Source organism: Homo sapiens, chromosome 18, assembly GCF_000001405.40.
Source record: "Homo sapiens chromosome 18, GRCh38.p14 Primary Assembly".
Lineage (NCBI taxonomy): Eukaryota > Metazoa > Chordata > Mammalia > Primates > Hominidae > Homo > Homo sapiens.
In genome coordinates, this window is record NC_000018.10 from 14152038 (window position 1) to 14296216 (window position 144179).

At 41.7% G+C, this 144179-nt stretch overlaps 5 pseudogenes across 1 annotated transcript; 4 read left to right on the forward strand and 1 right to left on the reverse strand.

Moving 5' to 3' along the window:
- Positions 1-759: 759 nt before the first annotated feature.
- NF1P5 (neurofibromin 1 pseudogene 5) lies at positions 760-5307 on the reverse strand (annotated as a pseudogene).
- ANKRD20A5P (ankyrin repeat domain 20 family member A5, pseudogene) lies at positions 27060-75013 on the forward strand (annotated as a pseudogene). Its single transcript, NR_040113.1, has 16 exons — positions 27060-27560; positions 31615-31729; positions 31892-32065; positions 35968-36074; positions 37139-37276; positions 39825-39880; positions 46422-46452; positions 49095-49164; positions 53111-53195; positions 56013-56041; positions 56134-56205; positions 62176-62246; positions 66318-66481; positions 67875-68055; positions 69227-69761; positions 73636-75013. The product of NR_040113.1 is annotated as an ankyrin repeat domain 20 family member A5, pseudogene (transcript).
- On the forward strand, positions 38663-38769 carry RNU6-316P (RNA, U6 small nuclear 316, pseudogene; annotated as a pseudogene).
- Positions 69971-70303, forward strand: RHOT1P1 (ras homolog family member T1 pseudogene 1; annotated as a pseudogene).
- Positions 100674-102256, forward strand: LOC100419052 (sorting nexin 18 pseudogene; annotated as a pseudogene).

The window sequence follows — 144179 nt, forward strand, 5'->3', positions numbered from 1 at the left end:
CCTGATCCCTACTCTAGAGCTGCAGTGTCTAACATGGTAGCCACTGGGCAGCCACACATGGCTATCGAGGACTTTAAGTGTGGCTTGTTCAAATTGAGATGTGCTGCAAGTATAAAAGACACACCAAAATTCGAAGACTTTATTTAAAAAAGACAATGAAATATGTCATTAATAACTTTTACATTGATTACATGTTGAAATTATATTACAGATAATATACACTGGGTTAAATAAAATATTAATACAATTAACTTTACCTGCTTCTTTTTACTCTTTAAGGTAGGAAACTTTAACATATGGGGTTCTAATTATATTACTATTGGAGAGCATTGCTCTAGAGTAAGGTTTAATTCAGCTGCCACGTAACTTAGCACACCCATTCCTATAAGATAATGGCAAACTTGAGGTTTACACATTTCCATTTTCCTCAGTGTGGTGACTTTATGCTCATGCAAATGTAATGACTTATATAATCTAGGAAGTAGACCACAACATTCTGTATATATTTTTGTCTTCTAAGCAGTTGTCCCTGATTAATTCATTCATCAAAAGCATTCGTATTACAGAAAGTTTGTGAAAGATCACACAGCTTAAAAAACTGAAAAAACAATATTTTTACAAAATTTTATCATTCTAGGCTTAAAACTGTGAAAATCTATTAAAATCACAGTAGTAACCACACTGAAATCTGAAAAAGGGAATATACCAAAGAACAGTACTTATGTTTGGGTGACAAAATTTAGCACTATTCTTAAAACTTATTTTCTAAATTGCTGTGACACTTTTTTTACAGTTAAAACAAGAAATTCTAATAATTTGAAGTCAGAAAAATACAAAATCATAAAACCTTTGGAAGTATAAGTTTTACAATATACTAAATACTATAGAGTTAATATTTCAAGACAAAAAATACAAAATAAAATTTAAAAGTTGAATTTAAAAAATAAAAGTACATATACCTAATCTCCCAAAATGTTTCTCCAGGAGCATCAGGATTCCACAAATCAATGCTATCTAACTGACGAAGAACCAGCAGAGCCTGAATTTTTTTTAAAAAGAGAAAGGCAAAGAGAAGACTCACTCAAACATGTTTGGTAAACATAACGCTGGAGTATTTATTGTATAAATGCTAAGAAATTGAGCTATTTCATTTGTAGTTTCAATACATAGTAAAAGGTAAAAACAGATAAACTCTGGTGAACACAAACCTCTAGGGAATAATATAGACAGAATGATATCATTTTATTCCCATCATTCTTACTCTAACTGGCATAACCATATAAACCTAAATGATGAATTCAGAACAATATACAACTGTAAAAATTCCTTTAAGAAACAAACAAAATAATTTCAACAGATATTAAAGAACTCTGTGAAACAAAAAGTTAATCCCCAAGTAAGAAGGGCTTGCCAAAATTAATACACACAGCAAAAGATAAGTAAAAATCGTCTCACTTGCCACAAAGTCTCTCGTAACAGAAAAGAGCAACTATTTTTCAAAATCAAGAGAGAGGAAGCAAAATGGATTTTGTATTTCATAACAGATTATCCATTCTAAAGTATTTCAATGGACCATAGAACTGAAATTGGAATTTGGTTCAGAGAACATTAACAGGAATTAAATAATTCACTTACAATATATAACATATAGATTATTACATAAATTAAAACCATCAAAGATATAAAGAATAAAACGTAAACTCTTTCTTCAAACTTATCCTATCTTAACTCCAATTCTACAATCCCAACTCACATTCCTCCCACCCCCCCTCCACCCCCAACCCAGCAGACACTGTGAAGCTCTGGACATTCCTTTCAGTCCTTGGTCAACTTATCAACGTATAAAGGCCAGACCCATATCATCTCATTTCAAACATTGTTATTGTAATTACTTTGAGATATTTAATGAAAATTGCAATTAATTGTGAGAATCTCAAAAAACTATTAATTTAAAGCTCTCCTATCAAAAAAAAACAACACAAATTAAAAATCAAATTTGCTACTATTGTACCAAAACTTGGTACAATTTACTGGCAGTAGCTTTTTCAAGTGACAAATTCTCTATATTTTTGTTTGATAAAACTTTAAAAATATATATTGAAAGAAAACGTATTAGCCTTTTCCCTGCTTTGATTTTTTCATGTTCCCTTTTTTTTGTATTTTCCACGTTTTAACAAAGCCATAAACACAGTATACTCACTTGACGTATCGTTTTTCCTTATTGCTATGTGATCTATATAGGTTTTTGTTGTTGTTGTTGTTGCTATTGTTTTTTGAGACAGACTCTTGCTCTGTCACCCAGGATAGAGTGCAGTGGCGCGATCTCGGCTCACTGCAACTTCCGCCTCCCGGGTTCACGCCATTCTCCTGCCTCAGCCTCCGGAGTAGCTGGGACTACAGGCGCCCGCCACCGCGCCCGGCTAATTTTTTGTATTTTTAGTAGAGACGGGGTTTCACCATGTTAGCCAGGATGGTCTTGATCTCCTGACCTCATGATTAGCCCGCCTTGGCCTCCCAAAGTACTGGGATTACAGGCATGAGCCACCATGCCCCGCAGATCTATATAGGTTTTTTTTTTTTTTTTTTCTTTGAGACGTGGCTTCGTTCTGTGGCCCAGGCTGGAGTGCAGTGATGTGATCTCGGGGCACTGCATCCTCCGCCTCCCAGGTTTAAGCAATTCTCTGCCTCAGCCTCCCAAGTAGCTGGGATTACAGGGGTCCACCGCCACACCCAGCTAAATTTTTTTTTTGTATTTTTAGTAGAGACAGGTTTCACCATCTTGGCCAGGCTGATCTTGAACTTCTGACCTTATGATCCACCACCTCAGCCTCCCAAAGTGCTGGGATTACAGGCGAGACCCACTGCGCCCGGCCCTATATAGGTTTTAATGAATGTTTATCAGCTCACCAAGTTAAAATACCATTCTCATTATTGAATATTAACCCATTCTCCTCCTAGTAAAGTTCTAATATTCTCCTATTGTAATCAAGAGTAATAAGTACCTATGTGTGCAGCTTTTTCCTTTTGAGTTATATTCATAATATTTTTAAAGTCATAGAAATTGAATTATTTGTACAAAAAAAAATGAAATGTTTGTATAGCTCCTGCCAAATAGCGTTCCAAAAAGACTGCAAGAAATGTATCAGTTTATGGGACCAATAGCAATGTACACAAATATGGAAGCAATGACTAAGTAATAAGTGCTAAACCATTTCTTTTTTTTTTTTTGAGATGAAGTCACACTCTTGTCTCCCAGGCTGGAGTGCAATGGCGTTATATCAGCTCACTGCAACCTCCGCCTCCCAGGTTCAGGTAATTCTCCTGCCTCAGCCTCCCGAGTAGCTGGGATTACAGGCGCCTGCCACCGCACCCGGCTAATTTTTTGTATTTTTAGTAGAAATGGGGTTTCACCATCTTGGCCAGGCTTGAACTCCTGACCTCGTGATCTACCCACCTTGGCCTCCCAAAGTGCTGGGATTACAGGCATCAGCCACTGCGCCTGGCCAACACCTGAGAACTTTCAAAACTGGGTTGTTCATAATTAGAATTTTAAAAATCCACAGTCCAAATCTGATAAAGTTTTGCTCTCTATTTAATGTCACCATATCAGAGTTGAAGGTTTCCCAAGTACCTTTTAATGATTTCACTTATTTTGTTTGATATGCTTTTGTATCTTGTGAATACCTCTTTTAGAGTATGTTAATATTTTATTTTAAGAAAAATGAAATTTTACAATATGAATAAATTTAAGATCAAAAGGTTTTAAAGTACCATCAAATATAGTCCCATCATTTTGTCAGTGTGCTATACTGGACTACAACATAAATACTATTACTTTTAACTTAAATGGTAAGGTGGCAAGTCAACGAATCAAATGCTGTGAAAGGGCTAAGAGTATTCAAATAATATGTTTGAAAAGCTTTGGGATGAAAATTTTATATTATATTTTCAGTGCCATTTTTCTCTAGGGCTTTTGATCTGAATAAAATGCTTTAGATTTATCTTTCCAAAGCATCTTATTAACTCCATCTTCCTTAATATGGGCCCTTCGGTCAAGGCTTACTATGAAAAATACAAGTATTTATCAATTATCAAATATAATCACCATGGAGAAATTTTCCTATTCCGTACATCTAAATTCAGAACCTTTTTGAAAACCAAGAGTGCGTTTCGTAAAAAGAAATATGCAAAGAAAATAATGAAAATTTTTTTTTTTAGTAGTTTAGCAATGCCTATTGGACTTACATTGGTGATGATTTGATGGAGTGAATTTACCAGCACATAGTGAAATGTAGAATGTGAATTCTGCACCAGGAAGATCTATAGAAAAAGAAAAAAAAGCAGATTATTTCTATGAGAAAAATACTCAGTAATACAAATGAAGTCAAAAAGAACAGCAAATAGAAAGTTTTTTAAAAAACACTAAGTTTTTAAGGTCTTGAAATGAACATCAATACGTAATAGTGAGAAATGCCGATAGAGGTGAACCTGTTATCCCTCTAGTCTTTCCGTTTATAAAGGATAATGGCATCAGTAAACATAGTTAGATAAAAACCAATGCCCTCACCTTAAACTGTTGGTTGTTGTGAGGGCTTACACGAAGGCAAGAAACAAGGCAGTCAATCATAAGATCCACATCTGCAGGCTGACTGCCCCTTGAGACTGGCTTACTTGGATTAAAAAGCAGGTTCTATAAAAACCCCAACAGAAAACAAAAGCCTTTAAATACCCATGCAGTATTTCTTTACTAATATGTAATAACATCAACACATTATCCATATAGATGGCAGTAAAATTCAGTTGCCAGAAGCAGCACAAAGCACCAATACTGTGGTTCATCCGCCTGATACAATTCTTCCTGTACCATATATAGGTTCCTTTCAGGCCCTGATTGCCACATTATTTTAAACCCAAGTCGGTATATTTATGCTCATTTAAGAAAACAGTGTTTTCTTCATATTCTCAGTCCATTTAGACTGATGAACGCAGTAACAACAAAAGCAAGTCCTATGAACTTATCAAAGAAGAATCAGAACTTTAATGTTAGCAATTCTCTTTGACATAATACTTATGCTAGAAAATTAATTTAATTTTCTTAAACTTTGTAGTAGAGAAAGAATAAGCATATTACCTTAAGATCAACCACCATGGACTGAACAAGTAGGAAAATGACAGCGTTATCTTCCCAATTGATGTAAGTACTTGCTTTACACAGTTTGGCACAGGCAATTGCAGAACTTTTTGTCAGCTGCCTACTTCCTCCGTGGCCAGCAAGAGCTTTTCATAGACTGTCCGGAAACAACTTCTACAGAATTCAAATATAGCGATAAGATAATTTATGAAGTTTCTTCTATTCCAGATTTACCTAATATGATAGCAAATTAACAACCTCTAAAACTCATACTATAAAGAGTGCATAATTTATATTTCTGGTTTTCAATTTCATAATTTAAGTAGTGGTCATCATTTAAATGTTTCTCAAATTAAAAAAAAATCTTTTTTCTATTTTCTTTATTGAATTTTTAAGGGTATATCAAAAACAGTCCTTCCCAAACAAGGGAGCTGTTTTCTGAACTTTTTTTTTTTTTTTCTGAGATGGAGTCTTCCTCTGTCACCCAGGCTGGAGTGCAGAGGCACCATCTCAGCTCTTTGCAACCTCTGCCTCCTGGGGTCAAGCGATTCTCCCGCCTCAGCCTCCAGAGTAGCTGGGATCACAGGCACCTGCCACCAGGCCTGACTAATTTTTGTATTTTTAGTAGAGACAGGGTTTCGCTATGTTAGCCAGCCTGGTCTTGAACCCCTGGGCTCAAGTGATCCTTCTGCCTCACCCTCCCAAAGTGCTGGGATTACAGGCATGAGCCACCATGCATAGGCTTCAACTTTGAATTCAGCTGATCGTATCTTCTTTTTGATATTTAAAATCTAAATATTATACTCTCTTGGCTCTGGTCTATGATAAACTGTTCCATCCTTTTCTAACACTCCAGGCTATATTCAAACTTCAGCCTTCTAAATAAGAATATATTCAAGGCTGTTCTGTCACTCTAAATTTGTTTCTCAAAAAAAAAAATTACATATTCTTGTGAATGTCAACCCCTCTTTACAGTTCATTAACAAATTTCTTCCCTTGGCTTTTCTCCTAAATGAATATCTCACATCTCCACCTACATGTATGCTCAAATGTAACATGTCAACACCTAAACTCACCCAACATCAGCACAATATATTCTTCTCAAGTGTACATGGAACATTCTCCAAAACAGACCATATATTAGGCTACAAAGTAAGTCTTAATACATTTAAAGAAATTGAGATCTTACAAAGTATGTTTTCTGATCATAATGGAAATGAAAAACCAACAGCAGATGAAAAACTAACAAATTCACAAATATGGGAAAATTTGTGAATCATAACCAATAGATCAAAGGAAAAAATCATGAAGGAAATTAGAAACCGTCTTGAGACAAATGAAAATGAAAACACAATACACTAAAACTTACAGGATGCAGTGAATGCAGGGCTAAAAGAAAAAATTAAAGCTGTAAACCTTTACATTAAAAAAACAAGAAAATTCTCAACTCAATAACCTAACCATACACCTCAAGGAACCAGAAAAAAGTAAACTACACCAAAGCTAGCAGAAGGAAGAAAATAGTAAAGATTAGAGTGAGAACAAACAGAGAACAGAAAAACATGGAGACAAATTACAAAACCAGAAGCTGATTCTTTGAAAAAGTTGAGAAAACTCTAGCTAGTTCGATTAACCAAAAAATAAATAAAGAGAGACAGAGAGAAAGAACACCAAATTACTAAATATAGGAAAGTGGTGACACAGCCAGGCGCAGTGGCTCATGCCTGTAATCCCACCACTTTGGGAAGCCGAGGCAGGTGAATTTCTTGAGGTCAGGAGTTTAAGACCAGTCTGACCAATGTGGTAAAGCCCCTGTCTCTACCAAGAAGACAAAAATTACACAGGCATGGTGGTGCACGCCTGTAGTCCCAGCTACTAGGGAGGCTGAGGCAGGAGTATTGCTTGAACCCAGGAGGTGGAGGGTGCAGTAAGCCAAGATCGTGTCACTGCACTCCAGCCTGGATGAAAGAACAAGACTCCATAAAAAAAAAAAAAAAAGTGGTGACACTACTTATTTACAAAACTAAAAAGGATGATGAGATGATACCATGTAAAACTGTATGCCAACAATTTGAATAATCTGGACAAAATGGACAAATCCCTACAAACACACAATCTACCAAAACTAACTCATAAGGAAATAGAAAATCTAAATAGAACTATAACTAGTAAAGGGATCAAATCAGTAATCAAAAAGCTCCCAAAGGAAAGGTCAGGACCAGATAGCTTTCACAGGTTGATTCTACCCAAAATTTAAAGAAGAAAGTTTCTCAAACACTTCCAAAAAATTAAAGAGAAGGGAACACTTCTCCCCCTTAGTTCCATGAGTCCAATATTACTCTGATACCAAAGCCAGACAAAAATACTACAAGAAAACTACAGGCCAATATACCTTAGGAATAGTGATGAAAAACTCAACAAAATCAGCAGCCTATTAAAAGGATGACACACCATGACCAAGTGAAACTTACTCCAGGAGCACAAGATGCTTCAACAACAACAAAAAATCAATGTAACACACCACATTAATAGAATGAAGAAGAAACTCCACATGATCATCTGAATCGATACAGAAAAACCACTTGACAAATTTCAACACATTTCATGATTAAAAAAAAAAAAAAACCTCAAGCTAGGAACAGAAGGAAATTTCCTCAACATAATAAAAGCCATATATTAAAAACCAATAGCTAACAACATACTCAATAGTGAAAGACTGAAAGTTCTCCCCCTAATATCAGGAACAGGATGAAGATACCCACTTTTTCTACTTCTATTTGACATAATACTAGAAATTCTAGACAGGGCAATTAGGCAAGAAAAAGATGGAAAAGTCATCCAAGTTGGACAGAAAGAAGCAAAATTATGTCTATTCACAGATGATATATATGTAGAAATCCCTAAAGATGACACATACACACCAAAAACAAACTGATAGAGCTAATAAATTCAAAGTCATAGAATACAAAGTCAGCACACAAAAATCAGGTGGATTTCTATACATTCACAACGAAAAATACAAGAAGGAAATTAAGAAAACAATTCCACTTATGATAGCATCAAAAAGAAAATATTTAGGAATTAATCAATGAGGGGAAAAACTTATACAATAAAAAACTACCAACATTGCTGAAAGAAATTAAACATAAATAAATGGAAAGATATCCCATGTTCCTAGATTGTTAAAGTAACAATATTACCCAAAGCAATATACAGATTCAATGCAACCCCTATCAAAATCCCAATGGTCTTTTTTGCAAAAAGAAAGAGAAAAACCCATCCTAAAATTCATATGAATCTCAAAGAACCACATAATAGTCAGAAGTATCTTGAGAAAGAATAAAGTTGGAGAACTCACACTTTCTTATTTGAAAACTTACTACAAAGCTACAGTAATCAAAACAATGTGGTACTAGCATAAGCACAGTCATATAGACCAATGGAATAGACAGCCTAGAAAGAAACCTCACATATATGACCAAACAATTTTTGAAAAAAGTAGTAAGACCATTCAATGGAGAAAGAACAGTCTTTTCAACAAATGATGCTAGGAAAACTGATTATCCAGATGCAAAAGAATGAAGATGGACCCTTCCCTTACATCATATACAAAAATTAAATCAAAATAGATCAAAGACCAAAACTTAACAGTAAAGCTATAAAACTCCTAGGAGAAAACATAGGAAAGAAATGTTTCCAACATTGGATTTGGCAAAGATTTCTGGTATATGATGCCAAAAGAGCACAGACAACAAAAGAAAAAACAGATAAATTGGACTTCATCCAAATAAAAACTTGTGTCTATCAAGGACACTATCAAGAAGATGAAACAACAATCCACAGAGTGGGAGAAAATACTTGCAAATAATATATCTCATAAGGGATTAATAACCAGAATATATTAAAAATTCCTGTAACTAAAAAAATAAAATTTAGAGCCTTACACTTTACAGTTTTTTTTAAAAAAACTGAAAATAGATGAACCAAGCCATTGCCTGAAGAAATAACAATATAAATAAAATGAAAGCTAAAATTAATGAAACAGAAAAATTTAAATGCTAGGAAACGGCCAGGCGTGGTGGCTCATGCCTGTAATCCCCGCACTTTGGGAGGCTGAGGTGGGTGGATCACAAGGTCAGGAGTTTGAGAATAGCCTGACCAACGTAGTGAAACCCCATCTCTATTAAAAATACAAAAATTAGCTGGGCATGGTGTCCGGCACCTGTAATCCCAGCTACTCAGGATGCTGAGGCAGGAGAATTACTTGAACCTGGGAGGCGGAGGTTGCAGTGAGCTGAGATCACGCCACTCCACTCCAGCCTGGGTGATAGAGCAAGACTCTGTCTCAAAAACAACAACAAAAAAAATCAAAGTCTAGGTTTTAAAGACCAATAAAATAGTAAACATGAAAGAGGAAAAAGAGAAATGAGGAAACAGTTACAAACATGGATACTGAAGATAATTATATGAGAATATAGAAATATAATACAACTTTTATATAATTGTACAAGTAAAATATATAAATATTATATACAACTCTGCACTGATAAAATTGAAAATATATTTTCTGGCAAAGAATAAACCATCAAAAGTGACTTAAAAAAAAGAAATTCTTCAAAAAATTAAAAATAGAATAAAGATATGATCCAGCAATTCCACTTCTAGATATATATTCAGAATAATTAAAAGCAGGGCTTTGAAGTTTTTTGTACTCCCATGTTCACAGTAGCATTATTTATAATAGCCAAAAGGTGGAAACCGAAAAATCCATTGGCAGATAAATTTAGATAAATAGAATGTTGGTATATACATACAATGGAATATCATTCAGCCTTAAAGAGGAAGAGAATCTGACATGCTACAACATGGATGAATACTATTTCAGCCATAAAGAAATAATGAAATCCTGTCTTTCAAGGCACCGTGAATGGAACTGGAGGACATTATGCTAAGTAAAATAAGCCCATGTCAAAAAGGCAAATACTGTATGATTCCACTTATGTGAGGTATACAAATTCAGACAGACAGAAAGTAGAAGGATGGTTGCAGGAGTTGCGGGTAGGGAAGAATGGAGAGCTGTTGAATAGATACAGAATTTGTTTTGCACAATGAAAAGGTTTTGGAGATTGGTTGCACAACAATGTGAAAGATGGTGCTACTAAACTGTACACTGAAAAATGGTTAAGATGGTAAATTTTATGTTATGTGTATTCTACCACATAAAAAATTTTAAAAAGAGACAGAAAAACTACATAGATCCATAAGGCAGCTCAAATAAAAGGTGATTAATGAGTTATTTTAAATAGACAGAGATAGATAGGCTAGTTCTAGAAATAGCATAAGAAACCAGTAGTAGTACTTGACTTAGGAAGAAAAGTATAAACTGAAGGTCAAGAGGGAATAGGAAGCTTACTTTTCCACTGAGTTCCCTTCCTGAGGTATAGTGAAAATTTCCATTATGTCAATTTTTTTTTCTTTAAAACTAATGATAAGTGGTAAAGTGGAAGATGGCCAAATAGGAACAGCTCCAGTCTACAGCTCCCAGCATGAGCAACGCAGAAGATGGGTGATTTCTGCATTTCCAACTGAGGTATTGGGTTCATCTCACTGGGGCTTGTCGGACAGTGGGTGCAGGACAGTGGGTGCAGCGCACCGAGCATGAGCCGATGCAGGTCAAGGCATCACCTCACCCCGGAAGTGCAAGGGGTCAGGGAATTCCCTTTCATAGCCAAGCAAAGCTGTGACAGAAGGCACCTAGAAAATTGGGTCACTCTCACCCTAATACTGCGCTTTTCCAATGGTCTTAGCAAATGGCACAATTATATCCCGTGCCTGGCTTGGAGGGTCCCATGCCCATGGAGCCTTACTCATTGCTAGCACAGCAGTCTGAGATCGAACTGCAAGGTGGCAGTGAGGCTGGGGGAGGGGTGCCCGCATTTGCTGAGGCTTGAGTAGGTAAACAAAGCGGCCGGGAAGCTCGAGCTGGATGGAGCCCACCGCAGCTCCAGGAGGGCTGCCTGCCTCTGTAGACTCCACCTCTGGGGGCAGGACCTAGCTGAACAAAAGGCAGAAGAAACCTCTGCAGACTTAAATGTCCCTGTCTGACAGCTTTGAAGAGAGTAGTGGTTCTCCCAGCACAGAGTTTGAGATCTGAGAATGGACAGACTGTCTCCTCAAGTGGGTCCCTGAACCCCGAGTAGCCTAACTGGGAGGCACCCCTGAGTAGGGGCAGACTGACACCTCACATGGCCGGGTACCCCTCTGAGATGAAACTTCCAGAGGAACGATCAGGCAGCAACATTTGCTGTTCAGCAATATTCGCTGTTCTGCAGCCTCTGCTTCTGATACCCAGGCAAACAGGGTCTGGAGTGGACCTCCAGCAAACTCCAACAGACCTGCAGCTGAGGGTCCTGACTGTTAGAAGGAAAACTGACAAACAGAAAGGACATCCACACCAAAACCCCGTCTGTACATCACCATGATCAAAGACCAAAGGCAGATAAAACCACAAAGATGGGGAGAAACCAGAGCAGAAAAGCTGAAAATTCTGAAAATCAGAGTGCCTCTTCTCCTCCAAAGGAACACAGCTCCTCACCAGCAACAGAACAAAGCTGGACAGAGAATGACTTTGATGAGTTGAGAGAAGAAGGCTTCAGACGATCAGTAATAACAAACTTCTCCGAGCTAAAGGAGGATGTTCGAACCCATCGCAAAGAAGCTAAAAACCTCGATAAAAGATTAGACGAATTTCTAACTGAATAACCAGTGTAGAGAAGTCCTTAACTGACCTGATGGAGCTGAAAACCATGGCACAAGAACTATGTGACACATGCACAAGCTTCGGTAGCTGATTTGATCAAGTGGAAGAAAGGGTATCAGTGATTGAAGACCAAATGAATGAAATGAAGTGAGAAGAGAAGCTTAGAGAAAAAAGAGTAAAAAGAAATGAACAAAGCCTCCAAGAAATGTGGGACTATGTGAAAAGACCAAAACTATGTCTGATTGGTGTACCTGAAAGTGACGGGGAGAATGGAACCAAGTTGGAAAACACTCTGCAGGATATTATCCAGGAGAACTTCCCCAACTTAGCGAGGCAAGTTAACATTCAAATTGAGGAAATACAGAGAATGCCACAAAGATACTCAAGAAGAGCAACTCCAAGACATGTAATTGTCAGATTCACCAAAGCTGAAATGAAGGAAAAAAATGTTAAGGGCAGCTAGAGAGAAAGGTCGGGTTACTCACAAAGGGAAGCCCATCAGACTAACAGCAGATCTCTCAGCAGAAACTCTACAAGCCAGAAGAGACTGGGGGCCAATATTCAACATTCTTAAAGAAAAGAATTTGCAACCCAGAATTTCATATCCAGCCAAACTAAGCTTCATAAGTGAAGGAGAAATAAAATACTTTACAGACAAGCAAATGCTGAGAGATTTTTATCACCACCAGACCTGCCCTACAAGAGTTCCTGAAGGAAGCACTAAATATGGAAAGGAACAACCACCGGTAGCAGCCACTGCAAAAACATCCCAAATTGTAAAGACCATCGAGGCTAGGAAGAAACTGCATCAACTAACGAGCAAAATAAGCAGCTAACATCATAATGACAGGATCAAATTCACACATAACAATATTAACCTTAAATGTAAATGGGATAAATGCTCCAATTAAAGGACACAGACTGGAAATTGGATAAAGAGTCAAGACCCATCAGTGCACTGTATTCAGGAGACCCATCTCATGTGCAGAGACACACATGGGCTCAAAATAAAGGGATGGAGAAAGATCTACCAAGCAAATGGAAAACAAAAAAATGCAGGGGTTGCAATCCTAGTCTCTGATAAAACAGACTTTAAACCAACAAAGGTCAGAAGAGACAAAGAAGGCCATTACATAATGGTAAAGGGATCAATTCAACAAGAAGAGCTAACTATCCTAAATATATATGCACCCAATACAGGAGCACCCAGATTCATAAAGCAAGTCCTTAGAGACCTACAAAGAGACTCAGACTCCCACATAATAATAATGGGAGACTTTAACACCCCACTGTCAACATTAGACAGATCCACGAGACAGAAAGTTAACAAGGATATCCAGGAATTGAACTCAGCTCTGCACCAAGTGGACCTAATAGACATCTACAGAACTCTCCACCCCAAATCAACAGAATATACATTTTTTTCAGCACCACACCACACCTATTCCAAAATTGACCACATAGTTGGAAGTAAAGCACTCCTCAGCAAATGTAAAAGAACAGAAATTATAACAAACTATCTCTCAGACCACAGTGCAATCAAACTAGAACTCAGGATTAAGAAACTCACTCAAAACCACTCAACTACATGGAAACTGAACAACCTGCTCCTGAATGACTACTGGGTACATAAGGAAATGAATGCAGAAATAAAGATGTTCTTTGAAACCAATGAGAACAAAGACACAACATACCAGAATCTGTGGGACACATTTAAAGCAGTGTGTAGAGGGAAATTTATAGCACTAAATGCCCACAACAGAAAGCAGGAAAGATCTAAAACTGACACCCTAACATCACAATTAAAAGAACTAGAGAAGCAAGAGCAAACACATTCAAAAGCTAGCAGAAGGCAAGAAATAACTAAGATCAGAGCAGAACTGAAGGAGACAGAGACACAAAAAACCCTTCAAAAAATCAATGAATCCAGGAGATGTTTTTGGAAAAGATCAACAAAATTGATAGACCGCTAGCAAGACTAATAAAGAAGAGAGAAGAATCAAATAGATGCAATAAAAAATGATAAAGGGGATATCACCACCGATCCCACAGAAATACAAACTATCATCAGAGAATAGTATAAACACCTCTATGCAAATAAACTAGAAAATCTCGAAGAAATGGATAAATTCCTGGACACAGAACACCCTGCCAAGACAAAACCAGGAAGAAGTTGAATCCCTGAATAGACCATAATAGGTTCTGAAATTGAGGCAATAATTAATAGCCTACCAACCAAAAAGAGTCTAGGACCAGATGGATTCACAGCCGAATTCTACCAGAGGTACAAAGAGGAGCTGGTACCATTCCTTCTGAAACTATTCCAATCAATAGAAAAAGAGGGAATCCTCCCTAATTCATTTTATGAGGCCAACATCATCCTGATACCAAAGCCTGGCACAGACACAACAAAAAGAGAATTTTAGACCAATATCCCTGATGAACATCAATGCAAAAATCCTCAATAAAATCCTGGCAAACCAAATCCAGCAGCATATCAAAAAGCTTATCCACCACGATCAAGTTGGCTTTGTCCCTGGGATGCAAGGCTTGTTCAACATACACAAATCAATAAATGTAATCCAGCATATAAACAGAACAAATGACAAAAACCACATGATCATCTCAATAGATGCAGAAAAGGCCTTCGACAAAATTCAACAACACTTCATGCTAAAAACTCTCAATAAACTAAGTATTGATGGGATGTATCTCAAAATAATAAGAGCTATTTATGACAAACCCACAACTAATATCATACTGAATGGGCAAAAACTGGAAGCATTCCCTTTGAAAACTGGCACAAGACAGGGATGCCCTCTCTCACCACTCCTATTCAACATAGTGTTGGAAGTTCTGGCCAGGGCAGTCAGGCAAGAGAAAGAAATAAATGGTATTCAACTAGGGAAAGAGGAAGTCAAATTGTCCCTGTTTGCAGATGACATGATTGTATATTTAGAAAATCCCATCATCTCAGTCCAAAATCTCCTTAAGCTGATAAGCAACTTCAGCAAAATCTCAGGATACAACATCAATGTGCAAAAATCACAAGCATTCCTATACACCAATAACAGACAAACAGAGAGCCAAATCTTGAGTGAACTCCCATTCACAATTGCTTCAAAGAAAATAAAATACCTAGGAATCCAGCTTACAAGGGATGTGAAGGACCTCTTCAAGGAGAACTACAAACCACTGCTCAATGAAATAAAAGAGGATACAAACAAATGGAAGAACATTCCATGCTCATGGATAGGAAGAATCAATATTGTGAAAATGGCCATACTGCCCAAGGTAATTTACAGATTCAATGCTATCCCCATCAAGCTACCAATGACTTTCTTCACAGAATTGGAAAAAACTACTTTAAAGATCATATAGAACCACAAAAGAGCCCGCATTGCCAAGACTATCCTAAGCCAAAAGAACAAAGCTGGAGGCATCACACTACCTGACTTCAGACTATACTACAACTCTGCAGTAACCAAAACAGCATGGTACTGGTACCAAAACAGAGATACAGACCAATGGAACAGAATAGAGTCCTAGGAAATAATACCACACATCTACAACCATCTGATCTTTGACAAACCTGACAAAAACAAGAAATGAGGAAAGGATTCCCTATTTAATAAATGGTGCTGGGAAACCTACCTAGCCATATGTAGAAAGCTGATACTGGATCCCTTCCTTACACCTTATATAAAAATTAATTCAAGATGGATTAAAGACTTAAATGTTAGGCCTAAAGCCATAAAAACCCTAGAAGAAAACCTAGGCAATACTATTCAGGACGTAGGCATGGGCAAGGACTTCATGACTAGAACACCAAAAGCAATGGCGACAAAAGCCAAAATTGACAAATGGGATCTAATCAAACTAAAGAGCTTCTGCACAGCAAAAGAAACTACCATCAGAGTGAACAGGCAACCTACAGGGTGGGAGAGAATTTTTACAATCTACCCATCTGACAAAGGGCTAATATCCAGAATTTACAAAGAACTGAAACAAATTTACAAGAAAAAATCAAACAACGCCATCAAAAAGTGGGCAAAGGATATGAACAGTCACATTTATGCCGGCAAAAGACACATGAAAAAATGCTCATCATCACTGGCCATCAGAGAAATGCAAATCAAAACCACAAGGAGATTAAATATGAATTATTAGCTTTAAGGTATAATTAACATATAATGAGCATCAGCAATTTGAAGTGTACAACTTAACGAACTTTCAGAATAGTCATGTAACCACAACCATGATCATGACATAGAACATTTCAAACATCACCACAATCAGTCCCCTACATTTCCTTTGCAATAAATTTCCTCCCTTAACTCCTACTCCTGGCATCCACTGATCTGCTTTCTGTCCTGAATTTTGTCTTCTCTAGAAATTTTAAAAGAAATCACATAGTATGTCATCTCTCTTTCACTTAGCATAATATTTTTGAGATTCACGAATATTGCCGAGTCAGTAGTTAGTTCCTTTTTATTGCTGAATAGTATTCCATTCTTTCAAAGTATCACTGTTGGTTTATTCATTCACAAGTTAATGGACATTTGGGGCTGTTTACAAATTTAGGTTATTATAAATAATATGTACACTCGAGTATGCATCCTTGAGTGAAGGTATATGCCTTTGTGTGATTTTTTATTTTCATATTATAGGTACACAACATAATTTTCATTTTCTTCACAATTGTAACTTGCCTTCAAGATCTGTATATATTGATTAATATTCACAGATATAAATGTTAAAATCTATACACACGTATTCTTGTTCCTAATCTTATGTTATCATTCTATGCTTGAAAATTTATAACATATTTTTAATGCTAGTATCTACTGTTTGATTCCTTTCTGAATGACTTTTTTTCAGGTTTATTGAGGTATGATTGAAAAATAAAAATTGTATATATTTAAGGTGTACAAAACATGATGTTCTGATAAACTTATACATTCTAAAATGAGTACCACAATCAAGGTAATTAACATATCCATTACGTCATACAGTTTACCTCTGAAAGAGAAGGTAAGAATACTTGAGATAAGATACTTTCTTACCTTATTAGTGGGGCAAAAAGTTGTAAAGATTGCAAAACAGCTAATCCTGATAAAAATGCAGGAAAATAGGCATTTCAGTGGGGATGAAGCTGTGACCTGCTGCAACTACTGGGGAACATAAATCTAGTAATAACTATTACAAATTTTAAATGCAAATGTTCGTGACACAGAAACCCCAGATTTGGGATTCTAGTCTATAGAATTAAGAGCATCAGTTAAGAAGAATGTATGAACAAGATATTTATTAAGACTTAGCTATGGTGTCAAAAAACTGAAAACATCTGAATATCCACCCATTCAGTGAAATGGTCGAGTAAATGAGGCTCATTAGTGTAACAGAATGTTACCTAATATTGAAAGGTATGTGTTAGATCTCTATCAACTATTTTAAGGAACAGCTAAAATATTTTCTTAAATAAAGCAAGATGCAAAGTAATGAGCATAAAATAATTTCATTTTAAAATACAACCACCACCATCCTATGTATGTATGTGTATTTTGCATTTGAATGTACGAGTAAGTAAATGTGAGTGGAAGGATACACATCAGCCAATAGCACTAATTAGCTCAGAGGGAATGTGAGTAGAAAAGGGTGAGAATACTATTTTATTTTATTATTTTATTTTTTGTTTTTTGAGATGGACTCTCGCTCTGTCGCCCAGGCTGGAGTGCAGTGGCATGATCTCAGCTCACTGCAACCTCTACCTCCCAGGTTCAAGCAATTCTCCCTGCCTCAGCCTCCTGAGTAGCTGGGATCACAGGCGCCTGCCACTACATCCAGTTAATTTTTTTTTTGTAATACACTTTTAAAAATACATTTTTTTAGCCAGGCGCGGTGGCTCACACTTGTAATCCCAGCACTTTCAGAGGCTGAGGCAGGTGGATTACCTGAGGGTGGGAGTTTGAGACCAGCTTGACCAACATGGAGAAATCCCATCTCTACTATAAATACAAAATTAGCCGGGCATGGTGGCACATGCCTGTAATCCCAGCTACTTGGGAGGTTGAGGCAGGAGAATTGCTTGAACCCAGGAGGCAGTGGTTGCAGTCAGCCAAGATTGTGCCATTGCACTCCAACCTGGGCAACAAGAGCGAAACTCCATCTCAAAAAAAAAAAAAAAATTAAATCCAGAAAGATTTAAAAATCTAAACTTTAAAATCTAGAAAATATCAGAGAAAAATTAAAAAGTACACTTCAAAAATCTTGGCATATGCCAGACAAAAAGGTCACATGCTGAATGATTCCATTTATATCAAATGTCTAGTTTAGAATAAGTAAATCCATAGAGACAAAAAACTAGAATAGTGGTTGCCAAGGGCCATGACGGGAGAGGGACAGGGAGTGATTACTGATGGGTTTCTTTTTGGGAAGATGAAAATGTTCTGCACTGAAACAGTGGTGATTGATGACTGTACAACTTTGTTAATCCAGGGCCTGTGCCAGGGAAGGGCCAATGCAAGGGCAGGGCAGGGACAGGGTGGCACAGGGCCAAGACCGGGCCAGGGTGGGGCCAGGGCAGGGCAGGGCCAGGACAGGCCAGGTAATGGTAGGGCAGGTCCAGGGCAGGGGCAGGGCAGGGCCAGGTCGAATGCTAAGGCCATGCCCAGAGCAGGGTCAAGGCAGACGCAGGGCCACATCATGGCAGGGCCAGGTTAGCACAGGGCCGAGGAAAGGCCAGGGCAGGTAGGAGCCAGGGCAGGGCCAGGGCCAAGGCAGTGCCAGGGCCAGGACAGGGCCAGAAGCAGGGCAGGGCCACAGCTAGGTCAGGACCAGGGCCAAGTCAGGATCAGGGCTATCGTAGGACCAGTGGCAGGGTAAGGGCCACGACAGGACCAGGGGCAGGGCCATGGGCATGGCCAAGGCAGGGCTCCAGCCTGGGCAGTGTTGGGCTGGGCAGGGCCAGGGTAGTATAGTGCCCAGTCAGGGCTGGGCCAGGGCAGGACCAGAACCAGGGCAGGGCCAGAGCCAGGGTAGAACCAGGCAGGGTCACAGCCAGGGACATGACAGGACCAAGGCCAGGGCCAGAAGCAGGGCAGAACCAGGGCCAGGGCAGGGACATGGCAGGGCCAGGGCTTAAGACAGGGCCAGGTCAGGGCCAGGGCTATGGCAGGACCAGGGCCAGTGGAGGGCCAGGGCAGGGTGAGGGTAGCACAGGGCCAAGGCAGGGCAGGGTCAGTGTAGAGCAAGGACCAGGCCAGGGTATGGCAGGGCACAGCCAGGGAAGTCTAGGGCCAGAGCCAGGTCCGGGGCATGGACAGGGCAGGGCCAGAAACATGGCAGGACCAGAAAGGGGCCAGGGCAAGGGCAGGCCAGGGAAGGACCAGGGAAAAAGCATGGCCAGGGAGGGGCCAGGGCAAGGGGAGGGCCAGGGCAGAACCAGGGCCAGGGCAGGCCAAATGCAGGGCCAGGGTAGGGTGAGGGTAGGGCCAGGGCGAGGTCAGGGCCAGGGCAAGACTAAGATAGCACAGGGCCAAGGCCAAAGCCAGGGCAGGGGCAGGAGCAGGCCTGCATGAGGGCAGGACCAGGGCCAGGGATATGGCAGGACCAGGGGCAGGGCCAGGGCCAGGGCTGTGCCAGGACAGAACAAGAGCAGAGCAGGGCAGTACCAGAGCCAGGCCATAGAGAGGGTAGGGCAAATGCCAAGGCAAGGCCAGGGTAGTGCCAGGGCTGAGGCAAGGTCAGGGAAGGTCCAGGGCTGAGTCAGGGCTAGACCCAAGACAGGGGCAAAGGCCGGGGCAGATCTAGGGCACAAGCAGGGCAGGCTAGGGCAGGGCAATAGCAAGACCAGGCCATGGCAGGGCCAGCCCAGGATAGAACAGGGCACAGGCAGGGCAGGGCCAGGGACGCGGCTGGGACAGGACAAGGACCAGGGCAAGGGTATGGCCAGGGCAGAGGTAGGGCCAGAGCCAGGGTCTGGGCAGGGACAAGGCAGGTCCATTGCAGGGCCAGAGTTCAGACCAGGGCCAGAGCAGGGCCGGGGCAGGGCCAGGGCCAGGACCAGGAAAGGGCAATGTCAGGACCAGGGCCATGGCAGGACCAGCAACAGGACTAGGGTGAGGACAGGGACAGGGACAGGGACAGGGACAGGGTCAGGGCTAGGGCCAGAATAGCATGCCAGGGTAGGGCCAGGGCAAATCAGGGCCAGGACAGGGTCAGGCCCAGGGCTAGGCCAGGTATGGCCTTAAGCAGCGAAGGCCAGGGCCAAGGTCCCTGCCAGGGCCAGGGCAGAGCCAAGACAGTGGCAGCTCCAGGGCAGGGCCAGGGTTAGGACCATGGACATGTCCAAGGCCAGTGCCAGGGAAAGGGCAAGGGTAGGGGGCAGGGTCAGGGTCATCTAAAAACCAGGGACAAAGCCAGGCCCAGAGCAGGGCCAGGACAGGTACCTGGCAGGGCCAGGGTCAGGGACAGGGCCATGGCAGGGCCAGGGCCACAGCCAGGTCTGTGCTATAGCCAGGTACAAGACAGGGCTCAGGCAAGGCTAGGGTGAAGGCCAAGGTAGGGCCAGGGCAGGGTCAAAGCCAGGCTAGGGCCAAGGCAGGGCCAGGGCAGGCAGGACAGGTCCAGGAAAGCATAGGGCCAAGGCAGGGCAGGGCCAGGCCAGTGCCAAGACCAAGGCAGGGACAGGGCCATGGCCATGGCCTGGGCAGCACCAGGTTCGGGGCAGGAGCAAAAGAAGGGCAAGGACAGTTCAGGTTCTTGGCACAGCCGGGGTCCAGGACAGGGTCAGGGTAGGGCCAAGGCAGGGTCTGGGCCATGGTAAGACCAGCGACAGGGCTGGGGCTAAGATAGTGACAGGGCCAGAGTCAGGGCAAGGACCAGAGCAGTGCAAGGCCAGGGTAGGGCCAGTATTTCAGGGTCAGGACAGGGTCAGGGCCAGGGCAGAACCAGGGTAAATTCTCAAGCCAGGAAGGGCCAGGGCCAGGAGAGGTCCAGGGTCTGTGTTAGGGCACGAGCAGGGCCAGACCAGGGTAAGGGTCAGGGCCAGGGCCAGGGTAGGGACAGGGCAAGAAACATGGCAGGACCAGGGGCAACACCAAGGCCAGAGCTGAGCCAGGGCTGAGTCAGGGCTGAGTCAGGGCAAGGCATGGTATGGCCAGTGCAGGACAGGACCAGAGCCGGTCCATAGAGAGAGCAGGGCCGATGCCAAGGCAGAGCCAGGCTGGTGCCAAAGCTGAGGCAGTGTCAGGGCATGTCCAGGGCGGGGCCAGGGCCAGAACCGAGCCAGGGCACGGCCAAGGCAGGGTAAGGCAGGGCAATGGCACGGCCGGGTCAGTGCCAGGACAAGGCAGAACAGGACAAGGCAATGGTAGGGGCAGAGCAGGGACAGGCCAAAAGAGGGTCAAGTCACTTCAGGGCCGGGGCAGGGCCAGGGCCAGGGATATGGCAGGACAAAGACCAGGGCCAGGGTCAGGGCCAGGTCTGGGCTAGGGCCAGGTCCAGAGCAGGCCCTAGCCAAGACTAGGGTGAGAGCCAAGGTAGGGCCAGGGCAGGGTCAAAGCCAGAGTAGGGTGAGGGCAGGGCCAGGGCAGGGTGATGACACAGCCAGAGCACGGCAGGGCAAGGTGGTGGCAAGACCAGGGCAGACTACTGCCAGCTCAGGGCCAGGGAAAGGCCAGGGCCAGGACAGAACCAAGAAAGAGTCTGGGTCAGGGCCAGGAGCAAGGCAGAGCAGGGCCAGGGCCATGGCAGAGTCAGCAGGTCCTTGGCAGGATCAGGTTCCAGGCCAGGTCCAGGGCACAGGCAGGGGCAGGGCCTGGATAAGGGCAGAGCCAGGGATATGGCAGGACCAGGGTCAGGGCCAGGGCCAGGGCCCAGGCTGGGCCAGGGCAGGGCCAGAGCCAGGCCATAGTGAGGGCAGGGCAAAAGCCACGGCAAGGTCAGGGCAGGTCCAGGGAGCGGCCAGCGTCAGGCAGGTCCAGGGCACAACCAGGGCAGGGTAAGGCAGGGCAATGGCACCACTGGGCCATGACAGGGCAAGGTCAGTGCCAGGAGAGGGCAGAACAGGCAGGGCCATGGTGGGGCCAGGGCAGGGACAGGCCAAGGCAGGGCCGGGACAAATCAGGGCCAGGACATGTCCAAGGCCAGGTCAGGGCCAGAACAGGACCAGGACCATGACCATTGGCAGGGCCAGTGCTATGGCAGTGCCAGGGTCAGGACAGGGGGCAGGGCCAGAGCCAAAGCTGGGTCAGCACAGATTCAGGGAAGGTCCAGGGCAGAGGTGGGGCCAGGGCCTGAGCCAGGGAAGGGCCAGTGCAAGGGCAGGACCAGAGCAGGGACAGGGCAGCACAGGGCCAAGACAGGGCCAGGGTGGGACCAGAGCAGGGCAGGGCTGAGACAGTCCAGGTAATGGCAGGGCAGGTCCAGGGCAAGGCAGGGCAGGGCAGTACAGGGCCAGCTCCACAGCACGGGCAGGGCATAGCCAGGCCCATTGTGAATGCATCGGCCCTCCCTACAAGGCTCCTACCACCTGGCCACTGCCGCAGCCTGGCCACTGCTGTAGGCCTGCCCCCACCCTGGCCGCAGCCGCCTGCCCTCCTACTGCTCCAGCATGCTGCAGTCTGCATTGCCACCACCAGCCCACAGAGAAGCAAGCTGTGGTGTTGCAGGCTCCAGGTGTCTCCTCCTCCTCCTGGCACGGAGCAGCTGGGAGGGCAAAGCCAGAAAATCCTAGAGGAAGATGCAAGGGGTGGTAGTGTCAGAGCCTCACTTTGTCACGCCAGCCACTGGGTGGCAGGGGCCAGTTTCAGTGAAGGCACTCACACCCACCCTTCAAAGTCCTTTTGGCCCAAGCTGGCCAGAAACTGGGGCCTGGGGTGGGTGCTGGAGACACCATAGTGCCTGGCTCCCAACTCCACAGGAACTGCTGGGCCCACTTGGGCTGCACTCCTCGGGGAGCAGGAGCAGCAGAAACTCAGACCCAGCCAACCCTCTGCACCCAGGTGCCACTTCCTGTTCCGGATGCCTCCACGTACAGGCCCCTGTCCCCAGTGGTGTCTGCTACTCCATACTGGGGGGTGCCAGGCAGTCTCTGTGGCACAGACCCAGAGTGCATGGGCCCAGGAACTACGGTGGGTGTAGGGGCTCTGCCATGCTCAGGATTTCCACAGAAACACTGTGTCTGCCGTGCTCCAGTATGAGCAAGAGTAGGTTGCCCTCTGGAGTGTGGGGTCCAGGGAGAGGAGAACCGCTCCTTCCTTGGATGCCAGCACTGTCGCTGCCAACTCTGCTGACCGTCGCCAGCAGTGCAGCCCCCAACAGTACCCAACTTGCCCCCCTCCATGGCTAGTCCTGCCCTCAATAGCACCCCCCACCTCCACCCCCCAAAACGCCACCAGCAGTGTATACCCGATAGTGCCCTAACCTGTCCTCCTCTATGGGCATTGCAGTCCCAGAGAGCACCCATAACACGCCCCCCACCATGGGCAGTGCAGCCCCATATAATGCTACCAACCAGTACCCCCAGTGCAGGCAGTGACACCCTAGATAGCGCCCCCAACCCACCCCACACTGTGAAAAGTGCAGCCCTGATGGCCCCTATCCTATCACTCTGGTCATGCTGCAGTCTCTGTCACCACCACCACCAACCACAGTGAGGCAAGCCACTGGGCCATAGGCTCTAGCCTCCAGCAGCCGGGCACGGAGCAGCTCTTGCTGATGGCTGTCTGCTACCACTCCGACCACGCTGCTGTCTCCATGGCCATCTTCTTTGACTACAAAAGAATAAAACTAGGTATCAATAAGAATAATAATTTTGGAAACCATACAGTCACATGGAAGTTAAATAATACGCTCCTGAATGAATGACTAGTGGGTCAATGAAGATACTAAGATGGAAATTGAAAAATTTCATGAAACAAATGGTAATGAAGACACAATATACCAAAACTTATGATATGCCAATAACAGTACAAAGGCAGAGATTCATAGCTATAAGTGCCTACCATCCAAACAGAAGAAAAACTTCAAATAAACAATACATCTTAAAGAACTAGTAAAGTAAGAACAAACTAAACCCAAAATAAGAAAAGAAATAATAAAGATCGTAACAGAAATAAAGTTGAAATTAAAAAAATACACAAGATTAAACAAAAAGTTGGTTTTCTGGAAAGCTACACAAAACTGACAAACTTTTAGCCAGGCTGACTAAGAAAAAAGAGAGAAGATTCAAATAAATAAAATCAAAAAATAATATAGGAGACATTACAACTGATACTTCAGAAATTCAAAGGATCTTAACTGGCTATTATATGCCAATAAATTAGAAAGCCTAGTAGAAATGCTAGATGCATATAACCTACCTAGGTTGAACAGTGAAAACATCCAAGACCAGAACAGATCGGTAACAAGTAATGAGATCGAAGCCATCAGAAAAAGTCTCCCAGTAAAGAAAAGCCCAGGAACCAATGGCTTCACTGCTGTTGGCTTCACACCACACATTTACAGACCTAGTACCAATCCTACTCAAACTGTTTTGAAAAACAGCAGGGAATATTTCCAAACTTATTCCGTGGGGCCATTATTACCCTCATACCAAAATCAGACAAAGACATCAAAGAAGGAAACTACAGGCCAGTATCTCTAATATTGATGCAAATATCCTCAACAAAATACCAGCAAATCAAATTCAGCAATACATTAAAAAGATAATTCATCAGGATCAAGTGGGATGTGTCCCTGGGATGCAAGGGTCATTCAACACTCAATGTGATACATCATATCAACCAAATAAACGACAAAACAGTATGATTATGTCAACTGAAACTGAAAAAGCATTTGATGAAATTCAGCATTCCTTCATGTTATAAATCCTCAAAAAACCAGGTACAGAAGAAACATACTGCAACATAATAAAAACCACATGAGAGAGACTCATAGCTAGAATCATATGGAATGGGGGAAAATGGAAAGCTTTTCCTCTAAGATCTGGAACATGATAAGGATGCCCACTGTCACCACTGTTACTTAACATAGTACTGGAAATCCTAGCTAAAGCAATCAGTGCAGCCCCTGATACGGTCCCCAACCAACCCTGCCCCCTGCCACCAGCAGTGTAGCCCCCCCCCCCCCATAGCGCACCCAACACACCCAAACTGCCCCCTCTCCCCGCACCGTGGGCATTGCAGCACCCCATAGCGCCCTCAACCCGAAACCCCCCCACCCGCACCCCCGAGCAGTGCAGCCCTGGATAGCACCCTTAACCCACCTCACTGCTGCCGGCAATACAGTCTGGGATAGTGCCCCCAACTAGCAGGCCTAGCGGTTTTCTCTCATCCAATCAGAACATGAAGTCCAGGAACCTGGCTTGCATAACCTCAGTATATAAAACATGCTAAGGGGGAATTGCGCCATTGCAGGCTGTTGTGCCTCAGCGTTCCCAACCCCTCCGTTCGCACCTTAAAGAAGGCGAAAGCGGAGTCCCCCGCCACACGCTGGACGCTGGAGGCTGGATCCTGTGGCACCAGGGCTTGGCTCTGCATAGTGTGTGGCGGCGATGGAGACAGGCGGCTGGCAGCGAGAGCTGCTTCTTGCCTGGATACAGGAAGGGAAAGAGGAGGCACCTACCACAGGCTGGAGGCTAGAGTCTGTGGGACTGCGGCTGGCCTCGCTGGCTCGCCTCGCTGCGGTGGGTGGCAGCAGCGGACACTGCAGCCGGCCAGAGCGTAGAAAGGCGATTGGGTAGGTGCGCTATCCGGGGCTATACTGCCCGAGGCCGGGGGCCGGTAGGGGTGTTATTCCGGGCGTCACTACTTTAGGTGTGCTATGCCGGGCTGCGCTGCCCGCAGCAGCGGTGGGGGCGGGTTGGGGGCACTATCCTGGGCTGTATTGCCAGCAGCAGTAGGGCTGGTTGGGGGCCCTATTGTGTGCTACACTGCCCGCCACAGGGGACGGGTTAGGGCCGCTACTGTGGTTACACTGCCGGCGGCGCCGGGGTGGGGGGATTGGTCGGGGTGCTGACTGGGGTGGGGGGTGGTTTGGGGGCTGCACCGCCCGCGGCGGGGGACTTGTTGGGGGCGCTATCTGGGGCTGCAATGCCCCCCGCAGGGGATAGGTTAGGGGCCTCCGGTGGTACACTGCAGGTGGGGGGGGCGGGAAAGGGGGAGTACAGGGAGGTGATTGGACGGGGTGGTTTCGGGCGCTATCGCGGGCCGGACTGCTCATGATAGAGGGGGGCGTTGGGTGCTCTATTGGGGGCTACACTGCCAGCGGCAAGGGGCAGTTTGGGGGCGATACCCCACCGGTGGCAGGTGGGGAGGTGTGGTGGGTTGTGGACATCATTAGGGGGCTGTACTGTGGTCAGTGGGAGCGAGTTAGGGGAGCTATCAGCTGCTGCACTGCCTGTGGCGGGGGTCAGGTTTGGTGCGCTATCGGGACCATATTCTCGGTAGTGGCATACGGGTTAGGGGAGCTGTCGGGGGCTAAGCTGTCCACGGGGGACTGCGGGTTGGGTGCGCTATCCAGGGCATCATACCCCGCGGCTGGGGGATGGTTGGGGGTGCTATCCGCTATCTGGGACGGCACTGCCCATCGTGGGGAGCGGGTTGGGGGCCTTAAGGATCCTTGGCTGCACTATTCACACGGCGGGGATCAGGTTGCAGTGCTTTCTGGGGCGTCACTGCCCGCGGCGGGGGGGTTGGTTGGGGGTCCAATCCGTGGCTGCATGGCCCACGGCAGGGGGCAGGTTGGGGGAGTTATCTGGTGCTGCAACGTCTGAGGCGGGGACGGGTTGGGGGCGCTATTGGGTTTCTACACTGCAGCTGTGAGGGGAGGGTGTTAGGGGCGCTATCCCGGGTCCAACAGCTGGCGGCGGGTTAGGGGCGCTATCAGGGGGTGCCCTGCAGGTGGCGGCAGAGGTTTCAGCAACACCAGTGGCCTACAAAGAAGGAGCCTTCCTCCTCTCCCCAGACTCCAGACTCTAGAGGGCGACCTCCTCCTGCTCCTGCTCCTGGAGCGCAGCGAGCGCACAGCGTTTCCGCAGGAATCCTGAGAATGGCAAGGCCCCCATACCCGCGGTGGTTCCCAGGCCCGCCCCCTCTCGCAGCTGCAGCCCCACCTGCCAGCGCGTGCCACCTCCGAGCGACTTCCGGGACCCGGGCGGCCACCGCGGTGCAGGCGCGCGCCCAACGGCTTTGCGAGGCTCACTCGGTCTGAGAGGTCGGAGGCTGCGAGTGTCGCTGCTGAAGGCTGTGGTGGACTGGGCTGGATCGCGGATTTTGGATTAGATAATAGATTTGGGATCGCGGATTGGGGGTTGGATCGCGGATTTGGGGTTGGATCGGGGATTTGGGGTTGGATAGGGGATTTGGGGCTGGGTCGGCGGGGGCGTGGGGGGAGGTGAAAAGGTAACAGGGAGCTGCCCCCTCTCAAGAGCCGGTAGTTGGGAGTCTGAGAAGTCACCACCATGAAGTTGTTCGGCTTCAGGAGCCGCAGGGGCCAGACGGTCCTGGGCTCCATAGACCACCTCTACACGGGTTCCGGGTACCGAATCCGGTACTCGGAACTGCAGAAGATCCACAAGGCAGCTGTCAAGGGCGACGCTGCGGAGATGGAGCGCTGTCTGGCGCGCAGGAGCGGAGACCTTGACGCCCTGGACAAGCAGCACAGGTAGCGAGGGCTCAGCCCGGGGTGGCAGGGGGTCCCCAGGTCCGGCTTTCTGGCAGCCCCTGGGACGGGGGCCTTGGAGGTCGCCGGGCACCCTCTGAGCGGCGGAGCCAAACGGACCCTCAGCTGTTTTCCATCCCTCATAATTCCCTGGCTGGAGCAGTTGGTGGAGAATTTGAGTGATTTAACTCACAAAGTTAAGCATATACGGTGTTGATAATTTTAACGTACACGTTTAAAACATGGTTTATATACATTATAGGAGGTGCCTAATGAGAGAACTCATTCCCCTATCAAAAATGCCGTGAGTTATTTTCAGTAGGCGAAAAGTTCTCAGATAAAACTGTCCGTTTTACATCCGTATCCCCCTGTGTAGGTAGGTTCTTTACTGAAGGTTCTTAGAGAGAAACTTGGAAGTGGGAGGTGGGTTCTGTGTTCTTGAATGGGAAGACACATTTTCCTCAGAATGTGAGCTCTTTCTGTGTTTATCAATTTTACATAGACAGAATGAAAATATCAAGGTTTTAACATTTTTGTATGACACCTGCTGTCTTTCACTATTGTGATGACATTTAAAAAAATTTCATAATGGAGTGAAAAAACACTTGCTGCTCTAGATATCAAAATGTGCTATTAATTTCTACAATTAATTGTTTACTAACAGCTGAAAAGACAAACGCATAGAACAGAATAGGCAACCCAGAAACACTGAAATTATGTAAGATATACGTAAGGATTAATGAGTAGGAAAGGATGAATTATTAATGAAAAAATGTCTGCTGTTTGAAGAAAACTAATGAAATTTTATGTCACAAACATGAGTTCCTGATGGAATACAGATTGAAATTTTTACATATGAAAATGAGTAAAGTACCGGAAGAAAACACAAACGCTTATTTTACAGGTACACTTTATGTTCACAAAAGCCTTCCTAAGAATGACCTCATAAGAAGACATTCTGAAGGTTGATTTAGCAAACTAAAAATTAAAACTGCCTGTGTTTCAGAAAAAAAAATAACAAAAGAGAGCTTACTTGAAAAATATTAACTATATTATATATATATATATTCAGATGAAAAGTGTGTTTTCATTTTAGAGGGAATTCATTATATTCTTTTTCTTTTTTTTTTTTTTTTTTTGAGTGAGAGTCTCACTTCTTTGCCCAGGCTGGTGTCCAATGGCACAGTCTTGGCTCACTGCAACCTCTGCCTCCCGGGTTCAAGCAATTCTCCTCGCTCAGCCTCCCAAGTAGCTGGGGTTACAGGCAGGTGCCAGCATGCCTGGCTAATTTTTCTATTTTTAGTAGCGAGGGGTTTCACCATGTTGGCCAGGCTGATCTTGAACTCCTGAGCTCAAGTGATCTGCCTGCCTCGGCCTCCCAAAGTGCTTGGATTACAGACATGAGCTACCATGCCCAGCCTATATTGTTTATTATATATCATATGATATATATATATTGCTGATACATATACCATATATATTATTACAGATATAATCTGTTATATATATATCAGTTATATATACACATTAGATGAAAAGTTGTATGTATATATACACATTAGATGAAAAGTACATTTTCATTTTACAGGGAATTCTTTCAAATCAAATCATCAAAAACTCTAAAATGGGCAAAGTACTTTTTTCCAGATCTGCAAGTTATTTGTGTACATAGCAAAAAGTCCTTCGCATTTCTGGTATAAGAATTTAAATTAAAGGAGGAATGAAAGTTTTCTATCCACAATATTTGCGAGGACGTTTTGTACTCCTGCTTAAAGTTTAAGTTGCTGATTACTTTTCAAATAGATAATTTGGTGGTAAGTACTACATTTAAAAAATATGTATGCTCTTTACCCATCAATTCCATTATACTAAAACACCCTTAGGAAATAAAGATACATGCACTTTATTTTTCACAGCACTTATTTTAAAAAGAACCCATAGAATGGATCCTATAAATAAATTTCAGTTGCATCCATAGGATGGAATAATATGTGACCATTGAAGGTGGCAATAGATACAGAAGTATATTGATGTGCGAAGATGTATTTTGTTATAGCTAGTGAGGAAAAAAAATCAATTAAATTATACATACACACAAACATACTATGGTCTTGTTTTAGCAAAAAATATGTACAAAATATAAAATTTGTAATTTCTGAGCATTTGTATTTTAAGTAAAGTTCCTTTTTCTTACCTGTGATTGCTGCAGTGAACATGTACAAAACTTCTAGTAAAGTTTATTAATAAAGGAATAATCCTCGGGAAGAGAGGAATATGAATCTTACAGTATTAAAAATAATTTCTCACTTTCTATTTTTTATCATTATTGTGTGTATTGTTATCTTCTTTGAACTTTTAGCCTCTTCAGAAGTAAAAAGGGAATGTTTTTATCTGTTTCCAGATTTTATTATCTATATATTTTATATGTACATATGTTTTTCTTATATATTCATTCAATTTATGCAAACAATGATAGATTATTTCATTTTAATTGTATTCTTTAAAAATAAAAATAACATAAATAATTACTATTGCAAAAATATTGCTTTATAGGAGTTATTTAAAAATATTGAACTCCCCAACTGTATTTATCCATTCTTTCATTCCATTTATTCATCAAACATAACCTGAGTACCTGTTATGTAGCAGACATATTCTACTATCTCTCAGGACCCTTCTATCCTTAAAAACTTCATGTTTACCTGCCCTGCCTGCACAAGTTGAGAGATTTAAAATAGGAATATTGGGACTTAATCTCCTTGAAACTTTGTCTCCCACCTTTCAAACAAAAGCATTTCTGAAGTTAGAAAATAGTAGAAGATAACCTTTAACTGCCCATTCAAAAGTTTATCAGTCTTAAATACTAATATTAATCATTGGAAAGTCTTATTTGCATATATTCTGTAAGTATAAATATTGAATAAAATGAGCCATATGTATTCATTTGAATCATGAGTTTCCTTTGGCTTCAGTTTGTTTGAAAATCAAGGAATTAATTTGTTTAAAAAATGCATTATTGTTATTTCAGTGCTCTATCCCCATAGTACCTTTAAGAACTAAAATGTATTTACATGCCAGTTGTATGCCTAGAACTGCCCTAGACCTGCTGAGTATACCATATTCTACTTAATGTAAGGTCTCATGGATTGTGTGATGCCCCGCTATTTTATATATCAATAAGATAATTTTTAAAATGCTACCAATTATAGTTATAATAATATGTGTCATTCCAATGTCAGAAGTATTAAAATGTGACCTACTCTTTAAGCCATCCTGCAAAGTAGGTATAATTGTATCTTTTACCTAATTAAAATGTTTTTGTTAAGTAGTAGTAATAGTAACAATTATAATATCTGGCTGGGTGCAGTGGCTCACACCTGTAATCCCAGAATTTTGGGAGGCTGAGGTGAGAGGATTGCTTGATGCCAGGAGTTTGAGACCATCCTGGGCAACAAAGTGAGATTCTTACTCTACAAAAATTTTTAAATAAATAGCTGGGCATGCTGGTGCACATCTGTAGTGCCAGCTACTCAGGAGGCTGGGGATGGAAGATCGCTTGAGCCTAGGAGTTCCAGGCTGCATTGAGCTATAGTTACATCATTGCACTCCAGCCTGGGCAAAAGAGTGAGACTTAGTCTCAAAAAATAAAAATCTTACAATTATTGAGTTATTGTAGGAACTATTCTAAATACATAGCTTCTCATTTAAGCATCATGATGGTGTCCTATGAGATAGCTACTATTGTCCTCTTTCTTAATGAGGAAGTTGAGACACAGAAAGGCTAAGCAATAGTTGGTAAGTGACAGGGTTTAAAGAAGGACTCAAGCCCTAGTTGAACTGAATCCAAAGACTGAGCTGTTTCTATTCAAATAGGCTGCTGTTTTCATTAAGGCAGTGAGCAATAAGAGCTAGTAAATATTGTACTTTCTTCAAAAAAATTAAGTGTTTGTTTTGAAGGCAGAGGAAAAACATGCTATTCAGTTTTTAATTACATGAATGATTGTATGTTTTGAGATGTTGCACTACAGTTTCCTAAAAAGTCCTGTTACTCTCGTAGAACTGCTCTACATTTGGCCTGTGCCAGTGGCCATGTGAAAGTGGTCACTCTCCTGGTTAACAGAAAATGCCAGATTGATATCTATGACAAAGAAAATAGAACGCCTTTGATACAGGTATATTAGAGCCAACTCTTTTAGCATGACATGGATTTGATTTGCATATATAGAATTAAAATAAATTGATCTCATTTAAATATAACTAGTTGGTGAAACCTGTGGAATGTGTATTTTGAATTCTTGGAATTTACATTCTGTTTCTTGGTCTAACACGGACAGGCTGTCCATTGCCAGGAAGAGGCTTGTGCCGTTATTCTGCTGGAACATGGTGCCAATCCAAACCTTAAGGATATCTACGGCAACACTGCTCTCCATTATGCTGTGTATAGTGAGAGCACCTCACTGGCAGAAAAACTGCTTTTCCATGGTGAAAATATTGAAGCACTGGACAAGGTATAGATCAATCAACTTTCTTTCCAAAATATTTGTTTTAACATTGACATAGGTAAGGGTCAATTTTTTATATTTGGAAGCTCAACCATTCCCTGAATGCAAATGCAAATAATTTTGAAATAATTGTCTAAGATTTTATTTTAAATATTGATACTTTTAAAGGAGCATTAAAGGGTACAGCTTTATAAAACGCACTTTGGAAAATATTTGTGAATTTGTTAAAGGTAAAACCTTTTCAACTTTTTTTCTATGCAGGGTTATCTTTCCTTTTTTTCCCCGTAATTAGCGTAAAACAACACAGGAAAGAAAATATGCCCTGGAAATAGGCTTTATCTTAAAACTCAAACAAAACTAAAGCAACTTACAATAAGTGGACATGTTGCTGCTGCTGATAATTTTCTGAAAAACTGATGTATCATCTCTCAGTGGCACAAGGCTTAAGAGGGAAAAATGGGAAGGGAAAAGGAGAGCAATCAGAAATATGCAGGTCACTTGGAAATTAGGTAATGAGGGAAAATGCTATGAAGAGTTTTTTTTTTCTCTTAGTTTGTTGTTGTTCCAGTTTATGTGTTGAGACAAGGCACTCCTTAGCTTTGGGTCTAATAATTTTTTGTTTGAAAATGAGAGTGAGTTGAAACTCGCCTAGAGATGAATTTTAGGAAGACTTTGAGGAAACCAGATTGGCAGTGAATATGTGGTGGTGAAGTGAGAAACACTTCAGCAGAAGGTGGAACAAATTATTAACTGACTTATTGCCCATCCTGGCAGAAACAGCCACTTAGATAAGAGTCTAAAGACTCCTCTCAAACCTAGAATGTCTTGGTGGGAAGGTGGGAGATAAGGAGCTTGTAAATAGCAAAATCAAGTGGGATTTTGAGTTTACTTGTTTGTGTTCTACCCATACCCAGGAAACTTAACTGGAGCTTTAATAAATGACACTATCTCTTACTCTTTTCTCTTTTTGGCCACATGTCCAACTGATAAAGGGAACTAGCCATGCGGGTGAGAGATGAGACTGAAGTGATTGCTGCACTAATTCTCAGAATTGTGCATTACAGTGACCTGAGGACATTTTGTTAAAAATCTACAAATGTAGGCTTTCCCCTGAGGATTTTGATGTAATAGACCTTATAAGGCCTGAACATTTTTAAAAACATTTTCTTGAAGCTGGGCACAGTGACATGTTCCTGTAGTCCCAGGTTGAGCCTGAGTTTAAGTTCAGCTTGAGCAACATAGTGAGACTCTTGCCTCTAACAACAATAACACCAAAAAAAACAAAAAACAAAAAACAAAAAAAAAAACTCTCAAGTTTCGGATACACTCCTGATTAAGAACCCCAGAACAGATAAGTGCAACATATAATTTCTGTATCTCAAAAACGTAAGAAATCTCTAGAAGAATTGGCGTTTGATAGGTGCTACTTCCTTCGAAGTTCTCCTTTTCAGTAATATTAGCCTGACTTATCTGTCTTTCTCTACATCAGTGACTAGGAAGTGAAAGGAAATATTACTGGTAATATCTCTCAGCTTACAGAATAACACCTTTCCTTCCCAACATTAATCATTCACTGACATTCAGAGAGTTTTTAGAAATTTGCTTATGGGTAATCTTTCAATAAGTAGAGGCTGACCCTTTCATGATTTGATGTCCCTTTGTCACCATGCACGTGATTACGTGTCAACAAATGTTCATTACAAGTTGGGCTTTCTCAATTAGAATAGTAGCAAATCCTGAACTATTTTTTTTAGTTGAAGTTGTATTATGAACTAGCTCAGTATGTTTGTTAAGTTTATAGAGCTTTAGCATAACCAAAATGTCAGTTTTAAACACTGAAGTCCATGGAGTTAATAAAAATACAGATATGAATTCTTTTAATAATTTAGTTTTAGCAGTCCTATGAACCAATTATCTATTTGGTTAACAATCTGGGAAAATTATATACAAATATATTTTAAATGAATAAATGTTGGAAAAATTCTTGAAGCAGGTATTATGAGTCTTTTTAAGCAATTTTTATTATATATGAGAGCCTGAGTTTTTGGTAAAACATATGATACTAGAGAAAGAAAATATTTTACATGCAAATACTTGGATTATACACAACCATTTAGTAACACATTAATAGCGAATATAAAAACACAAGGGCTCTATTCTAATGTGGTACACAGATTTGTTTGTTTGCCTCTATAAGTTGAATCAACATGTAAAATTTAGAAGACTGGTGTAGAAATCTGGACTTCAGGCTTATTCTAAAAAATCAAATCTGGTGTCCCCTGAGTTTCTATCACTGTTTGGTCTGCTGTGCAGAGGTTGCCCCTTTAGAGAAGGCGTGTATTCTCCAGTTTGCTGCTGTGCCCACCTTAGTACTTCCTTTACTCAGGCAACCTTCCTTTGTGCTTGTAAGTATTTGAGTTTACAACTCCTATCTTATAGTATATTTTGATAAAGATTTCAAGGTTTTTAAGTCAGCGTGTATTTGTTATAATATATAGTCTATAGAGTATATAAATCCCTCAGTTATGAAGTTGAATTTTGGAATTTAGAAGTTTTTGAAACTCTTTTCTTTATATATACCACAAATAATTATCTGCCCCTAAGAATGCCTAGAAGACTTTTTAGGTTATTCCTGGTTATAGTTGGATAATTTATGAATATTGCAGACATTACATCTTTCTCCTCAGCGCTCTTCCTTAGAAATGCAAGTGACTTACTGGCTTTTATTATGCCAGAAATAATTCATATGGATCAGTATGAGAACTTTTATTGATAGGCCATTATGTTTTTATTTCTGATTTATATTTTGTCTAAAATAAAAAATAATTTTAAGTAGCCCTTTAAGTGGAAGCCAATAAAAATGGATTTAAAAAGTAGAGCTGCCCTGGAGTCCCGGGATTACCATTATAATTGAGAATAGTATTTCTTACTGAGTTTTGGTTTTTTAAATATTTGTTCTTAAGTTTTTTAAACCTATTTCTCTTACACAGAACATACTGAGCTTTCTAACAGTAAAGATAAAAATCTATTCTCTTGTATTAGGGAAAAAACCCATGGACTATCTAATAATAAGGAAAATAAGTGCATTTGAAGCCAATCTCTCTTAATTCAAAGCTCATTTCCATAGTGACCCATTTGGAGCAGGAGTGCCTGACATTGACATCTGGGATCCTGACACCATTGATAGAAGTGAATCAAGCAAGTTTGTGCCACCCAGAAGAAACCTCCACCTGCATTGGGAAGCTCTGGCAACTGTACCCCTAAAACTCTTAATTCCTCAAATGTTAATGTTTGCCACAAATAGTATTGTCAAATGGGGATTAGGTACAATTCAAGAGATTTCTTGATTATTGGACATAACATACAGTTTTATAATACTTCTCAAATGCAGATGGTCATGGAGTCCTTCTCTTGGGGTATAATACTTCTGGTAAAGCAAATATTCTTTGGAATATAGTTTAAGAAACACTGCTTTAGTGAGAATAATTTAGATCATTAATTTATGTAAAAAACTTAAAATGTTTGCTACTATGTCTTAGGGTTTTGGGGGTATAGAGACAAAAGATACAGACCTTGCCTCAAGAAGCTCTTGGTTTCAGTGGGACACAGTGAAATGATTACAATGTACCATGCTAAGTGCTGTGATCAAAGCAAGGATTCTTGGGACTGGTAAATGTCTAAAGTGAGTTTTGGCAATGACCACAGTTAATCCGGGGAGACAGAGGAGGATTGTTTGCAAGGCAAAGAGCAGCACATCAGAAAGCACAGAGTGAGAAGGAAGGGACTGCTTTTCTTTTACTTCCTTTCTATATTGTATGTTGAAGTTCAAAGCACCTTAGAGAAGATTTTCAGTTCAGTTGAGAAATATGTAATTTTCTGAATTACTAATTTTTTCTGCTGTTTTATAGGACAGTAATACCCCACTTTTATTCGCTATAATTTGCAAGAAAGAGAAAATGGTGGAATTTTTATTGAAAAACAAAGCAAGTACACATGCCGTTGATAGGCTGAGATGGTACAGTAGTTCTTTTTTTTTTTAAATAAAAACTGTGTATTCTAGAGTGGTAACAGTCACTGAAGTCAGAAATATTAATAAGAAGATTAACGTAATTATTGGCATATAGTGAAAAATATCACCATGAATAATCAGATAGATCAGCAAATATTTGGACTGAGTAACATAAAGAACAGTATATAGTAGGATTCATCTTCTCCTAAATATAGAGTGTTTGTTATTTATAATTGGATGTTTTTGGTACTGTAATCTTGTATTAGCTAAAGGGTTTTGTATTAGCTTTATTAAGTTTTTTTGGAGATGCAATCTGGCTCTGTTGCCAGGCTGGAGTACAGTGGTGTGATGGCTCACTGCAACCTCCACCTCTCAGGCTCAAGTGATTCTCCTGCCTCAGCCTTCCAAGTAGCTGGGGCTACAGGTGCACGCCGCCATGCCCAGCTAATTTTTGTATTTTTAGTAGAGATGGGATTTCACCATGTTGGCCAGGATGGTCTCGATCTCTTGACCTCGTGATCTGCTCTCCTTGGCTCCTCAAAGTGCTGGGATTACAGGCATGAGCCACTGCACCTGGCCAGTTTTATTAATTTTTAAAGTGTGGACTTTTAGTTTATGACTACTAGCATTGTCATTATTATTATTGTTGTTGTTGTTGTTGTTGTTTTCAGCCTGCAGATAGCTCTTATCTGACCCCTAGCTGATTTGAATTATATATCAGACTAGGAAAGCAATGGCGAAATCTTCATCTAAATCTTTACCTACTTTAGATAAGTGACCTCAGCACAGTTTCTTGGCCATCAAAGGACTATGAGTTAGCAACTTGTATTATGTCATACCCCAGTGGGACAAGAGGCTTCCTTGTTGTCCTTTTCTTTCAGCCTTGGTGATAATTTACAAAGATGAACACTTGAGCACCCTAGATGCTTATAGACCCAAGCTAGTACATGCAAAATGTTATTATGTCTACACTGACAGGTGGATATTAAATTGGTAAAGTGTATCAAACTAGCTGTTTAAAAAAGTCTCTATTAAAGTTCTTGAGTGGAGTGATTTCTTTGTTATTTTAGAACAGCCCTCATGCTTGCTGTGCACTATGACTCACTGGGTATTGTCAACATCCTTCTTAAGCAAAGTATTAATGTCTTTACTCAAGACATGTGTGGACGAGATGCAGAAGATTACGCTATTTCTTGCCGTTTGACAAAGTAAGTGTTTATGTTAAAAGGCCAGTTAATATTGAATTGAAGTTTAAAATAATTGCAACTATTCCATCTTATACATTAGGTGAGAGTTCCTAGTTTGGTTCAGATAGTTTGAAATAGCAATGAGTTAGTCTACCTTTTAGCCAGAAATCAAGCAGAAATCTAGATTAGTTAGAAGTAGAGTGCAAGATATTTTCAGGATTTTTAAGACCTTTATCCCTAGGGATCTCAATGTTGTTCATTTTATCCTAAGTATAATCCCCATGCATGGGATAAAAAGAGCCACATTTTTTACTTCTTTTCCTTTCTTTTCTTTTCTTTTTTTTTTTTTTTCTTGAAACAAGGTCTCACTCTGTTGCCCTGGCTGCTCTTGAACTCCTGAGCTCAAGTAATCCTCCTGCCTCGGCCTGTCACAGTGCTAGCCACCATGCCTGGCCTGACTTTTCTAATTAGTTATTGGGTCTTGAAATGTCCAATTTAGCAGAAAATCTTGTATTTTCCCCTGGGGCTATCTCCTGTGTCTTCCTTCTTTGAATTTTCCAAGAAGCTAAGGAGTTTCCTAAGTCCAAGGAAGGGAATCTTTCTTTACAAGTCAGAAGAAGGGGGAAAAAGGCCATTCTGATCATTCTGTTGTTTCAATGGACTCATTTCCTGTATTGTTGCCATTGTAACTAGTCCTGCAATCTGATAATGATTGACCTTTGCCACCAGGATGACTTCACTCATTCAGACCCCTCGGTTTTTGTGGTGATTCATACATACAGTTCAAAGCTATGGTGTTTATTAATTTATGTACTTATGCTCAGTCATTGTTCCCTGATGCCAGCACCCTGATCTGGCAGCTAGGCCTCCTAGCTTTACCCACACAAATATTGAGCAAGTTGATCCTCACCCTACACTAAAAACCTTATTTGGAGCCCACATCTTAGCTATACTTAGCCTAGGCATTCATGGTAAGTTATCCTTTGAGACCCGTGTTTGTCTGTTCTTTAACCAACATTAGTTGGGATTGCTCTCAACAGTCAGGGATGTTCAAATAATGTTGCAGGAAAAGATTAGGGTTCCCTTTCCCTTTTGCTATCAGATCTGTACCTTGAGGCTTTTTTACATCCTGTGGAGCAGCTTTGGTTAGATAGCAGAAGGTTCCATGTTATCTTTCCACCGAGTAGTGGGAACCAACTTGCAGTTGGCCCCTCAAGTAATGTGTCTCTATGATAATGAAAATCTGGGCTAATCACAACTCTTCCTGGAGTTTTAAATATATTTTAAAATTCTACCTCACAGGAAGCCATTCAATAAAATTCTCTGAATCTAAAGTAGGTGAGTTGGATTTAACAGAGCTAAGCCTCATCCATGACTCAGGAGTGTCCATGTATCAAACAGGGCTTTGTACTTGTTTCAGCAGCACATATTTTAAAATTGGATCAATACAGAGCAGATAAGCATGGCTGCTGCCTAGGGATGGCACATAAATTCAGAAAGCATTCCATATTTTGCATAGTTCCGGGAAGGTCATTTGACTATTTGTCGAGTAGCTCCAAGGAAGCAGTGTGAGTGAAACCAAAACAGAAGACACCCAATATTGAAATTGTGATTATAACTGTGAAACTACTGATGTAAGGTGATCTCTGAAATGAGAACAGAGCTGAGTAATAAGGGGATGTTACTTGTTGCCGGTACATGTCTTGGAAATGACAAAATGTCAACTTGCATTTCCTTCATGGAACTGAAAAGCAATAAAAGCAGGGTTTTGTCTTGTATGTTAGTTGGAGAGGACCATGGAGATCCAGTGTCCTAGCACAGATCTGCTGGCTCAGAGTTTGAGGAGGTAGAGAAAGAGTGGTAGTTGTCCAAGCCCAGGTTTTGACACCTATTAGTTTTCTGCCCTTGGTGTGATTGATGAGCTCAGTGATGGGAGACAATTAGGTAATCTATTTTAATCAGATGAGTTATGAATTAGGTAAAATGCCCTGAATTACAAGCCACAAAGAATACAACTAATAACCAAAATTAGCACTTAATAACATTTTCTGCAAACTGCAACAATTGAATATTAGAACTTATAGAAAAACACACACCAAGCAATAAAGTTCAAGAATAAATCATTTCATTGCTTTACTATTTCCTGAACATTTAAACATGTAATCTTATTACATCTTCCTAACAACCTACTGAAGTAAGGTAGCAAAATCCTTATTTTTTAGAAGAAATCATGGATCCTAAGAGAAGCAACTTGTCTGGAAACAAAATATCGATTAGTTACAGAGTGAGGACTTATTCTGAGTGCAGGACATGTTACATGATGTCCAGCTAACTAGAGTTCATTTACTGAGCTATGCTTCCTCCATTTATGAGTACTTCACTTTTTTTCTTCTTTAATTATAAGCTTAATAAGCTTGTAAGGTTTAAAAATTTGAAGTGTATGGGACATTAAAATTCTGATATTAGGTCTGATATTGCCTGAAATGGTTTTAGAACTTAATATGTTTGGTAAATATTTTTTATTTCAGTATTAAAATAGCAATTTTATTTATTACTTTTGTATACATAGAATTCAACAACAAATTTTGGAGCATAAAAAGATGATACTTAAAAATGACAAACCAGGTAAGACTTCTGATAGTGAATTTCTTATTACTCTTGGTGGTCCTACTCTTGATAAGAAAGTAAAAAGTAAGATGTAAGATTAAGGTAGTGTTAATAAAAAAAGACCAGTTTAAAAATATATGTAAATTAAATGTGCATATATGTATATACATTTGTAAATTATTTTTTAAAATTTAACTTCTTTAGTTTGAAATTCAGATTTATTTAAGAAGGTAGTTGTAGCTAACTTATAATCTCAAACATTATTGCCTGAAAAAATTCCTTTATTTAATTATGATCCCTAAAATCCTATATAATATTTTTGCATAAATAAGAAAAAAGATTTTTAAGTTAGTATGTTGTATGTTTCCTCTATAGTCACATTATAACAAATTGGACTTGTTATACAAATGGATCTTCTATTTCATTTTTATAATAAATTGTTTATATTTAGTAAACAAATAATTACAGTTGACCCATGAATAATGTGGGGGTGAGGGACTCTGATCCCTGTGCAGTTGAAAATCTGAGTATAACTTTTGATTTCTTCACCTTAGCTACTAATAGCCCACCACTGACTGGGAGCCTTCCTGATAACATAAACAGTTGATGGACACCTATTTTGTTTGTGCTGCATTATTATATACTGTGTTCTTGCAATAAAGTAAGCTAGAGAAATGAAGCTGTTAGAAAGAAAATCATCAGGAATGATATATTGACTTTTCATAAAGCATAAGTAGATCCTGACAAAGGTCTTCAAGATCTTCAGGTTGATTAGCCTGAGGAGGAAGAGGAGAGGTGGATCTTGCTGTCTCTGGGTTGCAGAGGCAGAAAAACATCAGCATATAAGTGAATCGCTGCAGTTGAAACCCTTGCTGTTGAAGGGCGAACTGTATTACATATTGATTTGTGTCACTAAGGAAGTAACTATCTTTAGAACCAGGAACTCAGCAATTCCTTTCTGGTACCATAAATAAATGGCAATAAGAACTGTAAAACTGAACCAGCATGCACCCATACAAATAAGAGATTATTTTTTGAGGATAGCTACTGAGCACAGAAGACAGAAAAGCAATTCCTTCATGAGAAGCACAAGTTATATTACACATTCTTACACAAGCAAAATGGTTTTATCTGTCATAGTTTGTACACATACACACATGCACATATACACATACATATGTGCGCACGCATGTGCACACAGACACCAAGTTAAAAGTCCTGCTGATTCTTAATGACCAAATCCAACTGTTCGTGGGGAGTGGCAGATAACACTTCCTACAGTTTGGATGCAATTCTTTTGACTTTTTGACTTGTTCTGTAATGAACTGCCTTTAATGGGTGAATCATGTTTTTAGTTTTATAAGAAACAAGAAGATTAGAAGCAAGTAAACAGGAACTCTATGATCAGTAGTAGACTATTATAGTATATTCAATAGTCATATGTTTTTCTCCAGTTATACAATTTACTTGAATGATGCACAATTAATCAATTATTATTATTATAGGAGATGGGGTCTCTCTATGTTGCCTAGGCTAGAATAAAGTGTCTATTCATTGGTGCAAACATAGCTCACTGTAGCCTTGAACTCCTGGGCTCAAGCAGTCCTCCTACCTCATCTTCCTGAGTAGCTGGGACTACAGTTTTGTATGGTTATATCTGGCCTGATACACAGTTGTTTATTTATTTATTTTTGATACAGTGTTTCCCTCTCTTCCCTCTGTTCCCTCTGTTGCTCTGCACTGGAGTGCAGTGGTGCCATCTTGGCTCACTGCAACTTCTGCTTCCTGGCCTTAAATGATCCTTTCACCTTTCGCCTTAGCCTCCCAAGTAGCTGGGACTCCAGGCATGCACCACCACACTCGGCTAATTTTCTTTTTAAGGTTTTTTTGTTTTTTCTTTTGTTTAATAGATGAGATCTCACTATATTGCCCAGGCTGGTCTGGAACTTCTGGGCTCAAGTGATCCTCCTGCCTCAGCCTCCCAAAATGCTGGGATTTACAAGTGTGAGCCACTGCACCTGACCTGCACAATTATTATAAAAAGGAATTAAGCCCAGTTGAGTTGCAGAAAATTGACCACCTTTTCATTATTTTTTCTAGAAACATTCATATTGTAGAACATATTGTCAATCACCCAGATTCTCTATTTTTTATTCGGTTAAAATAGGATTGCTGCTTATTCCACATTATTTTCTGACATTATTGTGTCATTTATTCCTTTTATGGCTTTATTCATGTGGATAGATATAGAAATACAAGAATCTCCAAGTCAAATATCAAGGGAAAAAAAGAAAAGAAAAACAGTTTAGGGAAAATTATTCTGTGAAATAGCCATCTGATTAGTTACATATATCACATCAACTTAATACAAATCTTACACAATGTATTTGTGTCAAGGTTTCCCAAGACCACCCCAGGTTTGGTGGTTCACTAGAAGGACTCACAGGACTCAGCAAATAGTCATACTCAGATCTTTAATTGATAACAAGAAAGGGGACAAGCAAAATTAGTAGAGGAATAAGGTGCTTGTGGTCAATTCTGGAGGAAACCAGGCACAAGCCTCCAGGAGTTCTCTCCTGTGGAGTGCCCGGGATCTGCTTAATTCTCCCAGGCTCACATTTTGACAACATATGTGCAGTGATGTCTACCAGTACCAGAGTCTCATTAGAGATGAAGTATCCAAATTTTTCTGTGGAAATTATTCTCCCTTACATGTACCCAAATTCCAGACTCTTACAAGGAAAACAGATGTTCAGAGTAACCACACTGTTTCTATAAACACTTTAGACACAGTGAGCCACTCTTCTCAGGGAATGGTGGAAACCCTCCCAATTCCAATTTCCTTAACACCAGCCAAGGGCCAGCCTTGCATGCAGGCCTTTCTAAGGATGGCAGTCTCTTGCCTGCTATATGAAATCTTTTCTGCACAATGCTTATAGCCCCAATTTAATTTTTAGTGTTGTTTTAAAATTTTATTTTAATAACACATAATATTATAAGATAAGGTAACTTGGTACTAATTTCTGTTGTATGATCCATCTTAAGTTGCAATGCTGGTTACTTTTTGACTTTTGGTGACTAACAGGTATTTGTATATAAGTTACCATAGCAATGTTAGGTAATTATAATCTGTCCTTTTTATCTCATTAAGCTTTCAGTAAAATTGTTAAATTAAATAAGCATAATAATTTGAGTTAAAATTAGAATAAAAATTGTATTTTATTTTAATTACATGAATAATCTAGTTTTCATATTGTGCTAAATCCCTGTTTAGAATTATGAAATAAGATAAAATATTCAATCATTTTTATCAATATTTTCTTACCTAAGCATGCAATTAAATTTATTTATTTTATATATTTCATATACTTCAATTTGAGAACTATAATGACCACATGCTGTTACTTTGGTCTTCAATGATCTCTAATTTTTAGGGTCACTGTGTCTTGCTTAAATATATCATCATAACAGGTTCAGTGAATATCTTTATTTTTATTTATTTATTAATTTTTTGAGACAGAGTTTTGCTCTGTTGCCCAGGCTGCAGTGCAATGACAGAATCTCGGCTCACTGCCACCTCCCCCTCCCGGGTTCAAGCAATTCTCCTGCCTCAGCCTCCCAAGTACCTGGGACTACAGGCATGCACCACCATGCCCAGCTAATCTTTTGTATTTAGTAGAGACGGGATTTCACCATGTTGGTCAGGCTGGTCTGGAACTCCTGACCTCAGGTGATCCACCCACCTCGGCCTCCCAAAGTGCTAGGATTACAGGCATGAGCCACTGCACCCGGCCATATTTTTTTATTATTATTATTTTAATTATTGTTCTGGAGATCCTGGGATGCATAAACAGTGAATATCTTTTTTTTTTTTTCTTTGAGATGGAGTTTCACTGTCTCCCAGGCTGGAGTGCAGTGGTGCGATTTTGGTTAACCACAATCTCTGCCTTCTAGGCTCAAGTGATTCTCCTGCCTCAGCCTCCCAAGTAGCTGAAATTACAGGTGCCTGCCACCTTGCCCAGCTAATTTTTGTATTTAGTAGAGGTGAGGTTTTGCCAAGTTGGCCAGGCTGGTCTTGAACTGCCGACCTCAGGTGATCCACCCGCCTATGCCTCCCAAAGTGCTGAGGTTACGGGCATGAGCCACTGAGCCCAGCTGTGAATATCTTTTTTAAATCAATAACTTTATTTCTTAGAGCAGTTTTAGGTTCACAGCAAAATTGAGAGGAAGGTACAGAGATTTCATATATCCCATGCCTCCAACACACGCATAGCCTCCCCCATTATTAGTATTTTCCACCAGAGTGTGGTACATTTGTTACAACTGATGAACTTACATTGCCACATTATAATCACTCAAAGTTCATAGTTTACATCAGGCTTCACTCTTGATGCTGTACATTCTGTGAATTTGGACAAATGTATAATGACATGACATGTATCTATTACTGTTATATTATTGACAGAACAGTTTCACTGCCCTAAAAATTCTCTATGCTATGCCTGTTCATCTCTCCCTTTCTCCCTAGCCACTTGTGGCAGCCATTGATCTTTACTCTGTCTTCATAGTTTTACTTTTTTCAGAAGAGTCATATAGTTGGGATAATACTGTGGATATCTTTTTGAATAGTTAAAAAAATTAAAGCTCCATGGCAATTGAAGGTAGCCATTTAAGATGTTCTTTGTCCTTTTGTCTTTCTTTTGCTTTTTTATCATTGTAAAGAATGATATATGCTGATGAGGTATGCTTTACATACTTAGAAAACATGATTTGTATAGATATTTGGCACATAATGGAAAGGGTTGAGGAAAAGGACACCACGCCGTACCACACAGCACAAACTGGAGCATCTTGCTCTGTGAGGTGGGTCCAGATACAGTGTCTAGCAATGGAAGGGGACAAGCGCAAGGGGTTGTACTTTATAAAACTGGAATCACAAAGTCTTTCATACTTACCTTCGGTTGGAAATAAGACCAGGCAGTGAATGCTATAGGTAAATACATATGTTCCTCACTGATCCTTTTCCTTTGAGGATGAGGTTGAAAACAGCCTGTATTATGATGACATGACTCACCTACAACTAGATTCTGTTATGAGGGATGGCAAGGGAGTTTTGCTTTATGTGAGGTGAAAAAGAATTTTTTTCTCCTACTAGGGAGAATGGCAAGCATTGGAACATTCTGGTAGTAAAAGGGCATTGATAGTTTTCTTTCTATATATTTTTCACATGAGATAATACTGCCCGGCAGCCTGCCACACCTCCCCAGTGTTTCTTCAGCTTATCTCTGAATGTGGATAAGCTCTTAAAGGAGTGATCTTTCCAGTGGTTCTTTCTGTGGGAGGTAAAATGGCAGGTGCACATGGGCCTTGTTATATGTAGGGCAGAGCAAATAGCTACAACTAAGGAAACCACCCAGCACCTTCCCCAGAAGAGTGTTAGCCAGAGTAACACAGTGATCTCTCTTGAGCTCTTCTCCACTGGCAGCTGGAAAGTTTTTGCAAGGATTCCTGTTTCTGGTCTGATTCCTATGTTTTGCTGGCTTCTGGTGATAGGATGTTTTATCCTAAACTGAACAGTTTGAACTGAAGAGCTAGAGAGGCTGTGTTGTGTTATAACAAAATAAGTGCAGTAGTTCCCCCTTAATTGTGGGAGATACATTCCAAGACCCCCAGTGGATGCAAGAAACCACGAATAGTACTGAATCACAAACTGTTTTTTCCTATACATACATATCTATGATAAAGTTTAATTTATAAATTAAGTCTGATGTAATCTGAAGATAGGGTGGGAGAATTGAATTGTGCCATCAGCAGGAATGATTGCTTGCTTGTTGGTGGGGAAAAACTCTCCACACATTTGGTCACAGAAGCCTTCTTTGTTGATGATTGTTGCTGTGGCGTGAGAGCAGAGAAAAACATGTCAAGTATGTCTTTCTGCACATATAGTGGATAAGGGGTACTACTGTATCCTCTAACTGCTCCTCATATTTTGGTCCAGAAATCATGCTCTTTGACACTGTTGACTCATCACACCTGTTCTGCTAACAATAACATTTTTACTCAGTCTCATAGGGTTTGGCTAGGATGACTTGTATACTGCAGTTCACTTGTAGATACCAAATTTTAATAAATTTATTCTTCTTTGCATCTAATAAATACAAAGGGAAGAGTTCTTACTGCATTAATTACCTACCAATAGGTAAAATTAATGTTAATTCTAATAAGGTCCCAGGCATTCTCCCAAAGGAATTCTTTGTAACAAAGCATCAGTCTTATGCTTTTAAAAAACAAACCAAAACAAAACCACCACCACCACCACCAACAACAAAAACAGGATCTAAAACATACACACAAGTGTGCACAATTTTTTTTTATGAAGGTAGTGTCTTACTATGTTTCCCAAGCTGGTCTCAAACTTCTAGATTCCTCAAGTGATCCTCCTGCCTCATCCTCCCAAGTAGTTTGGATTGCAGGCATGCATCACCGTGCATTCTTATGCTTTTAATATTTTGTACATTTATTATTGATTTAAAATGCATTCTACCTTTTTCTTTAATAGATGTTGGAAGTTCTGATGAATCTGCAGTCAGGTAGGACTTTATAGATTTAAAAAATTATGTTAACTAAGAAAATATAGATGGAAGAAACTAATATCTGTTGAGTGTTGTATTCTGGGCTAGACATCCTAATATGTTCTATGCATTTATCATCTCATAAAACCATCACAACAGTGTTCCTATAACCTACTGTTTATTAAATAAACAACTATGGATTAGAGCAGTTGATTAATTGCCTTATAATCTCATAATTAACAAAGTAGCTGGCCTACAGTTTGACCGTCAGCCTGCCTGGCTTCCAAATCCCTTCTCTTGCTCCTCAGCATAGATTGATAGACATCCGTGCAGCACTTGGATCAAGGTATAGGTCTGAATCAGATTAATCAGATTCCTTAATTTAATTAATGTCTAAATTAATGAGAGTTTAAATACCTTAAATACCTTAAACTCTCATTTAAGGTTATTGTTAGAATGTGGTTAGTCGAAGAGTTTGTCCTAATAAATTTGACAATTTCAGTGGTAACCAGTATCTTATTTTTACCATCAAAGCTTTAGGGCAGATCTGACTTAGCTTTGGCCATAGGGCTGTAAGTTTTACAAAAGCAAGTTTAGGCAAGTCTTAGAGAGAAATTATTTGACTTCCCAGTTTGGTTTTCCATTTAGCAAGTATTTCTGCCTGCTTCCATAATACTTTTTTTAGTCTTGTTTCTTTTTCCATGACTTTTCTGTAATCTTGTCTTGATTTTTTAGAACTTTCTTCTCTGCTTTTCTTGCTGTTTCTTTTGTTCTATTATTTTTTCAAATTCTGCTGGGTATGTATTCCCAGTTTTCCTACAGACAGAATCAAGAGGACATAGAATTACAGAATTTTAAGGAATCTTAGAATGAATTAAAATACTTTCTAGTATTTTTACCTGTATTGAACATTCTGGTCAAGTGATTCTCTAGATAGAGAATGTGAGGCTCAAAGAGATTAGGATGCTTTTTTTTTAGACATAGGAATGGGCAGAAATGAGATTTGAACTCATTTTAAGGCCCAGTACTCTTCCTTCTTTTTATATCCTATTTGCATGTGCTTTAATAATACAAATGGGAGTGAGTCCGGTGCACCCAGTGGATAGTATGAGAATGGAATTAGCTGGTGAACCCAATGGAAGTAGATAAGAATGGAATGAGCAGGGAAAGGCCATGTTTGAAGAGAAACAACACTGGATTGGATAGGAGTATGGACTCTTCAATAAGAGATCAAAATATTGGAGTTTATGACAAGTTTGATAAAGAGTTCAAGGGAGCTCTAAAAAGTTTGCTCCTTTTTTTTTAAATCAAGGACTGACAAACCTGAAGAATTTTACTGAAAGATGCTAAAACATTTTGAGACAGTGGGAGGAGTGTCTACAGCAGATAGAAATGTGGTGTCATCTACTTCCATCCTGACTTTCAGAGGGGTGGCTTAGAGCCCTTGGAGTACTAAGGGGCTGGAGATTGCTGGACTACATAGATGTGTGGCCCAGGACAGGTGGCCTCTTCACCTCTGCCTCTGTTCCTGATTCACTGATGTCATTCCCATGTCCATGTAGGCTGGGTCAGGGGCATGATTGGCTGGCAAATCAGTCATGGAGTTCAGTTGGGTAGTTGGTAGTATGTCTATGCTGGGTGCAGGTGATGGAGACTCCAGTTAGCTTGTTTTTCAGGAGCAGGGATATAGAGGGCTCCTACTCCTGGTCATTTGAGGCCATCCTTTCAGGAATCTGTGCTTTCATAGGCTGAAGATTTGAAGATTGGAGACTTCTGTGGAGCCCTGCAGAAGTGGAATCTGGAAGTGGGAGCCCATAGGAAGATAGATACTTAGATAGTACTTAGGAAAATAGAGGTACAACTACCAGGACTCTGTCTTTCTGGCAGTCTCTCTCCTTGGGTGTCTGAGTGCCTATGAAAATTTTTAAGGGCTTGCTAGTTTATGTGGACCTGAATAAAGTAGGACTTATAGAGTGAAAATAATGGGATTTTATAATTATTAATATTTTAATCTTTCTGGGAAAAGTATTCTCAATAAGAACATACACCTTTGTTATTTGATTTTTGTACATGTAGCTTTCATACCTTTCAAATATTGCATGGGATTTCCTGTACCGATTTAGGGCAAAGGAAAGCAATAGGACATTCCTAAGTGGGTTCCATGTTGAGGAATCAAGACTGCCATTTCAAAGTGATACAGATTAGTCTTTTAACCAGAGATAGATCATGGAAAAGAGACAGTGGATCTTTCTACCTTGTTTTAGGTCATCAGTTTTCTTCCAGTTTAGGTAACAAAATTTATGTCATCCATTAATTGAGTTTTAAGTTCAGCTTCAGGACAGATAATCTGTGAGGGCAAATTATTGTCAGGCTCTGCCAATATATTGACTGTCACTATTTGTTATGAAGCTGAAGGTTAGTTTTCATTGAATATTTTATAGATTTAGACAGGTGGAGGCAGAAATTGGTAATTAAAATCTATTTTTAGAACAGAGGACATATTTTAATTATATCAAGAATCATAATTTAATATATAGATCACTGAACTTTCCCCAGATTATTCTTTCCTTTTTTGAGGGGAAAGCTGGATATAAACTGGCAGTTAAAAAATTGTAAAGAAATCAACTTGCTCATTTTCATTGTGTATTTTTGCTCTCAAGCATTTTCCATGAACTGTGTGTGGATTCATTGTCTGCATTGGATGACGAACTCTTGAGTGTTGCTGCTAAGGTAAAGTGGTCTCTTGTAAAATTAATTTTCTCACTCTGAATGTAGTTTTGCATAGTACTTACTTTTCAAACTTAGCAGTGGTTTACCTATCATTGTTTTATGGTGGTAATGGAAAGTGGGTCAGAGAAAAACATATATGTGGCTAGTTGACTGAAAAAATTTGTTTAACTTTGGTAACTAACAAAGATTGATAAGTACTGTGACAGGGTAGGAGCTGAAAAAAATGAACTGGAAAATAAGTAGTGAGAGGAAAATCACATTAGGAAGTGCTTTCTCCAATAGAGGAAATATGAAATTTGATTAAGCTTTATTTGGATAAATACTAATACTTTGACTTTTAAATCATATGAGTGTGACTTTCATAATATTTATGCCTGTATAACTCTTCAGTGGATCAAATTATTTGTAGTAATCATGGAATTCTCCTGGTAACTTTTAGTTGCAAAAAGGTTCAGCACATAGCATACAGCTTTTGTTCTTGGAAACTTATTATTTTGGTATCACATAGTTTTTAGGAGAGATTGTTTCTCTACTTATATTATTGGTTCTGTAGTGAGACTAAAATAATATTAAAAATTGTAGAAAAATAGCTGAGTGTGGTGGTGTACACCTGTAGTCCCTGCTACTTGGGAGTTTGATGCAGGAAGATTGCTTGAGCCCAGGAATTTGAGAACAGCCTGGGCAACATAACAAGACTGTATCTGATTTAAAAATATAAATTGTGGAAACATAGACATTTAAATTTATGTTCTCAAAATTTGTATTGCAAAGGGATTTTTGTGTGTTTTATGAGTTGTCCATGAAGAGTTCATATAAAACACTTCATCTAATTGAATAACATGTATTTTGCTGCAAATAACCAGTTCTAGAAGCAGAGACTCTTAATACCAATATGGTAAGACTTTATCATCATAATTTTGTCATTGTAGTTTATTTAAAATATTTACTTGGCTGGGTGTGGTGGCTCACACCTGTAATCCCAGCCCTTTTGGAGGCTGAGGTGGGTAGATCACCTGAGGTCAGGAGTTCAAGATCAGCCTGGCCAACGTGATGAAACCCTGTCTCTAAAAAAAAAAAAAAAGAAAAAAAAAAAAGCACAAAAATTAACCAGGTGTGATGGTGCATGCCTGTAATCCCAGCTGCTCAGGAGGCCACGGTGGGAGAATTGCTTGAACCTGGGAGGCAGAGGTTGCAGTGAGCCAAGATCGCACCATTGCACTCCAGCCTGGGTGACAGAGCAAGACTACATCTTAAAAAATAAAATAACCACTCAAAGTCCTTATATCCTATTCTGAAATTTTGAATGTCAGAAGGTTTTCTATTTAGTTGTTTAAATAATCATTGGAAGCTCCTGCATACTACAGGCTACTGGAGGTCAGTAAACATATTTGTGTGTATCCTGGAGTACCTAGAATACAGTCTTCCATGTAAAAAGCATTTTACTTGTTGTTTTTTGTGATGGGGTTTCACTCTGTCACCCAGGCTGGAGGGCACTGGTGAAATCTTGGCTCACTCCGATCTCCATTTCCTGGGCTCAGGAGATCCTCACACTTCAGCCATCCAAGTAGTTGAAACAATAGAGGTATGTCACCATAGACCTGTGTCACCATGCTCGGCTGAGTTTTGTAGAGACAGGGTTTTGCCTTGTTGCCGAGGCTGGTCTTTAACTGTTGGGCTCAAGTGTTCTGCCCGCCTCAGCCTCTCATAGTGCTGGGGTTACAGGCATGAGACATTCAGCCTTAATAGTTGTTTAATCTGAATAAATAGACAAATGAATTTTTATATAATGGAATGTTATAAGTAATATAATATACCTAATGTATCTAACAATTAAATATTATATTTAAAATATTGCTTACATTTGTATTATTTTTTAATATTTAAGGGCGTATAAGTTTTGATGTGTTATGTTGATAAATTGTGCCATAATTAAAAAGGAAATAAATTAGAAATAGGTCATCAGTAGCAAAGAGGGTTACAATATATTTTCTAGTATCATTGAACTGGAATCTTAACATTGAGATTTTAGATTAACATTTCTTAAGCTTTTTATTAGTCCCAACTCAGGTTCTATTAAATATACCTTTTCAAGCCATACATTACCCTTTATTATTATTATTATTATGTTTTAAGTTCTCGGGTACATGTGCACAACGTGCAGGTTTGTTACATATGTATACATGTTCCATGTTGGTGTGCTGCACCCATTAACTCATCATTTACATTAGACATATCTCCTAATGCTATCCCTTCCCCCTCCCTCCACCCCACAACAGGCCCCTGTGTGTGATGTTCCCCTTCCTGTGTCTAAGTGTTCTCATTGTTCAGTTCCCACCTATGAGTGAGAACATGTGGTGTTTGGTTTTCTGTCCTTGCTCAGAATGATGGTTTCCAGCTTCATCCATGTCCCTACAAAGGACTGAACTCATCCTTTTTTATGGCTGCATAGTATTCCACGATGTATATGTGCCACATTTTCTTAATCCAGTCTGTCATTGTTGGACATTTGGGTTGGTTCCAAGTCTTTGCTATTGTGAATAGTGCTGCAATAAACATACTTGTGCATGTGTCTTTATAGCAGCATGATTTATAATCGTTTGGGTATATACCCAATAATGGGATGACTGGGTCAAATGGCATTTCTAGTTCTAGATCCTTGAGGAATCACCACACTGTCTTCCACAATGGTTGAACTAGTTTACAGTCCCACCAACAGTGTAAAAGTGTTCCTATTTCTCCACATCCTCTCCAGCACCTGTTGTTTCCTGACTTTTTAATGATCGCCATTCTAACTCGTGTGAGATGGTATCTCATTGTGGTTTTGATTTGCATTTCTCTGATGGCAAGTGATGATGAGCATTTTTTCATGTGTCTGCCATACATTACTCTTTAGAATTCTGGTGACCAATTCTTTTTCTGGGTGGAACGTTGATGGAAAGTTCCAGTTTTCTCTCTCTGTTATAATAATGTTCTTTCAGGTAGTGGTAGATGACCATATTTAGTTAACTGAATGTCTTATAGTAATAAACTCTATCACAGAAGTACTTACAAAAAACTAATTGTAGCATAAATATTAATTAGTATTATCAGGGATATGAAAGACCAGAAGGCTCTGTTATAGATCTATTTCCCCATGTACTTTATTGTACTTCATGTTGTTTCTTTTCTTTCTTGGCTTAAGCTCATATTTCATTGACCAATTAGGCTTCTTTTTTGTTTGTATGTCTCTTCATTCTCACATTTTAAATTGATATTTTTGGGGAGTCAGGGTCTTGCTCTGTTGCCCAGGCTGCAGTGTAGTGGCATGATCTTGGCACACTACAGTCTCCACCTCTCAGGCTCAAATGATCCTCCCACATCAGCTTCCCAAGCAGCTGGGACTACAGGCACACACCATCATGCCTGACTCCTTTTGGTATTTTTTGTGTAGAGATGTGTTCTCATTATGTTGCCCAGGCAGGTCTCAAACTCCTGAACTCAAGCAATCCACCCACCTTGGCCTTGCAAAGGGCTGAGATTACAGGTGTGAGCCACCATGCCTGGGCAACATTGAGATTGATTTAAAGAAATTGATTAGGGCTGGGTGTGGTGGTGCACACTGCTTATCTCAACACTTTGGGAGGCAGAAGTCGAAGATTTACTCAAGCCTAGGAGTTTGAGACCAGCCTGGGCAGTATAATGAGGCCTTGTTTCTACAAAGATAACAATAAAAACATTAGCATGGCATGATGGTATGCACCTGTAGTTCCAGCTATTCAGGAAGTTGAGGTGGGAAGATTGCTTGAGGTCAGGAGTTTGAGACCACAGTGAGCCATAATCAGGCCCCTGCATTCTAGCCCTGGGTTGACAGAGTGAGACCCAGTTTCATAAAAAGAGATTGATAAGAAAGTCTTGATGCAACTCATTATAATTTTAAAATGGAAATTAATTCTTGATATTACCTTAGCAGTGTGTCCCCGAGAAAGTGTCAGAGCCTTTACGTGGACCTTCCCATGGAAAAGGAAACAGAATAGTCAATGGAAAAGGAGAAGGTGAGAACCGTATTTTATTTAAAAAGTCATTTGTTGCAGGCTGGGTGCGGTGGCTCACGCCTGTAATCCCAGCACTTTGGGAGGCTGAGGTGGGCAGATCATGAGGTCAGGAGATCGAGACAATCCTGGCTAACATGGTGAAACCCCATCCCTACTAAAAATACAAATAATTTGCCAGGTATGGTGGTGGGCCCCTGTAGTCCCAGCTACTTGGGAGGCTGAGGCAGGAGGATAGTGTGAACCTGGGAGGTGGAGCTTGCAGTAAACGGAGATCACTCCACTGCACTCCAGCCTGGGTGTCAGAGTGAGACTCTGTCTCAAAAAAAAAAAAAAAGTCATTTGATGGAATGTTTCTTTGAAAATATGAGCACTAATAGAGTCTAATAGCTAAAGAAAATGTCCTATTAGCTGTATAATAAGTAAAGGAGAAGTGAAATGGTGATAAGTTGTGTCTCTAACCAAGGGTCAGCAGTTGATTCTATTGGGAGTACCACTAAAGGAGCTGAGTTGTGAGTTCCATTTTAAGATACTCTAAGACCTAAGGCAAGTCAGGAGAGAGGGAAGAGGAAATGAATAAAAGAGAAAGAAAGATGAGGGCAGAGTGTACATGGAATAAATAAAAACACATATGCAGATGTATGTAATAGAGGGTAGTAAAGTCAAATTGATCTGTAGAAAAAGGAAGAACAGGGTGTTAGAAATAGGAAGGAAGATAAAGTGAGCTTCCAGTACCAACATGTGTCAGAGAATTAGAGTAACATTTTCCTACCCTTGCTGTCATCCTCACTACTGGGGAGGCATTAAGGATTGAGGTATTTTACCACACAGACCTGTGTTTTATCTACCATAGATGAACATCACCATAAATGGTCAGCCATGTATGGCTATAATTTGGTTTTAAAGAAAATGTTGTAACCTCATAGGATACTATCATATAGGCTAAATTAACATAATTGAAAAGAATAGTGTTGGGTGATGTATGGAAAGAAATTAACTAGAGAAGGTATTACCTGATTAAAAGTTATTAAAAGCCATATTAACATTATGGCTTATAATGTAGTATTAAATTCAGAGACATAATAGGGAAGAAATTGAGGCTAGGCCAAAAAGGGCAATTAGGGTAAACTAATATGGAATCACATAAAGTGTAGAACAGGGCATTCAGATCGTCATGAATTAGTTGAGGAGCTTCTAGAAACTGCACATTCTGATTTAGCGGGTATGGGAGTCTGCGTTTCTCATGAGTACTCAGGTGATGTTGTTGCTGGTCCTTGGACACAGCTCTGAATAGCAAGGGAATAGCCTTCCTTTAGAGAAATCTGGAAAAAGAACCACTGGAGAGCAATTTGAATAATAACAGAATCCAGGGAAAGCATTAATTTTCTTTTATTTCTGAGCATCATTCTAGCTACAGGGGAAGGAAAATGAGATGAAAAAAGAGAGATTACAGGTGTATACTACTGCTGAATACAGATGAAAAAAGTGGTCACAAGTATCCATAAAAAGCAGTTAGGAAGGGAAGCATCAGGATGACAGATCTAAAAATCCCTTTTTCAAAGGAAGAGGGATTGTGAAAGGACACAGAGGGAAGAAAGAAAGACATTTGCTGGGGTCTTGGGAGTTAAAGCCAAGTAAACTTGAGACAACTCACTTCCAGTTGCTTCAGCATATGCCCAGTCTCACAAAAGAGGTTATTGCTGTGGAGAGTACTGGAGGCAGGAGGGAGTGCTAGAATTGGGGTAAACCACAGCAGCTCATTTCACTTCATAATTGTCAGGCCTCAGAGAGAGAAGTTTCATTGACATGAGTGAATAAGATGTGATTAAGTTGCATATAGATGCTTTGGCTAATTTTTTTTGAGATAGCCAGTTCTTTGATATGATAGCTGCTTTATAAAAGTCCTTTACAGTGTAAGATGATATACCAAACTTAGTTAATTTTAGAAGCAATTGTGTTATAAAATTCATTCTGTGAATACCAAAATTCTCATTTTCAATAGATACTGCACTGATTTTGAAATATAAATGTGTATTCGTGTCTAGCAAGTCTGTGGTAATTCAGTGTTTTCTTTTTTGATAAATATTTTGATATTGGAAGCTTATTCGACATGGTTTATTTGATGTGTTTTATGGACCACCTCACACAAGTGGATCAAGGAGCTCTAACTCAAGGCCAAATGAGGGGATAGGAGAAATGTTGGTGCTGCAGTAGCCCATGTGATCATGGGAAAAATGAGTAGTTTGATTAGCTGTTATTTCATAAGTGTGTATCCTAGCTGATCAATGTAGAACACTTTCTTTGATGAGAGGTGAATCACACATTCACCTGAACTGTCATCCCAACTGTATATTTCCTAAGTGACAAGACAAGGGGAATTTGTTTGTGCTGTGCTGGCAGCAATGCCTCTGATGTGTTGAGTTAAAATACTCTGTACATTCACCATCAGCTTGGACATCGATTCCCTCAGGTTTGATTTGCTCGTCTGTTTAGTGGTCCCTTTTCTTCTCATCAGCCCACATGTTCACGGTGATATCCATGCTTTTCTATTTTAGGTATAGGCATTTGAAACATAATCTCACTACTGAAATGTAGGCTGTGCATTTTAGGAATCCTATATTCCTATTTTCCTCATTAGGTTTCTGTCATGTTGCTGTCCTAGGCAATGAAAAGAAGAAGCCAAGAAGAACCCTCAAAACCTTAAGTAATTATTTTTGTAGCCAGGCATGAGAATTCAGCTCGATAGTAACACTGCATGAATGTTTGGTTGGCCCTGTCATACTTACATATAATTGATGACATATCCCTTTTGCTTTGTAGGGCCTCCTGCAAAACATCCTTCCTTGAAGGTAATTAATTATGTATATTTTTTGAATCACTAACTCCACATTGTATAAAATATATATGATTTATGAATCATTTTCTTTTAAAACCCATTCAGCCTAGCACTGAAATGGAAGATCCTGCTGTGAAAGGAGCAGTACAAAAAAGAATGTACAGACATTGAGAGCAGGTACCTATTCAATACAAATGGAATGCTGGAAATAAGTACATTAAATGATTGGAAGTACTCACATTATTCTTACCCCTAATTCTGTTTGTTCAAAATTGAATGGAAGGCATTGACATAAATGTTATTGTTGGTATCCATATTTGAATAAAAATAAATTTAGAAGCATAAAAAAGATTTTAAAAATGTAAGCTTTAACTCAGATGTTTCTCTTTTAATGTTTTGAAGAGCATGAAGTTTTCAGTATAAAATTTTCATACTTGTCAGGGATTCAAAGCACTGAATTTTGAGACTCTAAGATATTTCCATTGATTTATGTGCTAGTTGGAGTTCTGATCTTTACGTAGAGGAAAGCTTTACTTATTAACGTGTCAGTTTCTGTTTTAACTTTAGAGGCTTTCTGCTAGTGTTACTACACTGATGATCTGAAGCCAATCAGACGTTCTAGTGAGCAAGACTGTGTGTGCATGTGTATGTATGGGTGTGTGTATGTGTGTGTATGTGTGTTTGTGGCATCTTTGACTATTAAAAATGAGGAAAGTAATTATTCATTTATAACTGTTAGACACAGTCTTTTAAAACGGTGATTTTGAGACTTTTTGGTGTTAAGGTTTTTAAAACATGATTGCATAGTGGCTACCAACATCATAAGTTGGTCGTTTTTCATTTCAATGCCCTTTTGAAATCTTTAACTATATTGTGATGCTCAGAAATAATATGCAGAATTTTTTGTGTCCTAAAATGGTATGTGAGTGGTTATACACTTTACATACTATTCTGCCACTTTCTTTGGTGTATTTTGTATTATATTTTCCAGATGTATCCACATTGACATGATTATCTCTGGTTTAATTCATTTTACACTTTTCATTGTATTCCCTTATACCACTTTACCACATTTCATTAGACTCTCCTGTTGCTGATAAATGAAGAAAGAAAGAAAAATAAAAATAATGTCAGATTAAGAGGGCTTTTCTTTAAACAGTTTGTATCTATTAATATTTACTATATGAGAGTTTAAAGTTGAAAAGTTCAGAATACAAGCATGCACCAACCATGTTTGATAAATGTCCTTAGAACTATGACTCGTGAGCCTTTAGCCTATGAAGTTAGGACAATTCATTTCTCTGAAGAAGTTTGCTGTGCTATTCTCAGAAAAGAAAACTGAAAATAGCAAATGATATTGTCTTAGATGACCTCTTGGACATCCTTGAATGAAACTGAAACTCCAGGGATACTTGGATCAAAATTCAGAACTAATGTTTTGAACAATATAGTTTGTGAATGTCCAGTGATCATGAGCCCTTGATGGGGAAATGACCTTTCAAGTTTCACTTTTGCATTTTTTGCTCTTTTCCTTGACTCATCTTAAAAGCTTAAATTCAACCGTTTTATTTTTACAGAAACCAGGAATATAACTTTTAAAATATATGTCTGTCCTGTCTCACGGTGTTGTGTACTCTTCAGATCTTTTGTGAACATAGACTTATATGGGAATGATTATGTTTTTTGTTTGTTTGTTTGTGTTTTTGAGACAGAGTCTTGCTCTGTCACCAAAGCTGGAGTGCAGTGGCTCAGTCTTGGCTCATTACCACCTCTGCCTCTCAGGTTCAAGCAATTCTCCTGCCTCAGCCCCTTGAGTAGCCAATACTACCTGCACATGCTACCATACCCTGCTAATTTTTCTATTTTTAGTAGAGATGGGGTTTCAGCATGTTGGCCAGGCTTCTCTCAAACTCCTGACCTCAGGTGATCTGCCCACCTCGGCTTGCCAATGTGCTGGGATTACAGGCGGGAGCCACTGTGCCAGCTACAAATAAGATTTTTAAGGCTATTATATTTTATACAATTCTTTGGTCTATGTGAATTCTGAAGGTATTCATGCATTGAGGGAAGATTATATCAGTTTAATGAAAGCAGTTTTTAATTTAATGTATATTCATTAAAATTTTTTTTGAAGTTTTTGTCTCTAGTACACAGAAACACACAATAATGTCATGGGTATTTGACCTTAATGTGTTTATGCACAAACTTAGTTATTCAAATATCTTCTTATCCCTGAAGAATCTTAATTACTAATAAACAAATTTCTCATGGAAAACAACATATATAATAGAGATCGTTGAGTGATTGAAAGTAAATTATAGTAAATAACAGAAGCTTAGAACAAGTTAAGTAAACTTGTCTGAGTTAATAGCAATTACAGGACTTTTAAAATACGTTAGACCATGAGGGACTGGTGTGTTTGTGAGGTAGAGGACAACATGGTACTGCTTCAGTGAAGAAAGAACTTTTACAACTTATTACAATTTGTATTACTGTTTACATTCTAATAAATAAAAACTTTATTTTCAGATATTTTAGATTATGTTTCTACTAGTTGAACCATCAATAGTAAGACTTTTCAAAGATTTGGGAAGTTGTGAGTTGACGATAAATATCTGTATCGCCATCCGTGATCAAAAATCAGACAGCAACTACAGACTTTGGACACGTGAACCTCATAGTTAAAGAAAGGATTAATTTTGGAGCTGTGTTTCTATCAGGGAATTATACTCTTCATTACCTGCGTGAATCGCAGTTATTAGAGTAGAGAGAGAGCAAAGAAGGGAAAGAAGCATAGAAAATTTTATTCTAGATTACCTCGGTTGGCTTCATGCTACCATAGTTCTGACTTTTAAAAAGTCATTTTGTGGTCCAATGTACTTTGTGTTTACTCCCCTTATGCAGCCTACCACCAAACAGAATGCTTCTTAGCAAGGCATTTGTATTCTTCCCTTAAGGAAAGCAACATATAAATAACAAAGAGAATGAGGAGAAAGAGTAATTTCATTGAGGTTGTTATTTAACATAAATTTGAGTGTGGGTACCATGATTATATTTAGAATTTTGGGACTGGATGGGAAAACCAGCTACACATCTACAGATTCCCTACTCAAACACAATGTGCCTTTGTTTTATTTTTACATCTCTAATTTTGCAAGTATTCAGTACAACTGTATGCAGTGTCACTAAAAATACCTTCCAAAACCAAATATTAAATAATGCCTATGGCTTTCTGTTTTATAGTGTTGATTTACCCAATACTAATGGGAACCATTGAGCATTTGCCTTGTGGTGTCTCCTCAGCTGTATTCACACATTCCATCACCTTGTCTTAATGGATAATCATGCACTGTGAGTACGGGTTTTCAGAAGAGCTGTGTCATTTAAAGATAACACAGGAGCATCAAATTTAATTCTGCTAGAACACCTGGTCTACTGATTAACTGCAGCTAATATGGGGTCTACTTCACATACAAGTTAAATGCAGTGCCCTTAATCAGTGATATGATGAGGTCAACAGTAATAAATTATGCAATATTTTTCCCCCACCCCTACAGTTTTAATTTCTTTTTCCCCTTATGTCTAGAATTAGCATTTTGTTTTATAAAACATGATGATAATCTTCTAGAGTAGTGATGACAAGCTAGAAATCCAAAGTTTCTTACCTATGCAAATGTCTTGTTTGCTTCTATTTTCTCATGAGCTTGGTAGATCCAGGAAACATAACTTTTAAAACAAAATTCCCATATGTGGCTGGGCGCGGTGGCTCATGCCTGTAATCCCAGCACTTTGGGAGGCTGAGGTGGGTGGATAACCTGAGATTGGGAGTTTGAGACCAGCCTGACCAACATGGAAAAACCCATCTCTACTAAAAACACAAAATTAACTGTTCATGGTGGCAAATACCTGTAATTCCAGCTACTTGGGAGGCTGAGGCAGGAGAATCGCTTGAACCTGGGAAGCAGAGGTTGTGGTGAGCTGAGATCATACCACTGTACTTCAGCCTGGGCAGGAAGAGTGAAATTCCATCTCAAAAAACAACAACAATGACAACAACAACAACCACCACAAAACCCAAATGCATTTCCTTGGCACAGTAAAACTGAAACAGAAAAAGTGTAAAGTAAATACAAGTAACTGAGACAGTTTATTTATATTATCTTACTTCTCATTTGATAAAATTTGTAAAGTAATGAGCAGAGTGTATTTCTCCAGGGACCTGGATATATACATTTATTCATTCAATAAAAATTCATTCTTATAATGGCCACTGATACTTGTATCCTAAACATTTCTGAAAACATCTCCTCAGGCCTGCATCATCTTTGCAACATTGCCATATTTTATCTTTGTTCATTTATTTATATGTCTCAGAATTTTATGCTCCTCACAGTATTTAGAGTTAATTATCTCTAATGTAAATAGATCCATGAACCACTCCTGAATACCTAATGTCCAAACATCTTAAAGCTTTATATAAGGATTTCAGAAACTGACTTCTGGGTTGGGCACGGTGGCTCATGTCTGTGATCCCAGCACTTTGTGAGGCTGAGGCAGATGGATCATTTGAGGTCGGGAGTTCAAGACCAGCCTGGCCAACAAGGTGAAACCCCATCTCTAATAAAATACAAAAAATAGCAGGTGGTGGTGGCACGCACCTGTAATCTCAGCTACTCGGGAGGCTGAGGCAGGAGAATTACTTGAACCCAGGAGATCGGGTTGCAGTGAGCCAAGGTCATGCCACTGTGCTCCAGTCTGGGAGACAGAGTAAGACCTTGTCCCAAAAAAAGAAAAGAAAAGGAAACTGATTTCTGCCCAAATCTCCATCTGTAGCCCTTTCCCCATCTGCCTTTTTCTCTGGAATTACTCAGCTGCTGGTAATTGCCCCCTCACCATTCCTCTTTTGTAGAGAAACACGTACTCTCTTGGAGGCTTCTCTCCCTCTCTTGTTGCTGCCTGGCACGTGCTCACCCTTTCCTGCCCTCTGCCTCACTTAATCTGGCTAACCTCACTCTCTAAGTCTCAGCTCATGCATGATCTTTAGGAAAGCCATCCCTGACAGCTTTTATGTTCCTTCCTTATACCCCAGTGCCTAACACCTAGCAGGAACTCAATAACTAATTATTTAGCAAAATTAAGACTGTTTATACAAAGATGATTCAAAAGATTGTCCTCTACAGTCTAACAGCAAAGGGGATCAACATGTAAAGACATGATGTGCAGTTCAGGTGGTAAAGTGACACTAGAAAAATTGACAAAGTACTAAGGGACCGCAATGAAACAGACACCTGTGTGTGTGGAGAAAGATAGCTAGAATCAAGGAAGACTTCACACAGCATTCTGAGCCTCTTTGTTTTCTTTTTCTGTTGTTGGAGACAAGTTCTTACTCTATCACCCAGGGTGGAGTGCAATGGCGTGATCGAGACTCACTGCAACCTCAAACTCCTGGGCTCGAGGGATCTTCTCACCTAAACTTCTTGAGTAGCTGGGACTACAGGCACATATCACCATACCTGCCAAATTTTTTGTAGAGTCAAGGTTATCTATGGTTCCCAGGCTGGTCTTACACTCTTGGCCTCGAGCAATTCTCCCATTTTGGCCTTCCAAAGTGCTGGGATTACAGATGTGAGCTATTATGTCCAGCCTACTTTCTGAGTCTTAAAAGATGAATATAAATTTTTCAGAATAGCAGGGGAAAACATTTGCGATGTAAAAAATGGGGTGTACACTAATTAAGATATAAACAACAATAATTTTGCAAATTATTAGTAACTGCCAACTCAATTAGTGTCTTGTTAAAAAGATACTGTTATGTACATTGTATGTTTTGACTGTATTTCAAAATTTTGTTTTGTTTCCAACAGTTTTGTTGATTTATGTTGGGTGGAACAATTTGTGAGTGACTCTGAGATTTTGTATGGCTGAACCTGGTGATATCTAGTGTCTCCCCAAGTGGTTTGTTGAAGTTTTGGATAATTAGAAGTATTTCTTAAAGAAGTAAATATTTCAGTAAACATTAAGCTTCATTTAAACCCTCAAAATATAAAATACAAAGAAATGTTATTTTCTATTTATTTTTATAAAGATTATAGTCTTTATCTAACTGTTCTTAGTTCATTTGAACTAAACCAATGAATTTGTCAACAGAACAAGCCTTACCAGTGGCTTCAGAGGAAGAACAGCAAAGGCGTGAAAGAAGTGAAAAGAAGCAACCACAGGTATATGAAAATTTAAGTTTCTTGTTTAATATTAGGTTTTTTTTTTTTGCTTTAGTAACAAAGTGTAGTCCAAATGACATGACCTTTTAGACTATACCTTTAGAATCCAATAGGTCATAATTTTATATTTAATTTTTAAAACATTTTAACCAGTTATGAAACTTAAGATATTCTTACTATCTCTAGTAACTATTCGTTATTCTAGTAATTCTTACTATCTCTAGTAACTCTTAGCTGTTTTTACCCTTGGAATTGAGGCAAGAATTTTTCACAATTATCTTGCTCTTTTATTTGTATAACCTTACTCATAATACAGAAGGTAACATGAAATATTGGGTCATATTACTAAGGAATAGAAATTATGAACAATTTAATAAAGATGGCCACTGAGTTAAACTAGTGTTAAAAGAGTCATCATTGCCAGTGGTTCAAATGTTGCAGTTTTATATTGCTGGTCACCAGTGCCGAGTTTAAAGATTTATTCTCTTTCATGGTCACCAGTTGACTTCTGTGTCTGTGTTCAGGGAGTGAATGGGGTCATAAAAGTCAACCCAGTTGCCTTTTAAGAGAATCCTACCTTGCAGAATGGGACCTTTGGTATCAGGGTACAAACAATAACTTCATTTCAATATAAATACATAGTAAATATTACTAAAATTAAAAAAATCCAAACACTGTCAGTACTGGAACTTAAAATATATTAGAAGTGGATATGAGCAGAAACTCTATCTAGATAAATAACACTATCATAGTATATCATTTGAATTAGAATTTAAAATTTTGCTTCTCTTTCTTATTGGTGTTCAGTTTGGCTCTTAATAATTTAGTGTTTGCCTAGTCTCTAGTTAATCTTCAGAAATATACATGCACTGTAGGGGCTCACTCTTTCTGGCATGCTGAGGTAAAGTCTTTGTAAGAGAGGAAGCTTTTATAATACTACCTATCATCTTTGAATTCATTTCTGGTAGACTTTACACATAATGCATTAAGTTTAGTCCAAACAAACACTGAGAGTTCAGCTTGCCGGTTTATGTTTCTGTCGTATGTTAAGCCAAGGCAAATTATTTTTCACTTTTTAGTTACAATCCCATAATTTAAGAGTGGCAACACACAGATTAAGTTTCACAGTTAAATTTTAATTATTTTCTAATATTTCTTTGTTTATACTTGATTAAAGCTAATTTTAGAACATGCATTCTGACAGAAAAGACATCTGAGAAACAAAACAAGCAAATTTGTTTTCCATTTTGCACCTGCCAAAAAAAAAAAAAAAGTCTCAAGAACCAGAACTGGGTAAGAATTGTGAAAAAGGAATCTATCTGTATATTCACGACTTTCTTTAAAATTCATTACAAACAAGTTCAAGCTGAATATTGGTAAAAGTTTTGAAAACTCCAAAATTACTGCTTGCCCTGAGGAAGAGCTTCTACATAGTAACTCTAAAGAGGGACAAAGGAAAAAGGAGTGCCCTCTAATCTGACGAATCATATCCCTGATTGTGAGGAGAAAAATGCATCTGGAGGGTCTAACTCTGTGGCAGTCCAGGCAGCACCTGAACAGAGGAATCCCATGTCAAATGTCTTTTTATTCCATTCACACTCCAGGTCCCTGAAATACACTTACCAGTCATCTTCTAAGCTTCATTTAAATGAAAATAAATCAGACTATAAAAATGATAACAAACCAGACACATAGCTTGTTTCTAACACAGGTGATGAAAATTTTTGTAATGATACAGAAACTGAAACATTAAGGAACCCAGTAATTGTGATTGAAATGAAAGATTATTAAGAGTTTCACATGCAAATGGCAAAAAATATAAACCCAAATACCACTAATTGGAAATTAGACATTAGGCACTGGCCTCAGTCTAGAGATCCAGAAAGTCTTTTTGATTTGTGGTTTACCCACCTCAAAGAAATGAAGCATATGATTCAGATAGAAAGCCACAGTATTTCTGCTGCTACAGACACTTATAAAAACAGAAAACCAATACAGTGCTTACTCCAGAAGCCACTATATGACAATCCCAGTGCTAATAACTACAAAAGCATGAATCTTGAATTATAAAATGTGGGTTTATTCTTTGCCACATAGTGAGAGAACATCAAAAATATAGCTAGAAGACACAGCAAGATATTCCAAGGTCACCAACATGGCACATGTATACATATGTAACAAACCTGCACATTGTGCACATGTACCAGAACTTAAAGTATAGTAATAGTAAAAAAGAATGAGGTAGCATGTTACCAGTAGAGTTCCTAGCTTTGGAGAAGGAAAGTCCAACTTCAAAAAGACAGAGGTTCACTTGCTGCTTCTTTTTTCTCTTTATCAATTATTTGATTCAGTCAGATTTTCTATTCAAGAAAATCTCGTGTACAGTTACAGTGGGATTATCTAAATGTGTAATTATGTGTCAAAGTAGATTAGTTTTGCTATCTAAATAATGGTTCTGGAGAATGTTCTCATAATGTTTGTTCATTAATCAACCTAAGTCTCCCTATCAGTCTTCCAAGTGGCATATGAGCTGGGAAACTAATTCAGCCATATACCATGTGACCTTCTGAACCAGATCAACATAAAGAAATTGCTAAAGAAATAAGCTCTGGATTCTAGATTCTTTTTTCTGTATTCATTTAGAGATGAATTACATTTATTTAATGATAGAATGGTAATACAATGGGAGGGAAGCAATGACTGCGACAAGCCACAAAAACACGTCTAGCCTTGAGAGTTGCAATGGATATTCCCAGCCAAATGAGTCTGTTTAATGTGTTTTCATGCATGCAAGTTTATCTGCTTAGCTCAAACTGTTTGAACTTATAGTCCCATCATGGTTATTTCCAATATTTTGAAAACAAATATATACTTCCACATATTTTAAAAAATCACCACTCTCCAATATTTCTGTTGAATCAGACCTTACATTATGTTGTTTAATAAAGTATGGTAAGTTTTGGCATGTATGATTTTTATCATGTAAGAAGCATAATTTCTTAGCCAAAAATTTAGCCTTTGACTCTTTAGTAGAAAATTGAGTTCTGTACATTGTGTTCTAAAGATAGACAAAATTCTAGAGATTTTCTTCTTTCAAAGTAAAAGCAGATGAGGCCTTTTTCCACCCTCTGAGGCATTAAATTGCTTTGCTTAAGTTAGACTTTTAATATATCTGACTAATTTGATAAATTTATCTGGTAATTTATGTAATTCAGAAATATGGAATTGTATCATGTTATTTGGTGCCATGAAATGCTAGGGAATGCCACCTCAAGAGCTCTGGATGAAACATTTAATATGTCTTGGTTGGTTTGACTCCCATTATCAGTAGATGATGGGGCTAAAGTAGGTAACTGTACCATATGTTTTGCACCTATAAACTTTTGTGGTAATAGAATGTGAAATCTGGGAAGCATCTCATTTTCCAGAATTCTGCACTAGAAACTCAGCAGTTTCACTCTGCTTCTTGTGTTGTGGCAAACTTTGGTTCCCATAGTTCAGGGAGAACCTTTACTTTTTTGATATCCCAGGATTCAAAAAAAAAAAAAAAAAAAAAGAGAGATAAAAGGCACTGGGGAAAAGAATAGCTTAGTGCAGAAAAGGGAAAACTTCTTTACTGTTCCTGAAGCCCTACAAAGTCACATCCTCTTAATCTGGCTATTTCATGTAAAATCCAGGTGGTAAAGACAGAAGACATATGTTATGCCTGTGTCTTTTTATTTCTCTGTTTCTGCCAGTCAGATAACATAAACATTTATGTCAGATAGCAAAGAGTGGATGGGAATAAAAGCACAAAATGGAGAAGCGGACTTTTTAAAATTTTCCATTTTTTTAATTTTAAAATTCTTCCATTCACTCAAACAGAAATGAGCAGACTTGACAAAAATTTCAATGATAAAATGATGAGTACCTTATAATTATAATAATTATGTATAATGATAAAATTAAAGTAAGCACAAAATACTTTTATCATTAAAATGGTGATAGTTAACCTGAATCAAGTGAAAAAATCAGGGAAAATGTTCTTTTTATTGAATAAAATAATTATTATTCATATTACTTTTATTAAAGGTCATAGAAGGAAATAATACATACAAAAGTGAAAAAATACAACTATCAGAAAATATATGTCATAGTACATTTTCTGCTGCTGCTGACAGATTAACCCAACAAAGAAAGATTGGGAAAACATATCCTCAGCAATTTCCCAAGAAACTGAAGGAAGAGCATGATAGGTAAGTAAGCCTATAGCAGTGTGTTTGTTTTGTTTTGTTTTGTTTGGGTTATTTTTTTTTTTGAGATGGAGTTTCTCTCTTGTTGCCCAAGCTGGAGTGCAATGGTGTGTTCTTGCCTCACTGCAACCTCTGCCTACTGGGTTCAAGTGATTCTCCTGACTCAGCCTCCCTAGTAGCTGAGATTACAGGCATGTGCCACCATGCCTGGCTAATTTTTTGCATTTTTAGTAGAAATGAGGTTTCACCATGTTAACCAGGCTGGTCTGGAACTCCTGACCTCAGGTGTTCTGCCAATCTCAGCCTCCCGAAGTGCTGGGTTTACAGGAGTGAGCCACTGTGCCTGGCCACGTATAGCAATATTTCATAGGAGATAATTGTCGTTGTGCTATAAACTAATTCAAAATTGGACTAATATTCCTTAGGATTAACAAGTTTTATATTTTTACCAGGGATATTTAGCCCTGCCTGGTAATCAGAAAAATGTAAATTAACATAAAATAAGATATATTTTGTAAAGTCATGCTGATATTTAAACAGTAATTACTCGTGTTGGCAAATGTGAGGAAAAAGGCATTCTCATACACTGTTGGTATATGAAATTGGTAAATTAGTTCTGAAAGGTAACTTAGTGCTGTGTATCAAAATTTCAAATAACCTGACATCCCTTTAACTCAACAACTCCACTTCTGGGACTAGATTTCCCAGGAAAACATAACTTGTGTAAACATACACACACTTATTAAGGGCATTAATTATATATTACACATAATGAACAATAGGCTAATAAATATATAAAATATATATAATAAGAAGGTGAATTGAAAGTATTAAGAAATAATTATAAAAAGTGTGGGGTAACAGATGTTAGACTCTTTAGCCTAGTTTTGGATGACAGTCATTTGCAGATATAGTTTTTGTGAGAGACATCTTACTCTGTAAATCATTTGGAGAGACACCCACAATATTTCATAAAGATGAAAATTTATTTCTAGTGAAATTATACACTTGTCAATAAATAGTAACTTTAAAATTTTAGTTGATTGTAAATGACCTTTTCTAATTAGGGAGTAATTATGACTGTGTGATTTGAAAAGGTAATTTTGAACTTGTAACTTTACTGAATTATCTCCAGTATCCTTTTTTATAATATATACTAGAGTGACTAGTAATAAAACCTTTAGCAGAATATTCTTTCCTTACTACTTTTCAAGTATATGCATTCTTTTGAAGATGTTGAAGTGAGAAATTAAATATCTGAGAACTGCAAAGGAAAAATAATCCAGAACATAGAAATCTTATTAGGATAATAAACAACATCTGCAGAGGTAGATAACAGGATGAACTCTTTATTTTTTAACAAAATGAATTTTAAGATAAATGTCTTTATCTGCAGATGCACCTTAAAACAAGAAAATGAAGAAAAAACAAATGTTAATATGCTGCACAAAAAAAATCGAGAAGAATTAGAAAGGAAAGAGAAACAATATAAGAAAGAAGTTGAAGCAAAACAACTTGAACCAACTGTTCAATCACTAGAGATGAAACCAAAGACTGCAAGAAATACTCCAAATCAGGTAAATCAATCTTTGGTAAAAATTCTATATTTTAAACTTTATTTTATCAATGTTACTTATAATATCCACTTGATTTAATATATATTATTTAGGTAAAAAACAAACCAGAAATGTTATCTCATTTTTAAAAATGAGTGATGACACTTACAGGTACAATTATTAATATTTACTATAAATCTTGGCATCCACATAGGATATTATTTTATTACAAAGAGCTTTTGAAAACAATAATATGCCATAATATATACTTAGTGATAACCTATTGATAAAGATTTTGTTCCCAGTAAAATTGTTCCATGTACTTTCCCCTATTTCATATTGATTACTGTACCTAATATTATAAAGAGGAGACAGAAATTATTGCAATCACAAATAACTCATGATAATCTTAGAAGAGCTCTATAAATTTTATCTTATTTACCACTGGTGTTTTGAAATAAAAGTTTTCTTTCATATGGATATATTTACACCACAGAAGTAATTGTGATCTGTTGGAGAACTAGAAGTAGAGTCAGAAGTCCTGGGGAAAATCCTGTAGCTTGCTTATATTTTTAACCTTTCTTTCTCAAAATTATGGTAACTAGATGAGTTCATCAATGAATGTATATAGGAGTGACTAGTATAATGTCTAGATTTATGATTTAGTAAATGTAATTCTTATAACTGACTATAAAAGTGTTAAAAGAGTCAAATTGAAATAGAATGTTATCAGTGAACTGTAATAACTCTGGGAAATTTTATCTGTCCAAATATGTGTGAACTAAGGTTCTTACTATAGGGTGGTGTATGGGTTAGATATCAAAGTGTAAATGCAATTTTTTGATATATTTTAATTTAGTCAAATTTGTTAATGCTTTAATTTATACTTTTGAGTTTGTTGTAATTCAGGGAAAGGCTTTTCCAATTCTGAAATTCTTAAAAATTCTCTGGTGTGCATGTGTGTGTGTGTGTTTACTTTTATAAATTCATTGACTTTAAATAAATTTCTGAACTTTTTGGAATTTATGCTCTATAAGGTTCAAAATTTTGCTTCAACTTTTTCTCCAGTTGGATATCCACTTACAGTAACCTTTTTAGTGCATGGATGTGCAGGTTATTCTTTAACTTCAGAGGTAATCATGATATGTTATTTTATTGAGTACTAGCTAAAACTTTCTTTTGTATTATTTAGGATTTTCATAATCATGAAGAAGTGAAAGATCTGATGGATGAAAATTGCATTTTGAAGACAGATATTGCTATACTCAGACAGGAAATATGCACAATGAAAAATGACAACCTGGAAAAAGAAAATAAATATCTTAAGGACATTAAAATTGCTAAAGAAACAAATGCTGCCCTTGAAAAGTGTATAAAACTCAATGAGGAAATGATAACAAAAACAGCATTCTGGTATCAACAAGAGCTTAATGATCTCAAAGCTGAGAATACAAGGCTCAATTCTGAACTGTTGAAGGAAAAAGAAAGCAAGAAAAAACTGGAAGCTGAAATTGAATCTTATCAGTCTAGACTGGCTGCTGCTATATAAGTAAACACAGTGAAAATGTGAAAACAGAAAGAAACCTAAAACTTGCTTTAGAGAGAACACAAGATATTTCTGAGCAAGTAAAAATGAGTTCTGATATTTCCGAAATAGAAGATAAGAATTAGTTTCTTACTGAACAACTTTCTAAAATGCAAATTAAATTCAATACCTTAAAAGATAAGTTCTGGCCGCTGCCGCTGCAGCCTGCTGGGCTGGAGGAAGTGGAGCTGGTGCCGTCCCTGCTCTCTTGCTGGGAAGCAACTGAGGGGGCGGCGCGGCAGGCCCCGGCAGCCGAAGAGGCTGGCAGGTGGCACTGTGGGGTGGGTGCTCCTGGTGAAAGGAGTCCACTGCATGCGTGTGGGTGGAGTCCGGCCCCCGAGAGCCACCGACATGAAGAAAGACGTGCAGATCCTGGTGGTGGGAGAACCTAGAGTTGGGAAGACATCATTGATTATGTCTCTGGTCAGTGAAGAATTTCCAGAAGAGGTTCCTCCCCGGGCAGAAGAAATCACCATTCCAGCTGATGTCACCCCAGAGAGAGTTCCAACACACATTGTAGATTACTCAGAAGCAGAACAGAGTAATGAACAACTTCATCAAGAAATATCTCAGGCTAATGTCGTCTGTATAGTGTATGCCGTTAACAACAAGCATTCTATTGATAAGGTAACAAGTCAATGGATTCCTCTCATAAATGAAAGAACAGACAAAGACAGCAGGCTGGAGTGCAGTGGCGGGATCTCGGCTCGCTACAACCTTCACCTCCCAGCCGCCTGCCTTGGCCTCCCAAAGTGCTAAGATTACAGCCTCTGCCCGCCCGCCACCCCATCTAGGAAGTGAGCAGCGTCTCTGCCTGGCTGCCCCGTCTGGGAAGTGAGGAGTGCCTCTGCCCACCCACCACCCCGTCTGGGATGTGAGGAGCGCCTCTGCCCAGCCACCCCATCTGGGAAGTGAGGAGCGCCTCTGCCCAGCCGCCACCCCGTCTAGGAAGTGAGGATCGTCTCTGCCTGGCCGCCCATTGTCTGGGATGTGAGGAGCCCCTCTGCCCAGCCACCCTGAATGGGAAGTGAGGAGCACCTCTGCCTGGCCGCCCCATCTGGGAAGTAAGGAGCACCTCTGCCCGGTTGCCACCCCATCTAGGAAGTGAGGAGCGTCTCTGCCTGACCGCCCATCCTCTGGGATGTGAGGAGCACCTCTGCCTGGCTGCCCCATCTGGGATGTGAGGAGCACCTCTGCCCTACTGACCATCGTCTGGGAAGTGAGGAGTGCCTCTGCCCGGCCGCCCCATCTGGGAGGTGAGGAGCGCCTCTGCCTGGCTGCCCTGCATCTGGGAGGAAGTGAGGAGTGCCTCTGCCCGGCTGCCCCGTCTGGGAAGTGGGGAGCGCCTCTGTCCAGCCGCCCCATCTGGGAAGTGAGGAGTGCCTCTGCCTGGCCACCACCCCATCTAGGAAGTGAGGAGTGCCTCTGCCCGGCCGCCCTGTCTGGGATTTGGGGAGCGCCTCTGCCCAGCCGCCCCATCTGGGAAGTGAGGAGTGCCTCTGCCCAGCCGCCCTGTCTGGGAAGTGAGGAGTGCCTCTGCCCAGCTGCCCTGTCTGGGAAGTGAGGAGTGCCTCTGCCCGGCCGCCACCCTGTCTAGGAAGTGAGGAGTGCCTCTGCCCGGCCGCCACCCTGTCTAGGAAGTGAGGAGTGCCTCTGCCCAGCCGCCCCATCTGGGATGTGGGGAGTGCCTCTGCCAGGCTGCCCCGCCTGGAAGGTGAGGAGCGTCTCTGCCCGACTGCCCCATCTGGGAATTGAGGAGCGCCTCTGCCCGGCCGCCCCGTCTGGGAGGTGAGGAGCGCCTCTGCCTGGCCGCCACCCCGTCTGAGAGGTGAGGAGTGCCTCTGCCTGGCAGCCCCATCTGGGAACTGAGGAGCGCCTCTGCCCAGCCGCCACCCCATCTGGGAAGTGGGGAGCACCTCTGCCCGGCTGCCCTGCCTAGGAAGTGGGGAGCGCTTCTGCCCGGCCACCCCGTCTGGGATGTGAGGAGTGCCTCTGCCCAGCCGCCCTGTCTGGGATGTGAGGAGCGTCTCTGCCCAGCCGCCACCCCATCTGGGAAGTGGGGAGCGCCTCTGCCTGGCCGCCCCATCTGGGAAGTAGGGAGCGCCTCTGCCCGGCCACCCCATCTGGGAAGTGAGGAGCGCTTCTGCCCGGCCGCCCCATCTGGGAAGTGAGGAGCACCTCTGCCTGGCCGCCCTGTCTAGGAGGAAGTGAGGAGCGCCTCTGCCCGGTCACCCTGTCTGGGAGGTGAGGAGTGCCTCTGCCCGGCCGCCCCATCTGGGATGTGGGGAGTGCCTCTGCCTGGCCGCCCATCATCTGGGAAGTGGGGAGCACCTCTGCCCGGCTGCCCCATCTGGGAAGTGAGGAGTGCCTCTCCCTGGCCACCCCATCTGGGAAGTGGGGAGCGCCTCTGCCCGGCCACCCCGTCTGGGAAGTGAGGAGCGCCTCTGCCCGGCCACCCCGTCTGGGAAGTGGGGAGTGCCTCTGCCCGGCCACCCCATCTGGGAAGTGAGGAGCACCTCTGCCCAGCTGCCCCACCTGGGAAGTGGGGAGCACCTCTGCCCGGCCGCCCATAGTCTGGGAAGTGAGGAGTGCCTCTGCCCGGCCGCCCCATCTGGGATGTGGGGAGTGCCTCTGCCTGGCCGCCCATCATCTGGGAAGTGGGGAGCACCTCTGCCCGGCTGCCCCATCTGGGAAGTGAGGAGTGCCTCTCCCTGGCCACCCCATCTGGGAAGTGGGGAGCGCCTCTGCCCAGCCACCCCGTCTGGGAAGTGAGGAGCGCCTCTGCCCGGCCACCCCGTCTGGGAAGTGGGGAGTGCCTCTGCCCGGCCACCCTGTCTGGGAAGTGAGGAGCACCTCTGCCCAGCTGCCCCGCCTGGGAAGTGGGGAGCACCTCTGCCCGGCCGCCCATAGTCTGGGAAGTGAGGAGCGCCTCTGCCCGGCCACCCCGTCTGGGAAGTGGGGAGCACCTCTGCCTGGCTGCCCCGTCTGGGAAGTGAGGAGCATCTCTGCCCGGCCACCCATCGTCTGGGATGTGAGGAGCACCTCTGCCCTGCCGCCCTGTCTGGGAAACGAGGAGCACCTCTGCCCGGCTGCCCCATCTGGGATGTGGGGAGTGCCTCTGCCCAGCTGCCCATCATCTGGGAAGTGGGGAGCGCCTCTGCCCGGCCACCCCATCTGGGAAGTGAGGAGTGCCTCTGCCCAGCCGCCCCGTCTGGGATGTGAGGAGCGCCTCTGCCTGGCCACCCATAGTCTGGGAAGTGGGGAGTGCCTCTGCCCGGCTGCCCCATCTGGGAAGTGGGGAGCGCCTTTGCCCAGCCGCCCATAGTCTGGGAAGTGGGGAGCACCTCTACCCAGCCACCCCGTCTGGGAAGTGGGGAGCATCTCTGCCCGGCCACCCATCCTCTGGGATGTGAGGAGCACCTCTGCCCCACCGCCCTGTCTGGGAAGCGAGGAGCGCCTCTACCCAGCCGCCCCATCTGGGAGGTGTACCCAACATCTCCGAAGAGACAGCAACCATCAAGAATGGGCCATGATGACGATGGTGGTTTTGTTGCAAAGAAAAGGGGGAAATGTGGGGAAAAGAAAGAGAGATCAGACTGTTACTGTGTCTGTGTAGAAAGAAGTAGACATAGGAGACTCCATTTTGTTCTGTACTTAGAAAAATTCTTCTGCCTTGGTATGCTGTTAATCTATAACTTTACCCCCAACCACGTGCTCTCTGAAACATGTGCTGTGTCAACTCAGGGTTAAATGTATTAAGGGTGGTGCAAGATGTGCTTTGTTAAACAGATGCTTGAAGGCAGCATGCTGGTTAGGAGTCATCACCACTCCCTAATCTCAAGTACCCAGGGACACAAACACTGCCTAGGAAAACCAGAGACCTTTGTTCACGTGTTTATCTGCTGACCTTCTCTCCACTATTAGCCTATGACCCTGCCACATACCCCTCTCCGAGAAACACCCAAGAATGATCAATAAACATTAAAAAAAAAAGATAAAAGAAAAAAAAAGATAAGTTCCGTAAGACAAGAGATACTCTCAGAAAAAAGTCATTGGCTTTAGAAACTGTACAAAACGACCTAAGCCAAACACAGCAGCAAATAAAGGAAATGAAAGAGATGTATCAAAGTGCAGAAGCTAAAGTCAGTAAATCCACTGGAAAGTGGAACTGTGTGGAAGAGAGGATATGTCAACTCCAACGTGAAAATCCGTGGCTTGAACAGCAACTAGTTGATGTTCATCAGAAAGAGGATCATAAAGAGATAGTAATTAATATCCAAAGAGGCTTTATTGAGAGTAGAAAGAAAGACCTCATGCTAGAAGAGAAAAATAAGAAGCTAATGAATGAATATGATCATTTAAAAGAAAGTCTCTTTCAATATGAGAGACAGAAAGCAGAAACAGTAGTAAGTATCAAGGAAGATAAATATTTTCAAACTTCTAGAAAGAAAGTTTAAACATTTGGTTCTGGATACATGTTGAACCTAGTTGAATATAAAAATCAGTAGATAAAAAGTGTGTTTACTATACTGTATAATTCCATTTACATGAAGCATCCAGAAAAGAGAAAGGTATAGGTACAAAAAGTAGAATAATGTTTGTGAAGGGCTGGGGCTGGAAGCTGGTAGTGACTGCTAATGGGCGTGAGGGATCTTGCAGTGATGGAAATGCTCTAAAGTTGGATTGTAGAGATGGCTGCACAGCTCAGAAAATGTACTAAAAATCTTTTAACTTTATGTTAAAACAGATACATTCTATAGTATGTAAATTATATTTCAACAAAGCTTTTTGGTTTAAAAAAAAAGGAAAAATGTGTTCACTACATCAGCTTAGAAACATAACTTGTTTCCATAGAGGTGAGAGATGATTTACTTTGAGAGAAGACATTGTGTCACCTATGACATTTTATTAGGCACAGAGTCATATTTTAAGGTAGATAGTCCTGTAGTGCTGAAATAATAATTTTAATGTCTTTATATTGCCACATGTTAAGACCATGGTGAAGGTATAAATGGAAATGTTTACACCTGAAATGAGTATTTTCAAATTAAAATTTAATTAAGTGATTTGCTTCAACACTTAATTCTAGATTTCCCAGATGAACTGAAGTGTATTGCTGTATCTTGTAATATCTTGCTTTAAGTAGTTTTTTATATATTTTAGTTGGTATAGCTTTATTATTATTCATATTAATTTAACTTAAATCTGAAAATGTCAGTCTCAAATTACATATTTTAATGACCACGTAATGTTTTAAAGGCACCTACTTGTTATAAAATTATAATTTAGGGTAAATGTGGTAAATTTTAGCAAAACTATATTTGATTTAGTCTTCCCACTCGTATTCATAATTTACTTTGAATATTTTTATTAATAATTAGCTCATAATTTTTATTTCAAGGCTCAATGACTATCATTTGAATATAACTTTGTCCAGTACAAAGATACTGTAGCTGCCTGTGATTTATGAGTTAGGCATTAGATCCCCATTTTCAGACTAAAGCGGGGTGGTAGGCTTCACGTACAGTGGGAATGGAGTAATTACAGGAGGGAGTTGTAGAAGCTTGAAGTCAGAGAGGGAGGTAGAGGCCTGTTTACCTAGGGCCTCAAAGGCCATTGGACTTTTACTTTTATTCTGAGACAGGAATCTGTTGGAAGGATTTGAACAGTTGATTGAATATGTTAGGAACTTTGAGGTTGAGTTGAGCTTCTAAGATGATTGAATGGTGGGATGAATCTGTTGTATTAAGAGAATACCAATTTGGCAGGAGGATAACACATTCTGCATCCCTCACTGAATTCAGTAATAAATAAAAATGTGTACCTGTGATGAAAAGAAGGTGAATTGATGTGTGTGAGATAATTTTCAAAGTAGGTATGTTAGAGTTAAATGTTCTTAACATAATTTAATAATAAGGCAATTTATAAAATCAGTAACAAAAGTATTTTATCAGGTGGTTATGAGACAACTTCAACAAGAAGTGGCTGATTCCCTTAAAAAATTAACTATGTTAGAGTCTCCACTGGAAGGTACATCATGTTGTCACATTAATTTGGATGAGACACAGGCCTCAAAGAAGAAATTATTTCAAGTGGAAAGTCAAGTATGTATGGAATCTAACATGTCGACAGTTATTCTGTAGCTGGTTGAATTATATAACATGTTTTAGGATACTAATTTTGGCAGAAGCTTGATTTTGTACTTTCATTATAATTAATTATTTCCATTTTACTATCTTTATAATGTACTTTTTTTAAATATTGTGACTTTTGTTCTACCATTTTGAAAAAGGATTGCATACCTTTTCTCTTACAATATGTACCCTTGGAAAAGTTGATAATTATACATCATTCCTCAGAGAAAATTGACTTTTTTCCTGTTAAACATATTTTCAAGTAATTTTTGTATTGCTATGATGAGGCAGGCCAGATTAAATCAGAGGACAATGTTTAATGGAATGTTCCAGAAAATTGTCTTATTTCTTCACTTTTGTGAAAGGACACAGAATCTGTGTCTATTTCACAGATTCTAAGTTAACTTGTATAGAAAGGCCATTATACTATTCTTTGAAATGTACATGTTTTATGTCAATTTACAAACTATTTGAAAAGTTAGGCATTTTCTTTATTTACCTTTTATTTAAAATATAAAAGTATAGAAATATTTAGATCTGATATAGTAGGTACATCAAAAATTGAGAGCTGAGAAAATTTTCTTGATCCTGCCATTGGATTTTAAAAACAGTTTCACTGAGATATAATTCATGTATCAGACAGGTCAACCATTTAAAATGTGCAACTCAGTATCTGTTAGTATATTCACAGCATTTTCATCACCCTGAAAAGCAACCCCACATCTCCTAGGCATGACTGCAGCCTTCCTCCATGTCCCTCCACCTACCCCTGTTGTAGGCAAACACCATCTATTTTTGTCTCCATAGGTTTGCCTGTTCTGCATATTTCATATACATAGAGTTAGACAATACATAGTCCTTTGTGACTGGCTTTTTCACTTAGCTTAATGTTTTCAGAATTCATGCATGTTTTAGCACACATTGGTAGTTTATTTCTTGTTATAGTTAAATGATACTCTATTGCATGGCTATACTGGTTTTCCATTCATTCATCAGTTGATGGACGTTTACGTTAGTTTCCACTTCTAGCTATTATGAAAAATGCTGCTGCAAACATTCACTTAGAGGTTATTATGTGGACACGTGTTTTTATTTCCCTGCCATTGGACTTTATCCTCAGAGTTAATTGGGCAGATTTCAGCACTTGTCTTGCTCATGCTATCCTTTCTGCCTTCTCAGTTTCTGTTCATCTAGCCTCATTCATTCAGACCTGGCAGACAATTTTTTTGTTTTTATGAAGCTTTCTCTGACTGTTCTGACTCTCATTGACCTTATGTGTTAGGAATTGTTGTCCAGTCTGTGCAGAAAACTTAGTCCTTAATTTTACATGGCTTTTTCTTTTTTATGGAAGATAATTTTGTCTCAGTATAAATTTGCTTAATGGGGGAATAATATATAATATGTATGGCACCTATCCTTGCATAAATTGAAAATATTTTAGCTTAGAAGTTTTTAGCATACAATTAAATATTTTATACCATACCAATTATTTGTTCTTTGAGACCTTGACACAGTAAGGTTTATATTCTAAATGTATTTTTAGCAATTAAATATCAAATCTAAACCAATTAGTCTAATAGAGGAGACTCGTTCAATCACATGTTTATGTTTTTCTCTCTATGAAAAAGAATCTAAATTGGCCTTTTTTCACTATGCAGCCATTACTGTATTTCTGGACTGCTCCCAGTTTGTCAGCTGAACAGTTCTGGCTGCAGCTTGTCTGATGACAGATAGCACAGCCCCTCAATCTGAGTGCTCAGCAGAGTGCTTGTGAAGGCAGCACCACAGCAACAGTTGCTCAGAGGGAACAGATTCAGGAGCCTTGGTTTAGCAATAGAGTCCAGGGTTTTCAGCTCAGTGTCTTTAGCCTGTCTCTGCTGGTCATGTCAGTTATGTACTATTCCATCCAGGAGGTGCTATTTACATTGTAGTACATACATAGTCATTGCCTACTGAGTCATACACAGAGAAAAGTAAGTTATAAATTATATGCCCCCCATTTGCTGCAACTCTCAGTGGTGAGAAGAATGATTCAGTGCAGCTATAGGAGACTACTTCCATTGGCATGCCACCTGCCTAACATACACAATTTTGTTAAGATATACAATAAAATTATTATGCTACTAGCAAATATTTTATGTAGCTCACTATGTTCCACGTACTCTTGTAAGTGCTTCATGTTAGTCCCCAGTTAAACACCTGGTTGGGGGAGGTGGCTCATGCAAGTAATCCTAGCATTTTGGAAGGCTGAGGCAGGAGGCTCGCTTGAGCCCAGGAGTTTGAGATCAGCCACAGCAATATAATGAGAACCTGTCTTTAAAAAATAAATAAATAAATACTTAGAGGCATGGTGGTGCATGCCTGTAGTCCCAGCTACCTTGGGAGTCTGTGGTAGGAGGGTCGGTTGACCTTGGAATATTGAGGCTGCAGTGAGTGTTGATCAAGCCACTACACTCCAGTCTGGGTAACAGAGTGAGACTCTGTCTCATAAATAAAACGTTTTGTATAGATTCCCATAGAAGTGAGTTAGACATCAGGCATAGTATTGTTAGCCACTTTGATGTCTGCCTAGGGAGTAAAACATATAATAAGGGACAGCATTAAACCATCTCAGTCAGTAGCCTCTAACTTCTCAAGAAGGTTCTTATCTCCTGAATGTCTAAGCAAGAGACTACCTGGATGAAGACATTTGGTGGACACCATTTTGAGATGAAGAATCTCAAATGGGAAGAAGGGAGATGTCTACTTGACTGGAGCTTCCCAATGATATATTTGAGTGTCCCCCAAAAGAAACTTTAGAAACTTTAGAACAAGACTTTCATCATTCCATATCTCTATGGAAAAGGAAACTCTTTAAAAGAAAACAAAGGCAAACAATTGATAATCTGATTCTCTTGGGAAAGTTTTCATTATAAAAGAAAAAAAGGGCTGGGTGTCGTGGCTCATGTCTGTAATCCCAACATTTCGAGAGGCTGAGGTGGGTGGATTACCTGAGGTCAGGAGTTCAAAAACAGCCTGTCCAACATGGTGAAACCCTGTCTCTACTGAAAATACAAAAATTAGCCAGGCGTGGTGGTGTGCACCTGTAGTCCCAGCTACTTGGGAGGCCAAGGCAGGAGAATCACTTGAACCCAGGAGGTGGAAGTTGCAGTAAGCCAAGATGGCGCCACTGCACTCCAGCCTGGATGACACAGTGTGACTCCATCTCAAAAAAAAAAAAAAAAGAAAAAGAAAAGGGACAAAGTATACTGGTCCAAAAAAGAAGAAAGAAAGAAAAAAAGGACAAAGTATACTGTTCAATATCGTAATGGTGAGACTGTCCCCCTTTGAGATAGAAAATAACGGTATACTCAAAGTAACATCAATAAGAACCAACATAAAATAGACAAGATTCACTATCTACAAAAGTAATCTGCACCAAGTAGCAATGTCTGAGCGTGTGGTTGAGAATATTGTCTATAATATGTGTACTAGAAGGAAGAGGCCTCAAGAAAAATGTCAGAGCTGGAAATGTAGATTAGGGAATCTAGTTCAAAGTTTTGAGATTTTAGGAGTCCTGAGAGAATTTAAAAAGTGGAATAGCAGCCAGGCGTGGTGGCTCACGCCTGTAATCCCAGCACTTTGGGAGGCCAAGGCAGGCAGATCATGAGGTCAGGAGTTCAAGATCAGTCTGGCCAACATAGTGAAACCCCATCTCTACTAAAAATATGAAAAATTAGCCGGGCGTGGTAGCACACGCCTGTAATCCTAGCTACTTGGGAGGGTGAGGCAGGAGAATTGCTTGAACCCAGAAGGTGGAGGTTGCGGTGAGCTGAGATTGTGCCACTGCACTCCAGCCTGGGTGACAGTGGGGGACTCCATCTCAAAAACAAACAAACAAACAGAAAGGAATAGGACTGAAGAACAGAGGTTGCTGCATTTAGAAATGAAGTGGGGTCAGAGGAGCAGAGGGAACATTTGGTCACTGCTCGCAGCTGCTGCTGAGTAAAGCAGGATAAAGTCCTTCATGACCCTTGAACTTTTTTATTGGAATTATTAAAAATCAGATTTCCATATTAAAAACACAATAAGTGATGAAAAATAGATTTCTGGATGAGACCATGTGTCACAGATTCCAATGGAAGGGGAGAAACAGGATAATAGAAAAACCACAAAAAGTAGACAAAAGTTGTGTTTTTGTTTATTATAGAAAAAAACTTTATTTAAAGAGAAAGGGTTAAGAGAAAGGGAAAAACTGAAACGTGTGGGTGAATACTTACAGAGAATGACAGTATTTAGCTCAACCTGAAGACAGATGAGGATCAAAAAGGTAATGGGAAATAGATAAGAGTTTTCTAAAACTCGTCTTAGTAAGATGTAATTTAAGAAAACTTGGAATATCTTAAACTATTATTAATGACAATGTTTCTAGAGCATCTTTAAAAAGTAAAATGTAAATATAACTACACATTTTTTACTAACCCTTAGTATTTTATGTGTAAAAACCCTTGTTTGTAACAAACATTTTTGGCAGTTTAAATTTCAGAAAATATAATGAAAGTATGTATCATTTTTAGCAGTTTTAAGAAAAGTGACTATTTCTGAAATCTGCCCTTATTGGCATCAGGCTTATAAAATGCACTTTATACCCATGCCTAAATACATATTACTCATCAACTTATGAGAAATAATATTTTTAAGATAAAAGAGGGTCTCTAGATTTTACAAAAATAATTTTAAACACTTTTTTTTAAGCCTGAAGAAAAAAATGAAGAATTAAGGAAAGTTTTTGTGTTAGTATCATCACTGGAGTATAATGTGAATCAAATAAGAAAGAAAAATCATGAATTAGAAGAAGAGGCAACTGGGTATGGTTTTCATATTGTAGAACATGTTAATCATTTATTAATTGATTTAGCTCTAATTTTACTTGACTAAAACTGAGATACAATTTCATTTTATGTCTCCATTTTAATAATTAAATGAATTCTATTTTAAAATGTATTTCAGAAACTCACAACAAAACTTTATAGGCATGTGCATCATGGGGTTGGGAGTCAGCTGAGCTGCTGGGGCAAGGTTGGGATGAAAAAATTTGTATTAAAATATGTATAAAAGAGAAACAACATAATCTGACAATTTTTTGAATGCCAAAATATTATACTTATTTATTTATTTATTTTTATTTTTATTTATTATTATTTTTTTTGAGACAGTGCCTCTGTCTCCCAGGCTGGAGTGCAATGGCGCCATCTTGGCTCACTGCAACCTATGCCTCCAAGCAATTCTCCTGCCTCAGCCTCCTGAGTAGCTGGGATTACAGGCATGTGCAACCACACCCGGCTACCTTTTGTATTTTTTAGTAGAGAGGAGGTTTTGCAAAGTTGGTCAGGCTGGTCTCAAACTCCTGACCTCGTGATCTGCCTGACTCAGCCTCCCAAAGTGGCATGAGCCACTGTGCCTGGCCGCTTATTCTTTAATGATTTTGAAAACAATGACAAAGCCTTGGACATATAATGTCAAGTCCACTCTTCATTATCTAGTTTGAATTTTTATTTCTGAAGATATTTTTGCTGTCTGTGGTCATCTTTTCTTCCTTTTGTAGTATCCTCTGCTGCATTCAAATTCTTTAAAGAAGACCTATTGTGTCATTCTTTAACATCAAAATTTATCTTGATATATAGCTTATATTTTGTTTCTGCTTCTTTTTCTTTTAGATATAAAACATGGAAATTTACTCATTTTACACAGATACCTCCGTTGTATTCACGAAGTATACATGTTATTAAACTTCTGTTTTACAGCAATAAATTTCATATATATAAAAATATATGTATAACTTAAAAGTAAAATGAGCATTCATGTTTTGATCACATATTTTTTTTAAAAAAATGGAATGTGTCTTTGAAGTCCTGAACACAGCTACTTTTCTATTTATTTACTGAGCACTTAAGTTGGTTTTCTGATTCTAATCTACATTTTTCTGTCATTGTCTTTCTCTACATGGTTTTGTATCTCTTTCATTTTGTTGACATTATGTCAGCAAAGATCTCTAGATCTCTTCTTCAAAGTCCTTAAATTGTCACACATCTCTCTGCCCCATTCTTGGTCTTCTCTTTTTCTACATTGAATAATGTCCTTGATGCTTTTTGTGTGTACTTTTTTTTCTTCTTATAGACTGTGAATGGGTATCAAAATGTAATTTTTTGTCTTTTTCAAATGTATGTGTTTTACTTTTTTATCTTGGTTACTCATTTCTAGGTTATGGCTTATATTTAGTAATAGGTTATTTTATCTTAGCATACCAACATGGGTATGAATAGTTTATTTACAAAAAGTGTATGGTTAGGCCAGGTGTGCTGGCTCACACTTGTAATCACAGTATTTTGGGAGGCCAAGGTGGGTGGATCATTTGAGGTCAGGAGTTCAAGACCAATCTGACCATTCAAGGCCAGTCTGACCAACATGGTGAAACCCCATCTTTACTAAAAATACAAAATGAGCTAGGTGTGGTGCTACATGTCTGTAATCCCAGCTACTTGGGAGGCTGAGGCAGGAGAATCACTTGAATCCAGGAGGCAGAGGTTGCAGTAAGCCAAGATCACACCATTGCATTTCAGCCGGGGAAACAAGAGTGAAATTCCATCTCAAAAAAAAAAAAAAAAAACAAAAAAAAAACACTGTATGGTTGTAATACCACTTTACCTGCCATATATGCCATAAAATTGTTCTTCATATTATTTATCTAAGATTATAATTTCATATACAGTGCTTCCAAACTATGCTCAGTTGAAACTGAAAGGATCATAGTTTATAGATGTGTTTCTTTGATATGCTATAACATAATATCTTTTAAACAATTATTAAATATTTACTCTTAAAAATATTTGACTTACTAATTCTGTACATTTCTGCAGATATAAGAAACTCCTGGAAATGACAATAAATATGTTAATGTATTTGGAAATGAAGACATCGATTGCCATGGAGACTTAAATACAGATCAACTGAAAATGAATATTCTGATTAAGAAGCTAAAACATAAGGTAATTTTTTAAAAAAAATTATCTTAAGGTCTAGATTACATGTGTGAGATGTGCAGGTTTGTTACATAGGTAAACGTGTGCCATGATGGTTTGCTGCACCTGTCAATCCATCACCTAGATATTAAGCCCCGCAGGAATTAGCTATTGATCTTGATGCTCTCCCTCTTGACCCCTACAGGCCCCAGTGTTTGTTTTTCCCCTCCCCGAGTCCATGTGTTCTCATCGTTCAGCTCCCACTTATAAGTGAGAAAATGTAGTGTTTGGTTTTTTCTTCCTGCATTAGTTTGCTGAGGATAACAGCTTCGAGTTCATCCATGTCCCTGCAAAGAGCATGATCTCATTCATTTTTATGGCTCCATGGTGTATATATACCACATTTTCTTTATCCTGTCTATCACTGATGGACATCTGGGTTGATTCCATGTCTTTGCTATTGTGAATAGTGCTGCAATGATCATATAAATGCACGTATCTTTATAACAGAATAACTTATATTCCAACATACGGTAATTTTAAATCAGTTTTGGGATTAAAAATCACGTAATTTGGGAATATATTGATAATGGAAAAACCCAAATTCTGCCAAAATATGTTGAGAAAATAGAGGGTAAATATATCTTTTCAGACTTTGAATGCATCAGCCTCTTAGTTAATCTTCCCCAGATCTGGGAAGACCTAGAAGGGGACAGATTGGGCTACATTAATGAGGGCCATTTCAGTCTCTTGGCCCTGCAGCAGCCATTTCAAAATATGTCAGAAAAATATATTTGGGGGTTAAATATTTTGATTTCCTTCAGCTTCTTCTCTCTGTGATGCTGTACCAGAATCAGGTGAGAAAGGAAGCCACATTATAAGAGTTAATAAAACCCATCTGATGAGATTTAATAGTTTGAAGTGTGTGATTCTCAGACCCTTTAGATAGAAATTGGGGCCAAAGAAAACAAGTTCTTATTCCTCAATATAAATCTCTCAGTGCTTTAAGCAGTGAAAGAAAGATTTTTCATTTAATTTTACAGAATTGATACTAATGAAAAGGATAGTTTTAAAAATATAAACCTTTTTTCTATAAAAAGGACATGCTGTTGATTCTCTTATGTCTTTAACTCTGGCCAGTGATCTGAAACCAAGCAGTACCTGTCTCCAGACCACTAGTACCAAATTAATTTGGGGGGGGGGGCTGGGTAACCGGTTTATTGAGAAATAATGAACACACCATGCAAGTCACTCATTTAAAATATACGAGTCATTGACTTTAGTATTTTCAGAGAGTTATGCAGTCATAATTACAATCAATTTTAGAATATTTTCATCACCCTGAAAACAAACCCCACATCACTTAGCCATCTTCACTAGTTTTCCCTTCCTCCCCCAGCCGTAGGGAACCACCAACCTCCTTTATATAGATTTGCCTATAAGCCTCTGAAATAAAAAGCAAGTGGTCTACTGTGACTGGCTTATTTCACTTAGCATAATTTTTCATGCTGCATCTGTGCTGTAGCAGGTATTGATGTGGGGTTTTTCTCATTAGTTCAGCTACATCTGGGTTCTTCTCTCATGACCAGGAAAAATTAAGCACGCAGACACATTGAAGGGTGAGGAGGACAGAATTTATTAAGTGAAAGGAAAGCTCTCAGTAAAGAGAGTGGTCCTGCAAACAGGTTTCCACCTCACAATTGAATACCAGGAGCACATGAGTTGAAGCAGCCAGGCTCCTCCCCTGCATAAGGCATGAATTTCTGGTGGCTCCACCTCATCCCCCCAGTGCATGTGGGCCTCTGGTCTGCTGCAGGCATGTCCAGGCAAGACAAGTCCAGGTTCCCTTATCTGCACTTAACATCTGGTGTAAACACTTGTGGGGCTGGTTGGAGATTCTCCAGGGACCCTTCCATATCTGCCTAGGCATTTTGCTGTCTCCTCCTAATACAGTATCAGTACTTAATTTCTTCTTATTGCTGAGTGATATTCCATTGTATGGATATATCAAACAGTTTATTTATCCATTCACCAGGTGATGGACCTTTGGGTTCTTTCCCACCCAAAGGTGATGGACTTTTTGGTTCTTTCCACTTTTTGACTCATATTAGTAATGCTGCTGTAAACATTTATGTACGAGTTTTTGTGCTTGCATGATTTTTGTTTTTCTGGAGTATATACTTATGACTGGAATTTCTGGGTCATATGGTAACTTCATGCTTAACCTTTTGAGGAGCTGCCAGTTTGTTTTCCAAAGCGGCTGCATCACTTTACATCCCCAGCAGCACTGGATAAGGGTTTTAATTTCTTTACATTTTTCCTAACACTTATTTTCTCTTTTTTATTGAACAAAGATTTTATCCTGTGGTGTGAAGTGATACCACATGTGGTTTTGATTTACATTTTCCTAATGACTAATTACATCAAGCATCTATTAATGTCCTCATTATCCATCTTTACATCTTCTTTGCAGATACATCTATTCAAAATCTTTGCCCATTTTTAAAATTGAATTATCTTGTTACTCATGAATTGCAAAGGTTCTTTACATATTCTATGTATGTAAGTCGCTTATCAGGTATATGCTTTTCAAATACTTTCTTCTACTTAGTGTCTTGCCTTTTCACTTCTTGATGCTGTCTTCTTAGGCACAGCAGTTTTCAATTTTGAAGTCCATTGAGTCCATTTTTCCTTTGGAGTCATAGCTAAGAAAACACTGCCAAATGCAGTCACAAAGATTTATGCCTGGGTTTTCTTCTGAGAGTTTTATAGTTTTAGCTGTTACAGTTAACTGTTTTATTTTGAGTTAATTTTTTAAAAAGATATTTGGTCCTAATTTATTTATTTTTTGCATATGGATACCCAGTTGTCCCAGCACCATTTGTTGAAAAGACTCTTCTTTTCCCATTTTGTTCTTTTGTTAACTTTATATAAAATCAATTGACTGTAAATGCACAAGTTTATTTTTAGATTATCAATTCTTACTTTGTTTATGTCTATTATTATGCCAAGGCCAAAATGAATTTACTGAGAAGTTTTTTTTCAATCATGTTGCATATTACCAGTTGTCTTATGTCATAATAAAAATTAAATTTAGTGGAATATCTTTAATTTCACCTTTTGTGTCTCAAAGGAGTCTGTGGCCAGCTTATACCTTACTTACTCTAAGACATGATGGGAAGCCAGGCCTATAAGACACACTTTATTTCTTTTTTCTCCCTTCAAATCTTTAGTCTCTTTTCCATTGCCTCCCACTATAGTTTTGTTTTCAGTAAGTTTTGGTCACAGGATCTGCTGACATAGTCTAATATTTAGTGCATTATGTTTTGCTAACTCATTATAATTCATAGAATCTTCCATAGATGTTTACCATCCAGGAAGGAGAAGTTTAAGTCTGAGCCACCAGCTTTCCTCAGTGGAAATCAAGTGAAGTCATCATCTTGCAGTTCACAGATCCTCTTTCCACCTGGTAGCTGGTTCTCTTGGGTAGCACTGTGGCTAATCCTTTTCTTGGTGCAGATCTTGCATTCTCAGAAACCACAGTTAGCTGTATTGACCGCCTTTTACTGAAACAGAGATGCACAGCTCTGCTTTCTAGCTCAGTAGAGGATTCTTGGAATATAAAGTTTAACTCATTCCAAGAAAAGGTCTTAGGAGTGCAGCACTTCAAAATCAGGTAATGTTCAGGCATTTTATCAGAGACACATAGTAGATTAGTATTTTGACTTTCAAAATTTCAGAGCCAAGTTGTGTGCTATAGAGAAGTCTTGTGGTATAGCATAGAGATGGGATGGTCTTAACTTCTCCAAACAAACAAGCTTGAAGTAAAGTAAAGGAGAAATTGCATTTGATTGCTTAACACTCAAAGCACTCTATGTTTATTTTACTTCTGTGAAGACTAAAAATCACTTCATAATGTTCTCCTTATTTCCTCATTGAGAAAAGGAAAATAAAAATTAAATACTAGATTGATTAATAAATACTGAAAGCTTATCTTTTAGAATTTTAGTTAATTCAAATCAGGTAAATATCTGATTTTGATTGTATAACCAAGTATTTCTAGTTTTTTTTCATACCATATGTCTTCTTCTTGCTTCCCAGTCTTATTTCCTAACTTGAGGGGAAACCTTAAGGAGACACCCTTGCCTTGTTATCAGAGTTCATAATTGAAGGAGTTTTAGGAAAAGTTTCTCCTCAGCAGCTTATGTCTCTGTCCTGGTTATCTGCTGCTTCTCAATAATGTTTGCCATCAATAAATTAACCTCAACATTTATTAGATCCTACTTTAAAGGAGACTCTTTTCTGCTGCATAAGTTATGTTTCCTGTTGTCTCTTTTTAAAACTTATTTTTCTAACAATTACCCAGAGTTTTGTGGCTTAAAAGAAAAATATTTATTTTGTTAATGAACCTGTGGTTTGGAAAAATCTTGGCTGGGACAGCTCATCTCTACTCCCCTCAGCTTCCCTAGGAACAGCTATCAGTTGGGGAAATGGAATCCTCTGAAGCGTTGCTCACCCACCTGTTTGATGGTTGATGCTGGCCATTGGCTGGAACCTTGGTTGGGACAGGCAGCATGAACACTGACACTGGCACTGCCAGGTTCTCTTTGTGGCCTGAGTGCTGTCACAATCTGGTGGCTGGGTTCCAAGGGAAAACAGTCTGAGATAGGTAAGCCACATGGTATCCCTTTTACTGCATTCTATTTATTAGGAGGAAGTCAGTAAGGTTGGCCCATATTCTGTTTTTTTAAATGGGATCAATGTAACTTCTCTTTTGTTTTAATTGACACACATGTACATAATTATGGGTTATAGAGTGATATTCTGATACATGTAAATAGGGTGTAATGATCAAGCTAACTAGCACATTTACTACAACCATTTTTCATTTCTTTGAATTGTGAACATTCACAATCTTCTGGCTTTTTAAAAATATACAATAAATCATAGTTAACCATATTCACCCTACAGTGCCGCAGAACACCAGAACTCCTTCTTATCTAACTGTAATTCTATATCCATTAACCAACCTACCTTCCCCTACTTCTTTGAGATTTTTGTTGTTGTTAAGAGACAGGGTCTTGCTAGTGTAGTCTGGGCTCTGGGCAACTGTAGTCACCCAGACGGGAGACAGTGGTTTGATCATAGTTCACTGCAGCCCCCAACTCTTGGGCTCATGTGATCCTCACACCTCAGCCTCCTGAGAAGCTAGGATTATGAGCATGCACCATTGCACCAGTCTGATTTTTGACTTTATAGAAATATCTCCCTATGCTGCCCAGATGCTCTGGAACTTTTGGCCTCAAGTGACTCTCCTGCCTTTGTCTTTCTAAGTGCTAGGAAATTACAGGCATCAGCCATGTTGCCCAGGCCTCAATTTTTCTTTAGCTCCCTCACAGGAGTGAGAATGTGCAGTATTTATCTTTCTGTGTCTGCACTTAACATAACATCCTCCAGACTGATCCACGTGGCCACGATGACGGGATTTAATTCCTTTATATGGTGAATAGTATTCCATTGTGTATGTGTGCCACAGTTTTTTGTCTTTTCATTTGGTGATGGATATGTAGGTTGATTCCATACATTAGCCGTTGTGAATAGTGCTACAATAAACATATGAGGACAGGTATCCTTTTGATCTATTGTTTTCTTTTCTATTGCCTGAATACCCAGTAGTGGGCTTGCTGGATCCCTCGGCAGTTCCATTATTAATTTTTTGAGGAAACCTCGTGTTGTTTTCTATAGTGGCTGCACTAATTTACCTTCCCACCAACAGCACGTAAGAGTTTACTGTTCTCTGGAACCTCTCCGGCATTTTTTTTTTTATCTTTTCAATGATAATAGTTTATTCAAGTTGAAGCAAGATTATATCATATTGTAGATTTGATTTGTGTTTCTCTGAGGGTTAGTGATCCTGAGCATTGTTAAATTTATTTATTGGCTATTTGTATTTCTTTTTTCTAAAAAAAAGTATAGTTAGATATTTTGCCCAATTTTGAACTCAGATTTTTTTTCACTGTCAAGTTGTTTGAATTTCTTGTACATTTTGGATATTAGTCCCTTATTAGATTAATAGCTTGATGATATTTTCTCCGATTCTACAAGTTTTCTCTTCACTCAGTTGTTAGCTGGACAGAAGCTTTTTAGCTTAGTGTAGTACCATTTGTCTATCATTTGTTTTTTGCCTATGATTCTGATATCTTACCCATAAAAATCTTTGTGCAGACTGTCCTCAAGAATTTTCCCTGTTTACTTATAGTAGTTTGATAATTTTGGGCCTTACATTTCAGTCTTCAATTGATTCTGAGTTTATGTTGTTATATGGTGTTACATAGGAAGCTAGTATCATTCTTCTCCATATGGATATTTAGTTTTCCCGGTGCCATTCATTTGAAGAGGCTGTCCTTTCCCCAGTGTATGTTCTTGCCACGTTCATCCAAAATCACTTGGCTGGAAATATGTGGATTTATTTCTGGGTGCTGTATTCTATGGCATTTACCCCAAGAATCATTACTTCTTAAAATGCAACTCAAATTAGCATGAAACATTTGCAGTTTAAGGAAAGGCTTATGGCATCAGAATACTTATTTATAGGATTCATTATTTTGTGTTTTTTTGAGATAGGGTCTTTGTCTGTCATCCAGGCAGAAGGGCAGTGATGTGGTCATAATTCACTGCAACCCTGAACTCTGGTACAAGCTATCCTTTTGCCTCAGTCTCCTAAATAGCTGGGTCTTCAGACATGAGCCACCATGCCTGGCTAATTTAAAAAAAATTTTTTTTGTAGAGATGGGGCCTCACTATGTTGCTCTGGCTGATCTCAAATTCCTGGCCTCAAGTAATCTTTCTGCCACAGCTTTTTAAAGTGCTAGGATTACAGGCATGAGCCACCATGCCTAGTATAGAGTGTTATATTATTTTCAAAGTCTTATTCCTAGAGCCATTTATTGACTTTGGCTTAAATAACTCAATGTGATATTTCTGAAACTTTTTTTGACATATTATGGGGAATGATAATGAGGGAAGGGGGATAGACACTTTTTACTAAGAGATAGCTTAGTGCCACTTAAGGAGGAATAAAAATAAATTATCAGAAAAATAAAAGTAAAATGAAGTGCAAAAGTTCTGTGGCAAAGATGATGATAGTTAAATAATGTATTTTTGTGACTCATGGTAGCTTTAACTTTGTTCTTAAAATTCTGAGTAATTTAAGGGTTCACATTTGAAGAATCTACTGCACTACACATAACAGTTTATTCCAAGTAAATGCATTTCAAAATTTGCTATTGATTTTGTATTAGATTATTCTCAGCCTACTTCATTATCAAGCTATACTATTTTATTCATGCAGTTTGATGATCTTACAGCAGAGAAGGAAGCTGTATCTTCAAAATATGTCAATTTGGCTAAAGACAATCAAGTTCTTCAACAGGAGTTATTATCTATGAATAAAGTACAACAGGAATGTGAAAAACTTGAGGAGGATAAAAAGATGTTGGAAGAAGAAATATTAAATCTTAAGACACATGGAAAACAATATGGTAGAACTTAGTAAACTACAAGAATATAAATTGGAGCTAGATGAAAGGGCAATGCAGGCAGTAGAAAAATTAGAAGAAATCCATTTACAGGTTAGTTTTTTAAATCAGTTAAGTTTATCTGTAATGTGGTTTCCTTTATTTCACTGCAAATTATATTTTGGATATGTGTATATTGTGTTTCCTCTGCCTCTCTTGTAGCAATTTACTTTGTAGAGTTTTAGAAAAAAAAGGCATCTGTTTTTTCTTTTAAATATTTAAATTTCCATTATTATTATAACAAAATCAACCTTTCAGAGTAATGATTCTTACTATGGAGTCATTTGATGATTAAGACCAGTTGGCATAAGAAAAAGTTGTGATTTAGAAATTATGTGATACTTTTGAATTGGTCTTAAGCTACATTGTTCGTTGATCACTTTTTAAAATTATGAATGGATTCTATTGCTTTTTTTATGACCAGATTACATTAATACTAACATAATTATGATTTCAAATTTTTATGAATCAGACTTAATTCTGAATTCAGTTATTAGTTTTGATACTACTGATAAACATTTTAAGCTTCAGCCTCTTTTTTTAACAGATTCAAAATTGCTCTTTGAATCACTGGCTCAAAATGAAAGACAACAAACATATAATAATTAGGTTATAATTGTTTTAAAAGTATATTCATTTGTTTTAGAAACAAGCACAATATGAAAAACAATTAGAGCAGTTAAACAAGGATAATACGGCTTCACTAAATATGAAGGAACTCACACTTAAAGATGTGGAATGTAAATTCTCCAAAATGAAAACTACTTATGAAGAGGTTACAACCAAATTAGAAGAATATAAAGAAGCCTTTGCAGCAGCATTGAACGCTAACAATTCCATGTCAAAAAAATTAACGAAGTAAGTCCAAACATACACTCATAGAAAATGAATTCAGCTCATTAATTTGTTTTGAAAGCATAATTTTTAGTGAGATGGCTTCAGAATATTAGTAGGAAGTGAATGCTAATTTGACAATGTAATTTTGGAAAATAATGTTAGTAAGTAATCTTACCTTTAAAATGTTAGTCAAGGATAGTTTCTGTCTCTCCTCTCATTTTTTTTTTTTTTTTTGCTTTTGTATGGCTTTTTTCCCCTGAAAAGTCTCTTGTAGTTAATCTGTTAGTTTTTTTTACTAAGTATTTTTGAAGCTTTATAATTAATAAAGTGATCTTGTTTTAAATTACTTGTCAGAATTTCCCTAAATAGTAATATTAATGAGTTTATTTTTCAGTAGATCACGACCTAAACCCAAGTGTCAAGTGGTACTGCTACTCTGGGCACAATCGTTTTTGATTGTGATCTTTAGTATTATCAATAGAAGGTGCCTCAAGAAAGACTATTTGTGTAACATATTCAAGATGTTATAGAAAGGCATCCTTATGAAATAGGGAACAATTATCACAGGAATTTAAAGAAGTGTAATTCACAAAGTGGTTAAAAAATAACACCTTGTTCAGTCTGAAGGGGTGTGTGGAGGGCAAAAAGAACAAGCCCCACCTCCAGTGCCTTGGTCACAGTGCTGGGGGCTAATTGCCTTCAGAGATGCTTTAGTTCTTTTTGATCAACAACCAAACAATCTAGTTCTCCCCTAGGAGTTGTTGCTCTGAATTATTCCTCATTACCAAATGTTTAATTGGTCCTAGATAATTGGTGAAATGTACAGGGGTGAAACCTAAAACTGGTTTACTAAACACAAGTATTCCTAGATTTTTTTTGTTCATTTTAGTTTTGTTAACCTACATTAAGGAGTACAACATGATGTTTTGATATAATTATTTCTAGTGAAGTGGTTCTTATAATCAAGCAAATCAACATATTCCTTTTCCCATGTTGTTACCCTTTAAATACAAGTATTTCAAATGGAATCTTCAGAATCTTACAAGTAGAGCCATTTTAGAAGGCAGCAAGTTTTATCTGTTGAGCCATACATCACTGGTAGCCATTTCTCTTCCCTGTCTACTTTGTTTGAGCTGCTTGTTCAGTATAAATCACCTTAGAAACAAAGGTGCTTCTTTAGAATGATTTTCAAAGTATAATTCCTTACAACAGGTATGCTCTCACACATCTTCAGTGTGAAAACACTGTTTAGTGGGTAATTTGGTTTACTCTCAGGGCAAGTTTTTAAAAACTACGAGTCATTAAGAATCATTTAAGGAAAAATGAAATACTAAGCATTTGTCTTTGCTATCTTTACAGATCTAATAAGAAAATAGCAATGATCAGCACCAAGCTCCTTATGGAGAAAGAGTGGGTGAAATATTTTCTCAGCACTCTTCCTACAAGGCGAGGTCAAGAGTCACCTTGTGTTGAAAATCTTACTAGTATAGTACTCAACAGTAAATATATTCCCAAAATGACCGTAAGAATTCCTACTTCAAACCCTCAGACCTCAAATAACTGCCAGAACTACTTGACTGAGGTTAGTTATATGACCGTTTCTCTTTAGGGTTTCATTTCTCTAGTGTAATTCTTGTTTTTAATTTGGTGAAATACTCAGTTGTTCTGTTGACTTTTGCATGTTAAGTAAAGATCATAATTAGCTGTGTTAACACAGAAAGGAAATGGGAACTTTACATTTTTTAATTCTCTGGAGCTCTCATTTTTGAGAGATATCCATTTGCTAACTTTATTCAATAAATGTGACTAAACTGACACATTTAAAATGTCTTTAAAAGCTGCATTTAAGTTAGGTTTTAGAAATTGCATGTTATTGTCTTATAACTGATGATATACTTTGAGATACTTTGGCTTACTCTCTAGTTGATTGTAGTTTAGCTGTGGTTCATACCACATTTTTTTTTCTTTTTTTTGAGGCAGTGTCTCACTTTGTCACCCAGGCTGGAGTGTCATGGTGCCATCTCCACTCACTGCAACCTCCACCTCCCGGGTTCAAGTGATTCTCCTGCCTCAGCCTCCCAAGTAGCTGAGACTACAAGCACCCACCATTACACCCAGCTAATGTTTGTATTTTTAGTAGAGACAGGGTTTCACCATATTGGCCAGGCTCTTCTTGAACTCCTGACCTTGTGATCTGCCTGCCTCAGCCTTTCAAAGTGCTGGGATTACAGGCATGAGCCGCCGCACCTGGCCCATGTTACTTTTAAAGTTTCTTTGCACAGCCAGGCATGGTGGCTCATGCCTGTAATCCCAGCACTTTGGGAGGCCAAGGCAGGTGTGTCACGAGGTCAGAACTTCAAGACCAGCCTGGCCAAGATGGTGAAACCCTGTCTCTGCTAAAAGTACAAAAAAAAAAAAAAAAAAAAAAAAAAGCCGGGTGTGGTGGTGGGCACCTGTAATCCCAGCTACTAGGAAGGCTGAGGCAGAGAATTGCTTGAACCTGGGAGACAGAGGTTGCAGGAGCTGAGATCGCACCACTGCACTCCAGCCTGGGTAACAGGGCAAGACTCCGTCTTGAAAATAAAAAATTTAAAAAAAGTTTATTTGCATCATCTCAACTCTTCCCACCCATAATCACAACTGAATGATTGACATCCAAACACTTTACCACATATGGATGTTTATTATTTAGTAGAATCCAAAATAATTGCATTTTATGAATTAAACCAAACACTAAAATGTTCATTTCCATTTTTATGTTAAAAGCTTTGTGCTTGGCCAGGCACGGTGGCTCACACTTGTAATCCCAAAATTTGGGGAGGCTGAGGCAGGTGAATCACCTGAGGTCAGGAGTTTGAGACCAGCCTGGTCAACATGATGAAACCTGTCTCTAGTAAAAATACAAAAATTAGCAAGGCATGTTGGCAGGCATGTGTAATCTCAGATACTCAGGAGGCTGAGGCAGGAGAATCACTTGAACCCAGGAGACAGAGGTTGCAGTAAGCCAAGATCATACCACTGCACCACAGCCTGGGTGATGGAGACTCCGTCTCAAAAAAAAAAAAAAAAAAAAAAAAGGCTTGTGCTTTTCTTACATAAGAGTACATCTTCTGACTATAAAAATCCTGGAAGAAAACCTAGGAAATACTCTTCTAGACATCATATTTGTCAATTTATGGCTAAGTCCTCAAAAGCAATTGCAAGAATAACAAAAATTGACAAGTGTGATCTAATTTAGCTAAAGAGCTTCTGCACAGCACGAGAAACTATCACGGGATTAAACAGACAGCCTAAAGAATGGAAGAAAATATTCACAAACTATGGGTATAGCAAATGCCTATTATCCTATTATCCAGAATCTATAAGAGACCTAAACAAATCAACAAGCAAAAAATAAATAACACCATTAAAATTGGGCAAAGGACATGAACAGACACTTCTCAAAATAACACATGTAAGTGGCCAACAAACATTAACAAATGCTTACCATTGCTAATCATCAGAAAAATGCCAAACAAAACGTCAGTGAGATACCATTTCACACCAATCAGAATGACTTTTATTAAAAAGTAAAAAAAAAAAAAAAAAAAAAGATGTTGGGGAGGCTGTGGAGAAAAGGGAACACACACCGTTTGTGGCAATGTAAATTAATTCAGCTACTATGGACAGCAGTTTGGAAATTAAGAACTAAGAATGACCATTGGATGCAGCAACCCCGTTACTATACTAGGGGTATACTGAAAGGACAATAAATAATTGTAACAAAAAGATGCATGAACATGTATGTTCATTGCAGCATTATTCACAATAGCAAAGACATGGAGTCAATCCAAGTGCATCCAAGGTAGATTGAAAATCCAAGGTAGATTGGAAAATTCCATATATACCATGGAATATTAAGCAGCCATAAAAAGAACAAAATCACATCATTTGCAGCAACATGGATACAGCTGGAATCCACTCTCCTAAGCAAACCAATGCAGAAACAGAAACCAAGTATCTCATGTTTTCACTCATGTGGAAGCTACACATTGGGTGCACATTGTCATAAACATGGGAATAATAGACACTAGGAAATAAAAGCAGGGAGGGACAGAGTGGGCCAGGGTTGAAAAATTACTTACTGGGTCCTACGCTTACTACCTGTGTGATGGGCTCAACTGTACTGCAAACCTCGGCATCCCTCAATATGCCTTTGGAAGAATCCTACAGAGGTACCACCTAAATTTAGAATACAAACTAAAAAAAAAGAAAAGAAAAGTTTACTATAAGTAGAGAATAGAAATTTCTTTTTAAGATAAAATTTATTGAAGTAAAAAATGGATTAAACTTTTTATAAAGGGCAGAGTTTTCTCAGAATTTCAAAGCAATGCATTCATTGCAAAAGATGGCTTTAATTACTTAATCTTTTTTTTTTTTTTTTTTTTTTTTGAGACAGGGTCTCACTCTGTCACCAGGCTGGAGTGCACTGGTGCAGTCTTGGCTCACTGCAACCTCCATCTCCTGGCTTCAAGCAATTCTCCTGCCTTAGCCTCCCAAGTAGCTGGGACTACAGGTTCGCATCACCACGCCCAGCTAATTTTTGTATTTTTAGTAGAGATGGGGTTTCCCCATTTTGGCCAGGATGGTCACGATCTCCTCACCTTGTGATCTGCCTGCTTTGGCCTCCCCAAGTGCTGGGATTACAGGTATGAGCCACCATGCCTGGCCATTGTTTAACCTTTGTACTAATAAAACACTACCTTTCTAAAATCATGTATATGCAATAGATCAATATTAACTGTATTTTTGTCCGATTACTCTAAACAGCATTACACATATACATCCTCTGTTACCTAAACTTAAAATAAGTAGAAATTTTACTTTATTTATGTGATTATTTTTCTATTTAAGCAAACTTCAAGTTATGTCTAGTCACTAAAAATACTAAAGGCCACATTTTGTAAATGATACATTATTTTCATGATAATGTTTCTTGTTTAACTTAAACATTATTATTATTTTTACTTATTTTAGATGGAGCTGGACTGTGTAGAACAAATAATTAGAGAAACAAAGAGAAGTATGTTGCCAAAATTTATTAATTAAATTTAGGTTTATTTTAGAAATAAAGTGTAAATAGCAAATGGCATTCCTTTTCATTCTTGGGTTAGTAGATACTACGTCAAGTATTTTTTTTCTTACACACATCTAATGAAAGATGTGAAAACAAAAACTTTCACAGAGAAGACTGTACTTATGCACCATAAATTCATCATGTTCTGTAGCTTAAAAAATTCCCAAGAAGTCTGTGCATCTCTTTTTCACTGGCTCTACACTTTCTTAAGTTTTGCCATCCTCATGGAACTGTCAGCCAGCACACCGAAACGATTCTCAGAAAACACAGGCATCATCAAGTTCTCAGGGTTTTGGTAGAAATTGAAGGTCAACAGACCTCAGACTCATTCAGAAATGCTTAGTTGAGCCATAACCCTTCATAAGCAGTCACTTGACAGGTGACATTTTAAATCTCCTGTCATTTACTGTGTCATTGGCTTACACTTGTTCTCAGGAAACATTCCAGATTTTTCACCATGAAATAAAAACACCCATGTCAATGTAATTCTTGTCAAGTTACTCAGCCTTGTCTCTCACCACTTACTGCACTCTGCCCTTTGCTCTAGCCCAAACTGGATGGAGTGGAACTCTGCAGGGCTCTTCCTCACCTCAGGCTCTTTGCCTTTGCCTCTTCCCTCTATCTGGCAAGCTTTTCCTTGTCTTTCAGGTATCAACCTATGTTATCTCCTCCATCAGAAAGCCCATGATATTGACATAAAAGTGGGTAGGTGTCCCTTCTGTGTTTTCCAGCAGTGCCCTGCTGTATACATGTCGTGGTATCTATGACTCTATATGGACATTACCTGCCTGTCTGTTTTTTTAGGTTATAGCATATGACTGTTGAGAGGTGGACCACACCATCTTCATCTTGTAATTCCAGTGCTGGTTCTAGTACCTTGGCACATGGCTGTTGATTACATGAATGAAGAATGAAAAAGCTCTGATGTTTAAACACAATTAGAATTAATGCCATGTGTAAATTATTAAATAGTAATTTTGTATTGTAAATGTACATACATATTTCTCATACTTATTAACTCTGATAAAGTTCACAACTCTTTAGTTTTTAAACTCACACTAGTTAACTGAAGTGTTTTAGGTAAAGGACATAATTCTTTATTTTTCTTTCTAGCTGTTGCTGTGTTGGACACTTGCTCCCATCTATTTTCTTCTCTAGAATCCACTGGTAAGCCACATCTAATGAAGAGAATATTTAACCATAAAGTTTTAAGGAAAAATTGTATGATTTAAAAGATTATAAAACTTTATTACTGGGCTATTTACACATTTTAATTGTTTCTCATAAAATATATAACATTACAATATTTATGGAAGTAGGATATTTTTGTATCATATGTACGATGATAATTTATAGGGTATTTTAAATGATGTTTTTTAGCCTCCTTAAGTTTTAAGTGGATCTTGCAAATGAAAACAAGTATTATTGAGTTTGACATACTCAAATTGCCCAAATATCAGCTGTTTAAACAACCAAGTCATCATTGATACTTTAGTAAAGGTTAGTAAATGTCATCAAAGGCTTATTTGCAGTTTACAGTTTTTATTACTTAGGAGACTTAAGGAGTACCTGCCAGGTTTGTCCATGCTAATGCTACGATTTTGTTTTTGTAGTTCAACCATATTTTGTATGGAGATACTTTGAGGCTCTGTAAATTTCTGGTTACTCCTCAGAACCCACTAGATTTAGCATTTCATGGATGACTTGTGTTTGAACAATTATTACTATAATGGTTGCCAGATGATTATTTTCTTATTCTCTTCTTTGTTCTACATGGAGAAATAAAACCAATAAATAAGGGAGAAGGAAAGCTCATGATTCTGATGCTCCAATTCCCCAAGATTAGGCCAGTGGTAGACATTCCAAGCTGACTTGATGTGTTTTTGATTTGTCTCCATTACTCTGTCAGCACTTTTTTACTTTCTGGCACAAGATGTTCTAAGCTAATCTTGTATTTTCTCTGCCACAGCCCTGGAATGAGTCATTTTTTTTAGAAGCAGAGGTGGAGCCACTGAGGAAGCACAGGCGAGCCCTCCCCAGCGTGTACTCACTGGTCCCCAACAGAAGAACAGCTGCCGCATCCACTGAGGTACCAAGAAACTAGCAAAGGGCCTTCTGGCTGTCTGGGGACAGTCCTCATGTGGTCCCTGGCTCAGCCTCAGAGGTTCTGGATTAGTCTTCCTGTAGCCTCTGTGCTGTCTTTAGATCGGGGCTCTGTGGGAAGGGCCCTGGGAGACCCAACAGCACAGGGTGTCTCATCTGCCAAATGTCCCTCCCTTCCTAACACTCTGACACTCAGGAATAGGGTAGATGGCGTGTCCAGGCAGTGCCAGGCCACCTCACTGTCTCCTTTGAGATGGGCCCAGAGGGCCTTTAGGGTGAGTGTGGAGCTGGGAACCTGGAGCCTGAGGCTGACTGTCTCTCCCTGTGTCTTGGAGGAAAGGCCATTTCCCAAAACAAACCGCAGGGCCTGACCTCTGAGCACACATGCAGGGAGGGAGGGTCTGTGAGCTGAGGGGGACATTGTAATAAGACTTTGAGCATGACTGCTCAGGGGCCTGGTCAGTGGCCCATGGTCAGAGGTGACCTGGTCATCAGGACCTAGTCATTTGGGACCTCATCAGCAGGTGCCTGGTTAGTGGTGGGCTCCTCAGTAAAGGCCTCATCAGTGGGGACCTGGTGACCTAGTCATTGGAAGCCTGGTCAGTGGGGGGACCTAGTCAGTGGTGGCCTTATTAGTGGGGCCTGATTGGTTGGAACATAAACAATGAAAAACTGGTTGGTGGGGCATATATAGTATACCAGGGGCCTGGTCAGTGTGGGGCCTTGGTGGCTTGGAGCCTGGTCAGTGAGGGCCTGGTCAGAGGTGGCTTGGTCAGCTGGGGTCTCATCTATAGAGAATTGTTCAGTGGGGGGTCGGCTGAGCAGCAACCTGGTAAATAGTGGTCTTGTCAGTGGGAACCCGGTCTTGTCACTGGGGACCAGGTCAGTGGAAAATTGGTCAGTGGAGTCTGGCCCATGAGGCCTATTAAGTGCGGGCCTGGTTAGGAAGACATGGTCAGTGGGGACTTGATCAGTGGGACCTGGTCAATGGAGGAGTGGTCATTAGGGGCCTCATCACTGGGAACCTGGTCAGCGGCGGTTGGTCAGTACCTGGCCCGCTGGCCACTGTGTGACCTCAGGTAGGGGGTTTGTCTGTGGAGCCTCATGTCCATCTGCAGGGAAGGTGAGTCAGGGCACCCTGGAGGGTGGCTGGAAAGAGAAGGTGAGAAGATGTGTTGAATCCAATACTGCTTGGCAGACCTACAACTTTACAAATGACCTGTGTTCCACCTAGAGAGGGTGCCAGCCCTCTCAGCATTATGCAGTGCCCCTCCTCTGTCTGCATCCCCAGGACCACCATGGGTGGGGAGGTCAGAGATTGGGGAGCACCTATAGAGGCTCTAATGCTCTAAGGTGACAGTGATGAGGACCTGGGTGCACCCATGAGTGGAGAAGCTAGGCCTGTCCAGAGAAGCAAGACAAACACACACATATGTGCGCGCACACACACACACACAGGCACACATGCATACACAAACACATTGCATGCACACATGTCAGTTCAGGGGATAGAGGACACTGACTCTGGGCCCTGTTGACCCAAGCAGGCTTCCATTGTGGTGGGTTGTGTCACCCCACAATGTCACTGTTGCTGAGTCTCCATCGCCTCTGTGTTGTGGAGCAGTTAGAGACACACAGCAGTGTCTGTGAGTGGCTCTGTTGAAGGACCGTTTTCTAGATGAGAGGCACATCTCAACACAGCTCACTGATCAGACTCAGGTGAGTGGGACCTGCTCTCCTCTCTTCCTCCTGGCTTGGGGACAGTCACTATCAGGTGGGTGGTTTTGGCCTCTGGGCAGCTACTGAGGGGAATCCCTGAACACTCACCGGGTGCCTGTTCTGTGCTGACGGTCGTCTCATTCATCCTCGCAGCAATTCCATTCTGCATCTTTTCTCATCACCTCCGTGACCACCCAGGACAACCCCATCAGGGCCCTGTCACCAGGCCCAGTCCAGCTCCATGATAACCAAGACACAGGTCCAGAGACAACCATCCTGCATCATGCCTGCATCTGAACCCCCTTGGTGGGTAGTGACCAGCATAACATGGAAGAAGCCAGGGCAGCATGCGGCCAGCTGCTCTGCAGCCCCAGATGGCTCCTGGGCCTTGGGAAGTCATTCTTAAAGGGGAAGCTGGTCACTTTGAGGTCCCTGAAGGGAAGGGTGAATGTGCATCCCAACAGCCCTGGCAGCCAGCAGCATGCCATACATCTTCTCACCCAACCTGTGTGACAGAGGGCCCCTCCTGGGGCACAAGTCCCATACCTAAAGCATCCTGTCCCAGTTGGACCTCATCCTGAGCCCTGGGAGGGGAGGGGCATCATGGGCCCCCCTGCAGCAGCCAGGATTACCACCCAGGGGACTTGGCCTTCTGTGGCCCTGGCCAGACTTAGAATTTGGCCCAAGACAAGACAAACTCACTCGGAGCAGCTTTTCAGTACCCGGGACCTGTGCATGCCAGGCGAGGCCAAGCTGGCTCAAAGAGCAACCAGCCACCTCTGCAAGGGTGTGCCAGGAGCAGGTGGACTAGCCACCAACCTCCCCTACTCAGAGGAAACAGGGATGGCCAGGTTCCCACAGCCTGAGCGACCACCACCTGACAGCTGATGGAGCAGAGGCCTGAGGAAAAGCAGATGGCGCTGGGGCTCTACCTCCAGGGCAGAATAACTGATTTATCCTGACTGGCAGGGAGTGAGGTTGGTGGCTGGTCCACCGGCTCCTGGCACACCCTTGCAGAGGTGGCTGGTTGCTCTTTGAGCCAGCTTGGCCTCGCCTGGCATGCACAGGCCTCAGTGCAACAAATGTGCTGCAAATGGAGCCACACAGAGGAAATGAGCAGCAGGCTCAGGAGCGGGGTGTGCGCTGCCTTTGGGGCTCCATTCCATGCATCAGGGCTTCTACAGCACCGTGGGCTTCTTGGATGCCAAGAGGCAGACCACAGGCCATCTTGAGAAGGACTCTGGTAAGAGCTTACTTGGGTATGTGGATGATGTCCAGGGTGTTGGCCTGGTGTCCCTGAGACAGCATTAACAGGTCCATGACTGGGTCCAGGTCCTGCCTGGGCTGATTGGCAAAGAGCTCACTGACAATGTGGAAGGCATCTATGGTGAAGTAGTGTCTATGTTCAAGTGCAGAAAGGGCCCAATCTGGTGGATGAACCACACGGCCAGCTTCTGGATGCAGGCACAGTGCCACATTTTTTGTCACTTCTGATGCGCCCCACCAGCACCGAAGAGACAGCCTGGAGACAGGGCAAGAGGAAGGCTGAGAAGGATGAGTTGGTGAGTGCCAGATTCTTCCTGGCCCTGAGCCCACCCCCAGGGCGACACTCAACCTTTAGGAGTGGGAGAGCAAGATTGACGGCTTCCAGTGCTTCACCAAGAAGATGGACAACAGGGCACTCAGCTCAACTTCACAGCCAATGAGTGGTGACAGGCCTTAAGAAAGAGCATCAGAAGGCCGCCAGTTCTTCTTCAGCCTCAGCCAGGCCTTGGAGCTGGACCAGGCCATTCACTTCAGTATAGAGATCTTCCACACTGTCAGTGAGGTCTTTGCCAATCAGTCCAGGCAGGACCTGGACCCAGCCATGGACCTGTTGGTGCTGTCTCAGGGACACCAGACCAATATCCTGGACATCATCCACATACACAAGGAAGCTCTTACTAAAGTCACGGAGAGCAGACAACAAGTGGCAGAAGGGAAGATAGACGTGCAGAGGCTGATGATGTCAGAATCACAGGAACAGGATTTCTTTGGCCACTTTGGCTGAAATTCACCACTTCCATCCAATTCCAGTGAGAGACATGGACTCACAGATGCAGCATTTCTTGCAACAAGAGATACTACTTTTTCAAAAAGTCACCCAGGAATTGATAGTGTTGAATGACTCGATACTCCATCGTGGACTGTTTCCAGTTCAAAGGTACTTTCTACAGCATAATAATAACACTAGCAAAGAGCTAGTACAAGGATGGTTTTGTGCTCAACTGAAATCCAGCTGAATACAGAATTGTATAGGAAACAGTTAATATGGTGATAGAATAGAAACAGTAGCAAATGTGAACTAAATCATGCTATGAATGCCTAAACTACGCTGTAACTTTTGGAACAATGATAATACCACTTTATTGCGTTTTGAAGTATGAATATTTTAGTGTATGTACTCTAGACCTCAAACCCTATAAAGAGTCTCAAAGAAGTTGGCTGGATAAAGCCTGCTGTGGACGTCTTTATATTCAAAGATTGATGATGCATTTCGAATATGTGTCCACACCGAATCTCATGTTGAGTTATATTTCCTAATGTGGAAGGTGGATCCTGCTATAAGGTGATTGAATTATGAAGGCAAATTTCTCATGAATGGTTCAGCACCATCCCCTTGTACCATCCTCACAATAATGAGTGACTTCTCATGAGATCTGGTCACTGAAAACTCTATGTCACATCCCTACTCTCTGCGTTTTCCCCTTGCCATGTGAGACAACTGATTCTTTCTTTGCCTTCCATGATTATTGAAAGATTTCTGAGGCCTCCTAGAAGCAGAAGCACTGTGCTTAGAACCATGGGACAATTAAACCTCTTTTTCAAAATAAATCATACAGAAAATGGCAAATGAAGACTGGAGCTTGCTATAAAGATACCTGGAAATGTGGAAGCAGCTTTGGAACCAGGTAATGGATGGAGGTTGGAAGAATTTGGAGGGCTCAAAAGAAGATAGATAGATGAGAAAACTTTTGGACCATCCTAGAGACTGGTTCAATGGTTGTGACAAAAATCCTGACAGAAACATGGACAGTGAAGGCCAGGCTGAAGAGGTCTCAGAGAGAAATAAGAAGCTTTCTGGAAAATGTCTTCCTTTTGGATATGGAAAGCTTACACAATGCCTGTACCATCATTGTACCTTAGAAGCAGTGAACTTGCTTTTTATTTCAGAGACTCATAGGCAAAAGAGACTGTAGCCTTGATCCAGATGACACTTTGGACTTCGTAACTTTGAGTTAATGCTGAAGTGAGTTAAGACTTTGGGAGACTGCTGGCAAGGCATGATTGTATTTTGCAATGTGAGAAGGATATGAGATTCGTGGGGTCAGGGACAGAATAATATGGCTTTTCTCTATGTCCCTACCAAAACTCATGTGGAATTATATTCTGTAATGTCAGAGGCGGGGCCTAGGTGGAAAAAGATTTAGTCATAAAATGGTGCAGGTAGATCCTTCACGAATGATAAAGGACCATCACCTTGATAAAGGACCATCACCTCCTGATAGTGAGTGAGTTCTCATGAGATCTGATTCCTTAACAGGCTGTGGAACCTCTTTCCTCACTCTGTCTTCCTCCTGCTCCTGCTTTAGGAGGCATCTCATTTTCCCTTGGCTTTCTGATATAATGAGGAGGCTTCCTGATTCCTCCCAGAAACAGAAGACACTATGCTTTCTTCACAGCTTGCAGAACCATGAGTCAATTACACCTCTTTTATTTACAATAATACAGAAAATTAGAACTGCAGAGAAGAGCTGTGAAATGTCTTCAAGGCCTTTTTCCCTTTGTGTTGGCTATTAGCACAGGGCTTCTTTATATGCAAATTTCTGAAATCTTCTTGAATTTTTCCCCTTAAATGGGATTTTTGTTATTGCTACATAGCCAACCTGCTAAATAAATATCTGAAAAAGTAAAAGCAGGCTCAGTAGTGGGTAGCAAACAAAGATTGGAAGGGTTTGGAGGGATAAGAGTATGAGAGGGAGTGGGAGGGAGTGATTTAATCATGGATGGGTGGGGGTGGATGTGGAAGGGAAAAAGGGGTGGGTACGGTGGGAGGGAGTAGACTGGCTGTAGGGTGGTGGGAGGGTGGTGGGTAGTAGGAAGGGGGAGTAGCCTGCTGCAGAGCAGAGCCTCATGGAAAACCCCTACTAGGGCAGTGCACCTGTGGCTTTGCAGGTTTGAGACCCATGGCTGCTCTCATGGACTGGACTAGTGTTGAGTGACTGTAGATTTTCCACACAGAGAGTGCAAGCTGTTGGTGGGTCTATGAGTCTGGGGTCTGGAGGGTGGTAGTCCCCTGTGTGGGGGCTCCAAGTCCATATTTTCCTAAAGCACTGCCCTAGTAGAGGTTTTCCAAGAACTCTGCGTCTGCAGCAGGCTTCTGCCTGGAAACATTGGGAGGTGGGGGTGGGAGGCAGATCCTTCACCAATGGTTAGGCAGCATCTTCTTGGCGCTGTCCTCATGATAGTGTGTTCTCATGAGATCTGGTTATATAACAGGGTGTGGCACCTCTTTCCTCTCTCAGTCTTGCTTCTACTCCTGCCATATGAAACATCTCCTTGCCCCTTGGCCTTCTGGTATGATTGGGAGGCTTCCTGATCCTCCCAGAAGCAGAAGCCACTATGCTTCCTTTACAGCCTGCTGAACCATAAGCCAATTAAACCTCTTTTCTTTATGATCATACAGAAAATTAGTGCTGTGAAGTGGAGCCATGAAATGCCTTCAAGGCCCTTTCCCCTTTTTCTTGGCAACCAGCACTCAGCTTCTTTTCATGGAAATATCTGAAGCCTTTGTGAATTTTCCCCCTGAAAATGGACTTTTCTCTTTTACCACATTGCCAGGCTGTGATAAAGATTGCTGACAATGTAGAACCAGGTTCAGAAGTGGGTAAAGGACAGAGGTAGGAAGACTTGGGAAAGCTTAGAAGACAACAAGATGAGGAAAATATTGGACCACTATAGAGAACTGTTAAATACTTGTGATCAGAAGGCTGAGAAAAGGGTAAACACTGAAGTCCAGACTTAGAAGTTCTCAGATGAAAATGAGGAATTTCCTATAAACAGGGGCCAAGATTACATTTGATTGGCCTTAGCAAAGGACGTGGCAGCACAGGGACCCTGCCCTGGAGATCTGTGAAACTATGAACTTGGGGGTGATGATTTAGGATGTATCTGGTGAAATGAACATCTAGGCAGCATAGCACAAGAGGTGTCCTGTCTGCATTGAACAGCCTGTGTTCTTATGTGTGACCTAAGAAATAACTTCAAGTTGGAACTTCAAGTGGAGATCTAAAATTTGGAAAATTTGGAGCCTGGCCAAGTGGTCAAAAAGAAAAGCCGATTTTGAGGGGGAAAATTCAAGAAGGCTTAGGTTATTTCCATAAAAAGGAACGCAGTGCAAACAGCCAAGACAGTGGGAAACTGGCCTTGAAAGTATTTTAGAGACCTCTGCAGCAGCCCTTGCTGTCACAGACCATGGGGTCTAGGAGAGAAGAATGGTTTCCTGGGCCAGTCCCATGGTCCTGCTGCTGTGCTCAACCACAGGACACTGCTGCCTGCATCCCTGCAGCTCCAGCACCAGCCGTGGCTGAAAGATGCACAGGTACAGCTTGGGTCATTGCTTCAGAGGTGGCTCAAAGCCTTGATGGTTTCCACATAGTGTTAAGCCAGTAGGTGCACAGAGAAAGAGACTAGAGGCTTGGGAGCTCCTGTCTAGACTCCAGAAGATGTACAGAAAATCCTGGATGTCCAGGAAGAAGCTTTTCCAAGAGGCATAACCTCATGGGGAACCTCTACTAGGGGAGCAAAGAAGAGACTTATAGGGTTAAAGCCCCCACAGAGGGAGGCATCATTCTCCAAACCCCAGATTCATAGACCCACAAACAGCTTGCACCCTCAGTGTGGAAAAGCTATGGGCACTCAACAAGAGCCCTGTCCATGAGAGACAGCCGTGGAGGCTGAACGCTGCCAAGCCACAGGTCAGATCTGCCCAAGGCCTTGGGAGCTCAGCCCTCACAGCCCTGTGCCATGGATGTGGGACAAGGATTCAAAAACGATGATTTTGGAGCTGTAGGATTGAGTCACTGGTCTGCTGGGTTTTGGACATTTATGTATCCTATGAGTCCCATCTGTGTTTTGGGCTTCTTTCTAGCAATTTTTTTTTCTGATGCCTGGGAATGCTTACCCATTGCCTGTACAATCATTTACCTTGGAAGTAGTAAACGTGCTTTATAACTCAGTGGCTCATGGGCAGAAGGGAGTGTAGACTTGTCTCAGATGAGACTCTGGGCTTTGGGCATTTGAGCAAATGCTGGAATGAGTTAAGATTTGAGAGACTCTAGGGAAGGCATCATTGCATTTTGCAATGTGAGAAAGACATGAACATTGGGGGACCAGGGACAGAATAATATGTTTTGGCTCTCTGTCTCTACCAAAGCTCATGTGGAATGTTAATGGGAAATGTTAAATGTGGGGGCTGGTGGAAGGTGATTTAATCATGATGGAGAGAGGAGGTTGGATGGTGGGGGTCGGGGAGGGTTGGGGGTGATTGGGTGGTGAGGAGGGTTGGAGGGGATTGTGGTGGGGTTGGGGGTATAAGGCGGGCTGGGGTGCATCCTTCACAAACGGTTAAACACCATCTCCTTAATGCCGTCCTTCTGATAGTGAGTTCTCTTCATGATTTTGGAGCTGTGAGATTGAACGAACACTGACCTGTGGGATTTTGGATGTCCATTGGGCCTGTGGTCCCATTTGTGTTATTTTTCTTGGAAATTTCTTCCCTTTGGATTGAGAAAGGTTACCCAATACGTGTACCATCATTGTACCTTGAAAGAAACGAACACCCTTTTAACTTCAGGGACTCATAGGCAGAAGAGACTGTGGCCTTGTCTCAGATGAGACTTTGAACTTTTTACATTTGAGTTAATGCGGGAATGAGTTAAGGCTTTTGGAAACTTTGAAAAGGCACAATTGTATTTTCTTCTGTGAGAAGGATATGAGATTTGGGGGGGTCAAGGTCAGCATAATATGATTTGGCTGTGTGTCCCTGGAAAATCTCATGTGGAATTGTAATCCCAAATGTTGGAGGTGGGGCCTGGTGGGAGATTATTTAATCATGGGTGGGAGGGTTAGCGGTGGAAGAAAAAAGGGGTGGGTAGGGTGGGGAAGAGTAGGCTGGCTGTAGGGTGGTGGGAGGGTGGTGGGTAGTAGGAAGGGGGAGTAGCCTGCTGCAGAGGCAGCGGCTCATGGAAAACCTCTACCAGGGCAGTGCGCCTGTGGCTTTGCAGGCTTTAGCCCCCATGGCTGCTCTCATGGGCTGGGCTGCTGTTGAGTGCCTATCACTTTTCCATACTGAGGGTGTGAACTTTTGGTAGGTCTATGAATCAGGGATCTAGAGGATGGTGGCCTCCTGCATAGTCACTCAAAGCCCTTATTTTCCTTGTGCACTGCCATAGTACAGGATTTCCAAGAGCCTCTGCCTCTGCAGCAGGTTTCTGTCTGGAAAGGTAGGGGGTGGAGATGTGTTGGGGGGCGGATCCTTCACCAATGGTTAAGCACCATCTTCTTGATGCTGACCTAGTGATAGTGAGTTCTCATGAGATCTGGTTATAGGATGGTGTGGCACCTCTTTCCTCTCTCAGCCTTGCTCCTACTCCTGCTTAATGAAACATTTCATTGCTGTTTTCCTACTGGTATGACATTTCCCCATCGTCTTGGCTATTAGCACTCACTTCTTTTTAATGCAAATATCTGAAGGCTTCTTGAAGTTTCCCTCTGAAAATGGACTTCTTTTTCTTCTGCATTGCCAGGCTGCAACAAAGATAGCTGAAAATGTAAAGCAGGTTCAGAAGTGGGTAACAGCCAGAGGTTGGAGAGTCTGGAGATCTTGAAAGAAGACAGGAAGATGAAGGAAAGTTTGGACCATTGTAGGCACTTGTCAAATAGTTGTGATTAAAAGGCTGGCAGAAGGATGGAAGTGAAGGCCAGGCTTACAAGGTCTCAGATGAAAATGAGGAACTTACTGGGAACGGGAGCCAAGGTTACCTTTTGTTTTGCTGTAGCGAAGAACATGGCTGCAGGACGACCTTGCCCTCAAGATCTGTGAAACTTTGAACTAAAGGGTGACGATTTAGTGCATATCTGGTGGAATGAACTTCTAGGCAGCATAGCACAAGGGGGGGTCCTGTCTGCATCAAACAGCCTGTGCTCTTACGTGTGACCGAGGTTATGTGTGACCGAGGAAATGACCTCAAGTTGGAACTTATATTTAAATGACAAGCAGAGCTCAAAAGTTTGGAACATCTGCAACCTGGCCAAGTGGTCAAAAAGAAAAGCTGATTTTCAGGGGGAAAACTCATGAAGGCTCCAGAAACTTGCATAAAATGGAGGCCAGTGCTAATAGCCAAGACAATGGGGGAAAAAGCCTTGGAGACATTTCAGAGATGTCTGCAGCAGCCCTTGCTGTCAGGCCCTGGGTCCTAGGAGAGAAGAATGGTTTCTTGGGCGAGCCCCATGACCCTGCTGCTGTTTGCAGCCTCAGGACACTGCTGCCTGCATCCCTGCAGCCCCAGCTCCTGCTCTGACCTTGGCTGAAAGATGCACAGGTACAGATTGCATCACTGCTTCAGAGGGAACAGGCTATAAGGCTTCATGGCTTTCACATAGTGTTAAGCCCGCGAGCGCACAGAGCACTAGCCCAGAGGCTTCTGAGCCTTCATATAGATTTCGGAAGACGTATGAAAATGCCTGGGTGTCCAGACAGAAGGCTGCCAAAAAGCAGAGCCTCCTGGGAAACCTCTACTAGGGCAGTGCAGAAGGAAAATATGGGGTTGGAGCCCCACAATGGAGGCCAGCATCATGCAGACCCCAGATTCATAGACCCACCAAGAACTTTGTACCCTCTGTGGGTAAAAACTACAGGCAGTCAACACCAGCACAGCCCATGAGGGCAGCTGTGGGGATGGAACACTGCGAAGCCACAGGTAGAGAAATGCCCAAGGCCTTGGGAACCCCGCCCTCATACCCTTGTGTCCTGGATGTGGGACAAGGATTAAAAAAGGATGACTTTGGAGCTGTAGGTTTGAATAACTGGCCGGCTGGGTTTTAGATTTTCATGGGACCTGTAAGTCCCTTTTCTGTTTTGTTCTTCTCTCTGGCAAAAATCTTCCTTTTGGTTGGGAATTCTTACTCAATGTCTGGACAATCATACCTTGGAAGTAGTTAACTTGCTTTGTATTTCAGAGGCTCAGGAGCAGAAGGGACTGCATCTTTGTCTCAGATGTGACTTTGGCCTTCAGACATTTGAGTAAATGCTGGAATGAGTTAAGACCTTGGGGTTCTTAGCCAAGATGATGGGGAAAAGTCATTGAAGGCATTTCATAGCTTCACTTCACAATACTAATTTTCTATATGATCATAACAAAAAGGGGTTTAATGGGCTCATGGTTCTGCAGGCTGTAAAAAAAAAAGCACAATGGCTTGGGGAATGGTAAGTAAGGCATCATTGTATTTTGCAAAGTGAGAAGGACATGAGATTTGTGGGGCAGGGACAGAATAATAAGATTTGGCTGTGTGTCCCTATGGAAACTCATGTGGAATTGTAATCAGAAATGTTTAAATTGGGGCCAGGTGGAAGGTGATTTAATCATGGAGGGCAGTTGGTATTGGAAGGTGGGGATTGGGGAAAATGGGTGGATTATGGTGGGGGTGAGTGGTGAAACGTGGGAGTGGGTGGAGGATCCTTCACAAATGGTTAAACACCATCTCCTTAATTCTTTCTTCATGGAGGTGAGTTCTCGTGATGTTTTGGAGCCGTGAAATTGAATGGGGATAGTGGCCTCCTGGGTTTTGGACTTGCATTGGCCCTGTCATCCCATTTGTGTTATTTTCCTGGCAGACCTCTCCCCTTTGGATTGAGAAAACTTACCCAATGCCTATACCATCTTTGTACCTTGAAAGAAAAGAAATCCCTTTTAAATTCAGGAACTTATAGGCAAAAGGGACTGTGGCCTTTTCTCAGGTGAGACATTGAACTTTTTACATTTGAGTTAATGCTGAAATGACTTAAGACTTTCCGCAACTTTTGAAAAGGCCTGATTGTATTTTACTGTGTGAGAAGGATACGATATTTGGGAGATCAGGGTCAGAATAATATGGTTTAGCTGTGTGTCCCTACCTAAACTCACATGTAATTGTAATCCCGAATGTTGCAGGTGGGGCCTGGTGGGAGGTGATTTATTCATGGATGGGAGAGGGGTGGGATTGGACGTAAAAACAGGTGGGTAAAGTGTTGAGGAGTAGGCTGGCTGTAGGGTGGTGTATAGCAGGAGGGGAGTAGCCTGCCGCAGAGGCAGAGGCTCATAGAAAAACTCTACTGATGCAGTGCACCTGTGGCTTTGCAGGGTTCAGCACATGTAGGTGCTCTCATGGGCTGGGCTGGTGTTAAGTGCCTGTAGCTTTTCCGTACTTGTGGTGTGAGCTGTTGATGGGTCTATGGGTCTGGTGTCTGGAGGATGGTGGTATTCTCCATGGGGGCTCCAAGCCCGTAGTTTTCCTCTAAACAGCCATAGTAGAGGTTTTCCAAGAGGATCTGCCTCTGCCTCAGGCTTCTGCTTGGAGACAGTGGGTGGTGGATATGAGGTGGTGGGCGGATCCTTCACCAACAGTGAAGCACCATCTTCTTGATGCTGATCTCCTGATACTGAGCTCTCATGAGATCTAGTTGTATAACAGGATGTTGCACCTCTTTCCTCTCTCTGTCTTGCTTCTACTCCTGCCATATGAAACATTTCATTGCCGCTTGGCCTTCTGGTATGACTGGGAGGCTTCCTGAGTCCTCCTACAAGCAGAAACCACTATGCTTTCTTTACAGCCTGAAGAACTGTGAGTCAACTAAACCTCTTTTCTTTATGTACATACAGAAAATTAATGCTGCGAAGTGAAGCTATGAAATGTCTTCTAGGCCTTCCCCCAATCTCTTGGCTATTAGCACTGAGCTTTTTCAATGCAGATATTGGAGGCCTTCTTGATGATTCCCCCTGATAATGGAATTTTCTTCTTTTACCACATTGCCAGGCTGCGAAAAAGATAGCTGACAGTGTAGAAGCAGGTTCTGAATTAGGTAATGGCCAGAGGTTATAGAGTTCGGAGGGCTTGGAAGAAGACAGGAAGATGAGGGAAACTTTGGACCATTGCAGAGACTTGTTAAATAGTTGTGATTGAAAGGCTGACAGAAGGATGGACAGTGAAGGCCAGGCTTATAAGATCTCAGGTGAAAATGAAGGACTTACTGGGAAGAGGAGCCAAGGTTTTTTTGTTTTGCCTTAGCAAAGTAATTGACTACACAGTGACCCTTCCCGGGAGATCTGTGAAACTGAACTTGAGGGTGATGATTTAGAGTGTATCTGGTGGAATGAACTTCTAAGCAACAATGCTCAAGAGTTCTCTTACCTACATTGAACAGCCTGTGCACCTATCTGTGATCAAAGAAATGACTATAAGTTGGAACTTATATTTAAATGAGAAGCAGAGCTTAAACATATGGAAAATTTGTAATCTGCACAAGTGGTCAAAAAGAAAAGCTGATTTTCAGGGGGAAAGTCAAGAAGGCTTCAGATATTTGCATAAAAAGGAGCCTAGTGCTAATAATTCAAGACAATGGGAAAAAGGCCTTGAAGGCATTTCAGAGACCTTTGTAACAGCCCTTGCTGTCACTGGCCCTGGGGCCTAGGAGAAAAGAATAGTTTCCTGGCCCAGCCCCATGGCTCCACTGCTGTGTGCAGCCTCAGGACACTGCTGCCTGCATCCCTGCAGCTCCATCTCCAGCTCCAGCCATGGATGAAAGGTGCACAGATCCAGCTTGCCTCACTGCTTCAGAGGATGCAAGCTCATAGACGTGGTGGCCTCCACTTGGTATTAAGCCAGCAGGTGCATAAAGCAAGTGCTAGAAGCTTCAGAGCCTTCACCTAGACTCCAGAGGATGTATCAGACAGCCAGAGTGTCCAGCCAAAAGCTTTTCCAAGAGGCAGAGCCTCATGGTAAACCTCTACTCAGGCAGTACACAGGAGAGTATAGGGTTGGAGTCCCCATACAGGGAGGCACCATTTTCCATTCCCCAGTTTCATAGACCCACCAGCTGCTTGCACCGTTAGTGTTGAAAAGCTACAGGCACTCAACACCAGCCTAGTCAATGAGGGCAGCTGTAGGTGAAAGATTCTGCAATGCCACAGGTGCAGAGCTGCCCAAGGCCTTGGGATCCCAGCTGTCACACCACCCTGTGCTCTGGATGTGGACATAGATTCCAAAAAGATGATTTGGTGGTGTATGATGGATGACTGGCCTGCTGGGCTTTTGACTTGCAGGGAGTTTCTAAATCCCATCTGTATTTTGTGCTTCTTTCTAGCAAATGTCTTCTTTTTGGCCGTAAATGCTTACCCAATGCCTGTACAATCATTGTACCTTGGAAGTAGTTAATTTGCTGTGTATTTCAGAGTCTCAGGGTAGAAGGGACTGCAGCCTTGTCTCAGAAGAGACTTTGGGCTTTGGATATTTGAGTAAATGCTGGAATGAGTTAAGATTTGGGGACTCTAGGGAATGCATCATTGCATTTTGCAGTATGAAAAACACATGAGATTTGGGGGACCAGGGACAGAATAATATGTTTTGGCTGTGTGTCTCTACCAAAACTCATGTGGGATTTTAATGTGAAACGTTAAAGGTGGGGGCTGGTGGAAGGTGATTTAATCATGGTGGAGCTTGGAGGGTGGATGCTGGGGGTGGTGGGGAGGGTTGGGGCTACAGGCGGGTGAGGAGGGTTGGGGGATTGTGGTGCAGTTGGGGCTGAAAGCCAGGGGTGGGGGGTGGATCCTTCACAAATGGACATTTGAGTAAATGCTGGAATGAGTTCAGACATTGGGGGACTATAAGAATGCATCATTGTATTTTGCAGTATAAGACGGACATGAGATTGGGGACCAAGGGGAGAATAATATGATTTGGCTCTGTGTCCCTACCAAAACTCATGTGGAATTGTAATGGGGAATGTTAAATTGGGGCTTGGTAGAAGGTGATTTAATCATGGTAGAGATTGGGGGTTGGAAGGTGGATGTGGGAGAATGGGGGTGCAAGGTATGAGTGGGGGCGAAACGTGGGGATGGGTGGCAGATCCTTCACAAATGTTTAAATACTATCTCCTTAATGCAGTCTGTGCGATAGTGAGTTCTCATGATAAATGAATGCTGTCCTGCTGAGTTTTGGACTCGGATTTGGCCTGTGTCCCAATGTGTTATTTTTCAGGGAAAATCTTCCCTTTGGATTGAGAAAGCTTACCCAGTGCCTGTGCCATCGTTGTAACTGGAAAGAAAAGAATTGTCTTTTACATTCAGGGACTCATAGGCAGAAGGGATTCCAACCTTGTCTTGGATGAGACTTGAACTTACTACATTTGAATTACTGCTGGAATGAGTTAAGACTTTTGGAAACTTTTGAAAAGGTATGTTTGTATTTTTCTGTGTGAGAAGGACATGAGATTTGGGGGTGTCAGGGTGAGAACAATATGGTTTGACTCTGTTTCCCTACAAAAACTCAAGGGGTATTGTATTCCTGACTGTTGTAGGTGGGGCCTGGTGGGAGGAGAAATTAATTGGTAGAGGTGGAAGTGAAAACAAGTGGGTAGGGTGAGGAGGAGTAGGCTGGCAGTAGGGTGGTGAGAGGGTGGTGGGCAGTAGGAAGAGGGAGTAGCCTGCTGCAGAGGCAGAGCCTCATGGAAAACCTCTACCAGGGCAGTGCACCTGTGGCTTTGCAGGGTGTAGCCCCCATGGCTGCCCTCGTGGGCTGGGCTGGTGTTGAGTGCCTGTAGCTTTTCCATACTGAGAATGCAAGCTGTTGGTGGGTCTATGAATCTGGGGTCTGGAGGATGGTAACCTCCTGCTTTGGGCTTCCAAGCCCATATATTTTTTCTGCACTGCCGTAGTAGAGGTTTTCCAAGAGGCTCTGCCTCTGCCTGAGGCTTCTGCCTGGAAACAGTGGGTTGTGGGGGTGGTAGGGGGCAGATCTTTCACCAATGGTTAAGCAACATCTTCTTGATGCTGACGTTGTAATACGGAGTTCTCAGGAAATCTGTTTGTATAACAGGGTTATACAACGTGTGGCACATTTTTCCTCTCTCTGTCTTGTTTCTACTTCTGCCGTATAAAACTTCCCATTGCTGCTTGCTCTTCTGGTATGATTGGGAGGCTTCCTGAGTCCTCCCAGAGGCAGAAGCCTCTAGGATTTATTTAAAGCTTGCAGAACCATGAACCAGTTCAACCTCTTTTCTTTCTGATTATACAGAAAATTAATGCTGTAAAGTGGAGCTATGGAATGCCTTCAAGACCTTTTCCCTATTGTCTTGGCAATCAGCACTCAGCTTCTTTTCAGGCAAATGTCTGAAGCCTGCATTAATTTTTCTCCTGAAATGGACTTTTCTTCTGTTACCACATTGCCAGGCTGTGACACATGTAGCTGAAAATGTAGAAGCAGGTTGAGAAGTGTGTAATGGCCAGAGGTTGGAGAGTTTGGAGGTCTTGGAAGAAGACAGGAAGATGAGGAAAAGTTTGGATCAGTGTAGAGACTTGTTAAATAGTTATAAATAAAAAGGTGACATAATGATGGACAGTGGCCACCAGGCTTACAAGGTCTCACATGAAAATATGTGACCAAAGAAATGACCTCAATGTGAAACATATTTAAATGACAAGGAGAGCTTAAAAGTTTGGAAAATTTGCAGCCTGGACAAGTGGTCAAAAAGAAAAGCTTATTATCAGTGGGAAAGTTCAAGAAGGCTTCAGAAATGTGCATAAAATGGAGTTCAGTGCTAATAGCCAATACAATGTTAAAAAGGCCTTGAAGGCATTTCAGAGACTTTTGTAGCAGCCCTTGCTATCGCAGGCCCTGAGGCCTGGGAGAAAAGAATGGTTTCCTTCTCCAGCCCCATGGCCCCACTGCTATGTCCATCCTCAGGACACTGCTGGCTGGATTCCTGAAGCTCCAGCTCCAGCCATGGTTGAAAGATGCACAGGAACAGCTTGGGTCACTGCTTCAGAGGGTGCAAGCTGCAAGCCTTGGTGGCTTCCACATAGTGTTAAGCCAGCAGGTGCGCAGAGCACAAAACTGGAGGCTGGGAATCCTTTGTCTGGACTCCAGAGTATGTATGGAAAAACCTGGGTGTCCAGGTCGAAACTTTTCCAAGAGGCAGAGCCTCCTTTACTAGGGCAGTACAGAAGGAACATATAGGGTTGGGACCGCATACAGGGAGGCACCATTCTGCAAACCCCAGATTCATAGACTCACTAGCAGCTTGCACCTTCATTGTGGAAAAGCTATAGGTACTCAACACCAGCCTAGCCCATCAGGGCAACTGTGGAGGTTAGACCCTGCAACGTCACAGGTGCAGAGCTGCCCAAGACCTTGGGAGCCCAGGCCTCATACCCTTGTGCTCTGGATGTGGGATCTGGATTCAAAAAAAGGGATTTGGAACTGTGGGATTCAATGACTGGCTGTTGGATTTTTGACTCCTATGGGGTTTGTAAGTCCCATCTGTGTTTTGTGCTTCTTTCTGGCAAATTTCTTCCTTTTGGCTGGGAATACTTACCCAATGCCTGTACAATCATTGTACTTTGGAAGTAGTTAACTTGCTTTGTATTTCAGAAGCTCAGGTAGAACGTATGGCAGCCTTGTCTCAGAAGAGACTTTGGGCTTTGGACATTTCAGTAAATGCTGGAATGAGTGAAGACATTGGGAAACTGTAGAGAAGTCATCATTGTATTTTGCAGTGTGAGAACAACATGAGATATGGGGGCCAGGGTCAGAATAATATGATTTGGCTCTGCATCCCTACCAAACTCATGTGGAATTGTTATGCGGAATGTTAAAGGTGGGGCCTGGTGGGAGGTGATTTAATCATGGAGAAGCATGGGGGTTGGAGGTAACGGTGTGGAGAGAATGGGGAGATTATTTCGTGGGTGGGAGTGAAAGATGAGGGTGGGGGGCAGATCCTTCACAAATGGTTAAGCACTCTCTCCTTAATGCTGTTCGCATGATAGTGAGTCCTCTTGATGATTTTGGAGCTGAGAGATTGAGTGAGTACTCTCCTGCTGGGTTATGGACTTGCATTGGGCCTGTGGGCCCATTTGTGTTATTTTTCTGGGAAATTTCTTCCCTTTGGACTGAGAAAGTTTACACAATGCCTGTACCATCATTGTACCTTGAAAGAAAAGAACTCCGTTTTAAATTCAGGGACTCATAGGCAGAAGGGACTGTGGCCTTATCTCAGATGAGACTTTGAATTTTTTACATTTGGAATGAGTTAAGACTTTTCAAACTTTTGAAAAGTCATGATGGTATTTTGCTCTGTGATAAAGACATGAAATTCTGGAATATCAGGGTCAGAGTTATATGGTTTGCCTGTGTGTCCCTATGAAACTCATGTGGAATTGTAATCCCTAATGTTGAAGCAGGTGACTTAATTATGGACAGGAGGTTGGTGCTGCTGGAAGGTAAAAGGGATGGGTAGGATTGGGAGGAGTGGGTTAGCAGTAGGGTGGTGGGAGGGTGGGGGTTAGTAGGAAGGAGGAGTAGCCTGCTGCAGAGGTAAAGCCTCATGGAAAACCTCCACTAAGGAAGTGCACCTGTGGCTTTGCAGGTTTTTGCCCCTCAGCTGTTCTTGTGGGCTGGGCTGGTATTGAGGGCCTATAGCTTTTCCACACTAAGGGCGTGAGTTGTTGGTGGGTCTATGAATCTGGGAACTGGAGGTTGGTGGTCACTTGTGTGGGGGCTCAAAGCCCATATTTTCTTTCTGCACTTCCATAATACATGTTTTCCAAGAGGCTCTGCGTCTGAAGGAGGCTTCTGCCTGGAAACAGTGGGAGTCGGGGGTGGGGGGTGGATCCTTCACCAATGTTTAAGCACCATCTTCTAGATGCTGACCCTGTGATAGTGACTTCTCATGAGATCTGCTTGTTTAATGGGGCATGACACCTGTTTCCTTTCTCTGTCTTGCTCCTACTCTTCCCATATGAGACATCTCCTTGCCCCTTGACATTCTGGTATGATTGGGAGGCTTCCTGAGTCCTGTCAGATGCAGAAGCCACTATGCTTCCTTACAGTCTGCAGAATCATTAACCTATTAAACCTCTTTTCTTTATGATCATGGAGAAAATAATTACTGCAAAGTGGAACTGTTAAATGTCTTCAAGGCCTTCTCCCTAATGTCTTGGCAATCAGCAATGGGCTTCTTTTTATTCAAGTATCTGAAGCCTCCTTGAATTTTTCCCCAGAAAATGGGCTTGTCTTCCATTACCACACTGCCAGCCTGTGACAAAAATAGCTGATAATGTAGAAGCAGGTTCAGAAGGGGGTAGCAGATGGAGTTCAGGAGAGTTTGGAGGACTTCAAAGACAGGGAGATGAGGGAAAGTTTGGATCTTTGTAAAGAGTTGTTAAATACTTGTGATCAGAAGACTCACAGGAAAATGGACAGTAAGGATCAGATTGAGAAGCTCTCAGATGAAAATGAGGAACTTACTGCAAACAGGAGCCAAGGTTACTTTTGTTTTGCTGTAGCAAAGAACGTGGATGTACAGTGACCCTGCCCTGGAGATCTGTGAAACTTTGAACTTGAGGGTGATGACTTACTGCGTATCTGATGGAATGAACTTCTGGGTCGCAAAGCTGAAGGGGTGTCCTGTCTGTATCAAACAGCCTGTGCCCTTATGTGTGACCGAGGAAATGACATCTGGATGGGTCTTACATTAAATGAGTCCGAACTCTTATATTAAATGAGAAACAGAACTCAACAATTTGCAGCCTGGCCAAATGGTCAAAAAGAAAAGCTGATTTTCAGGGGAAAACTGAGGAAGGCTTCAGAAATTTGCATGAAAAGGAGCCCAGTGCTAATAGCCAAGACAATAGGGAAAAGGCCTTGAAGCCATTTCAGAAACCTTTGTAGCAGCCCTTGCTAATATAGGCCCTGGGGCCTAGGAGAGAAGAATGGTTTCCTAGGCCAGTTCCATGACCCCCCTCTATATGCAGCCACAGGACACTGCTGCCTGCATCCCTGCAGCTCTGGTTCCAGCCGTGGCTGAAAGATGCACAGGTACAGCTTGCATCACACTTCAGGGGTGCAAGCTTCAAGCTTTGGTAGCTTCCACATAGTGTTAAGCCAGCAGGTGCACAGAGCACAAAACAAGAGGCTTGGGAGCCTTTGTCTAGACTCCATAGTATGTACGGAAAAACCTGGGTGTTCAGGCAGCAGCTTTTCCAAGAGGCAGAGCCTCATGGGAAACCTTTACTAGGACAGTACAGAAGGACAATATAGGGCTGGAGTCCCTAAATATGGAGGCACCATTCTCCAGACCCCAGATTCATATACCCACCAACAGCTGGCACACTGAGTGTGAAAAGCTACAGGCACTCAACACCAGCCCAGCCCATGAGGGCAGCTGTGGGGGATAGACCCTGCACAGCCACAGGTGCAGAGCTGCCCAATGCCTTGGGAGCCCAGGCATCACACACCTGTGCTCCAGATGTGAGATGTAGATTCAGAAAAGATGATTTGGAGCTGTAGGATTCAATGACTGGCCTGCTGGGTTTTTGACTTGTATGGGGTCTGTAAGTCCTTGTACATTTTAGTAAATGCTGGAATGAGATAAGTCATTGGGGGACAGTAGAGAAGTCATCATTGTATTTTGCAGTGTGACAAGGATACAAGATTTGGGGAGCAAGAGCCAGAATAATATGATTTGATTCTGTGTCCCTACCAACACTCATGTGGAATTGTAATAGGGAATGTTAAAGGTGGGACCTGGTGGGAGGTGATTTAATCATGGAGAAGAGTGGGTGTTGGAGATAGTGGTGTGGGGAGAATGGGAGAGATCATCTTGTGGGAGTGAAAGATGAGGGCAGGGGGCAGATTTTTCACAAAGGGGTAAACACTGTCTCCTTAATGCTGTCCGCATGACAGTGAGTTCTCTTGATGATTTTTGAGCTGTGAGATTGAGTGAATACTGTCCTGCTGGGTTATGGATTTGCATTTGGCCTGTGGGCCCGTTTGTGTTATTTTTCTGGGAAATTTCTTCCCTTTGGATTGAGAAAGCTTACACAACGCCTGTACCATCATTGTACCTTGAAAGAAAAGAAATCTCCTTTAAATTCAGGGGCTCATAGGCAGAAGGGACAGTAGCCTTGTCTCAGATGAGACTTTGAACTTTTTACACTTGGAATGAGTTAAGGCTACTGGAGCTTTTGAAAAGGCATGATTGTATTTTGCTCTGTGATAAGGACATGAGATTCTGGGATATCAGGGTCAGAATAATATGATTTGGCTGTGTGTTCCTATAAAAATAAATGTGGAATTGTAATTCCAAATGTTGAAGGTGGGGCCTGGGGGAGGTGATTTAATCATGGATCGGAGGTGGTTGGGGGTGGAAGGAAAAGGGTTGTAACCAAGCGAGTGGTAGAGAAACCCCACACTATGAGACGAATTCAGGAGTCCTTTATTGCTGGCGACTGAGAGAGCGCTAGTGCTCAAACTTCTCTCGGCCCCTAAGAAGGGGCTAGATTTTCTTTTATACTTTGGTTTAGAAAGGGGAGGGGGAGCCTAGCTGAAGGAATCTCACAGCAGCAAAACAGGCAAAAAAGTTAAAAAGATAAATGGCTACAGGAAAACAAACAGTTCCAGGTGCAGGGGCTTTAAATCCATCCAAAGGTGATAGATGTGGGGGCTTTGGGTGCTATCAACTGGACACAAATGTGGGGGCTTTAGGTACCATCAACAGGGTGAATTCCTGGGAATTGTGGATATAGCTTGCCAGAGTATCTTATCAGTAATTGCATTCTTTGATGTGCTGGGAGTCAGCTTGCACAAGTTAAGTCCTTGAGGAAGGGGTGTGCGTAAAGGAGCTGCAAATGAAGGTGCGAAGATGGAGTCTGTCTGGCTCTCTCAGCTAAGGGAGAGTCGACCAGGTTAAAACAAGGTAGGGTATCACAAAAGGGTTGGTTAGGGTGGGGAGGAGTAGGCTGGCAGTAGAATGGTGGGCAGGTGGAGGGTAGTAGGAAGGGGGAGTAGCCTGCTGCAGAGGCACAGACACATGGAAAACCTCTACTAGGGCACCGCACATGTGGCTTTGCAGGGTTGAGCCCCTGCAGCTGCTTTCATGGGCTGGGTTGGTGTTCAGGTTTGGAAAAGCCTGTAGTTTTTCCACAGAGGGTGTGAGCTGTTGGTGGGTCTATGAATCTAGGGTCTGGAGGTTGGTGGCCATCTGCATGGGGGCTTCAAGCCCATATTTTCCTTCCACACTTCCCTGGTAGAGGTTTTCCAAGAGGCTCTGCCTGTCCAGCAGGCTTCTGTTTGGAAACAGTGGGAGTTGGGGGTGGGTGGTTTTTCCTTCCTCAATGTTTAAGCACCATCTTCATGATGCTGGCCTTGTGATAGTGAGTTCTCAGGAGATCTGGTTGTATAATAGGGTGTGGTCTTCTCTCCTCTCTCGGTCTTGTGCCTACTCCTGCCACATGAATCATCTCATTGCCCCTGGACATTCTGATATGATTGGGAGGCTTCCTGAGTCCTCCCAGATTCAGAAGCCATTATGTTTCCTTATGGCCTGCAGAACCATGAGCCAATTAAACCTCTTTTCTTTATGATCATAGAGAAAACTAGTGGTGCAAAGTGGAACCATTAAATGTCAATGTCTTGGCAATCAGCACTCAGCTTCTTTTCATTCAAGTATGTGAAGGCTTCATGAATTTTCCCCCTGAAAATGGACTTGTTTTCCTTTACCACATTGCCAGGCTGTGGCAAAGATAGTGATAATGTAGAAGCAGGTTCAAAAGGGAGTAGCGGACAGAGGTCGGGAGAGTTTGGAGGGCTTCAAAGACAAGAAAATGAAAGAAAGTTTGGATCTTTGTAAAGAATTGTTAAACACTTGTGATCAGAAGGCTCACAGGAAAATGGTCAGTGAAAGCCCAACTTAGAATGTCTCAGATGAAAATGAAGCACTTACTGGGAACAGAAGTCAAAGTTACTTTTGTTTTCTTAGCAAAGAACGTGACTGCACGGTGACCTCGCCGTGGAGATCTATGAAACTTTGAACTTGAGGGTGATGATTTACTGAGTATCTGGTGGAATGAACTGGGCAGCAAAGCTCAAGAGGTGTCCTGTCTCCATCGAACAGCCTGTGCTCTTATGTGTGATGGAGAAAATGACCTCTGGATGAGACTTACAGTAAATGAGTCCCGACTCTTACATTACATGAGAAACAGAACTCAAAAGTTTGGAAAATTTGTAGCCTGGCCATGTGGTCAAAAAGAAAAGCTGATTTTCAGGGGGAAAATTGAGGAAGGCTTCAGAAACTTGCATGAAAAGGAGCCCAGTGCTATTAGACAAGACAATAGGGAAAAGGCCTTGAAGGAATTTCAGAGACCTTTCCAGCAGCCCTTGCTGTTAGAGGCCCTGGGGCCTAGGAGAGAAGAATGGTTTCCTGGGCGAGTTCCATGAACCCCCTCTGTGTGCAGCCTCAGGACGCTGCTGCCTGCATCCCTGCAGCTCCAGCTCCAGCTCCAGCTCCAGCCATGACTGAAAGATGCACAGGTACAACTTGGGTCACTGATACAGAGGGTGCCGGCTAGAAGCCTTGGTAATTTCCTCATAGTGTTAAGCCACTGGTGGACGGAGCATGAGACTAGAGGCTTGGGAACCTCTCTACAGATTTTGGAAGATGTATGGAAATGCATGGGTGTCCAGGCAAAAGCATCCCAAAAAGGCAGAGCATTATATGAAACTTCTACTAGGGCAGTGCAGAAGGAAAACATGGGGTTGGAGCCTCCACACTGGAGGCAACCATCATGCAGACCCCAGATTCATAGACCCCCAACAACTTGTATCCTTAGTGGGGAAAAGTCACAGGCACTCAACACCAGCCGAGCCCATGAGGGCACCCATGGGCATAAAACCTGCAATGCCGCAGGTGCCAAGCTGCCCAAGGCCTTGTGAGCCCAGCCCTCACACCACTGTGCCCTGGATGTGGGACAGGGTTTCAAAAAGGGTGATTTTGGAGCAGTAGGATTGAATGAATGGCCTTCTGGGTTTGGAGTTTCATGGGGCCGATAAGTCCTGTCTGTGTTTTATTTTTTTCTGGCAAAATTTTTCCTTTTGGCCGGGAATGCTTACCCAGTGCCTCTACAAACATTGTACCTTGGAAGTAGTTAACTTGCTTTATATTTCAGAGGCTCATGGGCCTAAGCAACTGTAGCCTTGTGCCAGATGAGACTTTAAGCTTTGAACATTTGAATAAATGCTGTAATGATATAAGATTTTGGGGGATTGTAGGGAAGACATCACTATATTTTGCAATGTGAGAAGGACATGAGATTTGGGGAGCCAGGGACAGAATAATAAAATTCAGCTCTGTGTCTCTACCAAAACTCATGTGGAATTGTCATCGGAATGTTAAAGGTGGGGCCTGGTGGAAGGTGATTTAATCACGGTGGAGAGTGGAGGTTGGAAGATGGGGTGTAGGGAGAATGGGGGATTTATGGTGCAGGTGAGGAGTGAAAAATGGGAGTTGGGGGGTGGATGCTTCACAAATGATTAAACACTCTCCTAATTGCTGTCCTTGTGATAGTGAGTTCTCTTCATGATTTTGGAGCTGTAAGATTGAATGGATACTGGCCTTCTGGGTTTTGGAGTTGTATTGGGTCTGTGGTCCCACTTGTGTTTCCTTCCTGGGAAATTTCTTCCCTTTGGATTGAAAGTGCTTACCCAAAGCCTCTACCATTATTGTACCTTGAAAGAAAAGAACATCCTTTTAAATTCAGAGACTCATAGGGAAAACGTACTGTAGAACTGTCTCAGATGAGATGTTGACTTTTTTATATTTGAGTTGATGTTGGAATGATTTAAGACTTTTGGAAACTTATGAAAAGGCATGAATATATTTTGATCTGTGAGAAGGACATGAGACTGTGGGGATCAGGGTCAGAATAATATGATTTGGCTGTGTTTCTTTACCAAAACTCATGTGAATTGTAATCCTTAATGTTGGAGGTGGGGCCTGGCTGGAGGTGATTTAATCATGGATGGGAGGGGGCTGGGGGTGGAAGGAAAAGGGGGTGGGTAGGTTGTTAGTAGGGTGGTGAGAGGGTGGTGGGTAGCAGGAAGGGGGAGTAGCCTGCTGCAGAGGCAGAGGCTCAAGGAAAGTCTCTACTAGGACAGTGCACCTGTGGCTTTGCAGGTTGTGGCCCCCATGGCTGCTCTCTTGGGCTGGGCTGGTGTGGAGTGCTTGTAGCTGTTCCATGCAGAGAGTGCAAGCTGTTGGTGGGTCTATGAATCTGCAGTCTGGAGGATGGTGGCCTCCTGTGTGTGGGCTCCAAGCCCATATTTTCCTTCTGCACTGCACTCGTGGAGGTTCTCCAAGAGGTTCTGCCTCTGCAGGAGGCTACTGACTGGAAACAGTAGGTGGTGGTGTGGGTGGATCCTTCACCATTGGTTAGTCTTCCTGATGCTGATCTCCTGATAGTGAGTTCTCATGAGATCTGGTTGTATAACCTGGTGTGGCACCTCTTTCCTCTCTGTGTCTTCTTCCTACTGCTGCCATATGGAACATCTCATTGTCACTTGGCCTTTTGCTATATTGGGAGGCTCCCTGAGTCCTCCCAGAAGCAGAAACCACTTGCTGCCTTTACAGCCTGCTAAACCATGAGGCAATTAAACCTCTTTTAAAAATAATATTACAGAAAATTTGTACTGTAGAGTGGAGCTATGAAATGCCATCAAGGTTTTTTCCTCTTTTTTTTTTTTTTTTTACTATTAGCATTTGGCTTCTTTTATATGGAAATATCTGAAGCCTTCTTGAATTTTCCACCTGAAAATGGACTTTTCTTCTTTTACCACATTGCCAGGCTGCCACAACGGTAGCTGAAAATGTAGAAGCAGATTCAGAAGTGGGTAACGACCGGAGGCTGCACAGTTTGGGGGGCTTGGAAGAAGACAGAAAGATGAGGGAAAATTTGGACTCTTGTAGAGACGTGTTAAATTAAAAGGGTGAGAATAGAGACTTGTTACATAGCCATAATTAAAAGAGTGACTGAAGGATGGACAGTGAAGGCCAGGCTTAGAAAGTCTCAGATGAAAATGAGCAACTTACTGGGAACAGGAGTCAAGGTTACTTTTGTTTTGCCTTAGCAAAGAACTTGGCTGGATGGTGTCCCTGCCCTGGAGACCTCTGAAACTTTGAACTTGAGTGTGATGATTTAGGGTATATCTGGTGAAATGAAGTAGGCAGCAAAGCTCAAGAGGTGTCTTGTCTGTTTTGAACAGCCTGTGGTCTTCTCTGTGACTGAATAAATGACCTCAAATTGAAAGTTATATTTAAATGAGAAGCAGGGCTTAAAAGTTTGGAAAATTTGCAGCCTGGCCAAGTGGTCAAAAAGAAAAGCTGATTTTCAGTGGGAAAATTCAAGAAGGCTTCAGAAATTTTCATAAAATGGAGCCCAGTGCTAATAGCTAAGACAATGTTTAAAAGGCCTTGAAGCCATTTCAGAGACCTTTGCAGCAGAGCTTGCTGTCAAGGCCCTGAGTTCTAGGACCGAAGAATGTTTTTCTCGGTGAGTCCCATGGTCACGTTGCTGTTTCCATCCTCAGGACACTGCTGCCTGCATCCCTGAAGCTCCAGCTCCAGCTCCAGCCATGGCTGAAAGATGCACAGGTACAGCTTGCATCACTGCTTCAGGGGTGCAAGCTTCAAACCTTGGTGGCTTCCACATAGTACTAAGCCAGCAGGTGCACAGAGCACAAAACTAGAGGCTTGGGAGCCTTTGTCTAGATGCCAGAGTATGTACGGGAAAACCTGAGTGTTGAGGCAGAAGCTTTTCCAAGAGGCAGAGCCTCATGGGAAAATTTTACTAGAGCAGTACAGAAGGAACATATAGGGTTGCAGCCCCCAAACAGGAATGCACTATTTTCCAGACCCCAGATTCATAGACCCGCCAACTGCTGGCATCCTGAGTGTGGAAAAGCCAAAGGCACTCAACACCAGCCCAGCCCATGAGGGCACCTGTGGGGGATAGACCCTTCACAGCCACAGATCCTGAGCTGCCCAAGGCCTTGGGAGCTCAGCCATCCACCCCTGTGCTCCAGATGTGGGATATAGATTCAGAAAAGATGACTTGGGAGCTGTAGGAATCAATGACTGGCTTGCTGGGTTTTTGACTTGCATGGGGTGTGAAAGTCCCATCTGTGTTTTGTGTTTCTTTCTGGCAAATTTTTTCCCTTTGGGTGGGAATGCTTACCCAACTCCTGTGTAATCATTGCACCTTGGAAGTAGTAAACTTGCTTTATATACAATTCAGTGGCTCATGGTCAGAAGGGACTGTAGACTTGTCTCAGATGAGACTCTGGGCTTTGAGCATTTGAGTAAATGCTGGAATGAGTTAAGATATGAGAGACTCTAGGGAAGGCATCATTGCATTTTGCAATGTGAGAAAGACATGAACATCGGGGGACCAGGGACAGAATAATATGTTTTGGCTCTCTGTCTCTACCAAAGCTCATGTGGAATGTTAATGGGAAATGTTAAAGGCGGGGGCTCGTGGAAGGTGATTTAATCATGATGGAGAGAGGAGGTTGGATGGTTGGGGGTTGGGGAGGGTTGGGGGTGATTGGGTGGTGAGGAGGGTTGGAGGGGATTGTGGTGGGGTTGGGGAGTGTTGGGGGTGATTGGGTGGTGAGGAGGGTTGGAGGAGATTGTGGTGCAGTTGGGGGTGTAAGGCAGGGGTGGGGGTGCATCCTTCACAAGTGGTTAAACATCATCTCCTTAATGCTGTCCTTCTGATAGTGAGTTCTCTTCATGATTTTGGAGCTGTGAGATTGAATGAACACTGACCTGTGGGATTCTGGATGTCTATTGGGCCTGTGGTCCCATTTGTGTTATTGTTCTTGGAAATTTCTTCCCTTTGGATTGAGAAAGCTTACCCAATACGTGTACCATCATTGTACCTTGAAAGAAACGAACACCCTTTTAACTTCAGGGACTCATAGGCAGAAGAGACTGTAGCCTTGTCTCAGATGAGACTTTCAACTTTTTACATTTGAGTTAATGTGGGAATGAGTTAAGGCTTTTGGAAACTTTGAAAAGGCACGATTGTATTTTCTTCTGTGAGAAGGATATGACATTTGGGGGGGGTCAAGGTTCGCATAATAAAATTTGGCTGTGTGCCCCTGGAAAATCTCATGTGGAATTGTAATCCCAAATGTTGGAGGTGGGGCCTGGTGGGAGATTATTTAATCATGGATGGGAGGGGTAGCGGTGGAAGAAAAAAGGGGTGGGTAGGGTGGGGAAGAGTAGGCTGGCTGTAGGGTGGTGGGAGGGTGGTGGGTAGTAGGAAGGGAGAGTAGCCTGCTGCAGAGGCAGCGGCTCATGGAAAACCTCTACCAGGGCAGTGCGCCTGTGGCTTTGCAGGCTTTAGCCCCCATGGCTGCTCTCATGGGCTGGGCTGCTGTTGAGTGCCTATCACTTTTCCATACTGAGGGTGTGAACTTTTGGTAGGTCTATGAATCCGGGGTCTAGAGGAAGGTGGCCTCCTGCATAGTCACTCAAAGCCCTTATTTTCCGTCTGCACTGCCATAGTACAGGATTTCCAAGAGCCTCTGCCTCTGCAGCAGGCTTATGTTTGGAATGGTAGGGGTTGGAGCTGTGCTGGGGGGGCGAATCCTTTACCAATGGTTAAGCACCATCTTCTTGATACTGACGTGTAGTGATAGTGAGTTCTCATGAGATCTGGTTATAGGACGGTGTGGCACCTCTTTCCTCTCTCAGCCTTGCTGCTACTCCTGCTGTATGAAACATTTCATTGCTGTTTTCCTACTGGTATGATTGGGAGGCTTCCTGAGTCCTCCCAGAAGCAGAAGCCACTGTGCTTTCTTTACAGCCTGCAGAACCATGAGCCAATTAAACCCCTTTTCATTATGATCATACAGAAAATAAAGTACTGCGAAGTGGAGCTATGAAATATCTTCAATTACATTTCCCCATCGTCTTGGCTATTAACATTGGACTTCTTTTAATGCAAATATCTGAAGGCTTCTTGAAGTTTCCCCCTGAAAATGGACTTCTTTTTCTTCTGCATTGCCAGGCTGCAACAAAGATAGCTGAAAATGTAAAGCAGGTTCAGAAGTGGGTAACAGCCAGAGGTTGGAGAGTTTGGAGATCTTGAAAGAAGACAGGAAGATGAAGGAAAGTTTGGACCATTGTGGGCGCTTGTTAAATAGTTGTGATTAAAAGGGTGAAAGAAGGATGGAAGTGAAGGCCAGGCTTACAAGGTCTCAGATGAAAATGAGGAACTTACTGGGAATGGGAGCCAAGGATATGTTTTGTTTTGCTGTAGCAAAGAACATGGCTGCAGGGCGACCTTGCCCTCAAGATCTGCGAAACTTTGAACTCGAGGGTGATGATTTAGTGCATATCTGGTGGAATGAACTTCTAGGCAGCATAGCACAAGGGGGGGTCCTGTCTGCATCAAACGGCCTGTGCTCTCATGTGTGACTGAGGTTATGTGTGACTGAGGAAATGACCTCAAGTTGGAACTTATCTTTAAATGACAAGCAGAGCTCAGAAGTTTGGAACATCTGTAGCCTGGCCAAGTGGTCAAAAAGAAAAGCTGATATTCAGGGGGAAAATTCATGAAGGCTCCAGAAACTTGCATAAAATGGAGGCCAGTGCTAATAGCCAAGACAATGGGGGAAAAAGCCTTGGAGGCATTTCAGAGATGTCTGCAGCAGCACTTGCTGTCAGGCCCTGGGTCCTAGGAGAGAAGAATGGTTTCCTGGGCAAGCCCCAAGACCCTGCTGCTGTGTGCATCCCCAGGACACTGCTGCCTGCATCCCAGCAGCCCCAGCTCCTGCTCCGACCTTGGCTGAAAGATGCACAGGTACAGATTGCATCACTGCTTCAGAGGGTACAGGCTATAAGGCTTCATGTCTTCCACATAGTGTTAAGCCAGTGAATGCACAGAGCACTAGTCCAGAGGCTTTGGAGCCTTCATATGGATTTCGGAAGATGTATGAAAATGCCCGGGTGTCCAGACAGAAGGCTGCCAAAAAGCAGAGCCTCCTGGGAAACCTCTACTAGGGCAATGCAGAAGGAAAATATGGGGTTGGAGCCCCCACACTGGATGCCAGCATCATGCAGACCCCAGATTTATAGACCCACCAAGAACTATGTACCCTCTGTGGGTAAAAACTACAGGCAGTCAACACCAGCACAGCCCATGAGGGCAGCTGTGGGGACTGAACACTGCAAAGCCACAGGTAGAGAAATGCCCAAGGCCTTGGGAACCCCGCCCTCATACCCTTGTGTCCTGGATGTCGAACAAGGATTAAAAAAGGATGACTTTGGAGCTGTAGGTTTGAATAACTGGCCGGCTGGGTTTTGGATTTTCATGGGACCTGTAAGTCCCGTTTGTGTTTTGTTCTTCTCTCGGCAAAAATCTTCCTTTTGGTTGGGAATTCTTACTCAATGTCTGGACAATCATACCTTGGAAGTAGTTAACTTGCTTTGTATATCAGAGGCTCAGGAGCAGAAGGGACTGCATCTTTGTCTCAGATGAGACTTTGGGCTCCAGACATTTAAGTGAATGCTGGAATGAGTTACGGCCTTGGGGGTCTTAGCCAAGACGATTGGGAAAAGTCATTGAAGGCATTTCATAGCTTCACTTCACAGTACTAATTTTCTGTATGATCATAACAAAAAGGGGTTTGATTGGCTCATGGTTCTGCAGGCTGTAAAAAAAAAGCATAGTGGTTGATGAATAGTAAGTAAGGCATCATTGTATTTTGCAAAGTGAGAAGGACATGAGATTTGTGGGGCAGGGACAGAATAATAAGATTTGGCTGTGTGTCCCTGTGGAAACTCATGTGGCATTGTAATCAGAAATGTTAAAAGTGGGACCAGGTGGAAGGTGATTTAATCGTGGAGGGCACTGGGTGTTGGAAAGTGGGGATTTTGGAGAATGGGTGGTTTATGGTGGGGGTGAGGGGTGAAAAGTGGGGGTGGGGGGAGGATCCCTCACAGATAGTTAAACACCATCTCCTTAATCCTTTCCTCATGATGGTGAGTTCTCGTGATGATTTTGGAGCCATGAGAGTGAATGGATACTGGCCTCCTGGGTTTTGGACTTGCATTGGCCCTGTGATCCCATTTGTGTTGTTTTCCTGGCAAACATCTCACCTTTGGATTGAGAAAGCTTACACAATGCCTGTACCATCATTGTACCTTGAAAGAAAAGAACTCCCTTTTAAATTCAGGAACTTATAGGCAAAAGGAACTGTAGCCTTTTCTCACGTGAGATGTTGAACTTTTTACATTTGAATTAATGCTGAAATGACTTAAGACTTTCAGCAGCTTTTGCAAAGGCATGACTGTATTTTACTCTGTGAGAAGGATGTGATATTCGGGGGATCAGGGTCAGAATAATATGGTTTAGCTGTGTGTCCCTACCTAAACTCACATGTAATTGTAATCCCGAATGTTGCAGGTGGGGCGTGGTGGGAGGTGATTTATTCATGGATGGGAGACGGGTGGGGTTGGAATTAAAAACTGGTGGGTAAGGTGGGGAGGGTAAGCTGGCTGTAGGGTGGCGTGTAGCAGAAGGGGAGTAGCATGCCGCAGAGGCAGAGGCTCATGGAAAAACTCTACTGAGGCAGTGCACCTGTGGCTTTGCAGGGTTTAGCACCTGTAGCTGCTCTCATGAGCTGGGCTGATGTTGAGTGCCTGTAGCTTTTCCATATTGGGGGTGTGAGCTGTTGGTGGGTCTATGACTCTTGGGTCTGGAGGATGGTGGCATGGGGGCTCCAAGCCCACATTTTCCTGCTGCACTGTCCTAGTAGAGGTTTTCCAAGAGGATCTGCCTCTGCCTCAGGCTTCTGCTTGGAAACAGTGGGTGGTGGATATGGGATAGTGGGCGGATCCTTCACCAACAGTGAAGCACCATCTTCTTGATGCTGATCTCCTGATACTGAGCTCTCATGAGATCTAGTTGTATAACAGGATGTCGCACCTCTTTCCTCTCTCTGTCTTGCTTCTACTCCTGCCATATGAAACATTTCACTGCTGCTTGGCCTTCTGGTATAATTGGGAGGCTTCCTGAGTCCTCCTATAAGCAAAAACCACTATGCTTTCTTTACAGCCTGAAGAACTGTGAGTCAATTACACCTCTTTTCTTTATGTAGATACAGAAAATTAATGCTGTGAAGTAAAGCTATGAAATGAATTCTAGGCCTTTCCCCCAATCTCTTGGCTATTAGCACTGAGCTTTTTTCAATGCAGATATTGGAGGCCATCTTGATGTTTCCCCCTGATAATGGACTTTTCTTCTTTTACCACATTGCCAGGCTGCAACAAAGATAGCTGACAGTGTAGAAGCAGATTCCAAATTGGGTAATGGCCAGAGGTTCGAGAGTTTGGAGAGCTTGGAAGAAGACAGGAAGATGAGGGAAAGTTTGGACCGTTGCAGAGACTTGTTAAATAGTTGTGATTAAAAGGCTGACAGAAGGATGGACAGTGAAGGCCAGGTTTGTAAGGTCTCAGATGAAAATGAGGAACTTACTGGGAAGAGGAGCCAAGGTTTTTTTGTTTTGCCTTAGCAAAGTAATTGGCTACACAGTGACCCTTCCCAGGAGATCTGTGAAACTGAACTTGAGGATGATGATTTAGGGTGTATCTGGTGGAATGAACTTCTAAGCAGCAAACCTCAAGAGCTGTGCTGCCTACATCGAACAGCCTGTGCTCCTATGTGTGATCAAAGAAATGACCATAAGTTGGAACTTATATTTAAATGAGAAGCAGAGATTCAACATTTGGGAAATTTGTAATCTGGTCAAAAAGAAAAGCTGATTTTCAGGGGAAAATCAAGAAGGCCTCGGATATTTGCATAAAAAGGATCCCAGTGCTAATGATTCAAAACAATGGGAAAAAGGCCTTGAAGGCATTTCAGAGACCTTTGTAGAAGACCTTGTTGTCAAGGGCCCTAGGGCTTAGGAGAAAAGAATAGTTTCCTGGCCCAGCCCCATGGCTCCACTGCTGTGTACAGCCTCAGGACACTGCTGCCTGCATCCCTGCAGCTCCATCTCCAGCTCCAGCTATGGATGAAAGATGCACAGGTACAGCTTGTGTCACTGCTTCAGAGGATGCAAGCTCCAAGCCTTGGTGGCTTCCACATAGTGTCAAGCCAGCAGGTGCATAAAGCAGGGACTAGAAGCTTCAGAGCCTTCATCTAGACTGCAGAGGATATATTGGAAAGCCTGAGTGTCCAGCCAGAAGCTTTTCCAAGAGGCAGAGCCTCATGGTAAAACTCTACTGGGGCAGTACAGAAGAATATAGGGTTGGAGTCCCCATACAGGGAGGCACCATTTTCCAGACCCCAGTTTCATAGACCCACCAACTGCTTGCACCCTCAGTGTTGAAAAGCTACAGGCATTCAACACCAGGCTAGCCAATGAGGGCAGCTGTGGGGGAAAGATTCTGCAATGCCACAGGGGCAGAGCTGCCCAAGGCCTTGGGATCCCAGCTGTCACACCACCCTGTGCTCTGGATGTGGACATAGATTCCAAAAAGATGATTTGGAGCTATATGATGGAATGACTGGCCTGCTGGGTGTTTGACTTGCAGGGAGTTTCTAAGTCCCATCTGTGTTTTGTGCTTCTTTCTGGCAAATTTCTTCTTTTTGGCTGGGAATGCTTACCCAATACCTGTACAACCATTGTACCTTGGAAGTGGTTAACTTGCTTTGTATTTCAGAGGCTCGGGGCAAAAGATATGGCAGCCTTGTCTCAGAAGAGACTTTGGGCTTTGGATATTTGAGTAAATGCTGGGATGAGTTAAGACTTGGGGGACTGTAGGGAAGGCATCATTGCATTTTGCAATGTGAGAAAGACATGAACTTTGGGGGACCAGGGACAGAATAATATGTTTTGGCTCTGTGTCTCTACCAAAACTCATGTGGAATTTTAATGGGAAATGCTAAAGGTGGGGGCTGGTGGAAGGTGATTTAATCATGGTGGAGAGTGGAGGTTGGATGGTTGGGAGGGTGGGGAGTGTTGGGGGGATTGTGGGGTGGGGTGGGTTAGGGGGATTGTGGTGGTGGGGAGGTGGGGGATTGGGGGGTGGGAAGGCTTGGGGCAATTGTGGTGGGGTTGGGGGTGAAAGGCAGGGGTGGGGGCCGATCCTTCACAAATGGACATTTGAGTAAATGCTGGAATGAGTTCAGACATTGGGGGACTGTAGAGAATGCATCATTGTATTTTGCAGTATGAGAAGGATATGAGATTGGGGGGCCAAAGGGAGAATAATATGATTTGGCTCTGTGTCCCTACCAAAACACATGTGGGATTGTAATGGGGAATGTTAAATGTGGGGCTTGGTAGAAGGTGATTTAATCATGGTAGAGAATGAGGATTGGAAGGCAGATGTGGGAGAATGGAGGTTCATGGTGTGGGTGAGGGTGAAACATGGGGATGGGTGGTAGATCCTTCACAAATGGTTAAATACTATCTCCTTAATGCAGTCTGTGTGATAGTGAGTTCTCATGATAAATGAATGCTGTCCTGCTGGGTTTTGGACTCGGATTGGGCCTGTGTCCCATTTGTGTTATTTTTCTGGGAAAATCTTCCCTTTGGTTTGAGAAAGCTTACCCAGTGCCTGTGCCATCATTGTAACTTGAAAGAAAAGAATTGTCTTTTACATTCAGGAACTCATAGGCAGAAGAGATTGCAGCCTTCTCTTGGTTGAGACTTGAATTTACTACATTTGAGTTACTGCTGGAGTGAGTTAAGACATTTTGAAACTTTTGAAAATGCATGTTTGTATTTTTTTGTGTGAGAAGGACATGAGATGTGGGGGTGTCAGGGTCAGAGTAATATGGTTTGGCTGTGTTTCCCTACAAATCTCATGGGGAATTGTAATCCTGACTGTTGTAGGTGGGGCCTAGTGGGAGGCGATTTAACCACAAAGGGCAGAGTGGTAGGGGTGAAGAGAAAACAAGTGGGTAGGGTGGGGAGGAATAGGCTGGCAGTAGCGTGGTGAGAGGGTGGTGGACCGTAGGAAGGGGGAGTAGCCTGCTGCCGAGGCAGAGCTCATGGAAAACCTCTAAACAAGGGCAGTGCACCTGTGGCTTTGAAGGCTTTAGCCCCCATGTTTGCTCTCATGGGTTGGGCTGGTGTTGAGTGCCTGTAGCTTTTCCATACTGAGAGTACAAGCTGCTGGTGGGTCTATGAATCTGGGGTCTGGAGGTTGGTGACCTCCTGTGTGGGGCCTCCAGGCCCATATATTTTTTCTGCACTGCCGTAGCAGAGGTTTTCCTAGTGGCTCTGCCTCTGCCTGAGGCTTCTGCCTGGAAACAGTGGGGGGTGGGGATGGTAGGGGGCAGATCTTTCACCAATGGTTAAGCAACATCTTCTTGATGCTGACCTTGTGATAGTGAGTTCTCAGGAAATCTGGTTGTATAACAGGTTTATACAACATGTGGCACCTTTTTCCTCTCTCTGTCTTGTTTCTACTTCTGCCATATAAAACATCCCATTACTGCTTGGTCTTCTGGTATGATTGGGAGGCTTCCTGAGTCCTCCCAGAGGCAGAAGCCTCTAGGAATTATTTAAAGCTTACAGAACCATGATCTAGTCCAACCTTTTTTCTTTCTGATTATACAGAAATTTAGTGCTGTGAAGTGGAGCTATGAAATGCCTTCAAGGCCTTTTCCTTATTGTCTTGGTAATCAGCACTCAGCTTCTTTTCACAGAAATGTCTGAAGTCTGCATTAGTTTTTCTCCTGAAATGGACTTTTCTTCTTTTACCACATTGCCAGGCTGTGACAAATGTAGCTGAAAATGTAGAAGCAGGTTGAGAAGTGTGTAATGGCCAGAGGTTGGAGGGTTTGGAGGTCTTGGAAGAAGACAGGAAGATGAGGAAAAGTTTGGATCAGTGTAGAGACTTGTCAAATAGTTGTAATTAAAAAGGTGACAGAAGGATGGACAGTGATCACCAGGCTTAGAAGGTCTCACATGAAAATGAGGAGCTTGCTGGGAACTGGAGCCAAGGTCACTTTTGTTTTTTCCTTAGCAAAGAACGTTGCTGCACGATGCCCTTAACGTGGAGACGTGTGAAATTTTGAACATCAGGGTGATAATTTAGAGTGTATCTGGTGGAAGGAAATTTTAGGCAGCAAAGCTTAAGAGGTGTCCTGTCTGTGTCGAACAGCCTGTGGTCGTATATGTGACCAGAGAAATGACCTCATGGTGAAACATATTTAAAAGTTTGGAAAATTTGCAGCCTGGACAAGTGGTCAAAAAAAAAGAAAAGCTGATTGTCAGTGAGAAAGTTCAAGAAGTCTTCAGAAATTTGCATAAAATGGAGTTCAGTGCTAATAGCCAATACAGTGTTAAAAAGGCCCTGAAGGCATTTCAGAGACTTTTGTAGCAGCCCTTGCTATCACAGGCCCTGAGGCCTGGGAGAAAAGAATGGTTTCCTTCTCCAGCACCATGGCCCAGCTGCTGTGTCCATCCTCAGGACACTGCTGGCTGAATTCCTGAAGCTCCAGCTCCAGCCATGGCTGAAAGATGCACAGGTACAGCTTGGGTCACAGCTTCAGAGGGAGCAAGTTGCAGGCTTTGGTGCTTCCACGTAGTGTTAAGCCAGTAGGTGTGCAGAGCACAAAACTGGAGGCTGGGGATCCTTTGTCTAGACTCCAGAGTACATATGGAAAAACCTGGGTGTCCAGGTCAAAATTTTCCAAGACGCAGAGCCTCCTTTACTAGGGCAGTACAGAAGGAACATATAGGGTTGGAACTCCCATACAGGGAGGCACCATTCTGCAAATGCCAGATTCAGACTCTCTAACAGCTTGCACCCTCATTGTGGAAAAGCTGCAGGTACTCAACACCAGCCCAGCCCATGAGAGCCACTGTGGAGGTTAGACCTTGCAAAGCCACAGGTGCAGAGCTGCCCAAGGCCTTGGGAGCCCAGGCCTCATACCCTTGTGCTCTGGATGTGGGATCTGGATTAAAAAAAATGATTTGGAGCTGTAAGATTCAATGACTCTCCTGCTGGGTTTTTGACTTGCATGGTGTCTGTAAGTCTCAACTGTGTTTTGTGCTTCTTTCTGGCAATTTTTTTCCTTTTGGCTGGGAATATTTACCCAATGCCTGTACAATCATTGTACCTTGGAAGTAGTTAACTTGCTTTGTATTTCAGAGGCTCATGGGCAGAAGGGACTGCAGCCTTGTCTCAGAAGAGACTTTGGGCTTTGGACATTTCAGTAAATGCTGGAATGAGTGAAGACATTGGGAAAGTGTAGAGAAGGCATCATTGTATTTTGTAGTGTGAGAAGATCGTGAGATATGGGGGCCAGGGTCATAATAATATGATTTGGTTCTGCATCCCTACCAAAATCATGTGGAATTATAATGGGGAATGTTAAAAATGGGACCTGGTGTGAGGTGATTTAATCATGGAGAAGCATGGGGTTTGGAGGTAGGGGAGTGGGGTGAATAGGGGAGATTATTTTGTGGGTGGGAGTGAAAGATGAGGGTGGGGGGCAGATCTTTCACAAATGGATAAACACACTCTCCTTAATGCTGTTCACCTGATAGTGAGTTCTCTTGATGATTTTGGAGCTGAGAGATTGAGTGAATACTGTCCTGCTGGGTTATGGATTTGCATTGGGCCTGTGGGCCCATTTGTGTTATTTTTCTGGGAAATTTCTTCCCTTTGGACTGAGAAAGCTTACACAACGCCTGTACCATCATTGTACCTTGTAAGAAAATAACTCCGTTTTAAATTCAGGGACTCATAAACAGAAAAGACTGTGGCGTGGTCTCAGATGAGACTGAATTTTTTACATTTGGAATGAGTTAAGATTTTGCAAACTTTTGAAAAGTCATGATGGTATTTTGCTCTGTGATAAGGACATGAGATTCTGGAATATCGGGGTCAGAATTACATGGTTTGCCTGAGTGTCCCTATGAAACTCATGTGGAATTGTAATCCCTAATGTTGAAGCAGGTGACTTAATTATGGACAGGAGGTTGTTGGCAGTGAAAGGTAAAAAGGATGGGTAGGATTGGGAGGAGTGGGTTAGCAGTAGGGTGGTGGGAGGGTGGGGGGTAGTAGGAAGGGGGAGTAGACTGCTGCAGAGGCAAAGCCTCGTGGGAAACCTCTACTAGGGCAGTGCACCTGTGGCTTTGCAGGTTTTAACCCCTCCGCTGTTCTCGTGGGCTGGGCTGGTACTGAGGGCCTGTAGCTTTTCCACACTAAGGGTGTGAGTTGTTGGTGGGTCTATGAATCTGGGATCTGGAAGTTGGTGGCCACATATGTGGGGGCTCCAAGCCCATATTTTCTTTCTGCACTTCCATAATAGAGGTTTTCCAAGAGGCTCTGCATCTGAAGGAGGCTTCTGCCTGGAAACAGTGGGAGCTGGGGGTGGGGGGCCGATCCTTCACCAATGTTTAAGCACCATCTTCTAGATGCTGACCTTGTGATAATGAGTTCTCATGAGATCTGCTTGTAAAATGGGGCATGACAACTTTTTCCTTTCTCTGTCTTGCTCCTACTCTTCCCGTATGAGACATCTCCTTGCCCCTTGACATTCTGGTATGATTGGGAGGCTTCCTGAGTCCTGTCAGATGCAGAAGCCACTATGCTTCCTTACAGCCTGCAGAATCATTACCCTATTAAACCTCTTTTCTTTATGATCATGGAGAAAATTATTACTGCAAAGTGGAACTGTTAAATGTCTTCAAGGCCTTCTCCCTAATGTCTTGGCAATCAGCAATGGGCTTCTTTTTATTCAAGTATCTGAAGCCTCCTTGAATTTTTCCCTGAAAATGGGCTTGTCTTCCTTTACCACATTGCCAGGGCAGGGAAAAGATAGCTGATAATGTAGAAGCAGGTTCAGAAGGGGGTAGCAGATGGAGTTCGGGAGAGTTTGGAGGACTTCAAAGACAGGGAGATGAGGGAAAGTTTGGATCTTTGTAAAGAGTTGTTAAATACTTGTGATCAGAAGGCTCACAGGAAAATAGACAGTAAGGATCAGATTCAGAAGCTCTCGGATGAAAATGAGGAACTTACTGCAAACAGGAGCCAAGGTTACTTTTGTTTTGCTGTAGCAAAGAACGTGGATGCACAGTGACCCTGCCCTGGAGATCTGTGAAACTTTGAACTTGAGGGTGATGACCTACTGCGTATCTGATGGAATGAACTTCTGGGTCGCAAAGCTGAAAGGGTGTCCTGTCTGTATCAAAAAGCCCGTGCCCTTATGTGTGACCGAGGAAATGACATCTGGATGGGTCTTACATTAAATCACTCCCAACTCTTATATTAAATGAGAAACAGAACTCAACAATTTGCAGCCTGGCCAAATGGTCAAAAAGAAAAGCTGATTTCCAGGGGAAAACTGAGGAAGGCTTCAGAAATTTGCATGAAAAGGAGCCCAGTGCTAATAGCCAAGACAATAGGGAAAAGGCCTTGAAGCCATTTCAGAAACCTTTGCAGCAGCCCTTGCTATCATAGGCCCTGGGGCCTCGGAGAGAAGAATGGTTTCCTGGGCCAGTTGCATAACCCCTGTCTGTGTGCAGCCTCAGGACACTGCTGCCTGCATCCCTGCAGATCCAACTCCAGCCATAGCTGAAAGATGCACAGGTACAACTTGCATCACTGCTTCAGGAGTGCAAGCTCCAAGCCTTGGTGGCTTCCACATAGTGTTAAGCCAGCAGCTGCACATAGGACAAAACTAGAGGCTTGGAAGCCTGCATCTAGACTCCAGAGTATGTATGGAAAAACCTGGGTGTTCAGGCAGAACCTTTTCCAAGAGGCAGAGCCTCATGGGAAACCTTTACTAGGGCAGTACAGAAGGAGAATACAAGGCTGGAGTCCCTAAATATGGAGGCACCATTCTCCAGACCCCAGATTCATAGACCCACCAACAGCTGGCCTTTCCAACCTTAGTGTGGAAAAGCTACAGGCACTCAACACCAGCCCAGCCTGTGAGGGCACCCATGGGGGATAGACCCTGCACAGCCACAGGTGCAGAGCTGCCCAAGGCCTTGGGAGCCCAGCCATGACACGCCTGTGCTCTGGATGTGAGATGTCCATTCAGAAAAGATGATTTGGAGCTGTAGGATTCAATGACTGGCCTGCTGGGTTTTTGACTTGTATGGGGTCTGTAAATCCTTGGACATTTCAGTAAATGCTGGAATGAGTTAAGTCATTGGGGGACAGTAGAGAAGTCATCATTGTATTTTGCAGTGTGACAAGAATAGAAGATTTGGGGAGCAAGAGCCAGAATAATATGATTTGATTCTGTGTCTCTACCAATATTCATGTGGAATTGTAGTAGGGAATGTTAAAGGTGGGACCTGGTGGGAGGTGATTTAATCACGGAGAAGAGCGGGTGTTGGAGGTAGGGGTGTGGGGATAATGGGAGAGATTATTTTGTGGGTGGGAGTGAAAGATGAGGGTGGGAGGGCAGATCCTTCACAAACGGGTAAACGCTATGTCCTTAATGCTGTCCGCATGATAGTGAGTTCCCTTGATGATTTTTGAGCTGTGAGATTGAGTGAATACTGTCCTGCTGGGTTTTGGACTTGCATTTGGCCTGTGGTCCCAGTTGTGTTTTCTGCGAAATTTCTTCCCTTTGGATTGAGAAAGATTACACAACGCCTGTACCATCATTGTACCTTGAAAGAAAAGAAATCTCTTTTAAATTCAGGAACTCATAGGCAGAAGGGACAGTAGCCTTGTCTCAGATGAGACTTTGAACTTTTTACACTTGGAATGAGTTAAGGCTGTTGGAACTTTTGAAAAGGCATGATTGTATTTTGCTCTGAGTTAAGGACATGAGATTCTGGAATATCAGGGTCAGAATAATATGGTTTGGCTGTGTGTCCCTATAAAAATTCAGGTGGAATTGTAATTCCAAATGTTGAAGGTGGGGCCTGGGGGAGATGATTTAATCATGGATTGGAGGTGGTTGGGGGTGGAAAGAAAAGGGTTGTGACCGCATGAGTTGTAGAGAAACGCCACACTATGAGACGACTTCAGGAGACCTTTATTGAGAGCAACTGAGAGACTGCTAGTGCTCAAAATTCTCTTGGCCCAGAAGAAGGGGCTAGATTTTCTTTTATACTTTGGTTTAGAGAGGGGAGGGGGAGCCTAGCTGAAGGAATCTCACAGCAGCAAAACAGGCAAAAAAGTTAAAAAGATAAATGGCTACAGGAAAACAAACCGTTCCAGGTGCAGGGGCTTTAAATCCATCCAAAGGTGATAGATGTGGGGGCTTTGGGTGCTATCAACTGGACACAAATGCAGGGCTTTTGGGTACTATCAACCGGGTGAATTCCTGGGAACTGTGGATATAGCTTGCCAGAGTATCTTATCAGTAATTGAATTCTTTGATGTGCTGGGAGTCAGCTTGCACAAGTTAAGTCCTTGAGGAAGAGGGGTGGGTAAGGGGCTGCAAGTGAAGGAGCCAAGATGGAGTCTGTCTGGCTCTCTCAGCTAAGGGAGAGTCGACCAGGTTAAAACAAGGTAGGGTATCACAAAAGGGTTGGTTAGGGTGGGGAGGAGTAGGCTGGCAGTAGAATGGTGGGAGGGTGGGGGATAGTAGGAATCGGGAGTAGCCTGCTGCAGAGGCAAAGCCTCATGGAAAACCTCTACTAGGGCAGTGCACCTGTGGCTTTGCAGGATTTAGCCCCTGCAGCTGCTCTCACGGGCTGGGCTGTTGTTGAGTGCCTGTCGCTTTTCCACAGAGAGTGTGAGCTGTTGGTAGGTCTATGAATCTGGGGTCTGGAGGTTGGTGGCCATCTGCATGGGGGCTTCAAGCCCATATTTTCCTTCCACACTTCCCTGGTAGAGGTTTTCCAAGAGGCTCTGCCTGTCCAGCAGGTTTCTGTTTGGAAACAGTGGGAGTTGAGGGTGGGTGGTTGTTCCTTCATCAATGTTTAAGCACCATCTTCATGATGCCGACCTTGTGATAGTGAGTTCTCATGAGATCTGGTTGTATAATAGGGTGTGGCCCTCTCTCCTCTGTCTGTCTTGTGCCTACGCCTGCCACATGAATCATCTCATCGCCCCTGGACATTCTGGTATGATTGGGAGGCTTCCTGAGTCCTCCCAGATTCAGAAGCCATTATGTTTCCTTATGGCCTGCAGAATCATGAGCCAATTAAACTTCTTTTCTTTATGATCATAGAGAAAATTATTAGTGCAAAGTGGAACTATTAAATGTCATTGTCTTGCAAATCAGCACTCAGCTTCTTTTCATTCAAGTATGTGAAGGCTTCATGAATTTTCCCCCTGAAAATGGACTTGTTTTCCTTTACCACATTGCCAGGCTGTGGCAAAGATAGTGATAATGTAGAAGCAGGTTCAGAAGGGAGTAGCGGACAGAGGTCGGGAGAGTTTGGAGGGCTTCAAAGACAAGAAGATGAATGAAAGTTTGGATCTTTGTAAAGAATTGTTAAACACTTGTGATCAGAAGGCTCACAGGAAAATGGTCAGTGAAAGCCCGACTTAGAAGGTCTCAGATGAAAATGAAGCACTTCCTGGGAACAGAAGTCAGGGTTACTTTTGTTACCTTAGCAAAGAACGTGGCTGCACGGTGACCTCGCCGTGGAGATCTCTGAAACTTTGAACATGAGGGTGATGATTTACTGAATATCTGGTGGAATGAACTGGGCAGCAAAGCTCAAGAGGTGTCCTGTCTGCATCGAACAGCCTGTGCTCTTATGTGTGATGGAGGAAATGACCTCTGGATGAGACTTACAGTAAATGAGTCCCAACTCTTACATTACATGAGAAACAGAACTCAAAAGTTTGGAAAATTTGTAGCCTGGCCATGTGGTCAAAAAGAAAAGCTGATTTTCAGGGGGAAAATTGAGGAAGGCTTCAGAAACTTGCATGAAAAGGAGCCCAGTGCTATTAGACAAGACAATAGGGAAAAGGCCTTGAAGGAATTTCAGAGACTTTTGCAGCAGCCCTTGCTGTTAGAGGCCCTGGGGCCTAGGAGAGAAGAATGGTTTCCTGGGCGAGTTCCATGACCCACCTCTGTGTGCAGCCTCAGGACACTGCTTCCTGTATCCCTGCAGCTCCAGCTCCAGCTCCAGCTCCAGCTCCAGCCATGACTGAAAGATGCACAGGTACAGCTTGGGTCACTGCTATAGAGGGTGCCACCTAGAAGCCTTGGTAACTTCCTCATAATGTTCAGCCACTGGTGGACGGAGCATGAGAATAGAGGCTTGGGAACCTCTCTATAGATTTTAGATGTATGGAAATGCCTGGGTGTCCAGGCAAAAGCATCCCAAAAAGGCAGAGCCTTATATGAAACTTCTACTAGGGCAGTGCAGAAGGAAAACATGGGGTTGGAGCCTCCACACTGGAGGCCACCATCCTGCAGACCCCAGATTCATAGACCCCCAACAACTAGTATCCTTAGTGGGGAAAAGTCACAGTCACTCAACACCAGCCGAGCCCCTGAGGGCAGCCGTGGGGCATAAACCCTTCAAAGCCACAGGTGCCAAGCTGCCCAAGGCCTTTGGAGCCCAGCCCTCACACCCCTGTGCCCTGGATGTGGGACAGGGTTTCAAAAAGGGTGGTTTTGGAGCTGTAGGATGGAATGACTGGCCTTCTGGGTTTGGAGTTTCATGGGGCAGGTAAGTCCTGTGTGTGTTTTGTTTTTTCTGGCAAAATTCTTCCTTTTGGCTGGGAATGCTTACCCAATGCCTGTACAAGCATTGTACCTTGGAAGTAGTTAGCTTGCTTTATATTTCAGAGGCCCATGGTCCTAAGCAACTGTCGCCTTGTGCCAGATGTGACTTTAAGCTTTGAACATGTGTATAAATGCTGTAATGATATAAGATTTTTGGAGACTGTAGGGAAGGCATCATTATATTTTGCAATGTGAGAAGGACATGAGATTTGGGGAGCCAGGGACAGAATAATAAAATTCAGCTCTGTGTCTCTACCAAAACTTATGTGGAATTGTCATCGGAATGTTAAAAGTGGTGCCTCGTGGAAGGTGATTTAATCAGGGTGGAGAGTGGGGGTTGGAAGATGGGGTGTAGGGAGAATGGGGGATTTATGGTACGGGTAAGGAGTGAAAATTGGGGGTGGGGGGCGGATCCTTCACAAATAATTAAACACTCTCCTTATTGCTGTCTTTGTGATAGTGAGTTCTCTTCATGATTTTGGAGCTGTAAGGTTTAATGGGTACTGGACTTCTGGCTTTCGGACTTGTATTGGGTCTGTGGTCCCATTTGTGTTTTCTTCCTGGGAAATTTCTTCCCTTTGGATTGAAAAAGCTCACCCAAAGCCTGTACCATTATTGTACCTTGAAAGAAAAGAACATCCTTTTAAATTCAGAGACTCATAGGCAAAATGTGCTGTAGACTTGTCTCAGATGAGATGTTGATTTTTTTACATTTGAGTTAATGTTGGAATGAGTTAAGTCTTCGGAAACTTTTGAAAAGGCATGAATATATTTTGCTCTGTGAGAAAGGCATGAGACTGTGGGGATCAGCGTCAGAATAATATGATTTGGCTATGTTTCCTTACCAAAACTCATGTGAATTGTAATCCTTAATGTTGGAGGTGGGGCCTGGCTGGAGGTGATTTAATCATGGATGGGAGGGGGCCGGGGGTGCAAGGAAAAGAGGTGGGTAGGGTGAGAAGTAGGTTGTTAGTAGGGTGGTGAGAGGGTGGTGGGTAGCAGGAAGGGGATTAGCCTGCTGCAGAGGCAGAGGCTCATGGAAATTCTCTACTAGGGTAGAACACCTGTGGCTTTGCAGGGTGTAGCCCCTATGGATGCTCTCGTGGGCTGGGCTGGTGTTGAGTTCCTGTAGGTTTTCCACTCAGAGAGTGCAAGCTGTTGGTGGGTCTATGAATCTGCAGTCTGGAGGATGGTGGCCTCCTGTGTGGGGGCTCCAAGCCCATATTTTCCTTCTGCACTGCACTCGTAGAGTTTCTCCAAGAAGTTCTGCCTCTGCAGGAGGCTTCTGCCTGGAAACAGTAGGCGGTGGTGTGGGAGGATCCTTCACCATTGGTTAATCTTCCTGATGCTGATCTCCTGATAGTGAGTTCTCATGAGATCTGGTTGTATAAACTGGTGTGGCACCTCTTTCCTCTCTGTGTCGTCTTCCTACTCCTGCCATATGGAACATCTCATTGTCACTTGGCCTTTTGCTATGATTGTGAGGCTCCCTGAGTCCTCCCAGAAGCAGAAACCACTTGCTGCCTTTACAGCCTGCAGAAACATGAGCCAATTAAACCTCTTTTAAAAATAATATTACAGAAAATTTGTACTGTAGAGTGGAGCTATGAAATGCCATCAAGGTGTTTTCCTCTTTTTTTTTTACTATTAGCATTTGGCTTCTTTTATATGGAAATATCTGAAGCCTTCTTGAAATTTCCCCCTGAAAATGGACTTTTCTTCTTTTACCACATTGCCAGGCTGCCACAACGGTAGCTGAAAATATAGAAGCAGATTCAGAAGTGGGTAACGACCGGAGGCTGCACAGTTTGGGGGGCTTGGAAGAAGACAGAAAGATAAGGGAAAATTTGGACTCTTGTAGAGACGTGTTAAATTAAAAGGGTGAGCATAGAGACTTGTTACATAGCCATAATTAAAAGAGTGACTGAAGGATGGACAGTGAAGGCCAGGCTTAGAAGGTCTCAGATGAAAATGAGCAACTTACTGGGAACAGGAGTCAAGGTTACTTTTGTTTTGCCTTAGCAAAGAACTTGGCTGGATGGTGTCCCTGCCCTGGAGACCTCTGAAACTTTGAACTTGGGGGTGATGATTTAGGGTATGTCTGGTGAAATGAAGTAGGCAGCAAAGCTCAAGAGGTGTCTTGTCTGTTTTGAACAGCCTGTGGTCTTCTGTGTGACTATATATAAATGACCTCAAGTTGAAAGTTATATTTAAATGAGAAGCAGGGCTTAAAAGTTTGGAAAATTTGCAGCCTGGC